At 44.4% G+C, this 144,179-nt stretch overlaps 3 protein-coding genes across 4 annotated transcripts; all 3 read right to left on the reverse strand.

The window, feature by feature from the left end:
• Positions 1–9,981: 9,981 nt before the first annotated feature.
• Positions 9,982–29,498, reverse strand: naglu (N-acetylglucosaminidase, alpha). The gene is made up of 6 exons (XM_075457043.1): positions 29,024–29,498; positions 23,020–23,167; positions 19,393–19,539; positions 17,373–17,458; positions 16,302–16,558; positions 9,982–16,068 (listed from the first exon to the last, which is right to left on the reverse strand). Exons 1-6 carry the CDS (start codon positions 29,434–29,436, stop codon positions 14,861–14,863), a joined length of 2,259 nt encoding a protein of 752 aa, XP_075313158.1. The 5' UTR covers positions 29,437–29,498; the 3' UTR covers positions 9,982–14,860.
• A 2,833-nt stretch (positions 29,499–32,331) lies between these two features.
• On the reverse strand, positions 32,332–77,727 carry LOC142374405 (signal transducer and activator of transcription 5B-like). 2 transcript variants are annotated; one of them, XM_075458072.1, is made up of 19 exons: positions 77,392–77,727; positions 70,372–70,465; positions 66,332–66,488; positions 64,834–64,923; positions 64,461–64,638; positions 62,879–63,009; positions 62,106–62,257; positions 61,741–61,896; positions 53,534–53,713; positions 53,012–53,099; positions 47,788–47,910; positions 47,236–47,328; positions 44,219–44,425; positions 41,641–41,735; positions 41,346–41,488; positions 39,239–39,394; positions 39,002–39,053; positions 35,643–35,750; positions 32,332–35,281 (listed from the first exon to the last, which is right to left on the reverse strand). In XM_075458072.1, the coding sequence occupies exons 2-19, from the start codon at positions 70,392–70,394 to the stop codon at positions 35,158–35,160; spliced, it is 2,256 nt and encodes a 751-aa protein (XP_075314187.1). In that variant the 5' UTR covers positions 70,395–70,465; positions 77,392–77,727; the 3' UTR covers positions 32,332–35,157. The 2 variants fall into 2 exon arrangements, with proteins under 2 accessions (XP_075314187.1, XP_075314186.1); XM_075458071.1 differs by having other exon boundaries at positions 70,331–70,465.
• Positions 77,728–89,930: 12,203 nt separating this feature from the next.
• Positions 89,931–132,792, reverse strand: cavin1b (caveolae associated protein 1b). The gene is made up of 2 exons (XM_075456745.1): positions 131,946–132,792; positions 89,931–92,983 (listed from the first exon to the last, which is right to left on the reverse strand). The coding sequence occupies exons 1-2, from the start codon at positions 132,474–132,476 to the stop codon at positions 92,114–92,116; spliced, it is 1,401 nt and encodes a 466-aa protein (XP_075312860.1). The 5' UTR covers positions 132,477–132,792; the 3' UTR covers positions 89,931–92,113.
• Between the last annotated feature and the right edge of the window lie 11,387 nt (positions 132,793–144,179).

Below are 144,179 nucleotides of genomic sequence, written 5' to 3' on the forward strand. Positions count from 1 at the left end.
TTTGTTGAAGCAGGTGTATGATAGCGTCTTTAACTCCAACTCCATGGCGATAAGCAAACTGCAGGGGGTCCTGATATGTGCTGGTTTGCTTACACAGGTGGGTCAACAGGAGTCTCTCCAGGACCTTCATGATGTGGGATGTCAGGGCAACAGGTCTATAGTCATTGATGACTGAAGGGTGAGTTTTCTTTGGTACCGGAACCAGACAGGATGTCTTCCACAACAGTGGTACCTTCTCTTAGGTCAAGCTAAGGTTGAAAAGGTGTTGCAGAATCCCACAGAGCTGCTCTGCACAGGCCTTCAGGACTCGGGGGCTGACACCATCTGGACCTGCAGCCTTGTTCCGGTTCAGTCTCTCCAACTGCCTCTTCACCTGACTTCTAGAAACAGAAAAGTGGGGGGGGGAGGCAAAGGGGACAGCAGCATCTCCTGATTGGGTTGATGACAAACTAGTGGAAGCAGAAGAATCCATGACTGAGGTGGAGGTGGAGATGTTACAGGAAAGCTGTGGGTCAGAGGAGGGTGGGATGTCTCTTTGGCTGGGAACAGGAGGGGAGGATGGTGAGCTTGTTCCTGAACTGAACCTGTTGAAGAATGTATTCAGCTCATTTGCTCTGTCCAGACTTCCATCCATCCGATCCTCCCTCTGCTTGAGGCCTGTGATCTTCTTCATTCCTGACCACACATCTCTGATATTGTTCCTCTGCAGTTTACTCTCAAGCTTCTTTCTATACACCTCCTTGCTCTCTCTGATCTTGACTTTGAGCTGCTTCTGTATACTCCTCAGTAACTCCCTGTCTCGCTCCCTAAAGGCTCTTTTTTTCTTGTTCAATAGTTCCTTTAGCTCAGTGGTGATCCAGGGTTTGTTATTAGGGAAGCATCTCACTGTTCTGGTGGGGATGGTGTTGTCCACACAGAAGTTTATATAGTCAGTCGCACACTCAGTCATGGCATTAATGTCCTCTCCATGTGGCTTACAAAGAGAAATCCAATCGGTTGCATCAAAACAAACCTGTAAGGCTTCTTCAGCTTCCTGTGACCACTTTCTAACAGTCCCCTTTGTGACAGGTAGTCTCTGGACAAGGGGTTTATATGCTGAACAGAGAAAAACAAGGTTGTGATCTGATTTACCCAGGGGAGGTCTTGATTTGGAAATGTATGAATGCTTGACATTTGTGTAAAACAAATCCAATGTCTTGTTTTCTCTGGTAGAGCAGCTGACAAACTGTTGAACATTTGGCAGTGTAGCAGAGAGTGAGGCATGATTAAAATCACCAGATATTGCCACAAAAGAATTGGGGTGTTGTGTCTGTATCTTAGCAAAAATGGAACTGATGACATCACATGCAGTGTCGGCAACAGCTGAGGGTGGAATGTAAACAGCCACCAAAACAACACTGGTGAACTCTCTTGGCAAATAATATGGACGAAAACTTACTGCCAATAGTTCAATGTCAGGACTGCAGAGACGACTCTTCATAGTAACATGTCCTGGGTGACACCATCTGTTGTTGACAAGCACTGCCAATCCACCCCCTTTCCTTTTCCTGCTACTCTTTAAATCTCGATCTGCTCGTACAGTCAGGAAGCCCGGCAGAGAGACGCTGGAGTCGGGTATATGATCCTGTAGCCATGTCTCAGTAAAACACATAATGCTACATTCCCAATATTCTTGCTGAGTCCTTGTCAAGGCTTGAAGTTCATCCAACTTGTTAGCTAACGATCTTACATTGCCCATGATGATGGATGGCAGAGATGGTTTGAACTTCTTCTTTCTCTCTCTCCTCTTTGCTCCTGCTCTGCATCCACGACGCCTCCTTTTCAATTCCAGTGGGATTTCTGGCTTCAGTTGTCGAATTATTTCTGCTTTTCCAATGTTAATCAGCTGCTCCCTGTTGTAAACCACCCTGTTCCTATGGTTATGCATCATAACAAAAGAGCAAAATATACAAAAGTATTGGGAAAAATCAATCCAGCTGCACAACATCCAAGGCAGGAAGGAACAGTTGTCCAAAAAATGCAATTTCTTCCAAGAAAAAACAGGAATGAAATTTAGAAAAAAGAAAAAATTTCAATGTGAGGTACAGAGCCACTCCAACGTGCTGCCACCCTCAGCGGCGCATTCTAGAACGAATGAGAAATGTTATACAAGTAAAACGAACAATATATTCATTAGAAAACAACTTTGTTTTCAACATTGTGAATGTTTAAGAGTGTTAGAGAGAGCGTGTGTGTGTGTGTGTGTGTGTGTGTAAGAGTGTTAGAGAGGGAGAGCGTGTGTGTGTGTGTGCGTGTGCGTGTGCGTGTGCGTGCGTGTGTGGGAGCATACATGACATTTTGAGGTCACAAATATGTGAGAACAACAAACCAAACATTCACAAATTCATATGTTTCACCTGGAAAATCTCCATTAATCTTCTAACTACAGTCATTTCTTTCTTTCTTTGTGTGTGTGTGTGTGTGTGTGTGCATGTCTCTATAGGTGTGTGTGTCTCTATAGGTGTGTGTGTGTGTGTGTGTGTGTGCATGTCTCTATAGGTGTGTGTGTCTCTATAGGTGTGTGTGTGTGTGTGTGTGTGTGTGTGTGTGTGTGTGTAGGTGTGTGCATGTCTCTATAGATGTGTGTGTGTGTGTGTGTGTGTCTCTATAGGTGTGTGTGTGTGTGTGTGTGTGTCTCTATAGGTGTGTAATGGAGTGTGTGTGTTTGCATGTGCCCACTTTTGGATGCTCACTCCATGGTGCTTTTTTGGGTCCCTTTGTGGATCATGTTAAAGTAAGTGGACTGGTGCACGTGGCCCAGTACTCATCTGTCTCCTCTGCATCATCCACTGGGACCTAAAGCTCGGGGCTTGCCTTGAACACAGACTCTTCTCTGGATATTCTGTTCATATGAACTGACATGTCAAACTGATCCAAGAATTTGAAACTGGACCTTCTTTTTTGTGGCAGTATTGATTTTTGTTCCTCTGTCTTTTGGGTTTTCGTTCATTTTTTTTATTGTTTATTTTATTTTTGTATTATTCTTCATAAAACTTTGAAAGCCAATAATATATATAAAAGAAAAAAGAAAAAAGTAAGAAAAAAAAAGTTGATTAGGAATTCTCATAGTCATCAAATTACACACCAATACACAACATGTATGTATGTTTTGTAGATCCAGATTCCCTTCGTGCATGCGCATCTTCCGGCCCATATTTTTTCCTATGTCACAGCTGCCAACCTTAAATGTCTCTGCTTTGTAAAACTGATAGAGAGGAGCTGAAAAAAATCCCAAGCGCTCCTTTTTGTTGGTTGAAGCTTTCAGCCACGGGTGATGTTTTGTACCCTAAAGCTGTTAAAGCTGACATATTATGGAAAAATCCCTTTTTCTCTTGTTGGGAGCATATATTTGAGTGTCTGTTGACACTGTCGAGTTACAATCTCTCAAAAAGAAAAAGTCACTCCAAAAGTTCACTCCACTCCTCTGCTTAGGCTGGACTTCTGAGCCCCACCAGCTTCAAGCTGGATGGATGTGAGTGGGTGGGGTTCAGAGGCCTCGGCAGGGTTGAACACTTGCTCACTTGGTGAGACTGTCAGCTGAGAGGTGGTAAAACCAAAACCCCTGCAGGTTTAAGCACAGTGGCCTTTCTCCCAGGCCCATCTCATATATCTGAAATTGTTGAAATAAAAAAGATAAAAGGGCATAATTCAAGGTAAACACAAGAAACTTGTGCTAAAGAAAAAAAAATAAGGACCAGACTCAGTGAGTAATTCCCTATACTCCCTATATAGACCAGTGAGCAGTGCTGACCAACATATCATTGGGGTCATCAGGTGGGGACCTCCTTTCATCAGTGTTTCGTCTAGTTGGGCCCACGACACCTCCAGGAGGCTAGACAATGACCACTGGTGTCAGGGCTGGACTGGGACCAAAAAATGGCCCGGGCATTTTTTGGCCATGGCGGCCCACCATGAATATTTATACGATCACATAAGTAATCTCATCACTTACTGTGAAAAATGCAATTAAATCCTAACACAAATGTATTCATTTAAATAAATCTCCTCACCTTACAAAAGCAGTTTTTTCATTAAAGCGGCACAATGCAACTTTTTCATGGTCATAAAATTGCTTGGCAATCATCAGATTGCTTGGCTGACCCGTTCTGATGAAAACGGTGACATTTCCATCTCCATCTGGTGGCCCTAGCCCGAAACAGCGCTTGCAACTTTGCCCGTGGCGCCGCGTGCTTTGTTTACCTCTGGAAGTCTCGCGACACACGAGAGCCGAGAACTACTGCTTCACGGCAGGTCTAAAGGGCTCTGAGCCGAGCCAGGTAGCCTGATAAGACACACCCTCTCTCCATTAGCTGTCGACGGCTCTCCAACTCTCTGCCAGTGTCTTGAAAAATAAACCGTAAATTGCCTCTGGTGGGTTTACGACAGTCTGGCTAGACTGTCGCCTTATTTTCTACGGAGCTCCCCCTACTGCTTTGGGGTGTGTATTGCATGGTAAACAAACCCCGTATTACTGAAAGTTGCATAGCGCCGCTTTAAATCTCTCTTCTCTGCCACTCTGTCAATCACTGTGTCAGTATCAAGGGACACAAGAACATCTTTCTTGGTGGCCATCAACCTAAAGGCTTCCAGTTTGCTGGCAGAAAGGCAACTCCTCAGTCTGTGTTTGATGTAGCGGAGGGTTGAAAATGACCGAAAATGACAGAGGCAGGAATATTAATTTCGTATTTCTCCGGTTACCTACCAATCCATTTCAGCAAAGCAATGTTTCACTAATATTACATGGGCAACTGTAACCTGTAACACCTGCAAACAATATAGTTATAACAAGCTAAAATAACACTGAACACTTTGGTGTCTACATGAGAGTGGCATAAACATTAATGACACACTTGATATCTATGACTGATGTCATTGGATATTTGCAATATCTGCACACCAGTCAACTTTACATAAGCCTACAAAATGGAATGGCACTAGATACGTTATAGCCTTGCCTACACACATTCAAATAAATTAAATCTACTCATAGTATTAGTTGAAAATAAAGACTCTGAATGATCTCTGTGACAGTAGCCTTTTATCTTGCAGCTTCTGTGCACCACCCTTTCGTTTCTGTTGTTTATCCATTTCGGTTTTTGACTGTTCTCTCCTAGTCCGTTCAGCTAACGGTGAGGGGAGGGGCGGGGCAAAGAGGTGCTGAGAGATTTCATTGGACTAGCCCCGTCAACATGAAATCGTGGGTTGCCCGCCGGTCACTTTTTTTTTTTTTTTTACATTAATAAAAAAAAATTTTAAAAACGACATCGCCGGCCCTCGAGGGGCGTCGGCCCACCGGGAAAATGCCCGGCATGCCCGACTGTCAGTCCAGCCCTGACTGGCGTCCCAGAGTCACCCCCCTAATGCCAGCCATCACTGCTCCTCACACCACAACAACCATCTTTTACAGCCATAAGCTACCTCAGCCTCTCACCAACTGCACACCAGTCACAGCGGGGTGGGGATTCAAACCCTGGTTCGGGTAGGGGGTAATGAAAACATAGAGGGTGCCAGAGGTGGAGGCAGGACAAGACACACTAGCAGACACACTAGCAGATTCAACAGACAAACTCACCTAAACAGTCCTATAATCAGCAAAAATGCCAGCAAAAATTAACCATACAACTCACTCAAAGCCAACTCACCCAAAATGGCCGCCTGATTTAAAAAAATTATCACATGGGCCAAACCCTCCACTTAAATATCCTGAATTTCTTCTTTGCTTCTTCCAAGAGTCTGTTTACCCTAAGTGCTCCCCCTGCTGGGCCCCCAGCTGCTATTGCTTCTTCTTATCCAAATCCACTGACTGGATTTTACTGCTTTATCTGACAGCTCTTTCACTATTTTCCTCACATTCTGTCCACTTACTCCCAGCTCCCTCAACAATGAGACAACAGACTTTGCAACAAATCCTCTACATCCTACTTCCACTGGACATATCCTAACTTTCCATCCTCGCTGCTCTGCTTCTGCCCCCAACTCCACATATCTAAGCTTTTTCCTTTCATATGCTTCTGCTACTAATTCCTCCCAAGGAACAGTCAGCTCTATGAAATAGACTCTCATTCAACTTCTAGACCACAAAACTATATCAGGCCTTAAATTTGTAGAGGCTATCTCCTGGGGAACAACAAGCTTATTTCCTAAATCTACCTGCATCTCCCAATCACAAGCATCCTCCAAGCTGCCGTGCCTCCTTATCGTCTTATTAACTTTCTCCCCCTCTTGAACAAACTGAATTGCAACTCTCTTCACCTTAGACCCTCCTAAGTTTACCTGCCTTCCTTTATCTTCAATACCTGCAGCTAAGCTTCTTAATACTTGGTCATGTCGCCATGTATACCGGCCTTGTGACAGACTAACCTTACAACCTGACAAAATATGCCTTAGAGTTGCAGTACCTGAACAAAACGAACATAACGGGTCTCCATTTACCCAGAGTTTTAGGTTCTGGGGAGTTGGCAATACATCATATGTTGCCCCTATCAAAAATCTAATACTCCTTTCCTCCATACTCCACAGCTCTTTCCAAGTAAGCTTTTTCTTCTCTACACCTTCCCAATTCACCCACCGTCCCTGCTTAGCCTGAGCCACTGCCTTTGCACCCCTTAACATTTCCTCCTGTCTACGAACCTGCTCAACAACTAGCTTTCTCTTCTCCTTGGGACCTGCTCTACTCCACACTGGTTTGCCTGGGCCAAGCCTCAAGCCTCCCCGGCCTATTTGCACATTACCCACAATCTCTGCATGTCTAAGAGTTGCTTCTGCCTCCTGAGCTGCCATTCTTGGTTTCCACTTCCTCCCCTTAGTTGGGTTTGGAACCACCTTAATGACTACCACATCTTTACTCCCAGCTAACAGGAGCTCTGTCCTAACTTTAGTACATTTAAACTCCTCTACTAGACTAGATACTGGGAGCTGGAGTATGCCTTTCCCATACAGTGCCACAGTACTTAAGCATCTAGGAACACCTAGCCACTTCCTAATATAAAAACTAACTAATCTTTCCATTTTCTCTACAACAGATAATGGAATCTCATACACAGACAGTGGCCACATCAACCTAGGAAACAATCCAAACTGCAGACACCACAGCTTCAACTTTCCTGGAAGTTCTGATTTATTTATTCTATCCAGTCCCTCAGCAACATCTTTCCTAAACTGCACTGCCCGCTCTCCATCATTCATGTCTGCCTGGTACCACCTGCCTAAACTCTTTACTGCCTTTTCCTTAATTATTGGAATGCTTTCTTCATCTATTACAAACTTTCTATCACTTAATTTCCCTCTACTTATTGAGATACTTCTAGACTTAGTAGGTTTGATTTTCATCCCAGCCCACTTTAGATTTTTATTAAGTCTCTCAAGTATTCTCTTCATACATGGCACTGTTGTAGTCACTAACGTCATATCATCCATGTATGCTCTAATTGGTGTAAGACGCATGCCATCCTGACGTCTCTCTCCACCTACAACCCACTTGGAAGCTCTAATAATTATCTCCATCGCCATTGTAAATGCAAATGGAGAAATTGTACACCCTTCCATAATGCCTATTTCTAGCCTCTGCCAACCTGTTGTGAAACCTGCTGTACTTAGGCACAGTCTAATATCCTGAAAATATGCTCTCACTAAGTTAACAACTATTACAGGCACTCTAAAATACTCAAATGCTTTCCAAATAAGGCTATGTGGCACTGAACCAAATGCATTTGCTAGATCCAGAAATATAACATGCAAGTCTTTTTTCTCAATCTTGGCTGTCTGAATCTGATGCCAAATCATGCTAGTGTGCTCTAAACACCCTGCGAAACCTGGTATTCCTGCCTTCTGCACAGTAGTATCTATTAAACTATTCTTTTCTAAATAACTAGCTAATCTCTGTGCAACTAAACTAAAGAAAATCTTCCCCTCTACATTTAGGAGAGAGATCATCCGGAACTGACTCAGGTCCGAGGACTCTTTCTCCTTTGGAATAAGAACGCCTCCTGCCCTACGCCATGCTCTAGGAATAACCTGTTTCTCCCAAACTATTCTTAATTGCCTCCACAAAAACTTTAGGATATCAGGTGCACTTTTATAAACCCGGTAGGGGACTCCATTTGGCCCTGGGGCCGATGAAGCCTTTGCACGCCTGACTACCTCCTCAACCTCCTTCCAGCTAGGTGGTCTAACATCCATCTTATGAGCTATCTCTCCTAATGGTAGCATGTCAGGTGGAAGGCCTACTACTCTACGCTGCTCAAGATCTGAATATGTATTTCTTAGATTCTCTTCCACCTCTGACTTTGTTGCCTTAAGCTGCCCTCCCTTTTCCTGGTTAAACAATCCTTTAACAAACTTGAACGGGTCCCTGTAAAATGCCGTCCTTACATATTCTTTCTTCTTTCTCTTTTTCCTAAGACATTCAGCCCTTCTGAGTATTGCTAGCCTGTTTCTCAATTCTTCCTGCAAAACATTAATTCCCTCCCTCTCTTCTTCTGTAGCTCTTTTCCACCTTAACCAATTTCTCCATCTCTTTTTACCGTCTAGACTTACCTAAATGTACTCTTTCAACCCTCTTTCTATCTTGCACCCCAAATCTCTCTACACCATAGGAATAAATTATATCTCCCATCTTCTCTAGCCTATCGCTTGCATTTCCTCCTAACCTACCTAATATTATCGACAAATCTTTATTGACTGCCTCCCATTCTTTGTAACTATTTGCCCTAGGCCACTTAACTCTATCTTTCTGCTCCATATTTCTCTCTTTAACTGGCCTATTCACCTCAGTATCAGGTGCATCCCTTCTTAGAACCTCCTCCTCCCCCTCCGTAGCTGTGTTATTGATATCCTTCGGACTGTGGTTTTCTACCTGCCGCTGGACTTCATCCGACTTACTCGATTCTTAAAAAGTACTGATCGATGCGGCCACACTGCCCTTCCTTTACCACACATCTCTTTCTTCCCTGATGCATTTTAAGGCCTCTAACTGATGTTACTTTCTGCCAGCCATAAGGACAAACCTGGAGCTTACTTGCCTCTAGCCTACCACTTTTATTATGTCCAACTACGCTCTCTTTCCTCTGAGAACTATTCTGGTCAGTTCTAGCCCTAGAGAATAGGTCCGTGCCCCTATCCTTCACTGAGTCGCGTATCCACCTCATAGTCATGTTCGTTCCAGTGTCAGTTGCCATGTAGTCTGCCTGTGAGTCATCTTCCGCCCCTGCTCTCGCTGACTCTAGGGGTATTCTCTTTAATCTGTTTGTAGCTTATGTTGGTTGAAACAAAGCTGCTAGGCCTCGCTACCGCTACCATGGATTGCTAGCCCATGGCAGCACCTTTGGGGTCTTTGCCTCCTGTCAGCTGTCTTTCCAATCTCTCACATGGTCTTTCCCTTGTTGTCAGCTGCCCTATTCACAACAGTCACTAGCTAGGCTAGATATACACCTGCGTTACATTATGGGGAACTTTAAATGACAACAGCAGAAGATGATAAGACTGTTGATGCAACAGGGACCCCCTAAACCTTTGGACAGGGTTAAAGCTAACCAGGTTTAGTTGCTCATGTGAAAATGACATCTCAAATCGAAATCATATCAATGGGTTCTTTAGGTCTTTCAAAGAATTGTGTTCCGACAGTGATGGTCTTCTACACATCATTTTTGGACATCTTAAGGTGTTAAAAACCGCCAGTTGGCCTTCTTTATGGAAACTGAAATAATATTGAGCTACAGAGGTGTCTTTAAGATTTGCATTTTTGTGCCACACTGGTTAACAGTTTGGAAAAAAGTCCAGCTCTTACTGTGGTGTGTTCACCTCAGTGACCAACAGGTGGAAGCACCGAGCACAAAGAGCAGCGAAGGTTCATGGAATGGTAGCGCGGAGGCGGAGCAGTTTATGGTGGGGTCCAGCAGCACAAAGCAGATATTGTCCCACAAAGACTAATATGACACAGCTGACTTAAGGAATCACATCTCTTTAATTAAAAAAACAAACAAACATAGAAGGATCTTTTAATAATACAGACAAACCATGAAATGTTTCATATTTTCTGGCACATTCCGATATGTTTGTGTACTGTAAAAATCTTTCCTCATGTAATGTTCTAAATTTCCATTTAATTTCATCAACACGTTGCATTTCATTCAGTAATCCCCAACATTAACAATATAGGTGTCAGATACATTAAAAAGTCAGTTTAATTTCCCCCAAACAACCAAAATGTAATGTAATGAACCCACACGAGTGTCCTGTCTGCGATGAAAAATGAAAGAATTAAAGTGGCTTAAAGACCCAAGTTAAATAAATCAAACACAATGGAGCAATTCACAAAATCCTCAAAAAACTTTAGCTGAACAAAAACATCAAACTATTAAATGTGGTTTGCTGAATATCAGATCTCTCCTTTCGAAGTCTCTGTTAGTGAATGAGTTGATTTGTGATCATCATATTGATATATTTTGTCTTACAGAAACCTGGCTGCAGCAGGAGGATCATGTTAGCATCATGTTAGCATCATGTTAGCATTAATGAAGCAACTCCCTCTGACTGTTTAAATGTTCACGTTCCTGGAACCACAGGCAGAGGAGGAGGAGTGGCAGCTATTTTCAGATCAGGGTTACTAATCAGTCCCAGACCCAAGATTAGTTTGAGCTCTTTTGAATCTCTGATTCTCCAATGTGACAGAAAGACAGAAATAAGCTCATCAGTCACCTGGAGATATCTTCTTGGTATTATCTGCAAAAATGATCGTGAACACCTGAAAGGAAGTAGGTTTTTTTTTTTTTTTCTTCAAATTTCACTCAACCTGGAAAGATAATGTACAAAATTGCCCTCAGTAAATCGAAGTAGAGAAAACAAATCTTCCCAGCCTTCTTACACAAGTATGGTTAGGTACAGCTGATCAGTGACGTTCCTCTAATTTAGAAGTCTCAATTAGTCTGGAAAGATAGTTTAATAACGTATAAGAAAGCCCTTCGTAAAGCTAGAACTGCTTATTATTCATCACTGATAGAAGAGAATAAGAACAATCCCAGGTTTCTCTTCAGCACTGTAGCCAGTCTGACTAAGAGTCCGAGCTCTGCTGAGCCAGTTATTCCTTTAACTCTCAGCAGTGATGATTTCATGAGCTTCTTCATCAATAAAATTGTTTCTATCAGAGAGAAGATTGATGGAGTCCTTCCCACTATTATCAGTGATGTATCATCAAGTACAGCAGCTTTAGAAGTATCTTTAGAACCTGATTTGTATTCAGACGGCTTCTGTCCAGTTGATCTCTCTGAACTAACAACAGCAATAGTCTCTTCTAAACCATCAACTTGTGTTTTAGACCCAATCCCAACCAGACTGTTCAAGGAGGTTTTCCCATTAATTGACACTTCCATATTGGATTTGATCAATCTGTCTTTGTTGACGGGATATGTACCTCAGACTTTTAAGGTTTCTGTAATTAAACCTTTACTTAAAAAACCTACTCTTGATTCAGAAGTGTTGGCTCATTATAGACCTATATCCAATCTCCCTTTTATGTCTAAAGTTCTTGAAAAAATAGTTGCAGCTCAGCTTTGTGATCACTTACACAGAAATAATTTGTTTGAAGAGTTTCAGTCAGGATTCAGAGTGCATCATAGCACAGAAACAGCACTGCTGAAAGTTACCAATGATCTCCTCTTAGCCTCTGATAGCGGACTTGTGTCTGTGCTTGTCCTGTTGGATCTCAGTGCTGCATTTGATACGGTCGATCACAGTATCTTATTACACAGACTTGAACATGTTATTGGGATTAAAGGAACTGCATTAGGCTGGTTTAAGTCATATTTATCTGATAGATTTCAGTTTGTTCTTGTAAAAAAAACATTCTAATGTTGATTGTGGATGAAAAGCCTTCAGCTGATCCTAAATGCTGCAGCCAGAGTTCTGATGAGAACTAACAGGAGAGATCATATTTCTCCAGTTTTAGCTTCTCTTCATTGGCTCCCTGTTAAATTCAGAATAGAATTTAAGATTCTTCTCCTCACATATAAAGCTCTTAATGACCGAGCTCCATCATATCTTAAAGATCTCATTAAGGCTTCTTCCTGTTAAAAGGAGTTTTTTTCTTTCCACTGTACCTTGTGCACACTGGTATTGAATCCAAGAGACGTTTCTGTACAGTCAGTTGGTTTCTTTATCTAGGCAGTTCTAACAAATTGGCTTTCTTATGTATACATTCAGTTAGTATTAAATGAGTGCATCTACTTGGACTTGAATATAACTTGCTCCCCTTTGTGTGACGTGCCCTGAGATGTTTGGCATTTCATTATTCAAAACTGATTCGCCTTCACTGGTTAAACATAAATGATCAAAGAAGAGAGGAACAATGGTTGCTAAGCAAGCTACATTACCGGTAAAGACAACTTACATATGTAGTATGTAATGTCTGTTGACACCATAACGTCACAAACTGGTTTGGACCATTTCTGAAGCTTTAAGTTCAGCATTTTGACCAATGCCATCCTGATTTTTTCTTTTATAAACCTGATGTTACAAGTGAGGAAAGGAAACTATTTATGCTGATACAACACCACAAAGAAGGGTCAAGACACTTTGCACTGGCATCTCTTTTCAGACCCAGCGGCTACATTCATCTCTTATGTACAGGACCCATACTGCTGAACAACCTGTGCGCTTCAGCCCCAGCAGACATCTGCAGTCCTTTCACACAGACAGCAGAGGAAATAAGGATGCTATTCAACTTTCTACAGTCCTCGCACCATGTGTACCGTTAATGGCTGATGTGACACACCCACTGCCCAAAGGTCACCGACCTTAACTGTTCGAAATGCAGCAAAATTGGAAAATAAAGGCAAAGGGTAGAATCTCCTCAGATAAATACAAGAATCTCTTCTTGTGGGTCATAAATCATGATTAGAGTCTGGAAAACGGCAAACAGTCGACTCTTATCTTTTAACCTTTTTTTGTGCCTCATCTGATGCACCTTTCCTTTGTCCTACACATACTCACCCTGATGTGGGCTTCATGGTCTTGTTTCTGGTTCACATGAGGTGAAATGTACAATTTTACAGTGGTTTTTCCTACATTTCCCTTTTTATCTAATCTTCCTCAGAAGTGTATTGGTTGTCTTATAGTCTTATAGTGTAGGGGGAAACCAATGACCATCGAGGCGCTGCGAGCTGACCAAAGGCACAATGTTGATGTCAATCTTTACTCATAGTACAACTTATTTTAATACATTTATAGAACAGATTGTTGTGGCAGAGACTCCAGAGACAGAGTGGTCATCTTCCAACTGGAAGTTCTATGGTTCAGTCCCCAGCTTCTTCATGTCCTCGCCCTGAAACTCACTATTCCAGCGTGTCTCAACGCAGCAGTCAGTCTTCTTCCCTCATCTTCAGGCCAGTCCTTGTACCTGAGCATCTTCAGAGGAATGTGTTTTCTCTTTGTTAAGCCACTTAACTCTGAGCTATGAACCATTCAGGCAGGAAAAAGGCTCCTAACTCAAGGAATGAACCAGTGTTGTGTCCAACTTAGCAAAGAAGCCGTTTTAAACTGGATCTTTAGGCACTTTGTTCCCAGCAGCCTGTCACAGAGACACATCATTTGTTCCCATTTCTTTAGCTGCATGTGTGAAAAACAGCAAAGATAACACAGTGTGACAGACAGAAAACAGGATTTCTGCAGCAACAAGGTGATTCCCAAAGAGCTGTTAGCTGAAAACTTGGCATATCTCAGCATGGTGTGCAGTGTGTCCTTAAAACATTTGAGGAAACTGGACAAGTGGAGGACAGAAGAAGAAGTGTCAGGCCTAAAGAACTATCTCCAGCAGATGAACAGGATCTGAAAGTGATGTCCTTAAGAAAGAGGAAAACATCCAGCAAAGACCTGACACAGGAGCTGAGAGATGCATCTGGACCTTCAGCTGATCCATCTGCTGTTGGCCCAAGCCTCATCAGAAATGGGCTCCATGGAAGGGTGGCTGTCAAGAAGCCGTTCTTCAGGAAGGGAAACAGGGAGAAAAGGCTGAGCTGTGCCAAAGGACACAAGAAGTGGGCTGAAAATCAGTGGCAGCAGGTCTGATGGAGGGATGAATCCTCCCCAGAGCCCGGAGCTCAACATTACTGAAGCAGTGTGGGATCATGTTGGCAGAGAACGCAACAAAAGGCAGCCCACATCCAAAGAAGAGCTTTGGGATGTCCTTCAAGAAGCCTGGAGAACTATTCCTGAAGACTCCTTAAAGAAAGGACAGAAAGCTGGTCTGAGAGGGTTCAGGCTGTGTTGGAGGAGAAAGGAGCTCAGAGCAGAGATTCACTTTAAAGCTGCTCAGAACTGAACTAACTCTGGTTCTGCCTCAGATTCTGGGTTTATGTTCATGTTGGAACATGTTTCAGTGAATCTCTGCAGCTGTTACCATGGAAACATCTGCAGATATTCACTTTAAAGCTGCTCAGAACTGAACTAACTCTGGTTCTGCCTCAGATTCTGGGTTTATGTTCATGTTGGAACATGTTTCAGTGAATCTCTGCAGCTGTTACCATGGAAACATCTGCAGATATTCACTTTAAAGCTGCTCAGAACTGAACTAACTCTGGTTCTGCCTCAGATTCTGGGTTTATGTTCATGTTGGAACATGTTTCAGTGAATCTCTGCAGCTGCTTCCTTTATTCAATGTGTGTAAAGAAATGAGAGCCTCAGGAGATCATTATGCAGAACTTTAGATAAGCTGTATAAGTGGCCCATTTACCAATAATAACAGACAAAATGTTTGGGCACAGACATGGAAACCAAGCTGGAGGAACACATTCTTCTTGCTGCGACTTGAAACAGTTTTTGGAATCTCTACTTATTGGAGTCTCTTAATGGCCTGTGGATAGTACTTGAGGAAGATTCTGTGGGCAATCTCATAAGTGTCTCCCTGAGGTTTGGTTGGATACTTTCTGCCATTGTAAATGAATCCCTTTTCTACCTGGAAAACTGCCTGGTTGAAGGTGTTCTGACTGAAAGGAAGTCCACTATCCAGACACTCCACAAGTGTTTGGACAAATAGCCCCCATCGCTGGGCATAGTAGTCCTCCATAAGACCCCCCCACTCTTTGCTGGCATAGTCCAGGATCTCACCATTGGGACCCCACAGAGTGAGCTGGTTTCTGGCATTCATGTCATAGAGTTGTGCCTCCATCTCATCCAGGGCTATGGATTGCGCCTGCTCTAACCATGTCCCCAACAGAAAGTAGCGGTTGCTATTCAGCAAACGGCTGAGTTCAGGCAAGAGGTCATAGATCAGCACACCACCTGCAGTCAGCAGCTCTGGCATCTTTTTATTCTGGAAAGCGTCTGCGATATCCTGGTAAAACGATGTTGTCAGGACTTGTAGGACCTGCCGAGTCACATCCACAAGATCATACCGGAAGGTCTCCTTGGACATAAGAGAAGGAGCTGCTTCCATAAACAGTCTCCAAGATTCAAACAAGTCAGCAGGGTCATACCAAAGGCCAGTATTCAAGTGGAAGGAAGGCCTGCGCACCAGGGGGCTGTGGTTGTGGTTCCTGTAATGCGGCACAGTGCAGTTGTAAACGCTGGTGAATAAGAGCTTCCATGCAGCAGTCAGGTTCTCTTGTGTGCTGCCGTAGCGGCGCACTGCATATAGTGAAGCCCATTTGGTCAAGTTGACTGGCTCCTTGCGCCAAGCCAGCTCGCTCATAAGCTCATAAATCACAGGATTCTGCTCAATACCCTCAGGTGTCATGCCTATGCCTACCAAGGTCGAATTTGGGAAATGCAAGGCTTTGAAGGGCTCTGAATTGATGCTTTCAACTGTGCCAAAGAAACCACTGTTGCCCCCAAAGTTGTGCAGCATGCACCAAATAAAGGGCTGTCCATAAAAAGATTCCGTGTTGGAGAAAATTGGCTCAGTCTCTGCAAACAGATCAAGCACAATCATTCGCCCGAGGGGCACTCCATTTAGTAGTGACCGAATCTGTGCAGGCTTCCAGAATTTGGCATCACTGAAGAACAGCCAGCCTTGCATCAGCCATATTGCTTTAGGATCCACTGAGGAGGAAAAAAAACAAAGAACAAGAGTCAAAAACAGGACAGTTCTTTTGTTAGCTTGAGGTAATATGTCATCCATGGACCATCGAACGAGGGCAATTTGTGTAAAAAAACCAACCAAAAAAAAATTAAAAAAAATAAAAAATCAGCATCAAGACAGTTGATCAGCACTGCATGACTGGCAGGTTTAAAATTTCCAACGTGGACAGCATGTTATTCACTCAGATACTCACCGGCAGTCATGGAGGCAAAGACGGCGCGACTGATTGCAGACAGGTAGGTGGGCTCAGAAGAAGGTGGAGTCATCTCATTAAAGGTGTCGGTGTTGTAGATGTGATCCGTGCCAAATGTCTTTACCACCTGGGACAGATAGAGTGAGCCGATCCGGAGGAAAAGTGGATCACGGGGGTCTAAGATATAGGAGCATGAGTAGCTGCAGTCGAACTGAGCCCAAGGCCCCAGTCTGGTTACATTGGCTTCTGGAAAAAGCCTGGAACACAAGCGGCACATTGGTGAAGCTCTGACACAATCTCAGGCCATACAGTCATACACTGAAAGTAACATGAAGCGGGGAACAGAGACTGAAAAAAAAAGGAAAGAAAGACTTGGTTCAACTTTTATTTTGAACTTTGGTTCATTTGTTTGGAAACTGATTCATGCAAAGTGATGTCTGAACAGGCTTCTGTTTGTGAAGATGTGCATTAAAAGGTGGGTTACTAAAGCTGCCATCAGGAGGGATGCAGTCACTATCTAACAGGGACAGGGGCACATATTTTCAGTCTCAGAGAAGTCATGGTGTAGAAGCCTATAATTCAGAACAAAGGTGATGAAGAGGGATGAGTGAATATGAAATAAAAACACTACACTAGCACCAACTCTCTGATGGGCCGGAGCAAAGAACGGCTCGTGTCAGGGGCTGGGGGCGGGGTTATGGAGACAAACCAGAGTAAAGAAAGATTTTCCATTTCATTCTAAACAAAAGGTTTAAAAACTCAGAGCCAGTCTCACATTTAACTTAATTCAAAAGATAATGATACAAACTGAGCTGCAACATGCTCAGTGTTATTCCAGTCGTTGTACAGTCTCTTTTTGTGATTTTTGACCAAAGCAAGTCAAACATGTCATGAAGAACTCAAGAAATTGTGTCAGCAAGTGAAAAAAGGTGGAAACTTTTTTCACTTCATTAAACCTTTAAATGTCAATATTGGTATCAGTCCCCAGTTACCTAGAAGTTTAAATTATTTAAGAAAAGATCAGAAATATTGATACATTTTTTTAAAGACAGACTTTAAAGTATGAGTCACCTGAGAATTCCTTTGGGAATGTTACCAGAGAAGGCTGGCAGCACAGGGATCATGCCAAAAGCCCTCATTCGTGCTAAGATCTGAAACTGCAAAGAGAGGAGAAAGGATGAGAGGATTCGCTGCACAACAAGTTATCAACCAAAGGTCATCCATCTACATATGTGAACATGATGTGAGACATAAAAACTGGAATATCAAATAGATTCTTAATGGGTAAAGAGGCCTAATCCATATCCCTCTCCTTGGTCTCTTCCCTCCTTCCTTCCCCCCCCCAAGAGGTAAGCTTTAATGACCAAGAAGGCCATCTAAGAGGTCACCAATGGCCTCATTTAAGGACCAGGTGACAAATGCTCCTTTATCCCTTATAGTAAAAGAAAACCTTATCCCTGCAAAACAGAGGGTACATGGGGAGGAATGGGGATAAATGATGGACCTTAAAGCAGCTATTGTGGCTCTATGGGCCAACTTTGCATCGGTTTTCTATATGAGCTCCTGGCAGCTTTTCCCACCCTGTGTAATCTGTGATGCCTTGTTCAACCTTTAAAAAACTGATGAAGTTTGGAAAGTTTGTTTGAATCCGAGACTCCTTTTCACACATCCGTTGCAGCTTACTGGGGAAATGCAACCTTTTATGCAACCTCTGATGCCACATCTGTGTCATGTGAAAGTACACTTTCATCTTTGTCATCTGTTTGGAATTTCATGCATTAATTAGTCCTAAAATATGATCTGATCTTCATCCTGGTCCCATCTGAAGACCCAGCTCTTCAGAGAGCATCTCCTACCCTGCACTGACCCTGTACCTCCCTCTATGCCTGCACTCCATCTCTGCACTGCCCCCCCTGCCCCCTCTGACAGAGTCTGACTGGTGGCTTCCTTCTATGTAGCTTATTGTTAGCTTTGATGTTAGCTGTAATGTTATATCCTCATTGGTAAGTCGCTTTGGATAAAGCGTCTGCTAAATGCAGAAACAGAAGTCGATGGTATAGACAAATATAATGTGTCTAACAATTATCACAAAAAAATTCTGAACACACTCATTCAACATTTAAAAACGGTAGTGGAAAAAGCAAGCGGACCTTTGAGTTAATGACCTCAAAAAAGTACTCTGGAGTCAGGTGTTGGCATACATGGAGTCTTGTTAAGAAAATGAGTTTGGGGATGGTCGGTGGCGTAGTGGGTTAAGCAGACAGCCCATGTTGCTGCATGTCTTTCCCCCTCTCTCTGGCCCCTGCTTCCTGTCCCTCTTGAACTGTCCTGTCCATTAAAGGCATGAAAGCCCCAAAAAATTATTGAAAAAAAAAGAAAATGAGTTTGGAGGTGTGGACTAGAGCTACTTTGACTGATAAACCTTTCTGAGTTTGCTCCGCACAACAAGAATATGCGTATATGAACCCTGCCTCACCAAATAGAGCTTCCAGAGGATCTACGAGCAAGCATTGTTCATTTACGTAAAGTTGGAAAGGGTTACAAAATGATTTCAAAGACTTTAGAAAATTCATCAGCCCACAGTTTGGCAAACAATCTACAAATGGAGACACATTGGAACAGTGGCTACTCTATACCAAGAGTCAGAATCACCCCAAGAGCACAACAAAGACTCATCAATAATCATTTGGAATGTTGAATGAGTGTGTTCAGTAAAGACATGAAAGATCAGAATCATACCAAAGACGATTCTATCAGTATCAAACACACACACGTGCATGTTACGGTCATTCTCCAGTTCAAACACGAGTTATGCATCCATACAGTATCTGCTATGAGACTGGCAGGCAGGTCATCCTGAAAGCTCAAAATGGTAATGGTCTGGTAACTGGCCAATCAATCATGCATCTCTAAATATGATAATATATTTCAATGAATCGATTTTTTTCTTTGTTATTTGGAAAGAAAACACACTTGTTAAAACTGAGTGCTTGTAGCCCATTCATTGTCAGTCTCAGTCTATGATTTTATCATTACTCTGATTCTACATGTTAACTTTAAAGTGTGTTGAATTTCAAGGAGTTGTCAATACTTGAAGGTGCAGTTGGTTCACATGCCAGGACTGTGGCAGAGGCCCACCAAACTTGTATACGTTCGCCATGCGGTTCCAGGCAAGAAATGCTGGTCCGGAGAAGAATTCTTCAATTTCTGACTGGTTTAGTCCGAGAGCACGGTACACCTAAAAGGTGAAATAAAGAACTCATTAGTTTATATTTACATCCAGCTGCACGACAGTATTAAAATATGAATAGACTGCCTCTGTCATTTCTGTTTCACTTTTTGAATTTAAATGACCATTTCTAAAGACACCTTAAATATGAAACAAACATTGGGACGGTCTGTACGTAGAAACATGTTATTTTGCCATGTTACCTTCAGTTTGAGGATTTCCTCAAACATTACACAGTGCTGAGGCATCAGAAATGCGCAAGTTAAAAACTCGATTCCACTCCCATGAATATATAGGGGGACAAGGTTGGTGGTCCAACTGATGGGCCGAGTTTAGCTATAACCGTAGCTGGACTCTACTGTGCATGGAACCATGCTGACTGAAACTTCCTCCGCCTCCCCCACCAGCGTGTCTCCAGTAGTCAGATGAAGAGGCAACTGGAGAGACTGAACTGGAACCAGGCTGCTGGTCCAGATGGTGTCAGCTCGTGGTCCTGAAGACCTGTGCAAAACAGCTATGTGGGATTCTACAGCACCTCTTCCACCTAAGCCCGAGTCAGGAGGATGTTCCAGACATCCTGCCTTGTTTTAGTACCAAACAAATCTCATCAATCTTTCCTCAGTGACTACTGATCCATTGTCCTAATATCCCACATTGTGAAAGTCCTGTGGAGACTGTTATTAGCTTGCCTCTGAAGTCAAGGGAACACCTTTGACCCACAACAGTTTGCTTATTGTCCTAGGGTTGGTGTTGAAGATGCCATAATCCATCTACTTTGATGAGTCCACTCTCAGCTGGACGCAGCAGGCAGCACAGTGAGGATCATGTCCTTTGATTTCTCCAGTACCACAGGGGACTGTACTCTCACTCAGTGGGTCTACATGATGAGATTAATTCCATTACAGCTATAGTTGGGTTCTGCTCTATCTGAGCAAGGGTAATTCTCCTTGGATATATGTGGGTGAATGAATGGGATCAGAGGCACAAAGCGTGTCATACCCCGGTGTGATAGGTGGCGCTGTACCCATTCCAGCTGTTGCTAATAGAGCCACTTCCTGTTGACCTCTTCACCACCAACAACAACAACAAACTCAGGCATTGGAGAAAGATGGAGAACGCAGAGCCAGATGAAGCTACGTCCCTCTACATTTGCTCTGTGATGAGCTGCTTGTTGCACAAACTCGATGCCCAACGGAGCATTCTCCATCGCGTTGTTTGTTTCTTTCTGACGGCGACAACAACAGGAATATCGTCTCCTTTGACTTCCGGGTCACGACCCCGGGAAAACATCTGGAGCATGCGCAGAACGCAAAGTCTGATTCACCATGTGCTTCAGCGTCTACAAGCAGGTTTAGAGTGACTTTCAACCCAGTTATCTCGGGGTCTGAATCTGATCGCGAGTAACTATAATACTGTCTAATATAGTAATACTGTCCTTCGCATTAAAGTCCCCTCTCAGGATATGAAATTTGTCTAAAGTTACCAGTGTATCTGGCGTTAGTTCGTTCAGCCAAGTTTCTAGAAAACACATGGCGTTGCACTTCCAGAACTCCCTCTGCAGACTGGTGAGAGCCGCAAGCTCCACCATCTTGTTGGGGAGAGATCTTACAATTCTCCATCATAACAGACGGAATGCTTGGCTTGTATTGTCTCTTCTTTTCCTGCCACTTTGTTCCAGTTTCACATCCCTACGCCTCCTCTGTAGCTCCAGTGGCTGAGTGGATCTCCAGATGTGGTTTGAAGGATGTTAAAACTAATAAAAACGTACAAAAGTTCTCTCACCATATGTGCATTCATAGGTCCAACCACATGCTCAAGAGCAATGGCAAAAAAAGTACTAAAAACATGCAAAAACACACAAAGGTAGAAAAAAACTAGTGGCCAGTCGTGCTGTGCCATCTTAGCACATCCTCGTATCATGGTTTTGGTCTTTTTTGCAATGTTAGCCAAAGTGCAGTGCATAACATGGCCTTTTAAAGTATTCCTTTCAAGAACAAACACAATATTTAAATCCTGCTATCAGCTGCACCAGATGTTTTCCAATGCTGGGTTTAATATTTTCCATCTCAGTTAAAGTCTGGGAAATCCTTCATTGTTTACGATCCAGTTTTATCTCGATTTCCTTTCCTTTACAGTGATTGGATTCAAACACTCATCCATTCTCTATACCCACTTAATCCAATCAGGGTTATGGGGGTGTGCTAGGGCTTATCCCAGCTGCCATTGACCAAAAGGCGGGGTACAACCTCGACAGGTCGCCATTCCATCAAAGAATCACAGAGACCATCGACCACGCACAGTCACTCCTACGGTCAATTTAGAATTAGGTGTAACTACCCATTCAGCTCGGATTTTCTGTTTTTTTAGGCATTACTCACTTTTTAAGAACAATCTAAAATGTATTGCATTCAATTTTGGTTCCCCAAATAGATTAGAAAACCTTTCATTTAAAACAGCTTGTATGCTCCTTAACTGGATAACTGAAAAAATTCCCTCTAAGATACAATGGCAGAAGGTTATCCTGAACTATGTCTCTCCGACATGTCGGTTGCACGACAAATATGTTGTTTTGGTCAAAACATGGGAACCCTTTTTGTCACACATTGGACTGAATAGTTCCACAATCCTTATAAGAGCCTTTGTATTGGAATATTATCAGTGAATATGGTCTCTTACTGGTCAATACTGATACTAAGTGCTATATCCTTTGCTATTTTTTTTTCTAATGTATATGCTGTTAACACATGATTGGGACTCATGAGCTTGTCTATGTTTATGGGCCAAATGTTTTTTTTTTTTTATTCCGTTTTGTTTTTGTCTGCGTTGTCTATAACTGTTGACAAGTTCAATAAATATATCTTTAAAAACAAACAAACAAAAAAATAATGGTGCGTAGCAAGCCAGTTTGTTGTGCAAACACTTATCTTAGTCTTAGGTTGTTCTTAAATTTGGTTAGGCTATCATAGTCTTTCACAATCATACACCCAATGCTAAGCCCATTGTCCAATTGATCACTCTGATCTTCAAATCTCTTTTTTAATCCCCACTAACTTTAATACAAAAGGCGATTGTGCTGATATTCTCTCAGATCCAACCTTCTGAATAATCTCTTGTAAATCAGATCAGGTGAGTCATTGGAATATTTAAAACATTTTTAAATAGAGATTGATAAAGCTTTTTATAGACACCCAACAGTGTCTTACGTTTTGGTTTGTCTTAGCTTGGACTGTCTCCAACTGTTCATTTATCAATTTACAGTTCCTATTATTTGTAAGCCAACTTTGAAGGTAAAGCACTTTCAAAGTAAAACCTTAAAAGTTTACACACTTGTGAATTGGTTGATGTTTCATGATTTCATATTCATGGGAGAAAAGGGGTTTGCAATTCTTCAGTAGCACTGCATGTGGCTTGTGTACTTAATCACCATTTTGACATTTAGCACTTCAAACAAGGTTGTTTTATAAGCCCAGATATATTCATCCCTCTTACCTCTTGCCACAGGGCTTCCTGGCCAGTGAAAGCAAGTGGCAGGTTGATTCCATTGAGTGCCATCCAGTCAATCTCTCTTTCCCATCTCACCCAGTCCCACCACACAGACGAATAGCTAAAAGTGCAAACGTTCTGGTAATACCGGAATCTAAATACAGAAACAGAAATTTGTTGGTAAGTTTTATTACCACACAGGTAAGCTTTCAACACGATGCATAAAAAAGCACAACATAACACTTGGTGGATTTCCATTGTTACTTTTTGTATTTGCATTTAGAAGATGTGAATAAGAAAAGGTGAAAGGAAATGAAAAAATGTTATGTTCTTCCTTAAGATCCTCTGGGGTCTGTTGTGAAGAAGACTTGATGCAAATGGGGGGGGGGGGGGGGGTCTCCTGGGGTACTGGCCTCTCTCCTGGCATCTCCTCCATGCTCTGGACACTGTGCTCAGAGACACAGCAAACCTTCCTGCCACAGCTCACACTAGCCTCTTTCACACTGAGGAAGAACCCGTGTTTAATTCGCGAATTTAGCGTGTCCGCTGTTCCCTTCACACTGCCGACCCGGGCTGCCGCGTCAACTCGACTCGCCTTTCGACCTGCGTCGGACCCTAGTCTTTTTGCCGAGCCGAGTTTGGTGTGAACGCAATCGAAGCGGGTCGGACGTGGGCGTGGCGTGAGGAGTTTAAAAGACAGAATGGACAGCTGATTCAGAACAACAGCGACAGGTGAGGACAAGTTTTACTCTGTTTTAGCCTACATCAAATTCGAGACATTTTTTAATATGGCCAACTGGGGAGACAAGGAGGTCCGCGAGCTCCTCAGCCTCCGAGCAGAGGACGTTATTTACCGCCACATGTCGGGGACGGTGAAGGATGGACCTCTGCTGGAAGGGCTGGCGAGAAAGATGGGAGAGCGCGGTTTCCCACGCAGCAAGACGCAGGTGACCAACAAACTGAAGGCCATGAGGAAAAAGTTCCATGCGGTTAATGACCACAACGTCATTGCTGAAAGTTACCAATGATCTCCTCTTAGCCTCTGATAGCGGACTTGTGTCTGTGCTTGTCCTGTTGGATCTCAGTGCTGCATTTGATACGGTCGCTCACAGTATCTTATTACACAGACTTGAACATGTTATTGGGATTAAAGGAACTGCATTAGGCTGGTTTAAGTCATATTTATCTGATAGATTTCAGTTTGTTCTTGTAAATGAAGAATCTTCCTCACACACCAGAGTAAGTCATGGAGTTCCTCAGGGTTCTGTGCTTGGACCGATTCTTTTCACTTTATACATGCTTCCATTAGGTAACATTATTAGACAGCATGGCATAAATTTCCATTGCTATGCTGATGATACTCAGCTGTACTTATCTATAAAACCAGATGAAACCAATAGGTTGGTCAGACTACAAGCATGTCTTAAAGACATAAAGACCTGGATGACTCAGAACTGTCTGCTTCTAAATTCAGACAAACTGAAGTCGTTATCTTTGGACCTGAGCGTTTCAGGGAGAAATTGTCTAGCTATATAGTTACTCTAGATGGTATTTCCTTGGCTTCTAGTTCTACAGTGAGGAACCTTGGAGTTATTTTTGACCAGAATTTATCATTTGACTCGCATATAAAACAGGTTTCTAGGACTGCCTTCTTTCATCTTCGTAATATTGCTAAAAATCAGGAACATCTTGTCTCAGAGTGATGCAGAAAAACTGCTCCATGCATTTGTTACTTCAGGATTGGACTACTGTAATTCTTTATTATTGGGCTGTCCCACATATTCTCTGAAAAGCCTTCAGCTGATCCTAAATGCTGCAGCCAGAGTTTTGATGAGAACTAACAGGAGAGATCATATTTCTCCAGTTTTAGCTTCTCTTCATTGGCTCCCTGTTAAATTCAGAATAGAATTTAAGATTCTTCTCCTAACATATAAAGCTCTTAATGACCGAGCTCCATCATATCTTAAAGATCTCATTGTAAGATATTTTCCTAACAGAGCACTTCGTTCCCAAACTGCAGGTTTACTTGAGGTTTCCAGAGTTTCTAAAAGTAGAATGGGAGGCAGAGCCTTCAGTTATCAGGCCCCTCTCTGTGGAACCAGCTGCCAGTAAATGTCCAGCCTGCTGGGGGGCCTCATCTGTCACACCTTTCCTCACTTTACTCTCTTTATGTATATGTGACATTATTGTGGTCATTAACTCGTGTTTCCCTGTTCCAACAGATATCCTTTGAATGGTGTTACAGTGCTGCTAACCCAGGTGTATTTCACCCTACCTCCGACGCATGGCTTGTGCCTACGTCATTGTGCACGCCCAGCATTTTATGCGTTTCGTGTGACGCTCTGCCACTAGGCCACGCCCCCTGAACTCGGCTTCAGGCGACACGGGTCACCCTGACATGCCAAGCGTTCACATTGCTCGACGCGGGTCGAAGTGGCAATTTGGATTTTTTGAAGCAGTGTACTTTGCTCTTGCATGTCAGCAGACTGCATGATGGTTTGTGACTTACTGCATATATAATCATGCCATTAAAGGGACATAAAAGGACAATCAATAAGAAAGTGGACAATCAAACATGTGATTCTCCAGTAAATGCTGACTTTCAGTCCTCCCGAGGATCCTTAAAGCTTACAGGGACAGTTTCATTCCAAAAACACAAACCGAGCTGGAGGAGCGGTTACACAGAGGCTGTGCTGTATCTGCAGACATCCAGTCTGACTCCAGCACAGTATTAACCAAGCGTTTGGACTGCCATTTTTTACTGAAGCATCAAGTAATCAATCACCGAGTCCCGTTCTTCCCAGGCGGGCTGCAGGACGCCCTGTAGATGCTGCAGGGAACCCTGCTCCAGCCCGACATACAAACAATTTCAGTGATCAAAGGCCCGGTTAGAGACGCGGGGGCTGCTCTGTCAAAGGAAGATTTCATCTCTGGCCTTCATGACGGCGCTGATGTGCTGAGGGTCAACCATCACACCCAGATTCCCAACAAAAGGACGGCAGCAGCAGGACAGAGGACAAAATAATAAAAATAAAAAATAATAATAATGTAGATCTACCCTGGCTCGGTCACATGACCCACAGAGACCTCCCTGCCCTGGCGTGCAGCCCCTGCAGCTGGGCGCTGCTAAGCGGTGACTTGGTTCTGCAGCGGGGTGTTTGTGCACGCCACGCTGTGTTCATGCAAGATGACTGACGGAGTTAGTGCAGTGAGCATCCTGAGTGTGCGCGTCTGACTCTGCACACACAGCCGCTGATTAACCACAGCGTGCTGAGGGGGAAAGTACGTCTGTATGAAGGGCTTCTTTTTGTTTCCATGTTTCTTTTCTCATGGGCAAAGTGCATTAGAGAGATGAATAATTTTACTGTCACTCAGTGGGTCACATGGCACTGAAAGGATCGGATTATTGGCTAAATTACAATCAGACTGAGTTATTAAATTAATGTAGACACCTTAATCTAATCTAATTTAATTTGAATTTCCCCCCATTAGGGGATAAATAAAGTATTTTTCTATTCTAATCTGACTAAGAATTGGATGGGATTCAGACCCCGAGATAACTGGGTTGAAAGTCACTCTAAACCTGCTTGTAGACGCTGAAGCACGTGGTGAATCAGACTTTGCGTTCTGCGCATGCTCCAGATGTTTTCCCGGGGTCGTGACCCGGAAGTCAAAGGAGACGATATTCCTGTTGTTGTCGCCGTCAGAAAGAAACAAACAACGCGATGGAGAATGCTCCGTTGGGCATCGAGTTTGTGCAACAAGCAGCTCATCACAGAGCAAATGTAGAGGGACGTAGCTTCATCTGGCTCTGCGTTCTCCATCTTTCTCCAATGCCTGAGTTTGTTGTTGTTGTTGGTGGTGAAGAGGTCAACAGGAAGTGGCTCTATTAGCAACAGCTGGAATGGGTACAGCGCCACCTATCATACCGGGGTATGACACGCTTTGTGCCTCTGATCACATTCATTCACCGCCAGATATCCAAGGAGAATTACCCTTGCTCAGCTCAGTCTGATTGTAATTTAGCCAATAATTCGATCCTTTCAGAGTCATGTGACCCCACTGAGTGAGTTGCAGGTTATTTCACTAAAACTATGCACTGTAGCCTAGATGCTTATTCACATCATTTTGGACTATATTAGTATAAATACAACAACGACAATAATAATTAGAGGAGTTTGAATTGTGATTTTCTAAAACCTCTCATTTAAACAAATCAGTACTTGTTTATAACATTTGTATACAGACAAATTAAATATAATAAGCAGAAATATATAACTTTTATAACCTTGCTGTCTTGTGCAAAGTGGATAGTCAAGCACAAATACATTTAAATACACGATTTCTATATCATTTCATTATTTTTTACTTTATTATCAGCACTACGAATAATAAAGGGCAGATTATGAATCAGCACCACAGAGCTCATTCGTAGCTATACAGTATATGTCTTGAAAAAAGTATGAAATGTCACTGTGTGTGTGTTTTATATGCATTAGATTATAGTTTATCAATCATATTTCATTCTGCAGAGATGCCTCGTAAGGAGAGGACGTTTCCACTTTGAGCCCCTGGCTCTGCACAGGTCCCTGCACAGGTCTCTGCACAGGTCCCTGCACAGGTCCCTGCACAGGTCCCTGCACAGGTCTCTGCACAGGTCCCTGCACAGGTCCCTGCACAGGTCTCTGCACAGGTCTCTGCACAGGTCTCTGCACAGGTCTCTGCACAGGTCCCTGCATGTAAAGTCATCTGCAAAGTAGTGAAAAAGGACTTTGTGCTTCTTAAAAACGGAACCCAGAGGGAGCATGTCCATGGCAAAAAGAACAGGCGCTAATATGGAGCCTTGGGGCACACCATGGTTCAGAGGAGACATACAGGAGGAGTACTGTCCAAGATTTACAGAAAAGCTCTTATCAGAGAGACAGGACTGAAAGCAGTCGAGTGCTGCACCTTTAATGCCAACACCGGTGTGAGGCGGGTCAGAAGGATCCACAGCATCCAAGGCTGCGGACAGGTTTAACAGTTACTGCCAGAAACATCTAATTACTGCGCACATGTCATGGCGGGGCTGAGTCAATGCAGGTCAAAGGCACAATGGGTAATTGGAGGATAGTATTCCTTTAAAAGGGCCGGCCACAGCGCAAGTGTTCCTAGGGCTCACAAGAACAATGAAAGACCATGTGCAACAACACTCAATTTGTCCTGCCACCATGGGTCCTGGTCCTGCCCCCTCCCCCGCAGCAGTAAATTCAAACCTACAGAAATACCTGCCATGTCCTGCATAGAGTGAAAGCTTTTATGACAATACTTAAATCTTTGCTGTTCCCAGAGGCTGATAGAAAGCTCAACACCTCCTCTGGAACTGAATGCTTCCTCCATCTGCTCAGGCTCTGTGGCTCTCTGTGGCTGTCCCTGACAGTCGGCGTACCCCAGAGGGAAAAGGATTGGGTGGGAGAACTGTTCCAAAGAAGCAGTTTGGCTGAGCTCAGGAATGGGAAATGAAAGCTTGAAGACCAGAAAAAGGAAGGATCTCATTTATAGCAGTCACACCACTTCTCATGTGTTACAGGGCAGCACAGAACAGATTGGATGCCGTTCTTTTACAGCTTTAAAGCCTGTGAGGAGGGCAAAGACTATTTCCTGCTGATCTGAGCTGCTCACAGAGGAGAAAGGGCCTGAGGAGCAGGTTCTCACCCAGGGACAACATCTGGGACAACATCTGGGACTTTACTGTCTAAACACTCCACAGTACATCAGGAGGTGCATGTACATTTAACATCTGAACACACGTGACCGGCAGACTCATACGCAGCTTTCCAGCAGCTTGTTCAACAGATAATGACGTCACGTGCTGTTGGATTCACTTCGGTTTTAAACCCGGTGAAGAGGATTTATTCTCATGATCTTTTAGGTGTAAAATCAAAGTGAAAGCGATTTCTTTTTCTCCTGCCTGAACACCACCACCCGGTCCCCCCGGTGACCCCCCGCGTTGTCCCGGAGACGCGCTCACCTGTGCGGGGTGCTGATGCGCAGGACGCCGCTGAGCCTGGGCAGCGGGCGGGGCGCATCCAGCTGGGCTCCGGACCAGGAAACATGGCAGTTGCAGAAATATTTCAAATAGTTGTAAATCCCAGAAGCCACGGCCACACCTGAACTGCCCGTGGCGACTATCTTATCGTTCTTGGTGGATCGCAGCTCGCACACATCCAGGCTGTCATTGGACAGACTCCTGTTGACGGACACCAGGAACTCGGCGGACCTGTTCCCGAGCAGCCGCTTCAGCAGCCCGGCCACCGCTCTGCCCTGCGCCTTGTCGCTGGCTCTCGGTCTGAGGTGGTCCAAAGTGGGAAACTTGCTGTGTGCGGTCACTGTGAAGCAGAAGGCGAGCAGCAGAGCCACACAGCAGCTGAATCTGAGCGCCATGTTCAGCCAGCTCACATGAAAACACTCTGAAACCGGTTTAAAAAACACTGGATTTCTTTATTTGCTGAGAACCAGGAAACGATATTCACTGGCCAATCAGAGCGAGAGAACTGCCAGCTGTAGTATGACTGTCAGCCAATGAGAGGACGCACTTTCTTTCACGTTGACATGTGATCACTCTATCATGTGACATTAGAATTTCGGAAGTGGCTCGTGTCTTGTGACTGAGGTAGAAAGTCCAAGGTGGAGAAGAACTGGCTCAACCTAACCTAAACAGTTCCTGTTTTCCCGGTTGTCTCTTCCACTGCAGCTGACTGGGTGACACGTGCACACTGCAGTCTTTATAAAACTTTTATCAACAAGTTCCATAAAAGCCTTTAAAGGCCTACAGAAAGGTGATTTTTTGCACAAAACTGAAATAGCAGATCGATTCCTTATATACCATGGAATTTTTTTATGATTTTAAAATAATTTTAGGCCCCTGGATAGTCCTGATTAGGCCCAATAAACTATCACCACATTTGACTCGAATTTGGCAAACTGGAACGACAGGTGCGTGACGTCACGAGTGCCAGCTGCTGGAACAACCCCCAGTAGTTCTAGTAGCGAAGCCAGCAGTTTGCCAGACCTGGACAGCTTCTTCACGGCAAATTTCGATGTGTGCCGCGGGACATCGCTTGGAAATATAAAACGTTGGGTTCAGTGCAGTTTTTATTGCGAGTAGCTGTACGAAGTGCGTGTGTTGCCCTCAGCAGCAGCAGCTCACACCACCGGGGACAGAGGAAGCAGAGAGACCCGCGGTCGGACAGGAATCCACCTGGCGGAGAGCGAACACACTCTCCGCCAGGTGGAGAGTGGAAATCAGCCGGCAGAGCGATCATGCCCACGTCGGGGCTCTTGATGATCGCTCTGCCGGCTGATTTCAGGGCAACCATCCCGCAGTGTGTCCGCTCTCCGCCAGGTGGATTCCCCCTGAGTGTCCGCACCGCAGGGAGCTGAACACGGCGGGATGGCTCCGGCTGATTTCACCGGAGAGGAGGCAGGCGGACAGGGAGGCACAGACACAAGACCGCGGGTCTCTCTGCTTCCTCTGTCCCCGCAACATTTGAAACTTTTCAGGTGAGAAAGTAGTCGTTTAGATCCCCAACGTGTTGAAAACCTGACAAAATACCGGCTGTTTACCATTTTGTTCCGACGAATTCGGCGCTGCTAAAGCTAGCCGCAGTGAGCAACGCACTTCCGGTTATTTTCACAAAATAAAATACCCGTTGCCTTTTATCATAGGGAAAGCCATTACGTGCTGTTGTTTTGAAAACAGGAAGTGAACCTACCTTCGTTGTAGCTAGCTTGAAACTGCGGTTTTGACAGGAAATGCCGGGTTGCCACCATCCTGCAGTGCTTCTGTCTCGGCTTGTATGGTGTCGCGGGGCAACTGATTTGTCACTCAAAAAACAAGTTGAATTGTTGCTAGATTCAGCCAGATTGAGCCCGAAAGTCGCTAGATTATTTTTTTTTGTCGCCAGAGATGGCCAAAAGTCGCTAAATCTAGCTAAATTGGCAACACTGAGGCAGCCAGGAAAAACCATGGCACTTGTGACGTCACACGGAAGCCCCGCCCCCAGTCTGGAATTCCAGGAAGGTTTTCTAGCGGCAAATTCAAAATCGCAAATTTCATGCGTTTATGAAATGTTTTGGTGTAGAGTCCAATGATCATTATTGTTCCTCTGTGTATGTATCATCATTATGTATTGGGTGTAGTGTCAGCTTTCTGTAGGCCTTTAAATGTCGTCAGGAATCTCTCTGTAGCTATGCTGCACTTTCCTCAGCAAGCTGACAGAATCTAACAGCAAAGTTTTATTAAAGCACGGCGTAAAACTTTCCTTTCTGATAAAGCTTATAGTTAGGGGTGGCTCAGGTGATCCTGAAACATCCCATAGTTAAGCTGCTATAGGCCCAGACTGCTGGGGGGCCTCATCTGTCACACCTTTCCTCACTTTACTCTCTTTATGTATATGTGACATTATTGTGGTCATTAACTCGTGTTTCCCTGTTCCAACAGATATCCTTTGAATGGTGTTACAGTGCCGCGGCGGCCTGACACTTCTTCTTTTGTCCTCCACTTGTCCAGTTTCCTCAGATTCTAAAACAAGGCGGAAGCTCAGGGGGGACCGAGCATTTTCTGTTGCTGCCCCTAGGCTCTGGAATGAGCTGCCGCTGCACATTAGGCACATTAGCCTCTTCCTTGTCCTGTTTTAAAAGTCGTCTTAAAACTCACCTCTTTTCTTTGGCTTTTACCACCGTCTAGGTTGTTTATTTTATGTGCACAGTTTTGTTTTATGTTTTTATTGTGTTTATTTTAATGTACAGCACTTTGGTAACCTTTGCGTTTATTTAAAATGTGCTTTATAAATAAAATTGATTGATTGATTGAGATGTTTTAAGGGACATTTCATTCTTTTGGAAGTGGGGCTGTGGGAAATACTTCTGAGTAATTAGTGCCTTTCCCAAAGTAGGCGGCAGTGGGAGCGCTCTCAGCTTGGAGAATCCTAAAGTTTCCTGACAAGCTAAAGCTAAAAGCTACACAGAAGGGGGCCATGAGAAGAATGAAATTTCCCCTCTCTAAAACACTCAACCTTAAAAATGTCAGAGCAGTTTGAGTGAGAGCTATAGTTTGGATTAGCTAAAGTTGAGGGAACAAGCCGCTGCTGCTTCTCCATGAGCCTTCAACACAATGCTCAAATGTAACCTCCGTCAGCAGTGACGCAGCAAAGGGACTCCTTTTTTAAACACTTCCACTTCAAGAGTTCAGCAACATACCAAAGCAAGGTGCTCATCAGCCCTGCTATGCACCAGTCACTGAGCAGGCATGAGAACAAAACCACAACTGAATATGGGTACTTAGAAAAAGATTTATTTTCCCCAGTGCCAAAATCAAACAGTAAAATGGAGTACAATGTTGAAGAAAGCAAGAAGCTCTCACACCCCAGAGCTTTAAGAAGCCGGCCGACAACACGTGGAGGACTGGAAAGCTGGATCTGCTCATCGATTAAGACAGTAACAGTAGCTGTATGCAACAGAAGGAGCTTATTATACAAGCCAAACCATTCTGTAAGGCACTATGAAAGATACAAAACCGGTTGATCTGCCCATTAAGAAGGATGGGGATGTGTGTGTCAATCCACTGATCGTTAACAAAGCTCAGTGAGTGAAGCATAAAGCAACCAGAAACAAACACGCACTCCTCTAATCAGTCATTCTGATAACGACACATTGGCCCTCATGCAACAACCGTTCGTACGAGTGATTTAAGAGAACCAATCTTTTCTTATTTTCCGTTTTCTTTCAGGAACGAACAGAATTTACGAGTGATCCAGAGCTGTCGTAGGAGTTGACTTAAATTATGCACTAATTGAAGGTTAATTTGACTCTGTATATAACAAGGTCAATGGGAAGCTAAACCAGCGGCTGACTTTCTACTTTTGGATGCCTTAGCGGGTCAGGCTCTTGGAAGAGAGCGTGTGTTCCGAGACGTGTAGATGTCCTTGTGGAGACAGACGAATGGCTGACATCGCGATTAAGATTGCCAAGCACTGTGCTGCTGCAAATATGCAGCTTGCTGGAGCCACAACTCCAGAGAGAAACACGCCGATCAAACCCAATTCCACCACAGGTCCAGGTCCTCACCACTCTTGGATTTTTGGCCACTGGAACCTTTCAGAGGGAGATTGGAGACAGATCGGGGGTGTCCCAGTCCTCTGTGAGTCGTGCGCCCCCGCTTGGTCATCAAAGCTCTCATCAGTTTATCACCCATGGTGCATCAGATTCCCATACACCGCTGTCCAACAAGTACAGATTAAGAGGGACTTTCATGCCGTGGCTGGACTGCCAAACATAACCGGAGTAATAGACTGCACACATATACGCATCAAAGCACCCGTGAGCTGAAGGCCAGGTGGGTGTGTCTCCATACAGCGGGGGGCAAATAGCCCAGAGAAGGCATGCCAGATTTGCACAATATTGCCATGAATGAGGGTCTCCACCTGAACCAGCCCAGGCAGACCAGAAGGTGTGGTGCCAGGAGACCCCCCTCATGGACCGCCCCATCAAAGAGCCATCATGATGAGGCAACAACTGATTGCACGGCTTTAGCTGCAGTCATCGAGCGCCTGGCCATGGCGAGATGTTTTTGTTTGTTTTTTTCTCTCTGTGACATTATGAACTACAGGTGACACGGAATTAACAGCACTCCTAATAACTTCCCATTTCTTGGCTTTAGCAGGTCCCGTAATTCCACTGCTGACTCTGCTAAAAATGACATATCTTCCTTTCTGGATCTCTGAAAGCAGAACTTCAGTCTCAGAGCCCGTAAAGTTGTTCTTTACGTTCCTTGATGCCATTCTCATGACTCAACACTTACTGGCACAGGAGAGAGGAAGCACAGCCTAATATGGTATAAATGTGGGCGTGGAGTATGCAAATGTACTATCCTCGTGCACGTGCACTTAAATACGCACGGGTGGCATTCATCATTTACGCAGGTCGTTTACACACTTTTTCCCAAGTTAAGACGAGCGTTTGTTGAATCTGACGTGGTGTGTTCATACGAGACCTTCGTACCAACAAAGTGAGAGAAATTTAGAATAAAAATGCGAAAATGTTCATACATGAGGCCCAATGTTTGTCCCACAACTAAACAGTCATTACAGTGAGGGCAGAAACAGAGAAGAAGAACAAATTTAATGGGATGTGAGACTGAGACATCAGAAAAGATGATGTTTCATCTGGTGTCTCAAGAATGAAACAACAGGAAAAAGAAACAGAAGTGATCAAATGTGGAAACTCAGAGCAGAGAAATCTGTGGAGGTTAAAAAAAAAAAGAAAAGAAAAGAAAAGAAAAGGCAACAAAAGCAGCAGCTCACAACAGAACAGGGCACAGGGGGCGCAGATAGTTGAGCCAATACTGTGTCAGAAAATCAGGTTAGCATTCTAACATTTATTCTCTTGTTCCAAAGCCTCATTTGAGGTCTGCTATAGCCATCAGTCATGAGTAAGAGTTCTTATTACAAAAATGGAAAATAAGAAACAAAATCAGAAAAAAAATAAAATCACAATCATACTAATAAAGCTCTGTGAAAATATAAAAGGGTTACACTGCTCTAAAACATGGAGCCATGACAGGTGTACGGCGGGCCGGCCAATCAAAGCATCTCAGAGGGAGACTGACACCACATCTAAGTGGATTTCACTTTCAGTCATGGAGCAAACAGCCAGTGTGTCTGCCCCCCATGAAAACATGGCCGCCCTCAGAGGGGGGGCAGACTGGGACTGAACTCATGGTCTCTACCCAAAATGTTGAGCAAATTCATTATTTCATCTTTTTTTTAACTTTTACATTCTAACCATGTTCAGCACATCCTTACACACACACACACACACACACACACACACACACACACACACACACACACACTCTCTGTAGGTCTCCTGGTGCCATCTGAAACTCATCAAGCACATGTATTCAAAACGTCCCACTTCTGTAGAAAAACAAAGGCAAATGTGATCCAGATGGCAGCCCTGAGGAACCCCACCAAGCCTGAGAGGCCCTCTGTAGCGTGGAAGGGATGCTGGCTACTGCTCCTGCCACACTTCTTCTTCTGTGGATGTGCCACAGCAGCCGAGCTGCCGGGTGAAGTCCAGGAGCAGTTTGGTGTGTGGAAAGGTTCAGGACTGCTGGCTGCTCCACTGGTTGGCCATGGGCCTGCGCAGCAGCTCCTCCACATGACGGGCCACGTCCATGGTGTCCTCCAGGTCAAAGTCCCCGTCAGGATCCAGCATGTTGTCGGGGCTAACAGTGGACAGCAGAGCAGCAGTTTAATGATGGAGCTCACTCAGGGGCAGAGCCCAGCACATCTGGAACACAACTGAGATGTAACCTGTTCTGATTGCATCACCATGGCAACACACTGGATGGATGGGAATGAGGAAGTAAAGGTCATAGACTGTTCTAAGCATTGTGAGAAAACATTACAGTTACAGATATACTGAGGCATGTCATACCCGTTATGGAATATGTGAATTCAAAAATCTTTGTGATAGCATTCAGGATGTCTGACAGAGGTGGGCGCCTCTGACTCTTCTGTTTACTGTTTTTACTGATGGAAATGCTACAGCAGCGTGGTCCGTCTGAAGGGCGAGGACGCGCTTACATGGAGGGGTAGACGGTGAAGCTGCTGGAGTGGCTGACAGCAGGAGAAGCCGTGTGCTCCATCGGCGCAGAAGCCCCTCCGCTGGGCTCAGGGTTGGGGCTGGTGAACCTGCAACACACGGAGCAGTGCCATTACCCCCGCCTCCTCTTTACCGGCCACAGTCCTGCCATCCTGCAGCTCTACTGACTGATGAGAACGCTGGAAAGGCTCGTGTCTGTGATGGTGTAGAACAAGCCCAACAGAGAAGCTCCTTTCTAATGTTTTTAGAAATAAGGCACAACAGGGCTCAGTGACCGTCTCCCCATCTGACCTAGCCCGACACTGAACCCCCCACAACGCTCCTCATGTGTTGTTATAGAGGAAAAAAGTGCTCGATCAACAGAGAGCAAATGTACACGACCTGGATTTAAAGCTATGGTTGGTAATCCTGTTCAGAAACACATTTTGTAATACTGGGTGAAATGGTCCGTCTATCCTGAGAGAAATCTATACAAGATGTATTTAGAAAAAAGGACGAAAATAATCAGACCTCTGTGGCAGCTGCAGGACTGAAAAAAAGCTGACTGGGGCAAAAAACCAATCAGATGCCTCTGCTTTCTGCCTACGCCCCCCTCTGTCGGCTCCCTGCGCACGCAGTTCTACCGGCTTTGGATGAAGCACTGACGGAATGGGGAGGGGGGGTGGAGCTTAGAGGAGGGGCCACTTTCGAATCCTGCTAGCTCTCTTGCTAGCTCTCTAGGATTACCTACCATAGCTTTAACTGGGTCAACAGGTGAGAGGCTCCCATTGGAATAACATTGCAGGGATTAATATGTTCCAGTTATTCAGCGGGACTGAAGCAGCTTCTCGTTCCTTAAACATCTATGTTGAAGGAAAAGATGTTCCTCTGTTTCAGAAGGCTCCAGTTATGGGCCTCAGAGAACGCTGAAACTCCTCACACCGGCTTAACCCTCCTGTTGTCCTCGGGTCAAAATGACCCGCCACTGTGTTAAAACCCCCCAAAAAATCCACTAAATGCTATTTTTTTAACTTGAAATTTTATGACTTTTCCTAGATTGGCCCCAACAGTAGAAAAAGTGAAATATTGCTTTTATTCACATTTCCATGTAAGCTGTACAAAAAAAAAAAGGTACAAAGGTGGTCTTCGGGTCAAAATGACCCGTGAGGCAAATAGATATGAAATCAAGGTCACAGAGTTACTTACACACCACAGAATGTTACAATGTTATAGTTGTGTCTCAGATAAATCAGTAGCAGAAGCAAACAAGGCAAATCAGGTTCCTTTCAAAAAATGGCAAAATAACATGGTCTTCAGCAGCATATGACCAACACGGCAGGCATGCAGAACAAAATGTCATAAAGATGACCTCAGGACCCACAAGGTAGGCCGTTTCTCATGCCCATGACATTGTCTCTACATTCTACCTGTTTATCACACCAGCAATAGAAAAAATAATCCTGGAGATGACAAATCTGGAGGGTTTGGCCCAGCAAGCCAGCAAAATATGGCATCAAGTCATGGGTGGCTTATGATGCCAAATCAAGCTAAGCTTGGAAAATGCAAATCTATACTGGGAAGCCGACCAGTGGATGCCCAGAGAAGAACCAGGGGATGCAAGCTGTGCTTGATGTGACAGAGGGACTGAGGGGTCACAATGTGACATGTGAAAATGTCTTCACCTCTTATGACCTCGGACAGCAGCTCCTGAAGAGGAAGATCACCATGGTTGGTACAGTTCGAAAGAACAAGCCTGAGCTCCCACCTGCACTGCTTGCGTCAAAGGAGAGAGAGGTCTTCTCCTCAAAGTTTGCCTTCATGCCCACCACCACTCTAGTTTCCTACCTCCCAAAGAAAAACAAGAATGTAGTTCTTCTGAGCACACTGCACACAGAGGGTAACATTAGCAATCGTGAGGACAGGAAGCCAATCATCATCCTAGACTACAACCGCAACAAAGGAGGTGTGGGCAATCTAGATAAGGTGATTGGAACATACAGCTGCAGAAGAATGACTGCCCGCTGGCCCCTGGTCATCTTCCACAACATCATTGATGTTTCCTCCTACAATGCCTGTGTGATTTGGAGAGAGATCAACCCGATGTCTCGTAAGCAGAACAAGAGGAGGGTGTTCCTGGAGCAGCTAGGAAAGGCACTTGTAACTCCACTCATTGAAAGAAGGAAGCATGTCCCCCACACAGAAGCCTCAGCTGCAGTTGTGAAAGCTATTCAGAGTGCAGGAGCTCCTGATCAACCTGAGGATCCAGCTACCACAGCCACTTCCCCACCTGCCGCAAGTAAGAGGAAGTCAGTTCTGCCCTCAAAAGAAGGACTGTAAAACACATACTGTGTGCTGCAGGTGTAAGAAATATATCTGCAAATTTAAGAAAAAGATCTTAAATCTTCCACTTTGTCTCAGTCATTCTAAATGAGCTTTGGCTCAGAGAATCATGTTCACATGTGGCTTCTTCTCTGCCTGATGGAGCTCTAACCTGCATCTGTGCATGTTACGGTGAGCTGTGCTCACAGACAATGATTCCTGGAAGTGTTCCTGAGCCCTGCAGGGATTTCCAGGACAGGATCAGGTGTGCTGCCTGAGGGCCTGAAGCTCACAGACATCCAGGACTGAAGTGTCCCTCCAGTGTCCCTGAATCTTTTAATGGTGGGATATTCAAAGTCGTCCCAGTTTTACACTGAGGAGCATTTTTCTGATTTCTGTAGATGAAGTTTTTTTACACATTGTTGAACCTCGGCCCATCTTTACTTCTCATTTACACATGAATAATTGAACTGAATCGTGTCATGTAATGTCAGAAGCACATCTCCTCCCTTGAGTTTCTGGTAACTTGGTGTGATGAGTTGTGTTTTGATCATCTTTCCACTGTGGACATGAAACTGGTGGGTGGTTTCCAAAAAGAAAAACACAATACTTGTAAGTTATCAAAACCCTTGGGAATACCCCCATTCACAGCCAGAGTACCCCGTTCAACCATTCTGAACATAGTGGTGAAGAAGATCTGTATGTTCTGTGGGTTTTAAGTCTTCAGTTGGAATATAAGAACATTTGTGTTTGTTCCGTTTAATCTTTTGTTCAACGTGTGGGGACTTCAATTTCTCTGAGTATTTAGACTAAAAACAAGACGGTCAACGATCTTCTGTGTCAGGAGGAGACCCGGCGGCCATCTCAGTTCAACAAACGGCAGATACCAAGTCAAACTGTCCCAATATTCCAGATAGTCGATGAGATTGGCCTACCATTGCATTTCTACAGAGTTTGATACAGATGAAGTTTCACACAGTCTCTGAGTAATCCGTGTCGGTGGTACTAGATTTCCTCAAGTAGAGAAAAAAGAACAACTTACTCTGGCACAACTTGTTTGATCTCTGGTTTTACGTATCCATCCACTGCTTTTGCTGTCGGAGAGAAAGAGTGGCTTTAGTTATGAACCCCAGAGAAGCTTCAGCTTGCTAGATGAGTGGCACTCAAAGCTCATCTCAGTAGCCATTTCACAGAATCATGTCAATGCAGCATTATTCACTTGCATGAGGGGAAAAGCATCTCATTTACAGATTGAAATGAAAGCATTGTTAATACGTACAAAGTGGAGGAGTGTAGTACTTGGCAAAGACCTCGTCTTTGTGCCGGTCGGGGTAGAGAAACAGAAGATGGTTCAGGTCGCTGATGCGGTCAGCCAGGGAGCGAATAGAGAAGTCCTTGGTTGTATAGGGCAGCAGATTCCAGACTAGCCTCTCACCTTAAACAAACAAGTAGCAATGAACAATGGATCCATACACAGATAAGTTCAAAGAAATAGAGCTACTCACAGCTCCTGTGACAGAAAACTGAATGATAGCTTTATATGGACAGAATGTCCCCGTCTCCACTGATGGAGTTAGGTTGTAAAGTAAGTAAAGTTTTATTCACAGAGCACCTTTCAAGATAAAAATCACAAAGTGTTCCACAGTGAAATACAGGAAATATGAAAACTATAAAAACACAACAAAAGCCAGTTAAAAAGATGGCTGCTTTTTAAGAGAGATCACAGAGTCCACGGACCTCAGGCTCAGAGGTGGGGGGTTCCACAGAGTGGGAACCACTGTTACAAAGGCTCTGTCACCTTTAGATTTCTACCAGCCAGCAGGCCCTGATCACATGACCTCAGGGACCTCAGGGACCTGCTGGGTATATAAGGCTGCAAAAGGTCTCTGCTGTAGGTTGGTGCTTGTCCATGCAGAGCTGGAAATGTTAAAACCAACATGTTGACATGTTCTCTGTAGTGGGCGGGCAGCCCGTGCAGCTGAGTTAGCCACGGAGTGACATGAGAATACTTGGAAGATTTTGTTAGAAGCCTGGCAGCAGCGTTCCGTACAACCTGAAGACGTTCCAGTGAGTTTTCACTCAGACAAGTGAATAGAAAATTACAATAATCTAGATGTGATGAAATAAAAGCATGTATGATCATTTCCATCTCAGAGCGGGACACAATGCGACTTAGCTTGGCAATATTTTCTCAATGATAAAAACAAGAGACAATCAGTGATTTAACATGAGCATCCAAAGTCAATGCTAGGTCAAGAGTTACCCCGAGGTTCCTAACTGAGGGTTTAAAAAATGAGGCGAGAGGGCCGAGAGTCTCCTTTATTTATCAGGACTTCAGTTTTCTCTTCATTAAGTTGAAGAAAATTGTCAGCCATCCAACTTCTGACAGAATCTAAGCACTTGAGCAAGATCTGTACCTTTAAATCATCAGTGGGTTTAAGAGAAATATACAACTGAATATGTGCAGGAGAAGCCCCCCCCCTCCGTGCCTCTGATGGAGGCATCCTCAGAATCTTTCCCCACTGGAGTGCAGCCCAACGGCCCAACTGTGGCTCATTCTCAGTGTTGTGTCCAACACGAGAAGGGAGAGGTGGCACAGGTGCACAGACTCGGGGGAACGGTCAGTAAATGAGGGGAAGATGGCTGAGTTCTGATGAACCGGTGCACAGGTGGGCACAGCAGGTGGGCACAGCAGGTGGGCACAGCAGGTGGGCACAGCAGGTGGGCACAGCAGGTGGGCACAGCAGGAGGGCCGAGAAGACTTCCTCTCCCTCAGACCGAGGGAGACCGGTCTGATCCAGCCGGTGGCTCTGCATGCTCAGAGGAACGAAACAACTCAGATTTCCAGTCATCTGCCTTTCTTCATGCAACCGAATATGCAGAGGATGCATGGCACAGTTTTAAACATCTGTGAGTTAAAAAAGAGGCCTGAAAAACAGGAAATGAGCAGACTTCCCTCTGAGATGAGTGATGGAAAATGAGAAGCAGTTTACTTCCATGTTTGTAGCAGAAATGCAGCAGGATGACATCAGTGGTGAATTCAGTCTTCACACCAGCAGCAGACTTTGTGTTGGGTGAGAGCTGCTGGGAATCCAGCTACGACCACTCTTCCTTTCTGAGATACTGATGAGAATCTCCCAAAGCCATCAGAAGGAAGGGCTCTAACAAGAGCTGCTGTTCCTGTCAGCTCAGCTCGTTCATCTCCAGCAGTTCTCCTCCACCACACAGTCTGCTGCTGGCACCCTAACCCGACTGATACACCACGCAGCCCTCGTCTGGACTGCTGTGCACACGTTTGCAGAGGTCAAAAAGATTCCATGAGAGGTGTGCAGATTGCTATTCTGCTGAACAGCTGGAAAAGGAGCTGACAGCAGAGCAGTTTTCACCTTGTTTGTTGGGATTCTCAGCCACCCAGGCAATAGTGATGCCTCCAATCTCTGAGTCACTGAATCTCAGTAGGAAGGTGCCATTTGGTTTCGACAGGAGCATGTCCTGTGCCTGTTGCTTGTTTACAAAACCAAGGATGGCCCTATGAGCACAAACACACACAAACACACACTTAAAGCACAGGTCAAGTCGACAGCAAACCTCCAATCACGTTTATTCAAAAATGCTGCAAGCTGCATCCTAATTTCACTTCAACAAATGACACATACTGCCAGTGTTGGCATGATTCATTACCCATCATTCCAGTGAGGTTTCAGATGTTTCTTCATCAGCTCCACAACTCCATCAAACCACTGCCAGAAAGTGAAGCTGCGTCCGGGTAAGTTTTCCTGTGGACATCAAACACCGTCACACATCAACCCACTGAGACCGGTCACGTTCACTCATCCACTCCAAGCCCACCTCAGCGGGAAACATTCCTCTGCAGTTTATTCAGCCAAATATGTAATATTAGAAAGAAAATGGGCAATTATTGTTCTCTTTGGCTCCCCCTTGAGTTGTGGTATGTATCAACACTTTCATTACTCAGTCTGAACCCTGCACATGCACAGCTGTACACGGGAATTTGTTGTCACGCTTTAGAGGCTTACAGACAACTCACTCACCAAAAATGAAGAAATATTCAGGGCCGTACCAGAATAAGGCCACAGATTTCCTACACTGTGACACATGCCATGAACAAACATGCCCACGAGAAGAAAGAAGAACAAAGAAAAATGTTCCTGTTCATCTGTAACACAGTTTGCTTTTTCTCAGTTCCATTTTTAAAGAATGTGAATGTGGCCTCACTCAGTGGGGTCACATGGCACTGAAAGGATCGGATTATTGGCTAAATTACAATCAGACTGAGTTATTAAGTGCATGTAGACACCTTAATCTGACTAAGAATTGGATGGGATTCAGACCCCGAGATAACTGGGTTGAAAGTCACTCTAAACCTGCTTGTAGACGCTGAAGCACGTGGTGAATCAGACTTTGCGTTCTGCGCATGCTCCAGATGTTTTCCCGGGGTCGTGACCCGGAAGTCAAAGGAGACGATATTCCTGTTGTTGTCGCCGTCAGAAAGAAACAAACAACGCGATGGAGAATGCTCCGTTGGGCATCGCGTTTGTGCAACAAGCAGCTCATCACAGACCAAATGTAGAGGGACGTAGCTTCATCTTGCTTTGCGTTCTCCATCTTTCTCCAATGCCTGAGTTTGTTGTTGTTGTTGGTGGTGAAGAGGTCAACAGGAAGTGGCTCTATTAGCAACAGCTGGAATGGGTACAGCGCCACCTATCACACCGGGGTATGACACGCTTTGTGCCTCTGATCCCATTCATTCACCACCAGATATCCAAGGAGAATTACCCTTGTTCAGCTCAGTCTGATTGTAATTTAGCCAATAATTCGATCCTTTCAGGGCCATGTGACCCCACTGTGTGTGACATCAGCACATGCTGTGTATGTTACAGTGGCATGTAGTGTGGAGCAGCAGAGAACATTTAGAAAGGCTCCAAACTTCCATTCTGCTGTGAAATGTGCTGAAACTGAGCAAACGTTGGATCTCCATGTGAGTGTCAAACAGAAGCCAAGCCAGGAGCTAACTGAGGCTTCATCTGTGACACAGAGATGATGATCACAAGCTGCTGAGTTGGGTTTCAGTCTGATGAATAACATGGACATCTGTACCTGGAGGCAGATTCATTTTACATCCATACAACAACATATATCTACTAAAACATGTTCAAAATGGCAGGTAATGATAATATGGTTAAAACCATTAAAACAAGAAAAATCATTTAAAAACAGTAACATTTTTAAAGTGCTCTGGTTCCACAAATCAGGACAAAAAGATCAGCTAATAACATCAAATAAATAAATGTCTTACAGCAGAATAACCCCTGCTTCAAACTAAATTAAACAAGTGAAAGTGTACATGCAGATATTCATTTAGATGTTTGTCTAACGGGGACAGATGCATAAAGCATAGAAGTGCATACAGGTTTCTGGCCGAGACTCATGTGGAAGCCCCGGCCCTGGCTGGACTTCCAGGATTAAAAACAGACGGTTAGAAAATGTAAAAACATCAAAGACAGGAAGCAGCACCAGCTGGAAAGAAAAATACAGTGTGTGTGTGTGTGTGTGTGTGTGTGTGTGTGTGTATGTGTATGTGTATGTGTGTGTGTGTGTGTGTTTTAGGGCTGTAGCGATACACTAAACTCGCGATACGATACGATATTCACCCAACGATACGATACACTTACATAATTTTCTGAAAAAAAGGGACAGTGAGATTTGACATGAATCGTCACTGATTGGACCGGTGGTCCGACCTTTGAACCGGGAGGACATTGCAGCCAGACAAACAGAAACAAACGTGAGAGCTGTGCACTTTAGAACATTTTTCTGAACTAATTTATCACCGTTTTGTAGAATGTGACCCCCTGGCATTGTATTGTATTATATTAATGTTCTGTGTTTTAAAATTGCTCAGCCCTTGTGTGTGTGTGTGTGTGTGTGTGTGTGTGTGTGTATACATGCATGTTTCAACCATTTCTTTGTGTTCAGACGGTAATGCATTCCATCATTTTATTCCTCTCACTGACCAAAGCTTGTTCTATGTTTTGCTATCAGACACTTTCCACTGGCTGAATCTCCAGCTCCAATACTTTGTTCAGATAATATCACTCTTAAAAATCTGTTTTATGAACGAGAAAGGAACAAAACTCAGTGAATGATGTTTCCTCAGGATGAGGCAATGATGCCATCTGACGGAGCTTGACAACATGAGTGGGAACAGTTGGTAGATGAGGAAATGTGCAGGCCTCACCCGGTTGAACTGGGCCCAGGATATAGTCATGGTGTGGTAGTCCTCGGGGTTGTTGCTGCTGTTGGTAAAAGCCTTCTGTGCCAGGAAGACCAGGTTGTCTTCAGTTAGGCCCCGCCCACTGTGCATCTCTGCCTTGTACTTCATATCGAGGGCCTCGCACAGCTGAGGCCACAGCACCTTGTCAGGCACAATGAATGGCACGCGGCCCTGGGGCAGAATGACAGTGTGATGAGGCAGGGCAGTAATTCATTCATTCATCTCTCACCAAGTATGGCTCAAGCTGTGCTGATCACAGATGTTTAAAAGGTTTGCTCCTCTCTGCTCCACATCATGTACACTGGACACTTTAGAGTTCGGGACTATTGCTTGGACAAAACAGAAATGGTTCAATTGTGTTAAATTCTAATGAACATTCTCACTATTTTGGAAGTTAAAATGAATAACAGAGAAAATAGCAAAAGAATACTTTGATCTAAATAACTGGATGCACTCCAGCTTTAAATGAATTGGTAACTATAGGTTCTTAATGTAGATGGACATTTGTTTAAAACTGCTGCCCGTTTTTAGGAAGTAATGATGAATGTGAGGCGACTATTTCTGGAAGCAGATTAATTTTACCTTTAAGATTTCCCCTCTAAAACCATCCTTGCACATCAGAAATATCAATAAATCCCATCCAACACAATATGAGTAATACGAGTTTTGCAGTGTATTTACAAGAGTGTAAAATAATTAATTGAACAATAATGTAATTTTACCCATTTCCCTGGCCCAAAGTCAGAGCTGTTTCAGTCTCTCCTACACAAAGAATTCCTTCTCCTTTTCGTTACCTGTTCCATTCAGTTCAATGTTCTGCTGAGAGGAGTGAGACCTCCAAATATCAACACAGCTCAGTATTTTATTTACTTCTGCTCCAGTACCGAGGTTCTCTTTGACCGGATGGCACTGGTCATTTTCAGTAACAAAGATGAGTTTGAATGTAGTGGTGATGATCTTTACCACATCACCAGGGACTAAAGAGGGGCTTCTGTACACACTATGTGTGGCTGTGCTCCCTGGGAGTACTGAGCCAGTCATTACTGGAAGGGGGGTGTACAGGATGGGTGCGTTTGAGGGGCTGATCAACACAATGTACACTGGAACTTTAATGACTGCTTCAACCAACTGGGGAGCAGCAACACAAGCTCTGGTGGCAGAAAAAGTTTAAGAATGAATTAAAGCCAGAGAGGCAATGGTGACAAGAGAACGAGAAATGACACAACTCAGCCTCCCTGGGAAAGTTCCCTCCAGGGTGTTGGAGGAGCTCAGGTTCAGGGGGGCAGGGAGGTTTTCACCAGGTTGTGGAACAGTGGAGCCCATCTCTATCATTGCAGAGTTACTGAGGGGATCATGGGAGTTTGACCATCCAGTCTAGATGTGTTTTTTAGACCCCGAGGGATTCTGTGGGGGGTGCTGAGGGAGTATGGGGTCACTTTTATGGTTTACCGTGCATGTTGGACTCCACCAGGGATGCCCCTCGTCACCAATCGTGTTTATGGTTTTCCTGTTTAGGAGGGTGTGTGGTTTTGGAACCTCAGGGTCACAGCTCTGCTTTTTGTGAATGATGTGCTTCTGTTGGCTTCTTCAGCTGCTCTGGAGCAGGTCGCAGCTGAGTGTGAGGCGGCCGGGATGAAAGTCAGCTCTTCTACATCCGAGGCCATAGTTCTTAACCGGAAAAAGGTGGAATGTTCTCTCTGGGTTGGGGAGGAGTCTCTGCCTCAGGGGGAGGAGTTTCAGCATCTCTGGATCTGGTTCTCAGTGATGGTGAGTTGGAGTCAGAGATGGACAGACGGATCGGGGCTTCATCAGCAGTAATGAGGGCACTGCTCCGGTCCGTTGTGATGAAGAGGGAGCTGAGCCGGATGGAGAAGCTTTCAGGTTGCTGCTCCATCTTTGCTCCAACCCTCACAGATCACAGGTCTGGGTAGAGACCCAAAGAAGGAGGTCGCGGATACAAGCGGCTGAAATGAGTTTCCTTCAGAGGGGGGCGGGGCTCAGCCTAGGAGATAGGGGGAGGAGCTCCACCATCTAGATGGAGGAGCTACACCATCCGGGGGGAGGAGCTCCACATCGAAAGGAGTCAGCTGAGGTGGTTCATCTGGTTAGGATGCCTCCTGGTCACCTCACTTTGGAGGTTCTCCGGGCACGTCCTCCTGGGAGAAGGTCCCGGGACTCACCCAGGACTGACTGGAGGGATTATATATCCCTTCTGGCCTGGGAATACCTCGGGATCCCCCGGGAGGAGCTGGAGAGGGGGGCTGGGGAGAGGGATGGATGTCTGGGTTTCCCTCCTGAACCTGTTGGTTCTGTGACCTGATCTCAGATGGCAATGGATGGATGGATGGATGGATGTTAACCAGAAGTGGATTTGTCATGGAGTAGCATGGCTGCCATTCACATTCACATGCTGGTAAACACAGACAAAGCAGAGACTTCCAAATAACCCCCCATTGTTGTAGCTTCTCTGGCTAACACATGACTTACTGAGCACATGGTCACCACCGCCATCTTGTGCCCTCCCCATCACATGATCACGGCTGACAAACTGTCTCATGGTCCCTCCCTCTTCTCCCATACACAGGTCCACACAGCCCCCCACATGGTTTCCTATTGCTTGTTTCCTCTGGACAGTGATCGGTTAGTAGACAATAGTGTTTCCTCATGAAAGTACCATTGATTGAACCAATTTAACACTGTACTATTTTTAAGAAGCTGCTTTGTGGTCATTGTGTATGCTTCACTGTGATAACTGCTGGTTGCAAATCCGTCCTGTACATGTCATATCTGTACCAGACTGACACGTTTTGACCAACTTATTTTGAGTAGTAGTATGATTAATTAATAATTTGATTGAACTTGTAGATGCATTTATTAATATTTGCTAATAAATAAACCAGCTCCTGCTTGATCCCAACAGTGTTCAGTGAAGTAATGGCTGCATTAAAGCATTAAAAGCTGTCCTGGAGCAGTTGACTTACCGGCTCGGCAAAGGCGTTGTCCCAAAGGACTGTTGCTGTGGCATTATTGTCCTGACTGCCGTGAACAATCACAACCACAGGCAGGGACAGGGTCTGCAGGTGACAGAAAAAAACAAGAGGAACAGTGCCAGATGAACAAGAGTCGGGCAAAATCAAGTCCTCAAGGTTTAATAAGGTTGGAATCCTGAAATGTATTAGGGTTAGACAAAGCCATAAAACTCGAGCTGAGTTTTAACTTCTCAATAAGAAGGCAAAAAAACCTCACTGCTGTTCAGCTGTTATTCACAAGGCACGCTCAGGACGGGAGATTGGACTGAAGACAAGTTTGGGTGCAATCTGGTGGTTTCCTTAGATAGGAAATGTTTTTGAATTGGCTCTATATGAATGAATTGGATTATTTTTAAATGAATTTTGATTACAATGAATTGAACTCCAATTGAATCGGACTATATTATCCAAGTGCCTTGAGCTGAGATGACATTTGTTGTAATTTGGCGCTTTATAAATAAACTGAATTGAAGTGCAAAAGATCAAACATCCCATCTGATTTACCTTGACGTGGAAAACCAGCTCGTTGCCCCCAACACTAAATTGTGACTCAAAAAGAATTGTGAACTTCTCCTCTGTCACCGACTCTGCGCCTCGACGATCTGAACGCTTGATTCGCTTCAGTGACTGTAAACACACAAACAGCAGTGACATCATACAGATATTAGAATAAGAGGGAAGATTGCTGCCCTTCATGTGGGTGACCGGAGTTCAATTCCTGACCTCCCCCCTGCATGAAAGGTACTACTTACAGTAGGGGTCCTTAGACCCCTTACACCACCTGCCTACCTGGGATATGAGTGTAAGTTGCTTTGGATAAAATACATAAACATTAACATGGAGCCCATATTCATTAAACAGGAGATTGGACTGAAGACAAGTTTGAATGCAATCTGTTGGTTTCCTTAGATAGGAAATGTTTTTGAATTGGCTCTATATGAATGAATTGGATTATTTTGAAATTAAAGGGGAACTCCGGGGCATTTGAAGCGCATTTACTATACTACTATACTCGTATACTATACGATACTCCCATATATAAAACAATTATCTTCTCTAGAAAAACTGCGTTCAAGTATTTAAAACATTACAACAATACATGCCCAGTAATATTGTTGTAATGTTTTAAATACTTGAACAAATTCTGTCAGTATTTGACAACCTCTAGCAATGGGATTGCGCTTCAAATGCCCCGGAGTTCCCCTTTAATTATGATTACAATGAATTGAACTCCAATTGGCTCGAATTGGACTTTACTATTGAAGTGCCTTTAGATGACGTTTGTTGTAATTTGGCGCTATATGAATAAAACTGAATTGAATTGATTCTTCAGAACCAGCCATAGTTGTCTCATCATCATGGGGTTGGTGTTGAAGATCCTCTACCTGCTTCAGTGAGTCCACTCTCAGCTGGACGCAGCAGCACAGTGAGGATTATGTTCTTTGATTTCTCCAGTGCTTTTAATACAATACAGCCTGCACTGTTATGTAAGAAGCTGCAGAAAATCCAGGTGGATGCCTCCACAACCACCTGGATTGTTGACTTCCTGACAAACAGAGCACAGTGTGTGAGGCTGAAGGGTTGTGTGTCTGAGAAGGTGGTCCGCAGCACAGCAGCACCACAGGGGACTGTACTCTCACTGTTTCTCTGCACTCTGTACACCTCAGACTTCCAGTAGGACTCAGAGTCCTGCCATCTCCAGAAATGCTCTGATGACTCTGCAGCTGGTGGATGTATCAGTGATGGACAAGAGGCTGGGTACAGGGAACTGGTTCACCACTTAGTGGCATGGTGTGGGATCTATCACCACGTCTTAAATACAAACACAACAGATGACTGGATTTTAGGAGGGAAATGTGGGCTGTATATGTAACACTGAGGCTGTCAATAGCCGCTTTCGGACAGAACCGTTCTGAGAACGGTCTTCCTCGAATTTCGTTCTAATAACTGTTCTTCCCCAGCGGAACTGTTTCAGTCTGCATTCCCACATGAGTCGGGACCAGGTCGGGACTGATGCAGCGCACGCATCCGTCTGCGACAGCGACGTGTTACTTTAGCACCACATTCAACAAAAAAAACAGAACAAAACAGAACCCGCGAAAAGTAAGGAGAGAAGAAAAAACACCAGAAAGAAGCTAACATGGAGAGCGGGGAGGCCACCGTGTTCATGGTCTGCATGATGGTGATATTAATCATGGACGATCACATGGGGCGTCTAACATGGAGGCTGGAAGAGCTCACAGAGAGAGTCAGGAGACGAAGGATGGAGCGCAGGCCATACTTCTTGGTTTCATGAAGGAAGGAGAGCAGAGCGCCGCAGACAAAGGAGACCACGTGGAGGTTTAACTTATTAAACACGCCAAGGTTGTGTCCGTGTCGTATGAGGAAACATTTCAGCCTGACAACATGACAAGGGGCGGAGCTACCGACCACCAAGGGGCGGAGCTACCGACCACCAAACACCTCCGTCAGATGTGTTCCTATGGAACCCAGAACAGACCCAGCTGAGGAGAAGGAGCTGAAATGGTTCCAGGGCCGTGGTCCCCAGTTCCTGTATGTCCGAATGCGGAAGAAAACGGCCCCGTTCCTGACAAGGTTATAGGAACTGCCAAAGGTTCCTACAGTCCTAATGCGGCTTATATGAAAGGACAGAACAGACTATGCTTCTTAAAGAAACTTCTTAAGGCCTTAAAGTCATTCAATATCTGCAGCAAGATGTTTTATATCCTCCATCAGTCTGTGGTGGAGAGAACAATCTGCTTTGCAGCATCTGTTGGGCAGCAGCATCAGAGCCAGAGACTCAGAAACTGAAGAAACTGATAAAGAAGGCTGGCTCTGATCTGGGGCCTGCTCTGGGGGCTGCTCTGGGGGCTGCTCTGGAGTCCCTGGAGCTGATTAAAAAAAAGAAGGTTGCACAAGTTATCAAACATAAAAAAACAACAATTCAATTCAATTCATTTTTATTTATATAGCGCCAAATACAACAAATGTCATCTCAAGGCACTTAGATAATAAAGTCCAATTCAAGCCAATTGGAGTTCAATTCATTGTAATCATAATTATTCATAAAAGAATCCAATTCGTTCATAAAGAGCCAATTCAAAAACAATTTCCTAGCTAAGGAAACCAACAGATTGCACTGAAACTTGTCTTCAGTCCAATCTCCCGTCCTGAGCGTGCCTGAGGCGACTGTGGAGAGAAACCACTCCCTTTGAACAGGAGGAAACCTCTGGCAGAACCAGAACCAGGAAGGGTGGCCATCAGAACCAGAACCATGAAGGGTGGCCATCCGCCTCCACCAGCTGGGGTTTGAGAAGACAGAAAAGAGGGGACAACAAACACTGTAACACCATTCAAAGGATACCTGTTGGAACAGGGAAACACGAGTTAATGACCACAATAATGTCACATATACATAAAGAGAGTAAAGTGAGGAAAGGTGTGTCAGATGAGGCCCCCCAGCAGTCTGGGCCTATAGCAGCTTAACTATGGGATGTTTCAGGATCACCTGAGCCATCCCTAACTATAAGCTTTATCAGAAAGGAAAGTTTTAAGCCTGGTCTTAAAAGTGGAAAGGGTGTCTGCTTCCCGGACATTTTAAAAGCCTCATACTGAACAGACTCTGTTGTTTTGACACAATGTTAAGAAGAGGGTTATAAGTGTTAAGTGTTAACATATAAAGCTCTTAATGACCGAGCTCCATCATATCTTAAAGAGCTCATTGTAAGATATTTTCCTAACAGAGCACTTCGTTCCCAAACTGCAGGTTTACTTGAGGTTCCCAGAGTTTCTAAAAGTAGAATGGGAGGCAGAGCCTTCAGTTATCAGGCCCCTCTCTGTGGAACCAGCTGCCAGTTTGGGAGGCAGAGCCTTCAGTTATCAGGCCCCTCTCTGTGGAACCAGCTGCCAGTTTGGGAGGCAGAGCCTTCAGTTATCAGGCCCCTCTCTTTGGAACCAGCTGCCAGTTTGGGAGGCAGAGCCTTCAGTTATCAGGCCCCTCTCTGTGGAACCAGCTGCCAGTTTGGGAGGCAGAGCCTTCAGTTTTCAGGCCCCTCTCTGTTGAATAAGCTGCCAGTAAATATCCAGGAAGCAGACACCCTTTCCACTTTTAAGACCAGGCTTAAAACTTTCCTTTCTGATAAAGCTTATAGTTAGGGATGGCTCAGGTAATCCTGAAACATCCCATAGTTAAGCTGCTATAGGCCTAGACTGCTGGGGGGCCTCATCTGTCACACCTTTCCTCACTTTACTCTCTTTATGTATATGTGACATTATTGTGGTCATTAACTCGTGTTTCCCTGTTCCAACAGATATCCTTTGAATGGTGTTACAGTGCCGCCGCGGCCCCCTCCCCCCTTTTCTGTCTTCTCAAACCCCAGCTGGTGGAGGCGGATGGCCACCCTTCCTGGTTCTGGTTCTGATGGCCACCCTTCATGGTTCTGGTTCTGCCAGAGGTTTCTTCCTGTTCAAAGGGAGTCGTTTCTCTCCACAGTCGCCTCAGGCACGCTCAGGACGGGAGATTGGACCGAAAAAGAAAAAGTTTTCAGTGCAATCTGTTGGTTTCCTTAGCTAGGAAATTGTTTTTGAATTGGCTCTATATGAACGAATTGGATTATTTTATGAATAATTATGATTACAATGAATTGAATTCCAATTGGCTTGAATTGGACTTACTATCTAAGTGCCTTGAGATGACATTTGTTGTATTTGGCGCTATATAAATAAAAATGAATTGAATTGAAAAGGAAATGGTCTATTTAGCAAAGAATAGGGGTTCAAGAAGGGGTCCTTGGGGAACCCCAACAAAGAGGCAATGGGGCATGAACATTTGTCCTTAACACGACAGTTTGAAAGAATTCTTTCAGAGGGTTGGTCATTCGGTCAGGTGAAGGAGAACTTCTAGACTTATATTCAAGAACCTACATGTATGGCAGTCCTGGAATTTTAAAGCAAATACGTTATGAGGATGGAATACGATGCTGCACACGCTAATAAGGACATCAATACACCAATATATCATCACATAACAAGACGTTGCTAGCTGCTGTACTAAGGTGTAAACTACTATAGGAATGTTGAACAACTGTGCAACAACTCATTTTGTTCTTTTGTTTCAGGGAAACATTCCATCTTTTTGAACCAGGAGCTTCTTTTCTTATGTTGTTTATGCTCTGCCACTGGGATTTGATTCAAGGCCATTAATCCAGAAAATGAAAGGGAAGAAATACTTGTTATTGTGTAGCTGATTCATATAAGTACCAGAAATAATGCGCTCAGTCTCCCAGCAACAATAATAAAGTCAGAACTTACGGAGTTTTACAAGATTTAAGGAACAATCTTACTTACGGTCTGCATTGAGAGAGGCAAGGAGGCCAACAAAAAGAAAGTGGAGGACCATCTGGCAAATAACAGTCACCATCAAGTGTGGCAAGTGCTCAAAGACCTCACCAACTACACAGACAACTCCCAGACTACCATCGCTGGCAGAGGAATTAAACAACTTCTTTGCCCCTCACAGCTCCACCACCATCACCATCAAGGAGGTGATCATTGATTTCAGAAGGCCCAAAGCTCCTCCTGCTCCTCTTTACATCAATGGAGACTGCATGGAGGGGTCCCTTCCTTTAAATTCCAAGGAACTTACATATCCAAGACTTCTCCTGCACGGAGAACACTGTACATACTCTGATAAAACAGTAGTTGGTACTGTAAATATGGTACAGCTTACCATGTTTCTGAAGTGTGCACTGAGGGTGCCAGTGGCCTGATGGTACTCCATTACACAATTGTTATTGAGGATTTCTCCACTGCTTTCACTACCAAGACAGGAAAAAAAAGAGTAGTCACCACCTATTAAGTTGTTATTAAAAACAACTTAATACGTGAAACTGTTCGCTGCCAACTTTAATATTGCATCCTTGGATTTCACACCACACAAGTTTGTGTGTGCGTGACTGTTATGTGGATGCTTAAGTCAGGTTTAGATTGAGCATGCCAAGTCTCTTGCTTGCACTCTTTGAAAAGTGCAGTTTAATGCAAGCTCATTTAAATTCAAATGAATCCAACTCAATTAATACTAAATCGGTTTAATTCTATTCAATTGCATGTATATAATGCCAATTTGTAAGATCCAGTGGCCCATGGGGACATTTTCAACATAAAACAAATCCACATTTACCACACTTAAGACTGGAATATTCTAGTAACAACTAATTCAACTGCAGTTTAATATCCAGCAAATATCCCTCACCTGTGTGTACTTTCATTCTTCAGCAAAGCTTTGGCTTGCAGCTCACTAACAATCACAGCCTTGACCTGCGGTGGGTTCATGTGGACATTGAGCTTCCCGCCCACCAGAAGGCGGACTGTGGCTGCAAACTTGGTCTGGGTCTTTAACACCTGGGGTGGTTGCTTCTCAATGATGAAGGTGCTGAGGAAAAAAAGGGGGCAATGAGATGATGGCCAACATTTTCTCATGAAATTACCCCTTTATCTCACATGACAAAATATTGTGTGACCTTATTCCACAAGTGGATAATGATGAAAGATTCTGTCCATGAAAGTCATCAATAAAACGTTGTCCACTTAATATCACCCCTAAAGCAACACATGTTATAAAGTCTGAAAGGACTCAGTAAGAAAAGGAAAGGACTCTAATATAGGCCACTCGTAATGTTCCAGGCGAATACAAAGTATAGGTCTGATAAGTTCCTGTAAAGTTTTTATTCCTTTTTTTATTTAAAGCAGAATCTATAGCCGCTTTCGGACAGAGCAGTTCTAAGAACGCAGTTATAAGAACTGTCCTACTCGAATTTCGTTCTGATAACTGTCCTTCCCCAGCGGAACTGTTTCAGTCTGCATTCCCACATGAGTCGGGACTGATGCGCCGCGCGCATCCGTCTGCGACAGCGACGTGTTACTTTAGCGCCACATTCAACAACAAAACAGAACAAAAGAGAACCCGCGAAAAGTAAGGAGAGAAGAAAGAAACACCACAAAGAAGCTAACATGGAGAGCGGGGAGGCCACCGTGTTCATGGTCTGCATGATGGTGATATTAATCATGGACGATCACATGGGGCGTCTAACATGGAGGCTGGAAGAGCTCACAGAGAGAGTCAGGAGACGAAGGATGGAGCGCAGGCCGTACTTCTTGGTTTCATGAAGGAAGGAGAGCAGAGCGCCGCAGACAAAGGAGACCACGTGGAGGTTTAACTTATTAAACACGCCAAGGTTGTGTCCGTGTCGTATGGAAACATTTCAGCCTGACAACATGACAAGGGGCGGAGCTACCGACCACCAAGGGGCGGAGCTACCGACCACCAAACACCTCCGTCAGATGTGTTCCTATAGAACCCAGAACAGACCCAGCTGAGGAGAAGGAGCTGAAATGGTTCCAGGAACTGAGGCCACATTTACACATAGCCGGGTATTTAGAGAAACGAATATTTCCCCCCCTCCGTTTTCAATAATAACAACATCGTGCATACAACATCGTTTTAAAAAAAACTTGTCATTTACATCAACCCGCATAAATGCGCCGTCAAGCGCCATAATAACTATGCCAAACCTATTGGTGGCAGTGTAGGGAAAGGAATAAAGCCATGCAAGCCAATCAAAATCCTCAGAATCGAGGACTTTCCTCATGTGAAGGAGGAGATAACGCGAGCAAATATCACAACAAAACTGAAGGCAATAAGAGGGAAATATAGACAGTCAGTGCATACTGGACGCAGGAGCGGCCACGGAAGAGTGGTGCTCCTTTTGAACTGTGCAAGCAGGTTTGGGGTGGCAAATGCAGTAAGGCCAGAATCGTTTGCACAAACGTAAAAATGAGTAGAACTTTAACATCATCCATGATAATCCTGATCAGTAGCCAAACAAACTGTAAACATAAGGCGCTCGCATGACGTTAAGCATTTTCTGGCGCACAATGTGACGTTCAAGAACCTAAAACGCCGTTTCTCCCAGCTGACACGGCAACACATAACCGGCGTTATCAGAAATCTCCACTTTGGCCGGAGGTTGTAGAAATAAGCGTTTTCTGTGATAAAAACGGGGTTTTGGTGTAAATGAGAGGCCAAACCGCAGGAAAATATCTGCGTCTTCCTATCGCGTAAACTGGGCCTGAGGGCCATGGTCCCCAGTTCCTGTATGTCCGAATGCGGGAGAAAACGGCCCTCAGTCTCGCTGTCGCAGACGGCTGCGTCGCATCAGGTCCCGACTCATGTGCAAATGCAAACTGAAACAGTTCCCCTGGGGAAGGGCAGTTATCAGAACGGAATTCGAGGAGGACCGTTCTTAGAACGGCTCTGTCCGAAAGCGGCTATAGTGGTCTGAACAGGAGAGAGGGGTTAAATGACATCCTAAAGGTTTCCAGTTTTCTCAAACGCAATAAGGGTTTCAATAGCCTACTTTTTTTTCTTCTCTTTTTAAAAAAAAAAAAAAAAATCAGATCCAAGGGAGACGAGCAGACATGTTTTGACTGGGTCCAGACTTTTCCAACTTTCTCATTCAAAAAGCTGATTTCTCTGGTGTTGTAATTTGGTTTCTAGGTTGAACATTTATTGCTAAATACAGGAGTATGTTGAGCTAGTTATTAACTATGCTTTACATTGTGCTTTTATCTAGCTTTTCTTTTCAGAGTGGACACCCTTTTGCAAATCAGGTAAATTGGCAGAGGTACTTGTGTACCAATGTAAAACGAGATCTACATTAAGCATCTGCTTTTGTGTTTACTGACTGTAAATCCAGCCTCGTCTGTGTAAAGCTGTCAGACTGAGGTTGGAAACAGAGCTGTTTGTCTGGCATCAGTGTTTTTAAGACAGACCTGGCCTCACTGTGCTCTTAATAGAGAAAATGTAGAGAACTAACATTTTTGCTGTCATGAAAAAAAGGTTCACAAAGGCTGCATGACCACCCAGTCTGCCAAGATACACACCAGTTAAGAGCCTGGCAGCTCTTTTAATCAGTGCATGCCACCTGACAGACTGGCCCACTGTACATGACACAGATCCCAAATGTGTTCACCTGTGGGAAAGGGTTGATTCCAGTCAATGGGAAGTGGATTTCCAGCCCCTAAATAACTAATCAGGTAAAGAGGATATTCAGCCTGGTTACCTTGGATCTCCTTGGGTGACATAATCACTATGGCAGACCATACACTTAAAAGCTTTACCCAAACAAGACTCGACCTATTCTGCAGATCCCCTGATATCCAGCCACGCTGGGCTCCGCCCAGTTAGTAGCATGCTGAAAAACGTGGCCACTTTATCTTTTGATAAAAATCACTTTTACTTAGAAAACTTTCAAATATGCTAACAATGCAAGCATGACCTTAACACGGGAGTCTACAGAGAAAGAATAATATGACTTTAGACAAAAGAATACAGTTGTCCGACTTTGTTGTTGGTCTACTTCTACTGTTCATACCATACTTTTGGAATTTTTCTGGTCGACATTTGCAACCAAAAGAAAGCCAGAAAATTTGGCTATATTTATCATATTCAAAAGTGTATAAAATACTTATGATTAGTCTCCTATAACCTTTCATTGGGAGTCTCAAAATAGGCCCAGTGTGTACCTAAAGTAAAGATTTTCTTGTAAAAGCCTTTCATTATCACTGTGGAAATAACATTTGTTTTCTGTTTGAACATATTTGGGAGAAATATGGATCTGTTGGATAACATGTACAGACCTGACATGTTGACCAGCTCTGTGGCATTGGTTGCAATACAGAATATATATCACAGTTAATTGCCAATATGAAATTGTGAATAACAATAACGGTTTGCATCAGAATATCTTTTTTAATTCAGCTTTAAACGAGACGTGTGGCAGAATGTTTTTGCTTATTATTGTAACTATCATTTCATAATAATCATGATAACTGGAGATTCTCTTGTGAACAATAAAAGTAAACTGCTGGTCTGTTTTATACTATCCTCCTGTTTGCCAGTAGATGGCAGTACCAGCGATAGTATGTCAGTCATTTGAAACTTCCCAATGAGTTTTTGTTCAGGCGACTGTTCCCGCACCATCCCACAGGGTGCTCGACCAGTTCTCTGTATTCAGCCCGTTATTTTTTTAAGGTATTTTGGCACTGGTGGCCTTTATTCTACAGTAACTAGACAGGAAAGGAAGGGAAGAGTGGGGGCACAGGACTCAAACCTGGGCTGCCTGTGTCAAGGAACTAAAGCCCTGTACATAATGTACATGGGTACAAGGGATTGAGCTATATAGGGCCCCACTGTAGAGCCCTGCACTCCCGCGGGAGTCCCGCGGGACTCGCGGGACCCAACGCAAAGCAGTGCGGCGCGGGACACATTTTGAAAGCTCATTGCGGGCGCGGGCGGGAGGGGGAGAGCCCAGTGCGGGAGCGGGCGGGAGTGGTGATAAGCTGCAGTCCCGCAAACTAAAAACGTGTTTAATATAAAAGCTATAATGATCTCCTGCTGCTGAAAACAACTGAGAAGAAATAAAGCCTAACTAAAAGAAGTTCAAAAGCGCGATCCATCTCTCCTTTTATTCAGGAGATGCGCATTGCACAACGACGAGGGACAGGGCATGGTTAACCTACTTAAATAATAATTGGATTACATGTTACATTTTCAACATTCTGGGTTTAGAAAAGGTAGGGTAATTAATAACACATATTGTTTTCATTCCACTTGTTTGCATTTAAATCAATGTAACGTGAGCTGTAGTAGGCTTAGATATTTATGCTCAAATCCACTCAAAGTAGGGGGCGGGGCTCCATCACGCTGTGTTTAAAATCATATCAACTAAAAATTTATACTTTTACTTCCAAGAATGGAAATGTGAGGAGTGGCATATAACATATGTACAATGTATTATTCTTAATATTCCCGGTAGATTTTGGTAGGTATGTTGGGTAGGCTTATTGCTGTAAAGCCTCAGCTGCTTGTGCCATCTGATGCGCTCCTGCACTGTGTGCCCCACGTGAAGGATCGGACAGTGGTGTGCGCAGCTAAGATCATGTTTCTTTCCTCAAGCCAATGACAAGAACGTCCGTGAGAAGTAACGCGAATGCCTGAATCATGCGGGAATTGCGGGCGGGAGCGGGACAAAATATGACAGGTGCGGGCGGGAGCGGGACTAAAAATCCTATCTTTTTGCGGGAGCGGGAGTGCACAATGCGGGAGCGGGCGGGCGCGGGACTGTAAATTCTGTCCCGCGCAGGCCTCTACCCCACTGTACCCAGCCTCTTGTCCATCAGTGATACATCCAACAACTGCAGAGTCATCAGAGTATTTCTGGAGATGGCAGGACTCTGAGTCGTACTGGAAGATTTTGAAATATTTGACCAACTACAGAAAATTTAAATTTCCCTGAGGGGAACCTGAGGGGCAGTCTCCTCTGTCCTGACCTTCATATTTTCACTCATTACCCCTCAGAATGCAGGGACTGTGATAACGGGATGGGACAGCCAATGAGTCATAAAAGATATCATTACAGCTTTCAGTCGAGAAGTCTGCATTTGGATCGATTCCAAAGTCAAGTTTAAAAACACATTATTACCCGTCAGAAAACATAGCCAACCATCATGAGGAATCAGGCAGGATGGAGAGACAGAACTGACTGTTACATTATGAAATAACAAAGATGTGAGACCAGTCATAAGCTGCAGTCCACTTTCTGTTGTGTGTGAGGCATGACACAGATTTAAAACTATCACTAATATTTTCCAGAACCCAAGCAGAGGGCTGGGACTCAGCAGAGAAATTAACTTGAGCCTCATTGACGGAGAATTGAAGCTTGATTTTTATGTCCCAGACAATTGTTGGAAGTCGCAGGCGATTTGCCCCAGATCTGAGGCAAAGCGGCAGCTCGAACAGATCACTGTGTGCGAGAGCTCTTCAGGTCAGATCTGTGAGGCTGGTTCCAGTCCAGGACTGAAAGCCAACATGTTTGCTATTCAGAACAGTCTGGGTGGGAGAAGTTAAGAGGAGAGTGAGCTGTAGGTGAACAGCTGCAGCCAATGAGAATTCAAGAGACCAGGGGCCTCATGTACAAAGACTTGCGTGGATTTCCTACTGAAACATGGCGTACGCTCAAACCCAAATGACCTCCAACGTCGGATGTACGAATCTCTGCACACGCATCAATCCAAGCACATATCGTTTGTACATCCCAATCAACGTGGAATTGAGCGCACATGTCAGAGCAGCCGACTCCTCCCTGTCCACGCCCCTACTTATATTTAAATGAGCCCTGTACCTGCGATTCCCCTCTGTGTACGTCAGAAAATAAAGAAAAAAGAATGAATAAGACGGGAAAAAATTTGAACTTTACGGAAAGTGAGATGTCAGTGCTACTTTCTGAATTGGAGGCCCGCAAAAATGTGTTCTTTGGCACGCTGTCCTCCGGCATAAGCAGCAAACACAAGAGGAGTGGGTGGGATAATGAGAGTGGGTTAATGCTGTGGGGTCTGAGAACCCTCACAAGCAGAGGGGAAGAAGAAGTGGTCCCACATTAAGGTGGATGTGAAGCGGAGAGTGGCTGCCCACCGCTGCAGTGTGGCCAAAACAGGCGGGTTGGAGGGGGGGTGTTAACCGGCTGTTTGAACAGAGAGTCGGCGCAACTATGGGTGACACTGCTCTCTCTGGGGTGGTGGGAGCACATGTGGGTGACTCTGATTACCCCCAAGGTAAATACCCATGTTTCTGTGTAACTCACAACAACGTGTTCATACAGTAATGTGAAGAAGTGCGCCAGGGGAAAGGTGAGGCTGATTAAGACATTTCACACTTTACGCACAGGGTTATTAATATATGCCCACAGAGACGATCAGGGGCTTGTTAGAAAGATCTTAAACTGAAGTTTAACCAGCAAAAAACAGCAAGAAACTAACTTTGACCACGACTATGATGCTGTGAAGACGGGATAGAAACTGGGGGCGCACATACTCAATGCACGTCACGGGGAATAATATTAGGACCATTACAAGAATGAAGTTACTCACCAAGAAGCCAACCATCACGCACAGTGCCAGCCTGTAGTCTGTTCCCAACATGCTGTTACTCAGAATGTATGAATCGTGCGTTGAACCAGGGCACCTCGCCACAATGCTGGTTAATTGCATTTACGCATCACATATGATCTGTACATCGATCGAATGAAAATGTTTCCTGTTAACATACAAATTCATCATGTGATGGAGCTTTTATAGCAATATGTGCGCAGTCGATAGCTCCGATTACAAAACCGGCTGTCGCTTCAAATTGAGCTTTAATGTTGGCCTGTTGGGAATTTGATATACGTAGCTGAGATGCGGATAATTCTGTCCCACACGCTGGCATGGCTCGGCTCAGGGTCGACTGGCACAGTCCCAATCGGTTGGCCACCTGCCCCTGGAATGCTCCGGTTGGAACCCCAGTGTGCACATCACCTGTGAGCACAGGCAGCGCATGGCTCCTCGCTGTGTTGCGCTCCAACGCCGGCCGCAGCTCTGCGCACAGTTCCAGGAGGATTTCCCTCAAAACAGCTAATGAGTAATCAGTCGCCATCATGCCAGCTAATCCTCTCTTTGCAAAGTCTTCTAATACTTTTAAAGCAGCCATTGTTTTCAATGGTGTGCATTGCACCACTTTGCGCTGCTTTTATATCCACTCGTGTAAATGGAGACACATGGGTGTATTAATTGTTGATCAGTATTAATTGTTCATGTGTCTCAAATGTGCACATTACTGTCTGAGGACAAATTGTTTTCACATTTATTTATTATAACAGTTTCCCAACATCACCTTAGGTATCGCCAAAGAATCAACAGCTGCAGAAACGTGCGTACGCCAGCCCTGAAGCTGCCGTGTGGCACCGCACATTTCCACGGTCTTTTCGTTCTTGATACATCTGATCGTTGACGTGAAAAGGTGCGTACACCACTATTTTGTGCGTACGCACCATTTGTACATGAGGCCCCAGGTCAGGTGACACGAGGTCATGGGTCAACTCCGCAAAGATACAACAATATGATGCAGAAAGTACAATCTGCTGAGGAAAGTCAGCAGAATTTGGGTAAATGTTGGTGACAGCAGCCAGGCTTCCTGATGTTCTTACCTCAGAGAGAAACAAACACTTTCTACTTCACAAACTGACTGACTACCCAGAGGCAGCTTGTGTTGGGGTAATGTAGTGGAATCGTAGAGAGATCCGACTACATGACTGCTGGAACTGCTGATATCAGTCAGATGAGTTGGGGCTTCAGTCTGGAGAAAAGTTTAGATGTTCGAAACACAAGAGAAACGCCCTGTGGAGTGTAACAACGTGACACTCAAAAGGTCGGGAAATCTTGGAGTCTGAACGAGGCCTAAACCATATTTTTACTGGGCCTTAAGACACGACCGAGTGGAATGCCTCATGCTCCAACGCACATGTGAGCCTGTGAAAAAGTCTAAACCCTGAATGGAAACATTAACAGGTCGACTGCGCTTCCCACCTGGTAACCAGGGCGGAGATGATGTCTGTGATGTCAGCATTGAGCTTGCTCAGCAGCTTCTCCATGGGTCCTGGAAGAGGAAGCTGCTGGGTCAGATGCTCACAGCGCCGGATCTGCTGCCGGTTCTGCCAGATCAAGTCAGCCAGCTTCTCACACCTTCAGGGAGGGGTCAGCAAGAGGAGCAAGAAAAAAAAACTCCATTGTACATCGGAAGGGAGACAATGCTGGCAGAAGTTGCCTCCATCCTCCACCAGTCAAACGTTGGTACACATCCACTCATTTCAAGCCAGCAGGTGGGTGTGTCCCATATCAACATTAATATTACATGTCAATTTAACAGTGGAATAAATACATGCAGCGTATACCAGGACTGAAGAACATCCAGTCCCCCCTCGTGTGGACCCCCATTGCCGGCCAGCTGCTGTCTCCTCTTCCACTGAATGAGCTCCTCATCCAGGATGAGAGTCTGCTGTTTCCTCAGCAGGCCCAGGGTCTTCTGGTGCTGCTCTGACAGGTCCTGCAAGCCGTCACACGCACACAAACATTTGGGTCGTCAACATATCAATATATACCAACAAATGCCATTTTGACAAAACTCCAGGCGCTAATGTCATCATTCTCTGCCAGTGTCACTGATGCAAAAAAGGTTTTCCACATTGCCAAGATTCAGGTGCGCAAAGTGCCATATGGAATAACTTCTGCTCTAAAACAATGAGCACGGTGAAGCCATTAACACCACCATAAGCACCACTGTGCAAACGGTGTTACAGAACATCTCTGACCAATGGTGGAAACACTTTTATTTAACGATTCATAGTTATAGTTCTAAGATTTTCTATTAAAATAAAGTCAATAATGACATTTTTTGTTCTCTTTTTATTTGGAAAAGTATCAAAATACATGTTGGTACCGGTATGGATACCAACAACACTACTCTAAACTAATCCCAAACTATTTGGAGTTATGAAGTGTGCCCAAAGTTAAGAATTGAATGACTGGAAATGATTATGCTTTAAACATTCATCTGAAGCAGGAAATGGAGTTGAGCTGTGCACACAGCGCAGGTATGTGTTGGGTGTCCTTGTCCTGCTGGATCCCAGCAGTGGCAGGATGATGCATGTGTGCCATGTCTTCATACAAGCCTGTATTTCTGTAGTGTGCTGGCCTCTCTGGTGAGCCAGGCCTCCACAGTGGCTCTCTTGCTCTGGAGGGTGGTCTCTCGCTGGGTGCGCTCAGCTGCGGGCAGTGAGGACAGGCTGCTCAGCTGGGCTAAGAAAGACAGGGGGGACGTTTCAAACACCAGCCATCACAAAAGTCAGAGTCAGAGTATATGCCTGAGCAATGCACACTCAGACATACTCGCAATTGAAATTTCCTGACTCTCGGTTTCCATGACAACACAGTGAAAATAAAAATAAAACAGTAAACACTGAATTAAAAAAAAGTCTTAATATAAGAATTGAATGTGTGAAGAGGGTAACTTTGATAACTCTTAACTCATTGGCTGCCAGCCATTTTCAGTTCAGAGCCACCCATACTGCCAAGTGTTTTTCAGTATTTTGACTGATTTTCCAAGACTCACAGAAAAGTGTGTCTTATGACTATGTACACACCGAAATTACCAAAAGAAAGAGTAGACTCTCTTCTTTGATCAGAAAAAAAAAGTTTGTTTCTACCATTTTCAGTCTTTTAGTAATAGACAGTAGAACATAGGTTGGTTTCACCAAAAACAGCTGTTTGACCCAAAAAAAAATGGAGAAAACACGCTTCTTTTTTTTTGTGCAAAGTGGCACTGCTGCCACCTAGCGGGTAATTTTGCCAGTATATTCTCTGTTTAGTATTTACAAGCCTAAGATTTAGTGACGAACTCCGCTAGATTGTCCCCCAGCCCGCTCCGTTAAAAACGCAATTGACGTCTATAGACGTCTTTGGCAGTGAACGTTTTTTTTTTAAATTGACGTCTATAGACGTCAATGGCACCGAAAGAGTTAACCAGCCGCTGATTACAGATCAGATCATCAGACACAGAGAGGGAAGAGCGTCCCGTTCAACATTTCAAATGCAATTCATTTAGCTTTCCTGGGTCATCATTTTTCTTTTTTATATTCTAACTTAGTGTTGAGACCCTTTAAAGTTCCACATTAGTTACATCTGAAAATTATTAATTTATCCTCTAATCCATCTCTACAGCACACTCAACAATGACAAATCAAAAAGAAATTGAGTGTTTTGTTGATAGATAAAAACATAGAAGATATATCTAAAAATGTGACAGCTTCAAGTCATCTTGAAGGGCTGCCCATTCTGCTCCCAACTTTCAGGACAATATTTCTAGGCACAGTCAGGGGCCAGAGGGTCTCCAGTTCAGTCAGCTAAGGATGTTTTGCAGATATTGTGGTCCTGCTGGCCTCATTAAGCAGAGACGTCCAGCAGGCACTGGGGTGGTTTGCGGCCAAGTGTCAAGAAGCAAGGATGGGAATTAGCACCTCCAAGTCTGAGGCCAGGCTTGCCTGCTTTGGTTGGAGTGAGTCACTGCCTCAAGTAGAGAAGATTAAAGGATCTACGAGTGATCAAAGTTCTATGCCGTTTCATCTTTAGTTTGATTTTTAGCTGGAAACATTCTAACAACCATTTAGAAAAAAGCTTGAGTAATGTTGATTGTACTTGTCTAAACTGTTGAGATGTGTCTGTGTTTGTGTGCATCTGCCTCTTATTTTCACCCTGGATGCGCAGAGTTTCCTGGTACTGGATGATGAAGTATTCCTGGTTGTGCTGCAGCTTTCTCAGTTCATTCCCAGTTTCCTGTGTGGCCAGGCGGAGCTCCTCGAAGGCCTGGTTGATCTGCTGATGCCGCTGGGATAGAGTGTCCATGGCCTGCCCTCCACTACCGCAGCTGGTCTACAAATAAACCATTGAAAGGGATCTAAGCTTTAGTCTATCCTCTTCCATTTAGTTCTAAAAACATAAAGACAAAAACTAAATCAACTACTAAACTAAATCAAATGATACTGTTCTTGTTCAATGGCATTATGCCGTTTTGAACTATGTACACATTTCAACGCCGGAACAACGATCAATGCCTTCAAAACTTACATTTGTAGATTCTTGCACCAGCCTCTGCTCTGACTGCAAGATGTGTTTAATGCAGCGCACCAGCTCTAAAGGACAGCGGTCATAAGTGCTCTGCAGAGGAGACAGATACCAACAATACATTCATCAGTCCAGTAAGTGCAACCTTTCTTTTCTGCTACTGTCATTCGACTCAGATTTAGAATGCTGCCATTGCAGCCTGCTGCAGTTTTCTGTGAAAACACTTATTTTTTAAACCCTTTTTCTACACTGTTTTTGATGCTGTGCTGCTATTTCAGGCACTTACATCTGTTATGATGCGTAACAATGGCAATAGCAAAGTTGTTTTCACATTAAAGCAGCTGATTAGGATTGGATCCTCCCATGCATGTATCCTAGGCCAAGGACAGTGGTCCACTCAAACGGCCCATTTGAGCTCTAACCGTTGCTCCACTCAAATAAAAGTTGCATGTAACTGTGATAGAGTGATACATCTTCATATATAACATCATGTTTCACGCTGTATGAATTCATAATTTCATGTTGGACTGGCAAATGAACCCCAAGGCCTATCACGCGAACCAAAGAGAGGAAGTAACATAGAGCGCAGTGCACTTTGGATAGAAAACACACACAAACCGAAGAAGCAGCGGTAGACAAAGAAAACGTGGAGTCGTGAGGAGGTGCAGGCGCTTATTGATGTATGGTCAGAGGACTTTATATCTGGTTGGTTGTGGCTAGAGTTATTGCTTGTTGTGAACAAACCGGCTGAAGGGGATGGATTTCCGTTTTCGGTCCTAGCCAATCAATGAGCAGTGTTTTCTTCTTCCTCGTGCTTTTTTCCTTACTTCGAGCTTTACTGTCTCAAACGAGCAGCTGTTGTAACTGCGTGATGTTGTGGAGGCGGTTTGGTCCGCTTTCAAAGGGCCATTGTGAAAGTGAACTGAATTAAATGAAGGTGAATTTTCCTGAGTCCCTCAGACTATCCTAGTGTGAAAGTGCCCTAAGATGCAGTTTATATGAATGAGCCAAATAACATCTCACTCAGTGGGTCTACATGATGAGATTAATTCCATTACAGCTATAGTTGGGTTCTGCTCTATCTGAGCGAGGGTAATTCTCCTTGGATATATGTGGGTGAATGAATGGGATCAGAGGCACAAAGCGTGTCATACCCCGGTATGATAGGTGGCGCTGTACCCATTCCAACTGTTGCTAATAGAGCCACTTCCTGTTGACCTCTTCATCACCAACAACAACAACAAACTCAGGCATTGGAGAAAGATGGAGAACGCAGAGCCAGATGAAGCTACGTCCCTCTACATTTGCTCTGTGATGAGCTGCTTGTTGCACAAACGCGATGCCCAACGGAACCCCCCCCCCCTCTCTACAACAAGCGGCTAAACAGCCCTGTGAATGTAGCAGATATGTTATCACAGGAAACCTTTTGGCTAATGCCCCAGTGACTGATAAGATTTCTGGACCACAAGTGTTTTCTTGTCTTGCAGTAGTTAACTGATACCTTAAACTGGCTGGCATAGTGGCCTAGCTTGATCTTGAGCAGAAAACCGTCCTCCCCTCCCTGAAGCTGAGCTTTCCTCTGTAGCTCAGCCACCAGGTTGTCCAGCAGACACTTGGCTTTGGTCTCCTCTACTGGGTTATCCAATTCCACTGAATCCCTGAGGAAAAAAAAATTTAAAAATCAATATCAGTGTCTATTAAGGAATAACAGAATTTATGCATATTCAAATAAAGAGGAGATCATTTGGAGAGACTATGTGCTTTGCAAAATGCAGGCATATATAATGAAAACATTTGATTCCAATGAGCAGCAACATAAGGAATCCTGGATGAAGGGAGGGAGGAATAGGATCCCTCACAGTCTAAACACTGGTGGCAGGAGAAGGGTTTTATGCAAATAGAGGCAGAGTATAAGAATTACAATAGCCAGGTTTCACCATTCACATGCAATCAAACCTGAAGCAGTCTTTTCAAAAGCCACATAAATCAGACACCTTTCCATTGATGGTTTGAAGTGAATAAACTTAGGTGTGTAGCGTTACCTGAGGGTGGCAGCAAAGGCTTCATTGTTAGAGGTTGTAATTAAGTAGAAGTAGTTGAAAACCTCAAGGAGGAAAAAACAACAACTGTGGTGGACATCCACACAAAGAAAATGGAGAGCTCTTCTTCAGGACTAACTTTCATCTCTGCTAATTTCTGGGACATTCTATGATATTTGGGAAGACACCTGTCAGTCATGTGAGTTGCATCACAGTAAATTACTCTCATGCAGGGAATGTACCTACTCCAAGGTAAGAGCTAATCAATACCCTACAGACAAAGTTCAATGAACAATGGCCATCCATAGTCCATGAGTATATATATACACACACATATACACACATGGTAGTTCCTGAAGTGCAGGTATAAAACAAACAGAGGGAGTACTTTGGCCAGTCGTTATAAGAACTTTGAAAAGATCCTTGTGGTCTGAAAGCACTCTGTGTGCCGGGGGTAGTATGAGGTGCCAAAATAGGACCAAAGCTGAACAAGAAGTATGAGATGGAACAAAAGTGCCCATGTGACTATGACCAAGAGGTAGACCAGAGGCTTAAAAAAAATGTAATATTAGGCAGTAAAATAATCTACAGACCCTTCCAACACCACCACCTCCCCTACACTCAAACATTCCACGTTTCGCTGCATGTCAGCAGCAAAAATTTGGCCCTGCACATATAGCTACCTGCAAGCTTCTGGGTATGGGTGTAGCCCCCTCCCTGACATGGTGGATTATAGACTATCTGACTGCCAGACCACAGTCAGGATGGGGAGATGTGCTTCTGGAACACTGGAATGCAGTACTGGGGCTCCGCAGGGTACTGTTTGGGCTCCTTTTCTTTTCACCCTGTACACATCGGACGTCAGGTACAACTCAGAGTCCTCAGAGTACAACTTTCCTTTTTGATAAAGCTTATAGTTAGGGATGGCTCAGGTGATCCTGAAACATCCCATAGTTAAGCTGCTATAGGCCCAGACTGCTGGGGGGCCTCATCTGACACACCTTTCCTCACTTTACTCTCTTTATGTACATGTGACATTATTGTGGTCATTAACTCGTGTTTCCCTGTTCCAACAGGTATCCTTTGAATGGTGTTACAGTGTTTGTTGTCCCCTCTTTTCTGTCTTCTCAAACCCCAGCTGGTGGAGGCGGATGGCCACCCTTTCTGGTTCTGGTTCTGCCAGAGGTTTCTTCCTGTTAAAAGGGAGTCGTTTCTCTCCACAGTCCCCTCAGGCACGCTCAGGACGGGAGATTGGACTGAAGACAAGTTTAAGAGTAATCTGTTGGTTTCCTTAGCTAGGAAACTGTTTTTGAATTGGCTCTATATGAATTAATTGGATTATTTTATAAATAATAATGATTACAATTAATTGAATTCCAATTGGCTTGAATTGGACTTTATTATCTAAGTGCTTTGAGATGACATTTGTTGTATTTGACGCTATATAAATAAAAATTAATTGAACAATTAATTGAAATGAGACCACAGGCAGTGTGAGTCGGCAGCAGCACATCCAGCACTATCACCCTGAACACGGGGGCCCCCCCAGGGATGTGTGTTGAGCCCCCTCCTCTTGACCCTGCTGACCCATGACTGCACGCTGCAACCCAACACCCCCCTCTGACCATCAACGGTCCTGGGTGTGGCAGCACCAAGTTCCTGGGATTCACGTCTCAGAGGATCTCTCCTGGACCACTAACACCTCATCACTGGCCAAGAGGGCTCACCAACGCCTCTACTTCCGCCGCAAACTAAGAAGAGCTGGAGCCCCGCCCCCCATCATGTGCACCTTCCACAGGGGGACGATCGAGAGCGTCTTGTCAAACTGCATCACAGTGTGGTATGGCGCCTGCACCGCATCCTGCCGCAGGTCCCTCCAGCGCATCGTGAGAGCAGCGGAGAAGATCACAGGCACTTTGACTGTCTAAAACCCCATACCAGTCAGTCTGCATTGATGGAGGGGAGATAGAGACTGTTCAGACCTGCAGATACCTGGGGGTGGTGCTGGATAATAAACTGGAGTGGTCTGCCAACATAGAAGCAGTGTACAGGAGGGGCCAGAGCCGTCTCTTTTTCCTGAGACGGCTCAGGTCCTTCAATGTCTGCAGTGATATGATGTGCATGTTTTATCACACTATCATTGAGAGTGCACTGTTCTATGCTGCTGTCTGCTGGGGGAGTTGCACTACAGACACAAACTGTAGGCGCCTGGACAAACTGGTGAAAAAGGCTGGTTCTGTTGTAGGCAGAAGGCTGGACCCTCTCAGTGCTGTGGTGGAGCAACAGATGAGGAGGAAGTTAGATTCTGTGATGGAGAACAATAAACATCCTCTCCACAGCATCCTGCAGGACAGAGGAGCAGCTGCAGTGAGAGGCTGCAGGACTGAGAGCTTCAGGAGGTCCTTTGTTCCCACAGCCAGAAGGCTTTTTAACAGGGACTGCTGACTTTTTTTTCTTTTCTCAAATTTATCTATGTATGTATTCATTTATTATTATTATCATTGTTGTTATTGTTCTAATATACAATCATTGTAAATATATATATGTTGTTAGTTTTTTTTTAAAGAAAAAATGTTAAGCTACTTGACTAAGTTTGAATTGATGAATAAAGTACTTTTCTATTCTATTTTATAGCCGTTTTGTTCACTGTTGCTGCAGAAATGAAAAGTATCATTTAGCTGTGATACATCTAATGTCTTCAGAATCAGAACCAGAATCTCTTTATTCACCAAATGTCCAACGTACACAGGAATTTGACCTGGTGTAACAGCGCCACAGAACATTAAATAAATGTTAGCTTAGCAGGACAAGTAAAAAAGAAGTTGTAACATAAAACATAAAATATATACAGTTGAGGTGGGATATGTACAGAATGATATGACTGGAAATATATACAAGATGGCAGGAATAAATATTGTTGAAGAGATGGGGAGAGTGCTACTGTTATTTCAACTGTCTTTGGGAATGGTGGGGGGTGAGTAGGGTGGTTTGTTTAGGAGGGTGATGGCCTGGGGAAAAATGTGTTCAGGTGTCTGGTGGTTTTGGTCTTGATAGACCTGAACCTGCGGCCTGATGGGAGGGTTGTTAACAGGGAGTGAGCTTTGCATCCCTCTCAACTCAATTTTTATCCCCCAAAACTGGAAGAGTGGAAAAAAAACAAACAGATTACATGCAATTATCCTGTCTCACTTATGCACAGTCACATCAGATGAGCAGGTGGGCCTTCAATGTGGACACGAACACGCTATCACTGTTATACGAATGTGGCCACATGCCTCTCAGACCCAACCAAATGTGTTCTGAGCTATTGGATTTCAATTCATCCTCAAAGACTCCCAAGTTCATCCACACCTGTGCTCGGAGCAGTGCACTGGTGATCCAATTAGACAGGACGCATCTTAATCCAAGCTCAAAGACACAGATGTTGCCATTGATCAATCAGAATGAAGTTCACTGCATACCAGAGTTGGCTTTCAATCCATTGAGCCAAGTAGTGTCGCACCTCAATGGGGAAGTGCTGCCCATACAGCGCCTGCATCTGATGCAACGCTTCCCCCTGAAGCTGCTGGGCCTGAATCCACATCGCCATGGTACTGCTGTGTAGCCAGGAGAGAAGGGGAGTTCAGAAACAATTAGCAACACCCATAATACAGAACATTTAGCCGCTGTAGTGAAAACACGAATATTATGATGCATTTAAGTTAGGATACAGTACATATTCACAATCCAATATGTGTCAAACACAGTACCCATAGATCTCACATTTCTAAGAAGCATTGCAGAACACACAGAGAGCATTCAGTTGGGCTGCAGAACATCATCAGTGAATATCCAGCCTTGTGGGAACAATCATTTTCCTACCATTAAACTCCAAAGAAGAAGTCTCATAAACCAGAATGATAACATTTCTGTAAAATGTTTTCCAATCTGGCACAGATCATGAGCACCCGGTGGGATATCATAAGAAAATCATTCACCATTATCATCATCAATAATCATCAGAACAGGTGGGCTGTATTTGTAGTGCCTACACACTGAAGCTACAGTCATCAAGAAGACTAACAGATGACATCACACAAGAAAAATAGGAATTAAAGGAGAACTCCGGGGCATTTGAAGCGCATTTCCATTGCTAGAGGTTGTCAAATACTGATAGTAGGACACAGAGAGGTGCAAATCTGCACTCCCTGTGTGGAGATCGCGCTGTTCGCACAGCCTGTCATGCGAGGCTAATACGTGGTGGCTAGGGGCAAGCGCTAACCCTTCCATGTAAAACAACAACTTGCACACTGCAGAAACGTCACACCACTTTATAAACCATCCGACAATAAAGTCACAAGCCTTACCATCAAAACCATATGCATGGTTCTCACATTACTGGCATGGGGACGTTACAAAACAACTTTATAAACAGCATGTAACTCACCGGTTAGTTGTACGCTCGCGCATGTGAAAGCCCAAAAGAGTCGATGGACGATACTCCCATATACAAAACAATTATCTTCTCTAGAAAAACTGCGTTCAAGTATTTAAAACATTACAACAATATTACTGGGCATGTATTGTGGTAATGTTTTAAATACTTGAACGCAGTTTTTCTAGAGAAGATAATTGTTTTGTATATGGGAGTATCGTCCATCGACTCTTTTGGGCTTTCACATGCGCGAGCGTACAACTAACCGGTGAGTTACATGCTGTTTATAAAGTTGTTTTGTAACGTCCCCATGCCAGTAATGTGAGAACCATGCATATGGTTTTGATGGTAAGGCTTGTGACTTTATTGTCGGATGGTTTATAAAGTGGTGTGACGTTTCTGCAGTGTGCAAGTTGTTGTTTTACGTGGAAGGGTTAGCGCTTGCCCCTAGCCACCACGTATTAGCCTCGCATGACAGGCTGTGCGAACAGCGCGATCTCCACACAGGGAGCGCCGATTTGCACCTCTCTGTGTCCTACAATCAGTATTTGACAACCTCTAGCAATGGAAATGCGCTTCAAATGCCCCGGAGTTCTCCTTTAAGTTCAGTGTCATGTAGCCAGTGTGGATGCTCAAATCCGTTAACAAGGGAGCTGAAATGAAAGCAGGATGTTCAGTCCAAACATGCTGCGTGTGTGGAGCAGGGCTGTCGGACAAAATGTTTCACTGAGCATCGAACATGGAAATATGGCAGAAATCACTTCTCTGTGGTTGTGTTGTCCACTGACACTGACAGGGTAAAAAGCTGAGAAATGGCCCTTTATGCCCATCCGTTTAACTTCAGCCTCATGCAGTTTGGGGATTTTTGTCTTGTCAGAAATCATTTTAGAGATAAATTTCCACGCATAAATGCTCAAATGACCACAGGTACCGAATCATTTCTCACATCACTGCGAACTTCTTTAAGTTATTGCTGTTAAAATCAGCTGCATGTTCATTGTGAGATGACAAGCTTTCCACAGAGTTCTCACCGAGTTGGAGAGCAAAGTGCACATCAGAGTTTCCAACTATTTTCAGTAGAATGTAGGCAAACCCTGCTAAAACAGCTGCTAAATGTGCTTGTGTGCAGTCATCTGGACCTCATCTGGACCTCATCTGGACCTCATTTGGACCTCATCTGGACCTCATCTGGACCTCATCTGGACCTCATCTGGACCTCATCTGGACCTCATCTGGACCTCATCTCTCCTGCTCACACACGGGCCTAATGTAATGGGGATAAAAGAAGTGCAATTGCCCTTTATGCCCACCCTGCTCATTGGAACCAGAAGCCACTTTCGGTGTCATGCCTACAGTGTGTTTTCGGTAGAAATCTTTCCTCCATTTGGCAAACTTCTACAAAGCAGACCTTAGAAATAAGGCTACACTTTCACTGATTGAGCTTATTCTGAACTGGAGGTCGAAGCCAAAAAGGATTGTCTGCATGTCACTGAGCCCATAAAGCAGCAAAAAGCCGTGTTTAAGCCCAACTACGAACATGAACAGGCTTCCACTGTGGCTGTTTCCAGCTGTTAACCACCACACCGTGGCCGTTTCCAGCTGTTAACCACCACACCGTGGCCGTTTCCAGCTGTTAACCACCACACCGTGGCCGTTTCCAGCTGTTAACCACCACACCGTGGCCGTTTCCAGCTGTTAACCACCACACCGTGGCCGTTTCCAGCTGTTAACCACCACACCGTGGCCGTTTCCAGCTGTTAACTACCACACCGTGGCCGTTTCCAGCAGTTAACCACCACACCGTGGCCGTTTCCAGCAGTTAACCACCACACCGTGGCCGTTTCCAGCTGTTAACCACCACACCGTGGCCGTTTCCAGCTGTTAACCACCACACCGTGGCCGTTTCCAGCAGTTAACCACCACACCGTGGCCGTTTCCAGCTGTTAACCACCACACCGTGGCCGTTTCCAGCTGTTAACTACCACACCGTGGCCGTTTCCAGCTGTTAACCACCACACCGTGGCCGTTTCCAGCAGTTAACCACCACACCGTGGCCGTTTCCAGCTGTTAACCACCACACCGTGGCCGTTTCCAGCTGTTAACCACCACACCGTGGCCGTTTCCAGCAGTTAACCACCACACCGTGGCCGTTTCCAGCTGTTAACCACCACACAGTGGCCGTTTCCAGCTGTTAACCACCACACCGTGGCCGTTTCCAGCTGTTAACTACCACACCGTGGCCGTTTCCAGCAGTTAACCACCACACCGTGGCCGTTTCCAGCTGTTAACTACAACACCGTGGCCGTTTCCAGCAGTTAACCACCACACCGTGGCCGTTTCCAGCAGTTAACTACCACACCGTGGCCGTTTCCAGCTGTTAACCACCACACCGTGGCCGTTTCCAGCTGTTAACTACCACACCGTGGCCGTTTCCAGCTGTTAACCACCACACCGTGGCCGTTTCCAGCTGTTAACTACCACACCGTGGCCGTTTCCAGCAGTTAACTACCACACCGTGGCCGTTTCCAGCTGTTAACCACCACACCGTGGCCGTTTCCAGCTGTTAACTACCACACCGTGGCCGTTTCCAGCTGTTAACCACCACACCGTGGCCGTTTCCAGCTGTTAACTACCACACCGTGGCCGTTTCCAGCAGTTAACCACCACACCGTGGCCGTTTCCAGCTGTTAACTACAACACCGTGGCCGTTTCCAGCTGTTAACCACCACACCGTGGCCGTTTCCAGCAGTTAACCACCACACCGTGGCCGTTTCCAGCAGTTAACCACCACACCGTGGCCGTTTCCAGCTGTTAACCACCACACCGTGGCCGTTTCCAGCTGTTAACCACCACACCGTGGCCGTTTCCAGCAGTTAACTACCACACCGTGGCCGTTTCCAGCAGTTAACCACCACACCGTGGCCGTTTCCAGCTGTTAACCACCACACGTGGCCGTTTCCAGCAGTTAACCACCACACCGTGGCCGTTTCCAGCTGTTAACCACCACACCGTGGCCGTTTCCAGCAGTTAACCACCACACCGTGGCCGTTTCCAGCTGTTAACCACCACACCGTGGCCGTTTCCAGCAGTTAACCACCACACCGTGGCCGTTTCCAGCAGTTAACCACCACACCGTGGCCGTTTCCAGCTGTTAACCACCACACCGTGGCCGTTTCCAGCTGTTAACCACCACACCGTGGCCGTTTCCAGCAGTTAACCACCACACCGTGGCCGTTTCCAGCTGTTAACCACCACACCGTGGCCGTTTCCAGCTGTTAACCACCACACCGTGGCCGTTTCCAGCTGTTAACCACCACACCGTGGCCGTTTCCAGCAGTTAACCACCACACCGTGGCCGTTTCCAGCAGTTAACCACCACACCGTGGCCGTTTCCAGCTGTTAACCACCACACCGTGGCCGTTTCCAGCAGTTAACCACCACACCGTGGCCGTTTCCAGCAGTTAACCACCACACCGTGGCCGTTTCCAGCAGTTAACCACCACACCGTGGCCGTTTCCAGCAGTTAACCACCACACCGTGGCCGTTTCCAGCAGTTAACCACCACACCGTGGCCGTTTCCAGCTGTTAACCACCACACAGTGGCCGTTTCCAGCTGTTAACTACCACACCGTGGCCGTTTCCAGCTGTTAACCACCACACCGTGGCCGTTTCCAGCTGTTAACTACCACACCGTGGCCGTTTCCAGCAGTTAACCACCACACCGTGGCCGTTTCCAGCTGTTAACTACAACACCGTGGCCGTTTCCAGCAGTTAACCACCACACCGTGGCCGTTTCCAGCAGTTAACTACCACACCGTGGCCGTTTCCAGCTGTTAACCACCACACCGTGGCCGTTTCCAGCTGTTAACTACCACACCGTGGCCGTTTCCAGCTGTTAACCACCACACCGTGGCCGTTTCCAGCTGTTAACTACCACACCGTGGCCGTTTCCAGCAGTTAACTACCACACCGTGGCCGTTTCCAGCTGTTAACCACCACACCGTGGCCGTTTCCAGCTGTTAACTACCACACCGTGGCCGTTTCCAGCTGTTAACCACCACACCGTGGCCGTTTCCAGCTGTTAACTACCACACCGTGGCCGTTTCCAGCAGTTAACCACCACACCGTGGCCGTTTCCAGCTGTTAACTACAACACCGTGGCCGTTTCCAGCTGTTAACCACCACACCGTGGCCGTTTCCAGCAGTTAACCACCACACCGTGGCCGTTTCCAGCAGTTAACCACCACACCGTGGCCGTTTCCAGCTGTTAACCACCACACCGTGGCCGTTTCCAGCTGTTAACCACCACACCGTGGCCGTTTCCAGCAGTTAACTACCACACCGTGGCCGTTTCCAGCAGTTAACCACCACACCGTGGCCGTTTCCAGCTGTTAACCACCACACGTGGCCGTTTCCAGCAGTTAACCACCACACCGTGGCCGTTTCCAGCTGTTAACCACCACACCGTGGCCGTTTCCAGCAGTTAACCACCACACCGTGGCCGTTTCCAGCTGTTAACCACCACACCGTGGCCGTTTCCAGCAGTTAACCACCACACCGTGGCCGTTTCCAGCAGTTAACCACCACACCGTGGCCGTTTCCAGCTGTTAACCACCACACCGTGGCCGTTTCCAGCTGTTAACCACCACACCGTGGCCGTTTCCAGCAGTTAACCACCACACCGTGGCCGTTTCCAGCTGTTAACCACCACACCGTGGCCGTTTCCAGCTGTTAACCACCACACCGTGGCCGTTTCCAGCTGTTAACCACCACACCGTGGCCGTTTCCAGCAGTTAACCACCACACCGTGGCCGTTTCCAGCTGTTAACCACCACACCGTGGCCGTTTCCAGCTGTTAACCACCACACCGTGGCCGTTTCCAGCAGTTAACCACCACACCGTGGCCGTTTCCAGCAGTTAACCACCACACCGTGGCCGTTTCCAGCAGTTAACCACCACACCGTGGCCGTTTCCAGCTGTTAACCACCACACCGTGGCCGTTTCCAGCAGTTAACCACCACACCGTGGCCGTTTCCAGCAGTTAACCACCACACCGTGGCCGTTTCCAGCTGTTAACCACCACACCGTGGCCGTTTCCAGCAGTTAACCACCACACCGTGGCCGTTTCCAGCTGTTAACCACCACACCGTGGCCGTTTCCAGCTGTTAACCACCACACCGTGGCCGTTTCCAGCAGTTAACCACCACACCGTGGCCGTTTCCAGCTGTTAACCACCACACCGTGGCCGTTTCCAGCAGTTAACCACCACACCGTGGCCCTTTCCAGCTGTTAACCACCACACCGTGGCCGTTTCCAGCTGTTAACCACCACACCGTGGCCGTTTCCAGCAGTTAACCACCACACCGTGGCCGTTTCCAGCTGTTAACCACCACACCGTGGCCGTTTCCAGCAGTTAACCACCACACCGTGGCCGTTTCCAGCTGTTAACTACCACACAGTGGCCGTTTCCAGCTGTTAACTACCACACCGTGGCCGTTTCCAGCTGTTAACCACCACACCGTGGCCGTTTCCAGCTGTTAACCACCACACCGTGGCCGTTTCCAGCAGTTAACCACCACACCGTGGCCGTTTCCAGCTGTTAACCACCACACCGTGGCCGTTTCCAGCAGTTAACCACCACACCGTGGCCGTTTCCAGCAGTTAACCACCACACCGTGGCCGTTTCCAGCTGTTAACTACCACACCGTGACAGCTTCCGGCTGTTAACTACCACGGTGTGGTAGTTTGGATTACTTTGGATCACTTTGCTGAGCCTTGACAGGGTTAGGATGCACAGAGCTGCAAAGCGCCCCGGCTGACTTTACCTCGAACTTCAGATGGGTTAGCTTAGCGACCCCAGAACCTGGCACCATACTGACCGGACCTGCTAACGGCCATGTGTCAGTACTGGTGAGAAGATAAATCCGTGTTGAATGGAAAATTGATGAATTTAAGACTCCTCTCATTATTTTAAAGTAGCGCAGCGCAGCGTTAGCAGGTTAGCCTGAAAGGCTAACTGAGTGGTTAGCAGAGAGGGGAGCCGAGCTCCAACAAAACTTCACTTTCATACGCCACAGGTGGTGAACTGCTCCTCCGTCTTCCACTCACCCTTCCACACACCGCTGCCCCTTCCAGCTACAGCACGGGGCAACAGCGAACAGCACACACAACTTTAGCTCCTCTTCAGCTCGCTGCCATCCCGGTGCCCAGGACCCGGTGCTCTGCTTCCAGGAGCCGCTTATCAAAGACAGCCTCCGGCCTCAGCTTTCAGCGGGTAAAAGGGGCTTAAAAATTACTTCAAATAGAGAATTAAAGCAGGGAAGGAGTTGGCGTTGGGTGGGAGTTCTTTGGACGTTCGGATTTTGCGGCAGTGAGATCTATTTCCGGGTGTGTTGTGGAGCTGCCGCGTGCCGCCCAGCTGTTATGCCGAGAAGTGCACCCCCATTCTCTGGAGCGCGCGCGCGCGTACACCGGTTCAGGTGTGAACTTTTCCATCTATCCAAAGTTAAAGTTAAGCTAAAGTTACAGTGATAACATGATAATGAATAAATATAATGAGTTCATCTTTTTCCTCATGTCTTCCTGTAGATGAATAACACACGTGCACTTCTGATACTCCGACAGGTGTACACTTAGAGCATCTCTTTCACCTGTTATTATATTATTATTGTACAAACATTCCAAAGTAAGGGTCTGACTCACACTTTTGTAGGAAGACGGTTTGAGACATTTGCTATGAACAACATTTACTCAGTATAGCCCAGATGAAATAATGTAAAAATGAACCTAAAACTATGAAATTTGATATGGGACAATTTTGGACTAAATGTTACCGGTTGGTTTGGATCGCTTCTATGTAGGTTTTGGAATGTAAATCACAAATCACACTGACAATGAATAAGAAGATTCTGCCTTTTCCAGCGGAACTCTGAAATAGTTTTCATTAGCCGCTTTCGGACTGTAGGAACCTTTGGCAGTTTTAATAACCTTTTAATCCGCGGGGCCGTTTTCTCCCGTGTTCGGACATACAGGAACTCGGAGCCATCTTCCTCAGTTCCTATAACTATTTAGCTCCTTCTCCGAGGTCGGGTCTTTTCATTGGCCGCTTTCGGACAGACCGTTCTAAGACAGTAGTTATCAGAACTACCCTCCTCGAATTTCGTTCTGATAACTATCCTTCCCCAGCGGAACTGTTTCAGTCTGCATTCGCACATGAGTCGGGACCTGATAGGGACTGATGCGCCGCGCGCAGCCGTCTGCTTCAGTGACGTGTTAGCCGTTAGCCGTTAGCGCTACATTCAAACACAAAACAAAACGGTAAAAGTAATGAGAGTAGAAAAAAACACCACCAAGAAGCTAATAGAGAGCGGGGAGGCCACCGTGTTTATGGTCTGCATGATGGTGATATTAATCATGGACAATCACATCAGGCGTCTAATATCGAGGCTGGAAGAGCTCACAGAGAGAGGCAGGAGACGATACTTTTTCATTTCATGAAGGAAGAAAGGAGAGCAGAGCGCTGCAGACAAATGAGACCAGTGTAAGTTTAACTTATTAAACACCCGCCGGTTGTGTCTGTGTATGAGTAAACATTTCAGCCGTGATAGCATGACATGGGGCGTAGCTACCGACCACCACACACCTCCGTCAGATCGTTCTATAGAACCATGAAAAGACCCGACCTCGGAGAAGGAGCTAAATAGTTATAGGAACTGAGGGAGAAAGCCCCGAGTTCCTGTATGTCCGAACACGGGAGAAAACTGCCCCGCGGATTAAAAGGTTATTAGAACTGCCAAAGGTTCCTACAGTACGAAAGCGGCTATAGTTCTTATAGAACGAATCTAACGGAGGTGTGTGGTGGTCGGTAGCTACGCCCCATGTCATGCTATCACGGCTGAAATGTTTCCTCATAGACACAGACACAACCGGCGGGTGTTTAATAAGTTAAACTTACACTGGTCTCATTTGTCTGCAGCGCTCTGCTCTCCTTTCTTCTATACTGCGGTCAAATGAGCCGCCGTTCGTCTTCGCGTAGTCAAGCCAGCCGCACAAACATTTTCTCTGCGCCTGTACCATGGAGCTTACGGGAAATGCCCCAAGTCCAATGAGAAAGCTAGCGCTAGTTTAGAACCAAGCACAATGACTTCCGGTTTTCAAAAGAAGACGATAGAGGCAATAAATCAAGCGTGTGTGCGTGTGTGTCCCCTTTTTTTTTTTTACCCCAAAAATAGTGTAATATTCCATTTTTACTGGACTGTAATATAACTTTTCGTTCTTTATCAAGTATTGATAATGGTTTGACTCCAAAATCTGACATGTTCACTCATTATCAAATCATTTTTACTGTATCATTTTGGAGTAATTAAACCTCAAAGTTATCTTTTTTGTTTTCTTTTGTACCAGAAAAGCTCCCATACTCCATTTTTACTGTAGAGTAACAATATTTTTACTGTATACTTTCTGAGTAATCCAGAGACAAAGTCCATTAAAGTAAACAAGAATAAACCTATTTTGTCTAACTTTGATGAAGTATAAAAAACAGTTTCTTCCATAAGTAGTTCATGAAACCTGTACTGCCGGACTAAGTACATCATGGACTACTACCATGGGTACTATCACGTACTTTCACTGTATACTTTCAGAGTAATCCATAGACAAACTGAACAAGAATCAACCTATTTTGTCAAACTTTGAAGTGGTATAAAACCTGTTTCTTCCATAAGTAGTTCATGACACCTATCCTGCCGGACTAAGTACATCATGGACTATTACAATAAGTACTATCAAGTACTTTCACTGTATACTTTCTGAGTAATCGATTGACAAAGTCCCTTAAACTGAACAAGAATGGACCTATTTTGTCAAACTTTGAAGTGGTATAAAACCTGTTTCTTCCATAAGTAGTTCATGAAACCTATACTGCTGGACTAAGTACATCATGGACTACTACCCTGGGTACTATCAAGTACTTTCACTGTATACTTTACAAGTAATTCATAGACAAAGTCCCCTAAACTGAACAAGAATGGACCTATTTTGTCTAACTTTAATGTGGTATAAAAGCTGTTTCTTCCATAAGTAGTTCATGAAACCTATACTGCTGGACTAAGTACATCATGGACTACTACCATGAGTACTATCAAGTACTTTCACTGTATACTTTCCGCGTAATTCATAGACAAATTCCCTTAAACTGAACAAGAATGGACCTATTTTTTTTAACTTTGATGTGGTATAAAACCTGTTTCTTCCATAAGTAGTTCATGAAACCTATACTGCTGGACTAAGTACATCATGGACTACTACCATGAGTACTATCAAGTACTTTCACTGTATACTTTCCGCGTAATTCATAGACAAATTCCCTTAAACTGAACAAGAATGGATCTATTTTGTCAAACTTTGATGTGGTATAAAACCTGTTTCTTCCATAAGTAGTTCATGAAACCTATACTGCTGGACTAAGTACATCATGGACTACTACCATGAGTACTATCAAGTACTTTTACTGTATACTTTCAGAGTAATCCATAGACAAACTGAACAAGAATGGACCTATTTTGTCTAACTTTGAAGAAGTATAAAACCTGTTTCTTCCATAAGTAGTTCATGAAACCTACACTGCCAGACTAAGTACATCATGGACTACTACCATGGGTACTATCAAGTACTTTCACTGTATACTTTGTGAGTAATCCATAGACAAACTGAACAAGAATGGACCTATTTTGTCTAACTTTGAAGTGGTATAAAACCATTAGAGACACCAGCGGCCATAGTCAAATGCATTCCAGGGGCCAGAGCGGGCGACATAGAATCCTATTTAAAACTGCTGGCTAAGGATAAACGTAAATATGGTAAAATAGTTATTCACGTCGGCGTTAATGACACCCGGTTACGCCAATCGGAGGTCACTAAAATTAATGTTGCATCGGTGTGTAATTTTGCCAAAACAATGTGGGACTCCTTAGTTTTCTCTGGACCCCTGCCAAATCTGACCAGTGATGACATGTTTAGCCGCATGTCGTCCTACAATCGCTGGTTGTCTAGATGGTGTCCAGCAAACAACGTGGGCTACATAGATAATTGGCAATCTTTTTGGAGAAAACCTGGTCTGATGAGGAGAGACGGCATCCATCCCACTTTGGAATGAGCAGCTCTCATTTCTAGAAATATGGACGAATTTATTTGCCACCCTAAAACATGACAACCCAGGGCTCAGACCAGGATGCAGAGTTGTAGTCTTACACACTTCTCTGCAGCTTCCCACCTGCTGCTACCCACCCAATCGATTAACACAAAAGGAGCAAATCCTCTTGTGCAAAAAGAAATTATTAAAACAAAAACTTTAACTGAACAAAAACAACAGGCCTAGACTGCTGGGGGGCCTCATCTGACACACCTTTCCTCACTTTACTCTCTTTATGTATATGTGATATTATTATGGTCATTAACTCGTGTTTCCCTGTTCCAACAGATATCCTTTGAATGGTGTTACAGTGCCGCCGTCGCGGTGGCCCCCTGCCCCCCTCCCCCCCCCTTTCTGTCTTCTCAAACTCCAGCTGGTGGAGGCGGATGGCCACCCTTCCTGAGTCTGGTTCTGCCAGAGGTTTCTTCCTGTTAAAAGGGAGTCGTTTCTCTCCACAGTCGCCTCAGGCACGCTCAGGCCGGGAGATTGGACCCAAAAACAAAAAGTTTTCAGTGCAATCTGTTGGTTTTCTTAGCTAGGAAATTGTTTTTGAATTGGCTCTATATGAACGAATTGGATTATTTTATGAATTATGATTATTATTAATTAATTGAATTCCAATTGGCTTGAATTGGACTTACTATCTAAGTGCCTTGAGATGACATTTGTTGTATTTGGCGCTATATAAATAAAAATGAATTGAATTGAATTGAATAATCAACGTCACCCACTCGCCGTGTGACCACAAAGGGCCCTTGCCACTTGGCGAGTAATTTTGAGCTGGAAGATGGGAGCAATACAAGCACTTTATCTCCCGGTGCAAATTGTCTTAGCCGAGATCCTCTGTTATACAGCCGCTGCTGACGTTCCTGGGCCCGGAGCAAATTCTCACGTGACAACTGCCCTAGTGTGTGGAGTTTTGCTCTCAGGTCCAGGACGTACTGAACTTCATTTTTACTGGGGCTCGGACCTTCCTCCCAGCTTTCTTTAACCAGGTCCAAAACCCCGCGTGGTTTTCTGCCGAACAGCAGTTCAAAGGGAGAAAATCCCGTGGAGGCCTGGGGTACCTCGCGTACTGCAAATAGCTGAGGATCTAGCCATCTGTCCCATTTACCACTATCCCCGTGCACAAACTTACGGATCATGGACTTCAAAGTCTTATTCAGGCGCTCAACGAGGCCGTCAGTTTGAGGGTGGTACACACTGGTTCGAATGGATTTGATTCCCAATAATCCGTACAGTTCTCTCAGTGTTCGTGACATAAATTGTGTGCCTTGATCAGTCAGGATCTCTTTCGGGATCCCGACTCGGGAGATAACTTGAAACAGCGCCTGTGCAACACTCTTTGCAGAGATGGTGCGCAGCGGCACTGCCTCTGGATATCGTGTTGCGTAATCCACCAGGACTAACACAAAGCGATATCCGCGTGCACTTCGGTGAAATGGCCCGATGAGGTCCATCCCAATCCGCTCAAATGGGACCTCCATCAGCGGTAATGGGCGCAAAGGAGCTCTCGGGATGGCCGGTTGGTTAACCAACTGGCATTCGGGGCAGGACGCACACCAGCGGCGTACGTCTGCCCGAATGCCTGGCCAATAGAATCGGGCCATCACACGGTTTAGTGTCTTTTCATATCCCATATGTCCAGCCATCGGGTTATAATGAGCCGCCTGGAAAACCATTTCCCGGCGGCTTTTCGGGACCAACAGCTGTGTTATAATTTCCTCGGTCCGAGTGTCACGACTCACTCTATACAATCTATCCCTGCACAATGAAAAGTGCGGATATGTTAACGCCGCCTCTGGGTGCACCACGTGACCATCAATTTTCATCACTTGGTCAAAGGCACAGCGTAGAGTATCATCACGAGACTGCTCGAGTGGAAAATCTTCCATGGAGTCAAACACGGGAACCTGCGGCGCCTCCTGTGAAGGCACCGCCGGCTCCCCCTCCCCGTCTGCAGCGTCGGACAACCTCGCGTCACCACTGAGCACGGCGCACATATCCCATGTCCCTGCCGGTCGTGAGCGCACCCCCACACACTGCCCCACTAGTTTATCAAACCCCGGCCAATCAGTACCCAGAATAAGGGGGTGCACCAGGCGGGAGCTAACCGCAGCCTTCACACTATGCTTTTTTCCCTTATAACGAATTTCCACTGGAACTACGGGGTATCTGTGAATATCCCCATGTACACACCTAATATCCACCCACCCCGCCTCTATCAAAGCCCCGGGTCGAATCAGATTCTGGTGAACTATGGACTGCGTGCAGCCTGAGTCCACCATTGCCTGATGTGTACCCCCCTGAATCCTTACCGGAACGCTGTACGTCCCTCCCGGACCGGCGGAGGGTGCTGGAGGGCCGACAACCCGGATCACTTGGCCGACCTCCATCAGTGGGCACTCGCGGCGAAAGTGACCGGGCTGCCCGCACCTCCAACAGTCCTGCACTGCTGCCTGAGGGACCCTCTGCGGGTCGGAAGCAGCACCTGCAGCGGCTGGAACCTGGGGTGGAAAGAGCGGACGGGGGGTGTTAGTGCGAGACAGGGGTAATGGTCGGGCGGGTGTGTGGTGCCCCGCTTCGGCCGCGAACGGTCTCCTTCGGGGCGCCGGTGTGGGACGACCGAGGTCTGCTGGCCGGGCCTCCGGTGTCCGGCCCCGGGAAAAGACCGCCAGGTGATCCTCCGCGAGGGTGATTGCCACCGCCAGGTCCGTGGGTCTGTGGCAGCGCACCCACTCTGCAGTACCGGCCGGCAGCCCCTCCACGAACTGCTCCAGGACCACTTTTTCCAGCATCCCCCGCTCGCCGATGGAGTCCCCTGGCTGCAGCCATCGAGTCGCCGCATCTTTTAGCTGCTGAGCGTAGGTGAACGGACGGTCAGTGGGGCTCAGTTTTGCCCCCCTAAAGCGGCGGCGATGGTCCTCCGCTGAATACCCAAGTCGATCCAGAATGGCCCTTCTGATGTCTGGGTATTCTCCCCGACAACGAGCAGGAAGACCCAGTGCCGCTGTTTGTGCGTCCCCTGACAGGAGGGGAAGCAGTCGCACTGCCCAGTCTTCCTCCGGCCACCTGCATGCCGCCGCCGTGGCCTCGAACATCTCTAAAAAAGACTGCGGGTCATCGGTCGGCGACATCTTGTGGAGGGTCACTCCGGCGGCGAGTGAGGGAGTCGGTGGCGCTGCTCCGGCTCGATCCACCATGGCTTCTAGCAGCTGGGTCTGCCTCTCCGCCTGGTCCTGGAGCGCAGCCAGCTGTTGCCTGCTGAGCACGGCCTGGTCCCGGTTCATCGTTGCGACCTCTGCCAACAGCTGAGCCAGCATAGTAATCGGCTGTTGTGGTTCGATCATTTTTTATTTTTTTATTTTTTTATACCGCTGAGTCCCTGTTCAGGTGCCAATTGTGGCAGTTCTGTGCCACCGTGGGTTCGTCTCAGCCAGTAATGAGCCTTTCTTGGCAGTTTTAATTATTTTATTGAACACACTTCTTTTGTGGAGTCTCCGTGCTCCAGTCCGACTCCACCTGCGTGCTCGTGTGTCCTTCCTCCTCCCCAGGTCCAGCACGCTACTGTTTTTAAAAGGGGAGAGTGATTAGACAAATGGTTTCTGGTGGACTAATCACTCACCTGATGCTGCTTCCCTGAGCCCCTTCCACACCTCTCTCCTGCAGCTGATGCACCACGCCCCCTCCACAGTGACATTATTGTGGTCATTAACTCGTGTTTCCCTGTTCCAACAGATATCCTTTGAATGGTGTTACAGTGCCGCCGCGGCCCCCTCCCCCCCTTTCTGTCTTCTCAAACCCCAGCTGGTGGAGGCGGATGGCCACCCTTCCTGAGTCTGGTTCTGCCAGAGGTTTCTTCCTGTTAAAAGGGAGTCGTTTCTCTCCACAGTCGCCTCAGGCACGCTCAGGCCGGGAGATTGGACCGAAAAAGAAAAAGTTTTCAGTGCAATCTGTTGGTTTCCTTAGCTAGGAAATTGTTTTTGAATTGGCTCTATATGAACGAATTGGATTATTTTATGAATAATTATGATTACAATGAATTGAATTCCAATTGGCTTGAATTGGACTTTATTATCTAAGAGCCTTGAGATGACATTTGTTGTATTTGGCGCTATATAAATAAAAATGAATTGAATTGAATTGAATCATGGACTACTATCATGGGTACTATCAAGTACTTTCACTGTTTACTTTGTGAGTAATCCATAGACAAACTGAACAAGAATGGACCTTTGCTGATTGGTTAGACTTCGCTGATTGGTTAGGACAGGGATGTCCAAAGTCGGTCCTCGAGGGCCGCTGTCCGGCAGGTTTTAGATGTTGCCCTGCTTCAACACACCTGATTCAGATCAAGACATCATTAACAGGCTTGTGCAGAACTTAACAATCTTTTGAAGAGATCCATTTAATCTGAATCAGTTGTGTGAAGCAGGGCAACATCTAAAACCTGCAGGATAGCGGCCCTCGAGGACCGACTTTGGACATCCCTGGGTTAGGAGATGCATGATCTCACAAATAAAAGTCCGTAAAAAATATCAAATTCTCAGGGAAAAAAAGAAAATTAAGGAGGAGAGAAATCATTAAGTGAAGAAACGCGGCTGATTTACTAATTTAAGATATCATTAGTGTTTAAAAATGTGTAGTTTCATAACTTGATTGATTTTTAAAGATGCTATGTTTACAGTAAAAGTAATTGCATGAATTGATCTAAAAAAAAATATATAATTTGTTGTTATACAAAGAAATATACTTTTTCATTCTTCACATATGGGGGTTTGGGATGTGTAAGATCTTCTGTCAGAAGCCTAGGAGTTTCACAGTTCTGCACAGTATCTTAACTGATCATTAATATCAGTAGTAGTAGTCCTCACAAAGCATACAGTAAAAGTACTTGATAGTACTCATGGTAGTAGTCCATGGTGTATTTAGTCCAGCAGTATATGTTTCATGAACTACTTATGGAAGAAACAGTTTTTATACCACTTCAAAGTTAGACAAATAGGTCCATTCTTGATCAGTTTAAGGGACTTTGTTTATGGATTACTCGGAAAGCATACAGTGAAAGTAGTTGATAGTACCCATGGTAGTAGTCCATGGTGTACTTAGTCCAGCAGTATAGGTTTCATGAACTACTTATGGAAGAAACAGGTTTTATACCACTTCAAAGTTTGACAAAATAGGTCCATTCTTGTTCAGTTTGTCTATGGATTACTCACAAAGTATACAGTGAAAGTACTTGATAGTACCCATGGTAGTTGTCCATGATGTACTTAGTCTGGTAGTATAGGTTTCATGAACTACTTATGGAAGAAACGGGTTTTATACCACAACAAAGTTAGACAAAATAGGTTCATTCTTGTTCAGTTTAGGGGACTTTGTCTATGAATTACGCGGAAAGTATACAGTGAAAGTACTTGATAGTACTCATGGTAGTAGTCCATGATGTACTTAGTCCGGCAGTATAGGTTTCATGAACTACTTATGGAATAAACAGGTTTTATACCACGTCAAAGTTTGACAAAATAGGTCCATTCTTATTCAGTTTGTCTATGGATTACTCAGAAAGTATACAGTGAAAGTACTTGATAGTACTCATGGTAGTAGTCCATGATATACTTAGTCCAGCAGCATAGGTTTCATGAACTACTTATGGAAGAAACAGGTTTTATACCACATCAAAGTTAAACAAAATAAGTCCATTCTTGTTCAGTTTAAGGGAATTTGTCTATGAATTACGCGGAAAGTATACAGTGAAAGTACTTGATAGTACTCATGGTAGTAGTCCATGATGTACTTAGTCCAGCAGTATAGGTTCATGAACTACTTATGGAAGAAACAGGTTTTATACCACTTCAAAGTTTGACAAAATAGGTTGATTCTTGTTCGGTTTAGGGGACTTTGTCTATGAATTACGCGGAAAGTATACAGTGAAAGTACTTGATAGTACTCATGGTAGTAGTCCATGATGTACTTAGTCCGGCAGTATAGGTTTCATGAACTACTTATGGAATAAACGGGTTTTATACCACAACAAAGTTAGACAAAATAGGTTCATTCTTGTTCAGTTTAGGGGACTTTGTCTATGAATTACTTGGAAAGTATACAGTGAAAGTACTTGATAGTACTCATGGTAGTAGTCCATGATGTACTTAGTCCAGCAGTATAGGTTTCATGAACTACTTATGGAATAAACAGGTTTTATACCACAACAAAGTTTGACAAAATAGGTCCATTCTTATTCAGTTTGTCTATGGATTACTCACAAAGTATACAGTGAAAGTACTTGATAGTACTCATGGTAGTAGTCCACGATATACTTAGTCCAGCAGTATAGGTTTCATGAACTACTTATGGAAGAAACAGGTTTTATACCACATCAAAGTTAAACAAAATAAGTCCATTCTTGTTCAGTTTAAGGGAATTTGTCTATGAATTACGCGGAAAGTATACAGTGAAAGTACTTGATAGTACTCATGGTAGTAGTCCATGATGTACTTAGTCCAGCAGTATAGGTTCATGAACTACTTATGGAAGAAACAGGTTTTATACCACTTCAAAGTTTGACAAAATAGGTTGATTCTTGTTCGGTTTAGGGGACTTTGTCTATGAATTACGCGGAAAGTATACAGTGAAAGTACTTGATAGTACTCATGGTAGTAGTCCATGATGTACTTAGTCCGGCAGTATAGGTTTCATGAACTACTTATGGAATAAACAGGTTTTATACCACGTCAAAGTTTGACAAAATAGGTCCATTCTTATTCAGTTTGTCTATGGATTACTCACAAAGTATACAGTGAAAGTACTTGATAGTACTCATGGTAGTAGTCCATGATGTACTTAGTCCAGCAGTATAGGTTTCATGAACTACTTATGGAAGAAACTGTTTTTTATACTTCATCAAAGTTAGACAAAATAGGTTTATTCTTGTTCAGTTTAGGGGACTTTGTCTATGAATTACACGGAAAATATACAGTGAAAGTACTTGATAGTACTCATGGTAGTAGTCCATGATGTACTTAGTCCAGCAGTATAGGTTTCATGAACTACTTATGGAAGAAACAGGTTTTATACCACATCAAAGTTAAACAAAATAGGTCCATTCTTGTTCAGTTTAGGGGACTTTGTCTATGGATTACGCGGAAAGTATACAGTGAAAGTACTTGATAGTACTCATGGTAGTAGTCCATGATATACTTAGTCCAGCAGTATAGGTTTCATGAACTACTTATGGAAGAAACAGGTTTTATACCACTTCAAAGTTTGACAAAATAGGTCCATTCTTGTTCAGTTTAGGGGACTTTGTCTATGAATTACGCGGAAAGTATACAGTGAAAGTACTTGATAGTATTCATGGTAGTAGTCCATGATGTACTTAGTCCAGCAGTATAGGTTTCATGAACTACTTATGGAATAAACAGGTTTTATACCACTTCAAAGTTTGTTTGACAAAATAGGTTTATTTTTGTTCAGTTTAAGGGACTTTCTCTATGAATTACTTGGAAAGTATACAGTGGAAGTACTTGATAGTACCCATGGTAGTAGTCAATGATGTACTTAGTCCGGCAGTGTAGGTTTCATGAATTACGTATGGGAGCTTTATTGGTGCAAAACAAAAAAAAGACAACTTTGAGGCTTAATTACTCCAAAATGATACAGTAAAAATGTTTGATAATGACTGAGCATGCCATTTAGTCAGGATGGTTTTGAAGTAAAACCATTGTCAAAACGTATGGACGAAAGTTGTCTTACAGTCCAGTAAAAATGGAATATTACACCGTTTTCGGTAAAAAAAAAAAAAAAAAGGAGGGGAGGGGTGGGGGACACGGACACACGTTTACACACGAGATTGATTTATTGCTTCTATCCTCTTATTTTGAAAACCGGAAGTCATTTTACGTGGTTCTAAACTAGCGCTATCTTTCTCAGTGGACTTGGAGCATTCGCCGTAAGCTCCATGGTACAGGCGCAGATAAAATGTTTGAGCGGCTGGCTTGACTACGCGAAGACGAACGGCGGCTCATTTGACCGCAGTCATGAACTGAAAAAGTATCGTCTCCTGACTCTTTCTGTGAGCTTTTCCAGCCACGATATTAGACGCCTGATGTGATTGTCCATGATTAATATCACCATCATGCAGACCATAAACACGGTGGCCTCCCCGCTCTCCATATTAGCTTCTTGGTGGTGGTTTTTCTTCTCTCCTTACTTTTACCGTTTTGTTTTGTGTTTGAATGTAGCGCTAAACGGCTAACGGCTAACACGTCACTGACGCAGACGGCTGCGCACGGCGCATCAGTCCCGACCTGGTCCTGACTCGTGCGAATGCAGTCTGAAACAGTTCCGCTGGGGAAGGATAGTTATCAGAACGAAATTCGAGGAGGGTAGTTCTGATAACTACTTTCTTAGAACGGTCTGTCCGAAAGCGAGATAGACGATAATAAAGCACAGGAACTGTGAACCAAACTGGTTTTATTATTGAAGTCATTAGTGGTTAAGCAGTTACAGACAAAACGAAGCACAGAGACAGTTAATGTTCATTTAGTAATGCAAGGCACCAAGCTGCATCAGCACAGCTGCTCAACAATGCACCCATCAGCTGACAATGGGACCACTTATGTCTCACAGGGGGTCCCATCAGTGGGTTTAATGCTGTGGCTGATTGGTGGATTGTGTCCAAAGGCGTGTCCTGTTGCCAGAGTGTTTCAGGACCCCTGAAGTAGACTGCTAAGCATCTCTCCCCACCTCCTCCCTCTGGAAGGTGCCAGGGAAACAGATGCTGTGTGGAAGAACTCCACAGAGGCTGAAACAAAGCCTGCTTGTGTTATTTCAGCTCATGTTATTTCTAGTCCTCAGTGGATGACTGGAACAGTTCTGCTTAGCTTTGACATATCGCTCCGTCAGGAAACACTGCACAGCTCGTCTTAAACACACCGTGTCCATAAAAAAGGCCGGGATATTTCATCCGTTTCTTACATGTAGGTCTGTGGTGTGCACAGAGTTGGCCTGCATGCTAAATTAGAGCGAGTGCAGGCAGCGAATGGCAAGAAGCTTTCTGCTAAAGGAGGGAATTAACTGTTCTTTTTGTTCTGTAAAAGAACGAGACAAATGAAAGGGTCTGAGCTGGAAACAAACAAAGACTACGGTAACCCGAGGCAACACTTTGGAACTTAACTTTATCAATTCATTTCCTCAGGTGAGCTCAACGCTTGTAATTCCTGTCCAACACACACACATAAGTACGCACATGTGTGCTTCTGTGTGTGTGGACAGGGGTGGACGTATGGGAAGGACATGCTCTGTGAAAAAAGAACAGTGGACAGTTGTGGTGAAGGGCACCTTTAATCTGGAGCTGGTAATGTTCTAACACCGGGGGTCAGTGTCAGACCACCGCTGTGAATCCAGAGCTGTGGAGAGCACACTGTGTTGGTCCAAAGCAGAGGCATCCTGAATGAGATATATTTAAAGAATGTATCAAAGCTTTTAATGAAGAAAAGATCAAGAAATGAATCCAAATAAATGTCCAACATAGATCTGTTAATGAGCTGTTTTGCAGACCTTAATTCTATTGGATACTGATTATTCCTTTAGAGCAATGGCAGTAATATGTCATAGAAGAAAATTCCATGCAACAAGGTGTGCTAAAGAGACAATGTGTAAGCTACAGTCTGACAGCAACCATAAAGATACAACATCAAAAGGTGGGATTACATGCAGAATCAAATACAAATACATGTGCTCATCAAATCCTGGAAATGATACCTGGTGTCACTGTGCCTCTAGATAATGTGAATTAAGCAGCGTAAGATAATACTGAAGTCGTTTCTTTAAGCAGCATAGAAGGTGGAAGGAATGGTTTCCATGGAGGTTATGGGATATTTCTGGAAAAGCACCACATGGGTTTATAGGAGATGGCTCTTGGGGAATAAGATAGATTTCAAGCCCTGACTCTTTATGCCTTTACAACTGTGGAAAGACTTTGAAATATTCATTCTTAAGCACACTGTAGCCTGTAGTTTAGAAATTCCTGTTTTTTGATCTGTCTTGTTTTGGCCATTATTCCAACTATAATGATAAAAGTGAGTGAAGCCGTAACTTGTTGGTGTTTCAGTCTGGAGCAGAAGCAGCGTTTTCATGGGACATTTGTTTGAATGAATTACTGCACATTCAAACACATTATGATGAAGGGCTGGAATATTTTCACGCTTTCATTTTTTTAAGGGCATATTTAATTCTTTCCATGGTATCAGAGAGAAAATGACTGACAGTATCAGCCAGCAACCTTCAGCCAGATTATGATCTTCTTTGACATTTGTGTCAGTGCATCCCTGAAAGCAGGAAAACATCAGGATATTCTTTCTGTCTTTCTTTCTTTTAGCTACAGCTTCAGCATGGCAGTTCATCACCCACTGAAGCAATGTTCACCATCTGAAGGATCCAGAAAACCTTTCCATGTTTTTCAGAACGTAATTTGCTCAGTAAATTTCTATCAATAGTTGGACTAATGGCCAAACTTGAAAAAGTAAAAGCAGTCTGAATTAGTCTGGAGTAGTCCTCTCAATCTAAGAAAGATTACTTAGTTTTAATCAAAGAACCTCAGGGTAGAAGCAAAGGATTTGGTGTGGACATCTTCTGCATTTAGTCGCTGTCTCTGTCTCCTTCCTCGTTATCTTGCAAGGCATCCTGATTGTCTTCCTCTTCATCCTCCTCAACTTCTTCTTCATCTCCACCTCCATTCATCATCTCCATCTCCACCTCCACTTCAGCGTTGTCTACGTCTCCATCCACCCCGCCGAAGGGCTCGGCATCTCTTGAGACCTCCACCATCTCGGTTCCTTGGACCACCTCAATAGCGCCCTCCCGTACTTTCTTGACGTGGAAGGTGAAGGGGGGCACCTTGTACACGGCAGTTTTGGATCTGGCGTAGACAACATGGTCTGGTGTGAAGGCCTTCTTCATCTTGTCACTGGAGGTCTTCATCTTTTGTTTGCGCTCAGGGTTTACAGTCATGCGTGTTCCAAGTTTTCCCATCTTTTTCTCAATGTTGTGACGTGTCTTCTCCAGATTCTCTTTTGTCTTCTGCTTGGTTTTTTCTAAATTCTCCTTGGTCTTTTGTTTGGTCTTCTCCAGGTTCTCCTTTGTCCTCTGCTTTGTCTTCTCCAGGTTCTCCTTGGTCTTTTGTTTGGTCTTCTCCAGGTTCTCTTTGGTCTTTGCTCTGGTCCTATCCATCTTCTCCTTTGAGAAAACCGTCTTCAGGTTTTGCACACGTTGCAGACTACTGCGCTTGATGCGTTCTGCACGGGACTCCTCAATGCTCTCATCAATATCCTCATCTGATGAAAGGTCTACGTGGGGTTTGTCGGACTTTTCACCGTCTCCTCCTTCCTCTCCAGGTTCCTCCGCAGCTTCTTTGAGCTCCAGCAGACTACCACCTCGGCTTCCTGACACAGACTCAGAAAGCTTCATGGATTTAGAGACGCTGAGTCTTGAGGGAACCTTAACTTCATCCTGTGGAGAATGGAACATAAAGAATGTGTATGAAATTTTGTCAAAAAGGTATTAGAAGTTTACACACCAATGAAGAGGACCTTGATGCCATTTTGTCTGAGATTCAAACCAGGAACCTTTTTTCTGCAGGGACACAGAGCTAACCACCACACCACCATGCAGCATCACAACACAACAGGAAAAAAGAAGGACATCCATTTGCAGATATGCAACACAAACAGTTAAAGTGTTGATTGTCAGGGCTTATTTTCATGAATCTAGACATTCATCTTGAGCAATATTCTGCCTTTAAAGTCAGAGCCGAGTTGCAGTTGTTTGGCCCTGGTCTGGCTTCTTGTTCTTCTTTCGGCCTCCCCCTTTATCAGGGGTCTCCGCAGTGAGTCGATCTTGCGCCACATGTTTTACGCCGGATGCCCTTCCTGATGCAACCGTCACCATTTATCCGGGCTTGGGACTGGGCTCGTGCTGCCCAGTGGCTGGGCGCTCAGACTTGGCTCTGGTCTGACTAAGGTTTTGCTGTAAATGTAATAAATGCTAATAAATAATAATTTCTGGTCATTTCAGTGTGCATATTCACATTGTTCATGCTTAACAAGAGTCTGAACTGGTTGAGTACAGAATCTGAGCTGAGTACACAGTTTCTAAATAAACAGTATCATGTTCACTTTCACATGGTTTATGGATGTATTTCTTATGAGTTCCTCTGAAATAATCTCCTCAGATGGTACTAATAGTTATAAAGTCCAGTGCTGGAACTTGAGCACTGTGGCCATCCCAGCAGATGTATGCACTTCTCTGCATTTATCAAAATGGGACTAAAAACAGGATTTTTTTTAATATTCATCCTAAATATTAGAGAAAGCTAGTTGTTGAGCAGGTTCGTAGACAGGAGGAAATGTTAAGGGGTGCAAAGGCAGTGGCTCAGGCTAAGCAGGGACGGTGGTTGAATTGGGAAGGTGTAGAGAAGAAAAAGCTTAGTTGGAAAGAGCTGTGGAGTATGGAGGAAAGGAGTATTAGATTTTTGATAGGGGCAACATATGATGTATTGCCAACTCCCCAGAACCTAAAACTCTGGGTAAATGGAGACCCGTTATGTTCGTTATGTTCAGGTACTGCAACTCTAAGGCATATTTTGTCAGGTTGTAAGGTTAGTCTGTCACAAGGCCGGTATACATGGTGACATGACCAAGTATTAAGAAGCTTAGCTGCAGGTATTGAAGATAAACGAAGGCAGGTAAATTTAGGAGGGTCTAAGGTGAAGAGAGTGGCAATTCAGTTTGTTCAAGAGGGGGAGAAAGTTAATAAGACGATAAGGAGGCACGGCAGATTGGAGGATGCTTGTGATTGGGAGATGCGGGTAGATTTAGGAAATAAGCTTGTTGTTCCCCAGGAGATAGCCTCTACAAATTTAAGGCCTGATATAGTTTTGTGGTCTAGAAGTAGAATGAGAGTCTATTTCATAGAGCTGACTGTTCCTTGGGAGGAATTAGTAGTAGAAGCATATGAAAGGAAAAAGCTTAGGTGTGTGGAGTTGGGGGCAGAAGCAGAGCAGCGAGGATGGAAAGTTAGGATATGTCCAGTGGAAGTAGGATGTATAGCAGAGGTCTTCAACAGGGGGTCCGCAGAGGTACTGCAGGGGGGTCGCAAAATCTTTGGTTGATTAGACGATTTTTGATTATTTTATTTTTTTTCAAACAGTTTTTTCTCACAAATTGTGTGCAAACGTGTGCCATCCACAGATGGTTTGAGGATTCATTGTCCCATCTACATGCATGTTTAAAGTTAAAATCTGTGGATTATTTGAATAGCTCAGTGTTGTATGCAAGATGTTTGTTTATAAATGGCAGTGGCACGGCCACCCTGTACCTTGCACATGTTTAAAATAAAAACATGAATATATTAACCTGTGTATTATTTGAATAGCTTAGTATTGAATGTACAATAACAGAGTAGCTATGTTTATACACGGCACTAGGCCCCGTTAAATATAAAACACAATTGTATGCCATATAAATAGTAGGGGGGTCCCTGCTCCAACTCTCCATCAGTTTGGGGGTCCCTGGCCTGAAAAACGTTGAAGACCCCTGATGTAGAGGATTTCTTGCAAAGTCTGTTGTCTCATTGTTGAGGGAGCTGGGTGTAAGTGGACAGAATGTGAGGAAAATAGTGAAAGAGCTGTCAGATAAAGCAGTAAAATCCAGTCAGTGGATTTGGATAAGAAGAAGCAATAGCAGCTGGGGGCCCAGCAGGGGGAGCACTTAGGGTAAACAGACTCTTGGAAGAAGCAAAGAAGAAATTCAGGATATTTAAGTGGAGGGTTTGGCCCATGTGATCCTTTTGAAATCAGGTGGCCATTTTGGGTGAGTTGGCTTTGAGTGAGTTGTATGGCTTAGTTTTTGCTGGCATTTTTGCTGATTATAGGATTGTTTAGGTGAGTTTGTCTGCTGAATCTGCTAGTGTGTCTTGTCCTGACTCCACCTCTGGCACCCTCTATATTTTCATTACCCACTACCCGAACCAGGGTTTGAATCCCCACCCCGCTGTGACTGGTGTGCAGTTGGTGAGAGTGAGTTGTATGGCTTTGTTTTTGCTGGCATTCTTAGTGACTGTAGGATTGTTTAGGTGAGTTTGTCTGCTGAATCTGCTAGTGTGTCTTGTCATGCCTCCACCTCTGACACCCTCTATATTTTCATTACCCCCTACCCGAACCAGGGTTTGCATCCCATTCCTACTTATCTTAACCGCTTTTATTTCTCCCCCTACCCGAACCAGGGTTTGAATCCCCACCCCGCTGTGACTGGTGTGCAGTTGGTGAGAGGCTGAGGTAGCTTGTGGCTGTGGGAAAAATATAAAAATAAGATGGTGGTTGTGGTGTGAGGAGCAGTGATGGCTGGCATTAGGGGGGTGACTCTGGGACGCCAGTGGTCATTGTCTAGCCTCCTGGAGGTGTCGTGGGCCCAACTAGACGAAACACTGATGAAAGGAGGTCCCCACCTGATGACCCCAATGATATGTTGGTCAGCACTGCTCACTGGTCTATATAGGGAGTATAGGGAATTACTCACTGAGTCTGGTCCTTATATATATATATATTTTTCTTTAGCACAAGTTTCTTGTGTTTACCTTGAATCCACTTTATTTGTTTGAGTTAAACAGAGTGCATGAGACTCTGAGAGTCATTTAGTAAATACAGTAACTTTGTCTATACATTCATAAAAGCATTTCTATCACAGAAATGCTGCTTTTGCCACATTAATGAATCATGTGTGGCTCTAAATGGATGAGCAGTAGAACAAGGGCCATACAGCTGACACTTACACCTCACAAGGTTAAACCTAGTAAAACCCTGGTTAAACCCGGGGCTCCATGTCACATGTTATTCACATGCTAAACTAGAAATGCACTCAGAGAGTGCAGACCTCCGCCAACCGCCAACCTACCTGTGGATAGCGAACCATGTATGGACATACGTTCCTGATGTGGGCTACTTGTTCTTTGGCGCTGTCAGCAGAAGAGGCATTCCCTTCTCCCTATTCATTATTGAACAGCAGTGTATTAATTATTATTAATATTATTATTATTATAATGTTTTGTCGGGAAGCAGTGTTCGCCGTTCTCATTACGCTATATGCAGTTATGCACACTGGCTTGCCGTTGCAATCTTTTGTTGTGCTAATTACAGCAAATCCGCGCAATATGCATTCTGTCTGGCTTTGGCTCTGTTTGGCTTTGGCACCTTGAGGTCGCGCCACCTTGTGGAGATCGCGCCACCTTGTGGCAGGTCGCAAGATTGCAGCACGAACAGACGAACAGACAAACATCCAGACAAACATCCAGACAAACCAACAGACAAACTCGGGCGATCACATAACCTCCTTGGCGGAGGTAATAACACAGGCTGAAGCCTGATTTAAGCCTGATTTATCGTCGGTGACGCAAGATGCAACGCAAGACGCAAGACAAGCCCTTGCGCGGTTGCAAGCCCCCCCTTGCGTGCTTGCGTGTGTCACCTCAATTTTCTAACTTCACACAAGACGCAAGCGCAAGCCACTGGCTGTGTTCGAAACCGCCTACTACATACAACATACTTGCAAACGGCATACTCATCGATCTGACAGTATGCAGAGCGTTTACTTCACTCCTGCCCGAGCCGAAACCAGCCAGCCTGAAAAGCTGATTTCCCTTAAGCTATAAACTCTGTAAATATATAACTTTAGCAACATTTGAAACATTTTCAGGCGAGAAAGTAGTCGTTTAGACCCCCAAGGTGTTGAAAATCTGACAAAATACCAGCTATTCACAAGAAGAAGAAGAAGCATGAATCCACTCGAAGAGGTCCTGGCGGTGAATTTCCTTTCATCGTAGTAGGCTTGTCATTGAAAAAACCCGCTACTCCACCTACTGTCCTGGCGGTGAATCGCCACGCAGCACACGCAACCGCCGACAAAGCAAAATGAAGCATAAACGTCTCGAGCCAGTAACACAAGCGCAAGACGCAAGCGCAAGGGCAGTTAAAAGAGGTATAAAGCCTGGTTTATAGTCGGTAACGCAAGACGCAACGCAAACCCTTGCGCGGTTGCAAGCCCCCCCTTGCGTGCTTGCGTGTGTCACCTTAATTTTCTAAACTTCACGCAAGACGCAAGATGCGAGCAGAGCTATCGAGTAGCCACTCTGGACGTGAGCACAAGCCACTATCTACATCACATCTGGCGGCGTGTTCATCTTCCGGTTTCATCCCCTAATAAAAGACCGCTGTTTTCAAACGCCAAGGTAGAAAGCGAAGAAGAAGAAGAAGCAGAAGCATGAATCCCATAGACATAATTATGTCTATGATGAATCCAGTCGAAGAGAGACTTGCCGAAGAGGTCCTGGCGGTGAATTTCCTTTCATCGTAGTAGGCTTGTCATTGAAAAAACCTGCTACTCCACCTACTGTCCTGGCGGTGAATCGCCACGTAGCACACGCAAGCGCCGGCAAAGCTAAATGAAGCATAAACGTCTCGAGCCAGTAACACAAGCGCAAGACGCAAGCGCAAGGGCAGTTAAAAGAAGTATAACTCAGCCTTGAGGCTACACAGTATCACTGACCACTTAATGAAGCCTGGACTCAAAAGTAACACAAGTGCTTGTTGATGGGAAAAAAAAGGTTGAGAGAAACATGTGAGCTATTCCTCAGAGCCCAGTCATCACCAAACATAGCCTGGTAGTCAGAGTGAAATACGAAAACTCACATGAAGTTTAGTAAACAGGGCAGAACAAAACCACTTTATCATAGATGCTCCCTTAGCACAACCCACAGGCCCACAGGTCAGCTTCCACACAAGAATTTCATGCAGTATAAACCTTTTTTTAATGAGCCTTGGTTTGAATCTTAATGTCAGGAGCTTTTCAGCCTGCAGAGCCAGTACTTTAGGACTTTTTGCTGGATAAATATCTTGCCCAGCCCAGGTTTTACACTTCCCATACAGGAACGACACACATGGAACACCAGTATGTGTGACCTGTATCTGCCTGACTCCTGATAAAGTCTTCCTGCTTTCCTCCTCTATTCATTCGTTCCCTTGTCTCCTCTGCCTCCCATCCACTCTTTTTTTCAACTTTTCCTATTTTCTTGCCAAATGACCTTACTCCTGCGTCTCTCTCACCCATTTGCCCTTTTCACCAAATACATACAATGATCTTCTTGTTAATGAAGAGATATCAAGAAGGGTCAAGGGGAGGGCTTCCAGTTGGGCTCCTGGATGTCTGCGTGGACTACTTGTACGTATTGTCTTTTGCTCTCCCTCTGCACTGCCTTAATGGTCAAAACAGGAACACCACAGAGCCAGAACAAAGGAGTCCTGAGGTGGGGGTGGGCTTAAGTGTGGAAAATGGATGTGTTTTCTGCTGTTTTATGAATCAAATAACAGCACAAGTGGGAGGATTCTTCAGGCTGTTGGAAAACCATCTGCCTTACAGGAAGTTGATAGCATCAAAGTGTTAGCTGGAAAGTATGCGCATGAATGTTAAGGGTGGGGGCATATCTATTGTGTTCACTTGCAGTGTGATGATGGTCATTTTATGGAGGTATTGTACAGCAATATCCTGGGTAAATGTGACCTTGGTGGAGGAAATTTGACTTTCCTGAACAGCTGTGTTGACAGGAGGGAAGTACCTGCCAAACTCAAATGTGTCTAACACAAGATTAGTGTTGGGGTTTGTTTCACCAAGTCTCTGATATGGCCTTACTCTGAGCCTTTGTTAAAGGTGAGGCTGCGCTGTGGTGTGGTGGTTAGCACGTCACCTGCCAGCAGAGGGTGCCTGGCTCTAATCCCGCCTGGTTCTCCCTGCGTATGCATGGGTTCTCTCCAGGTACTCCGGTTTCCTCCCACAGTCAGGTTAGGTTCATTGGTGATTCTAAACTGACCCTAGGAGTGAGTGTGAGCGTGCATGGTTGTGTGTCTCCGTGTGGCCCTGTGATGGACTGGTGACCTGTCCAGGGTCCATGTCAGCTGGGATAGGCTCCTGAATTGGATTAAGTGGGTATGGAAGATGGATGGATTTTAATGCTGTGTGATTGCGTGCAGCCTTTTTCCTACGTGGATACATTTGAGGAGTGAAGCTGTATCTTAAAGAAATATTCAGTATGTTTACAATCTGCAGTGAAATTTAACACCAGGGTAAATTGAACATTTAGATAAACAGCAAACATCAGAGTTCAGAAATATTCCAACACTTACACATGGCAGCATCTCCATAAACAAGCTGCCTGCCCATAGTGATGGCAGTCAGAATTACGCCGGGATTGTGAGTGTAGGAATTAATAGTGGAATATTTACATTTTTGTGTAAATATTCTACATTCCAAATATTTTTCAGGCTGTCTGTCCGACAGCTAAAGCTGGGCTGAAACTGGCTCATCAACAGGACAAAGATCCCAAACACAGCAGCAGATCTACAGCAGAATGTGTGAAGAAGAGAAGAATCAAGGTGTTGCAATGGTCCAGTCAGAGTCCAGACCTGACTGAGATGCTGTGCAGAAACCAATGCTGCAGACCTCAATGAGCCGAAGCAGCGCTTGTTTTAGGCTTTAGGGAATCTTCTACCCAAAGGCCCATGCATCTCAACATTGCTAGTCTTTCAAGTCACTGCAGGTGTACCTGTTTGTGCCCAGAGTCCAGTCTGACCGCCCAGAGGACAGGTCCCTGGTTACTGGGTTTGCAAATGAAGGAGTGGAACAAGAGCACATTCTCTGTATGCATGTGTTCCAAGTACATGGAAAGAGTTATGGGAGGTTCAGACATCCACCTCTGTGATTTGACTTCCCGACCTTCCTAATTTAATGGGACATTGTTCTCTATAAGACTGTTGCTCCAAAGACAGGAAGGTAAACTGAACCATGGAAAATAGAGGAATGAGGTATGTAATGGTTTCAAGTTCGTGTGAGTGTGGTTGTTGAGGCAAGGCGGTGACACAACAGCTTACCCCAGCTCTTACAAAACATGCACATGGAAATCATTCCATATCTAGTTTGCACTTAGATTACAAAATGACTGTTGGGAAGGAATTCTGTTGCAAAACACGGTAGACCACACTCTTAGTGTGTGTGTGTGTGTGTGTGTGTGTTTGTGCACATGCACATGCACGTGCATGAGAGGCAGGGGAAAGAGAGAGTCAGCCGTGTGAGGGTTTGTTTGATCCCAGCGCGGCGCTGATGGGCCACAGCTCATCTTTAAGTCTCATCATGTCTGATGCTGATGGCTGTGTGTCCGTGTGAATCACTTCGGAAAAGATTCACACACCTCACGTCTTGATCTGTCTTTCATTTCAACTGCTTGCCGGGAGTTTGGTAGTGAAATAAAATTTTTCACTGGTTCCCTGGTTTTCTGTAGGTTTGCCCAACTCTAAGCTGTAGTTAGAATAAGTTTGAAGGGTTGAGTGTGTTCACTGCAGTTTAGTGCACAGACATGACATCCCTGTCTTTGGGTCAACTTGACCCATCTTCTGGCTGTTGGAGACCTGCTGGGTTGGGCCACTCTGACATATGCTTCCAGGATGAATAAAGGTGTGGATGTTTTTCTTAAAGAGGACTGTTTTGTCCTGAACTAATGGCTAATGAGGTATCACTGAACGGAGAGTACCTGCAGGTCTTACTGCTTGCTGTGCTTTTCAAAAAATCATAAAACACTGATAAATATCCTTTAAGGACAGACCAAAGAAGCCATTTGCAGAGATAGGAGACAGGGGGGGGGGGGGGTTGGCTCGGTTTGCTGCTCGGCTGAGGGTGGAGTTTAAGTTTCACAAGCTTAAAAGGAAGATGGAGTTTTTGTTTATCCATGCGCTGTACAGAATGTGCTGTGTTCAGTGAGTGAAAATTCTTTCTTTGGTTTTTATCTGTTCTAATTCATAACAGTGTTTCCGATCATAGGGCAGATAAACTTTAAAGAAAAAAGGCTATGTTAAAACAGAATCTTTGTTTCCTCTGTGTGTCAGTGGTGTTTCCAGTGCTTTCACTGCATGGCCTCACTGCATCTGTGTGCACTAATGCATGGACCCTCAAACCCAAATACCTACTGAGCACAATCTGAATAGTATTACCTGCTCAGCAGCAAGCTGTGAACCAGCCTCAGAGCCATGCAGGCAGTGCTGCAGAAAATATTGGTTGAAATAAGATGTTCTTTTCATGTCGACCTTGCTGGACTTTCTGGGTGTAGCCAACAGTAAGCTACTCTCTATCAGCCAGCACAGTGAAGTATCATGTATCATGTTATAATGGAGCATTTTCAGATTTATTACCTCTATCTCCAGGCTAAATATTCACTTTTACTTGTCACCATGGTAACAATGGTAAGCCTGATTGGAACAACAATGTTTCAAGAAAACAAAAATGTTTTACTGAACAGTTGAGTCACAGAGTGTGTGTCTGCAGAATCTGGGCATACAGATATGTTTATGTGCATGTGTTCTGACTTGTAACTGCACATGTGTTTTTGTAGAAGTCTAACTTTGTGTTCACTGATGACTAAGAAGGTGTGTGTGCGTGTGTGTGCGGGACACCATGGAAGCTTTCCACTCTCACAGTCATCAGGCAGATGCACAAGCAGAGAGGAATCCTGCTGGAACACACCCTGCTCTGTTTACTCCCCGTTATGGAACTCTCTCTGTGTGTGTGTGTGTGTGTGTGTGTGTGTGTGTGTGTGTCTGTGTGTGTGTGTGTGTGTGTGTGTGTGTGCGAGCAACACAAACTGTATGAACTTTGACTTCGCATTCCATTACTCACCTTCACAGTGGGGAGATTTTCCAGCAAATTCAGGAAAAAGGGGAATCCTCCTTATACAGTTGGAAATGTAAAAACAAGAGCAGACTGGCAAAGAAATAAGGACCCTATTATTTTCATATAGAACTGTGGAATTGAAATAGCTTACTTTAAAGTAATACTATGTAACTTCTCAAAAAGCCCATTATGGAGCTCCCCCTACAGGCTTGGAGGAAATGTACGGTTAAGACACCGTCGTAAATCTCTTTCTCTTCCTTGCTTCATCAGTCAACGTCTTCTTCTGTTTCTTCAGTGCCTCTGCCATGATGACCGTACTGACAATGTTGCGCTAGCTTAGCCTTATACCTGGGAGCGTGAGAGGGGTCTATTTGTTTTTGCGGTAGGTGTGCCAGAAAGCAAGTCGAAGTACTTCCGCTCAGCTCCTGGGCCGCTCCAGCAAAGTTACATAGCGCAGTTATTCGAACTCAGACCCCCGAAGGGCATAGGAGACAGGCCAATCGTAATATTAAAACTCATTCTAGCCGCACAATTTTTTTCAAACTGTTATTTTAAGGTAGAAATGTCACATAGTATTGCTTTAACTGAGAAAAATTATTTCACAACATGATAGTTTCTCTTTATCTTTAAAGGTGGCATATGATAGAGAAAAAACTCCTTCTTCCTGTTCCTGGGAGCATACATTAAGGTGTCTGAAGTCACCAGCGGGTGTAAAACTCCCCAAAAACACAACTCTGGTATTATTTTAGTTCCCCTTTGTTTGACAGTTCCTCATATAACGAGCCCCACCCACTCACATCCACCCTGCTGGACGGATGAAGCCAGCTTCTGGTGGAAATGTTCTGCTGTCAGCTGCACTGAGGAGCATACATCTTCCATCCAGCAGCAGCCTCAGAGGATATCAGAGCCCAGTGGATAAACTATCTGAGGCTAATGTTCCAGCAGAGTTGGCTAAAGACTGTGGATAAACTCTATCTGAGGCTGATGTTCCAGCAGAGTTAGCTAAAGACTGTGGATAAACTACAGGGCTCTCAAGTCTCACGCAATGAGCGTGAGACACACGCATTTCAACAAGTTCACACGCTCACACGCCACACATGCCATTTCTCACGCTGAGAAATGATCAACTTCGTCGCACAGAAATTCTAATGGCCGATACTATAAACGAGTCAATGGCAGGTTACTGTGCACTCGTACAGCTCAGAACTATAGCTCTGGTACAGCTGTCTTGATTTAGCAACCCATCGGAAAATCACAAAATAGAATTTCTCAGCCAATCAGAAAACAGAATTTCTTGTTGCCGGGTGAGGTCTGAAATAGCTTTAAGCTGCAAGCACGCGTCCCATGAATGCACAGTGGACATAGCCTATTATGCTCTGAATGCGTGCAGAAGTTGAAGACAAGCTGGAGGTGGAAGAGAACCGTCAGGATCATCAGCAGGTCATATCTTCATTTATTTGAATCTTTTGTTAGTTACTATAGTTTTCCTACTCTTTGTAAAAGACCAACACCTGCCGATTAAAGTGTTCGTTGGAGTAGTAGGCCTAAATATTCAGCACACACCCTTTGACATGAGCAACTTAATGAAAAATGAAAAATATGTAGGAGTGTAATTAGGCTTCCGTGGTTAATTCTTTTCAAAGGTGACTGGTATGAGCAGGTTCCCAAGGCTATCTACAATTGCCAAACTGGTTCTGCCACACTGAAATGCTGATGCAGAGAGGGTTTTTTCCATGGTGGGGCTTAATAAAACCAAGACCAGGAACACGTTGGCTCTGAATGGAACTCTGTCATCCATCATGACTGTGAAAATGGCTGACATTGAGCCACAGTGCTTTAAATGGGAGCCCCCAATATCAGTCATCAAGCATCAAAATCTGCCACAAACACTTACAACAACACTCATAAAAATTTTTTGTTTGTTAAGACTTTGCATACCTAAAACAATTTATTTTAAAATACAGCAGAATTTAGTGTAAAAGTGAAGATTTGTGATTTTGGTATAAATAAAACAATTGTTCTTTAGCTAGTTTATGGCGATGGAATACTGCAAGGGACCAGCCCCCCCCCCCCAAAAAAAAAAACACTAAAGAAACCCTCCCCCGCGCACACGGCCCGGCCCCTGCCCCGCCCGAATCTCACTCCAAGCAAACTTGAAAACTTGAGAGCCCTGATAAACTATTTGAGGCTAATGCTCCAGCAGAGTTAGCTAAAGACTGTGGATGAACTCCATAGAAATAGAGAGTAGAATGGCCAATGAACGCAACGGCCTTTGGAACGGTGGCGTCAACAGACCGCCATCTTGGAACATGTCTAGCGCCGCCGAGCGCTGCATTGAAATTAATGAACATCGACCGGAACTAAGCAGACATACGGAATTAAATCGGCGTAAATTGACATATTTGACAGCCGGTGTTTTTTTTATCCTCGTTCATTACAAATGTTAAGCATTTACATGGGTAAAATTATATATAAGCCAATGTTGGTCAACATAGCCTATATTTCTGCTCATAACGTAGGCCTGATTACCTTTTCTTTCATTCATTCGAACTCCTAAAATGACAGATCAGCTTGATTAAGCCTAAAATGTTACTGTAAAGTCTTTTGGAAGAAACTGCACACTCTTGTCCAATGCTGAATTTATTTAAACAACGTTTCGTACACTGGCCGAAACGTTACCCTTCTAGTGCAAAACTCAGCTTACAGAATAGCTCCACGGGTATTTATTCACAAACTACGGTGTAAAAAAAAAAAACATACTTAAGTCAGCTGTTCTGTCACAAATCGGGCACTTCGCTCAAACAAGATCCTTACCACTTAAATGCTTTCTTGGAGGGCCCGTTATCGTGTTTTAAGTCACGTGAACTCTTACCTGAAGGGCCCGTTCAACAATAAACAAACACACCAACATGATATACCACATGAAAATCATTTTTAATGGGAGATGTGTAAGTAAATTGAACAACAACGGAGGTGTACGGAATGTTGTCATTGACGTGCTGCAACAAGCACTGTTGCAACTAGCATGCCTATGCTAACTTTAAAGTTATTCTTACCGTATTTTAGCCACTTAAACTCTTTCCTGAAGGGCCAGTTCAACAATAAACAAACACGCCAACATTATATACCACATGAAACCCACTTTTAATGCGAGATGTTAACGTAAATTGTACAACAGCCGAGGTGTGCGGAATGCTGTTATTGACGATTGACTAGCATGCTAGGATTGGAACCATGTACCAAGATGGCGGCGGTTCTGACCAGAGGCTCATTGGCCATTCTACTCTCTATTTCTATGGATGAACTCTATCTGAGGCTAATGCTCCAGCAGAGTTAGCTAAAGACTGTGGATAAACTCTATCTGAGGCTAATGCTCCAGCAGAGTTAGCTAAAGACTGTGGATAAACTCTATCTGAGGCTAAAGCCTGATTCTTACTAGGCGCAACCGCGCAACTGTTCTGGCTCGAGAACCGTTAATGACGTCATCGAAAGCGCCAGCCCCTTCACAGTTCCTTCAGCTCATAAGCGCAGTTTGCGCCGAGTATGCGTCACATTTGCAGTTCTCTCCAGACCAGCGGGCGTCACTGTTGAGGAAACAAGCTGAAGAACCGGACGAAGAAAAGCATACGAAGAAAGCATCATCATGTAATAAGTGTCTCACATAACCTACACATAAGATTCATGTTGGCTTATTTTCGCCTTTGCTTATGTCTTTATCGCTGTTTATGTTTCGCCCTACACAAGACCTACAAAAGATCGCCAAACACATTTTGAAGTTACACAAGGGCTTTATTGCTAAATGGAAGGGCACAGTGTTTCAAATAAGAGCAACAATAAATACATAAATGCATTTCCATGTTTTCTTCACCTCCACCACCGACTGCCCCAGATGCCTGCTGATTTCCCCCCAGGAATTCGACCCTGCTGTGTTGTCCCAGTGTAACTTCATAGACGTGTCGTACAGATGTTTGTAGAGGCGCACCCTCTCGGTCACCGCGGTCTCTGTAGTGTTCATGTTTCCTTTCTCTTGGTCAGCTGTTTCCGGTTGAGCTCGCGCGAAGTCAGAAAAAAAGTTGTGTGCGCGCCCTTGCGACGCGTGAGGATTTTTTAGCTTGCGACGGGGGGCGTGGCGGAATTTTGGGTCACGTGACCGTTTGCGCCATTTGCGACCAGCTAGTAAGAATGGGTCAAAGCGAGGTTGCGCCGAGTAAGAATCAGGCTTAATGCTCCAGCAGAGTTAGCTAAAGACTGTGGATAAACTCTATCTGAGGCTAATGTTCCAGCAGAGTTAGCTAAAGACTGTGGATAAACTCTATCTGAGGCTAATGCTCCAGCAGAGTTAGCTAAAGACTGTGGATGTGCTAGGGTTGCCACCTGTGTCTGACAAAAAACCTGGACATTTTGACCATCGAATCGACCTTTATGTTTGTAAGCAACGGCGCCTTTCGCACATCTAACCCAAGATAAAAACCGTCATTCTAAGCGACAATTGTATAGCTAAAATTAGTAAGAATGACAATTTCTAGTTATTTGTTTAGTTAATTGCTTTATTTAATAGCAGACCTTTATTATTTTGTTATATTTTCAACAGTTTTTAGTTCTGGACACCTGGGGGCACACACTCTCCGTCTCCACCTTACCATTTCTAATGAACCTCCACGGTGCGTGCCCCCACCACCACCACCCATGTTATGCTACGTCATTTTTGTAGAGCCAATAAGGCTGTGTATTATGGACGTAGGCACGCTTCAATTAAACTGAAATACACATTTTGCGCATCATGTACAAAAATCCGGGACATTCAGTGTCCAGTATTTTTATTTTCATTTTCCTGGACAGACCATGAAAATCCTGGACAATCAGGAAAATCCTGGACAGGTGGCAACCCTAGGATGTGCAGCAGCCACTTTTCATCCCGCTGTTTTAACAACTTGCTCCAGTTCAACGCTGGACTGAAGAAGCTGAGCCACAAAGAGGGATCAGTTCCAACTCTCAGAGCCTGAACTTCAGAGGAGGGAAATGGAAGCATCTGAGAAATAACTCCTCCTGGTTTATTTATTGAGTTATTTTCTCCTTTAGCAGCAGCTAACGCTAACAGCTTAGCTAATGAAGATGCTGTACATCAACTTCTAAGGAGTTATTGCTGTTCCTTTCTGAAAGATGAACATTATTGTTCCCACATTACTTTGTTAGCTGAGGCTTTCTAGCTGAACGGTTCCGTTCTGTAACTAATCAGCCTGCAGCTGTGTGGATAAGGTGTGTTTCCAACACAACACCGCTCCTCTCCTCACTCTCGCTGCTACACTGAACGCGGTATGCAACCGGCATTCCGACATCCCGTCACTCAGACATCCCGCCATACCGACAGTTTGATACCACCATTCCGACAATTTGATACTAGCCTGGCGACGCCATCCTACGTACTTCCGCCCAAAGATTTTGGCTCCGCACATAGTCTGGCCAAATCCCCCTACCTCGGTTCGCTCAGTGTTTTGCCAATCAGCAAACAGTTGCGAGTGGTGACGCAGAACTCATGCGCGGAGTCCATTGTAGTCCATATAATTGTAGTTCAACCGCAGCAGAAATAAACATGGCGACGGAAGAAGATACGCAAGAAGCTATCCATGAAGTTGTCTCAACTCTGGAGATCATTACACAAATAAAACAAGAGCAAGAGGAATGCCTTGTCAACTTTGTTAGTGGCAAGGATGTCGTAGCTCTCCTTCCAACTGGCTTTGGGAAAAGTTTGATTTATCAAATGGTACCGGTATAATGAAAGCGGATGTGGGACGCGTGATTCCCGAGCTAGAGCATTGCGAGAGTAAGCATGAACCTCGGCGCATAACCTACGTCCTTTCTAAACATTACTGATTGGTCAAGGGAACTCCAATGAATTTAAGTTGCTGAGTAAGGTCCCACCCTCCATGGAAACGGATTCCTCTTGGGTTTTCCCAGACTGTTTGACGGAGTCAACAGTCGGGTTTCGCCCAGGCTAATTTGATACCATCATTCCGACACTTTTTGGGAGCTGTCAGGGTTGGACTGGGGGAAAAAAAATCGGCCCTGGCAATTTTCCCCGGGACCAGCCCCCCCCCCCTCAGTATTAATTAGTATCGCCAATCTAATTAAATAAAAATAAAAAAATGAGCACAGACCGCTCAGTCAATGGCATGTACCCATAGAAAAAATACACACATCACACAACCTGACTATCGACTGCTGACAACCATGATCAGTAACCTACACAAACCCAGACACATAATGGCTCTGCGGCCAGCAATCGGATAAACCAATGAAGTGAATCAATCCTGTGAAAGAATGAAAACAAGTGAATGAAACCTGCACTCACCCATTATGAAGTTAACTCTGCCAGCCCCTCCATAACCTGCTCAGCCAACTCCTTGACGTCGGGTATGGTTGGTAACGTTATGGCGGCTAGCATTAGCAACGAGGCTGCTAGGCTTGCTAAATCGGTAAGCATTAGGCTACTGAAGAAAGCTAGTCTTTTTAGCTACGTTATATTATCATCTTTCTTCACGGCTATAACCTTTGTTTACGGCCACTGGCCCTAACCTGACGCCCTAGCTGTCAAATCACCGGAAGTTTTCACCGGAAGTACTTGCGCACACACAAAAGCTCTCTCCAGACATATCTTTCTTTCATTCCGCCCAGATGAAATTTAATGCCGCCCAGATGAAATTTAATGCCACTCTTCGAAAATCGGCGAAATTTAAGACATTTTATCTGCCGGTGAACCCAAGTGTCCATTGTCCTGATAAAGATCTAGCCTACCAGCTGTTGTGAGGCTTCACTTTGACAGCATTCTCAGTGGTTTAAGGTAAAATAAATTGAGGCAATTGTCACAAAAACAAATGGCATCCGTTTTACACTGCCAAATGAAATATTGGCTACACAACGAGCCCCTCGTCAGCCCTCATCATCAGTAAATTTCTGAGTGGGTGCGATCAGTCTTGCTTGACTTGCGTGTTGGAATGTCTCTCTCGGGCATTTGTAGCTGGTGCAGCCCTATTATTGCATGGCGAGCTGTCCACGCGTGTGGTGCTGAAATCGCGTGTCGGAATGGTGGTATGTTGAAAAGAAAAAATCATACCGCCATTCCGACAAAAGAAAAAATGAAATTCGGAATGACGGGACGTTTCATTTCTTAAAAAAAGTCACCATTCCGACAATTGAACGTCAATGTCGGAATCTCGGTATGTCGGAATGGCAGCATGTAACCACTGAACGCCATGTACCGCTCACGGCCAGTGTTGCCAATTTAGCGACTTTGTCGCTAGATTTAGCGACTTTTGGCCATCTCTGGCGACAAAAAAAATAATCTAGCGACTTAGCGACTTTCGGGCTCAATCTGTCTGAATCTAGCGACAATTTAACTTGTTTTGTGAGTGACAAATCAGTTGCCCCGCGACACCATACAAGCCGAGACAGAAGCACTGCAGGACGGCGGCAACCCGGCATACCGTCATTTCCTGTCAAAACGGCAGTTTCAAGCTAGCTACAACGAGGGTAGGTTCACTTCCTGTTTTCAAAACAAAAGCACCTTTTTTATCGTAATGGCTTTCCCTATGATAAAAGGCAACGGGTATTTTATTTTGTCAAAATAACCGGAAGTGCGTTGCTCACTGCGGCTAGCTTTAGTAGCGCCGAAATTGTAAATAGCCGGTATTTTGTCAGGTTTTTAACACGTTGGGGATCTAAACGACTACTTTCTGGCCTGAAAATTTTCAAATGTTGCTAAAGTTTACAGAGTTTATAGCTGAAATCAGCTTCAGGCCGGCTGATTTCGGCTCGGGTAGGAGCGAAAATATATAAAATGGGCGTGGTTACGTCACTTATGACATCATGACGCAATCTAGCGACTTCTAGCGACTTTTCAGAGAGCCAATAGTGACTTCTTGTGATTTTTTTTGGCAACACTGCTCACGGCGTGTTAGCGTTGCATTATCAGCATGTTTCTGATAAAGATGTAGGTCTCCGACGACAATTGTTTAATGAGGTTAATATATCCAAAATGTTTAATCGCTGTAATTAATGGTACGCATGCATTACTACGAGTTACGCTGTGTACATCTCTGGCTTGGTCCGTTACTGTTGATGAGAAAGCATTGTTTGCTAGCATCTGCTGCTAACTTACAGCTACACTGCTAAACTATTTCCTATAAAGGTAACGCACGTAAACACACCGTAACTCTCCACAGCAGCATGACAGTTTGTCCTTAATTACAAATATACATGAACTAACCCTTCACCAACGTCCTGTTGAAGGAGCACCTACCTGTTTGCATCTGACTCTGGTTCAAACTGATAGAAATACACAGTTCTGTTAGAGAAACTTTATTCCAGTACAAGCCATGGGGTTTGTGCACTTGCTTCTCAAAACAGTGCTGTAGCAGAGCTGTTTTAGTAGGGGTCAGAGAAGGGCCACTGTGCTTAAACCGACAGGTATTTTGGCCTGTATAAAATTGTATTAACTTGTTAAAAAAGGGCATAATATGTCTCCTTTAATCTAAGGTTACATTGTTTGACTCTAAGTTTTATGATATCCTAACTTGTGTCATACAAGAGTTTATTTACATTGACTGCTTGATATTGATTTACAACTAAAGTCAGTATCAGCAAATGATATACACGTATTAGCCTCACTCAAATGGCCACCGTGTTGCACTGTTTCCTTTGGATGTTGAATGGGTAGGCATGCAGTGATCCAATGAGTCAAAGACTGTTTGTGTATGTGAGTGCATTCCCATGTGTGTGCCATGGGAAAAACTGTAACGGTCGCACACAGAAAAAGGCTTTGGGGAAACAACTCCCTACTTTCCTCTTGTTTCCATTCGTCCCCTTTAATCAGAGACACGGTACTGGAGAGAATGAGAGAGAGAGGTTTCTATATAAAGTCATGGCATGCTGGTCCCTGAGGGAGGGAAATGAAAGATGAGTCTCAAGATGAAATTGAGCCTTTTTTTTTTATCCTTTTACGTTTTTCACTTCATTTCTTTTTTTACTCAGCCTCCTTTGGATTTTTTTTGCTGCAGTTCCCTTACAGCAGGAGGGGAAATGTTGGTTGTTAAATCTCTGAAGAATGAACCACATCAATGTGTTAAACCTCCATGGCAACAGAATAAACATCCATGTGTCTTTTGTGTGCCAGATATCAGCACTTAATTCCATTTGACTTTCCTTTGGTCAACGACGTGAAACCAGGAGTAGTGCTAGACACACAGCTCTACAGAGGCACAGGGTGTCACGTTACTTGAATCACATCTTTTCATTTGAAAGGCCTTTGTTTGTATGAAATGTGAAATACAATATCTGTCCTTACCAAGCCTATTTTTCCTGCAATAGCCATACAGCTGCTGCTTAAACTGAGAATACTAGTAAAGGTTCAAATGGAGCCTATTTATCTTTATGAAATTCAAATACAGTCATATATCAGGACAAAAGAAAATCACCAGGGGCCTCATGTACAAATGGTGCGTACGCACAAAATAGTGGCGTACGCTCTTTTTCACGTCAACAATCAGATGTATCAAGAGGGAAAAGACTGTGGAAATGTGTGGTGTCTCACGGCAGCTTCAGGGCTGGCGTACGCACGTTTCTGCAGCTGTTGATTCTTTGGCGATACCTAAGGTGATGTTGGGAAACTGTTATAATAAATAAATGTGAAAACAATTAGTCCTCAGACTGTGATGTGCACATTTGAGACACATGAACAATTAATACTGATCAACAATTAACGCACCCATGTGTCTGCAATTACACGCGTGGATATAAAAGCAGCGCAAAGTGGTGCAATGCATACCATTAAAAACAATGGCTGCTTTAAAAGTATTAGAAGACTTTGCAAATGGTGCAATTCGAAGAGAGCGTGTGTTCAGAGACAGAGAGGATTTGCTGGCACGTGATGGGGGAAATTTTGAGGGAAATCCTCCTGGAACTGTGCGCAGAGCTGCGGCCGGCGTTGGAGCGCAACACAGCGAGGAGCCATGCGCTGCCTGTGCTCACAGGTGATGTGCACACTGGGGTTCCTATAGCAACCATTCGCATCCCAGAGGGAGCTGGCCAACTGATTGGCACTGTGCCAGTCTACCCTGAGCCGAGCCATGCCAGCCGCGTGGGACAGAATTATCTGCATCTCAGCCACGTATATCAAATTCCCAACAGGCCAACATTAAAGCTGACGCTTTAAAGTTGCCGACCGCAGCTTTAAAGCGGCAGTAGGCAACTTTTTTTTAGTCATATTAGCTTGAACTGTCATGGGATTCTGGAAGTAGAATATTAAATAGGCTGTTTAGGAAAAATAACGAAATCTGTTGCTCCCTCTGAAGCCTGTAATCATGCTTACAAAAACCGAGCGCTCCCGGCTGTTTTTAACCAATCAAGTTAGGGTGGAGGAATCCTACCTGTCAATCACAGCTTGTGCACACGCTGCTGAGCGTGAGTCTGCCCCAGCTCGTGTGCGCTCACACTGGTGTGAACTCACGTGCACAACCTCGTCCACAGAGGGGGAGGTGTTTGGGGGGCGATTCGGAGCTTGGTAGAGGTTGGGGGAGGGACCTGAAAGTTGTGTCAGTTCGAATTTTCCGACTTTAGACTCGGAATTTTGAAAACTTGCCGACTGCAGCTTTAAAGCTCAATTTGAAGCGAGAGCTGGTTTTGTAATCGGAGCTATCGACTGCGCACACATTGCTATAAAAGCGCCATCACATGATGAATTTGTATGTTAACAGGAAACATTTTCATTCATCATATGTATTTTCATACATATTTTCATCAGATCATATGTGATGCGTAAATGCAATTAACCAACATTGTGGCGAGGTGGCCTGGTTCAACGCACGATTCATACATTCTGAGTAACAGCATGTTGGGAACAGACTACAGGCTGGCACTGTGCGTGATGGTTGGCTTCTTGGTGAGTAACTTCATTCTTGTAATGGTCCTAATATTATTCCCCGTGACGTGCATTGAGTATGTGCGCCCCTAATTTCTATCCCGTCTTCACAGCATCATAGTCGTGGTTAAAGTTAGTTTCTTGCTGTTTTTTGCTGGTTAAACTTCAGTTTAAGATCTTTCCAACAAGCCCCTGATCGTCTCTGTGGGCATATATTAATAACCCTGTGCGTAAAGTGTGAAATGTCTTAATCAGCCTCACCTTTCCCCTGGCGCACTTCTTCACATTACTGTATGAACACGTTGTTGTGAGTTACACAAAAACATGGGTATTTACCTTGGGGGTAATCAGAGTCACCCACATGTGCTCCCACCACCCCAGAGAGAGCAGTGTCACCCATAGTTGCGCCGACTCTCTGTTCAAACAGAGTCGGTCACCCCCCCCCACCCGACTGTTTTGACCACACTGCAGCGGTGCGCAGCCAGTCTCCGCTTCACCTCCACCTTAATGTGGGACCACTTCTTCTTCACCTCTGCTTGTGAGGCTTCTCAGACCCCACAGCATTGACAGCCTCAGGCTCTCCCACCCACTCTTCTTGTGTTTGCCGGAGGACAGCGTGCCAAAGAACACATTTTTGCGGGCCTTCACTTCAGAAAGTAGCACCGACATCTCGTTTTCCGTGAAGTTCTTCTTTTTTCCCGTCTTATTCATTCTTTTTTCTTTATTTTCTGACGTACACAGAGGGGAATCGCAGGTGCGGGGCTCATTTAAATATGATTTGCGTATTTAAGTAGGGGCGTGGACAGGGAGGAGTCGGGTGCTCCAACGTGCGCTCAGTTCCACGTTGATTGGGATGTACAAACGAAATGTGCTTGGATTAATGCGTGTGCACAGATTTGTACATCTGACGTTGGAGGTCATTTGGGTTTGAGCGTACGCCATGTTTCAGTAGGAAATCCACGCAAGTCTTTGTACATGAGGCCCCAGGTCTTTAAATAAAAAAATGTGTGTTTCTATAAAGAAAAAGTGAGTTGTGCCCACTATTGCCGATTGCAGCATCCTCAATGAAAATGAGCTTGTACACCTGGATGTTGTGCTCCCATCAGTGCAGTGCTGAGCCAGAGCTGATAAATACCTCAGACTACTGCAGAGTCATGTGACACAACACTCGAGAAGTTTGTGAACTTTACTTATGCTCATTCCCAGGACTAAATTGCTCCGAAGGGCCTGTTGGCTAAGATAAGGCAGTTATATTTTGGTATCCAGACTGGCATGATACCGTTTTGCTTTATGGAACCACTTAACACCCCAGCAATTAGAATAAAACACACTTTTGCTTTATGTTTACTGTTGTGTTTTCTCTTTACTATTAACTTGTGCCAAGCAGAACTGGTTTACAGTAGTTTGGAACTAATCAGCTTTCGAACAGAGGCCAAACATACCGCTTAACATAGCAAGAACCCCCTGATCTATGTGGATTGTTGTCAGCTCCAACAACAGAGAGAGAAAGCAAAAGCAGGGATGCCGAGCCAACCTACTAGCCAGGCTAAAGAGGCAGCCTAACAAACTAGCCTCTTCCTGATCAATGTCCAATCCATCACACCCAAAATAAGCTACTTTGAGCTTCAGCTAACTATCAGCAACATTGTCTTGTTTTGTGAAGGTCATGACTGAAGCCTGGCTCCATCCTGGACGCAGCTGTGCAGCTAACGGGATGTACCATCCACCACTATGACTGTAACAGCGACAGTGAGAGCAGAGATGGTGGTTAATAATAACTTGAGCTCACAGAGTCAAACCAAAGTCCCATACTGCTGCACACATCTTGAGGCTCTGATGGTCATTTATCGCCCCTTTCTATCTTTCTAACCCTAGCTAACAGTTGTAATTATCATGGTGGTTTACATCCCCAGATGCTAACGTTGGCCTAGCTTTTAGCCATCTCCATGGTGCCAACAGCGGGATTATCCTGATGGGGTGAGTATAGCAGCAGGCGATTTCAATCAAGCATACTTGAACTCTGTTCTCCCTAAATTCATACAGTATGTGAACCGTGCAACCAGGGAGAACGGCATATTAGATCATGTCCACTGTAATATCAAGCATGCATACAGAGCAGCGCCACATCCACACCTCGGCCAGTCAGACCACCTCTCACTGCACCTCACATGTGCCTATTCCCCTCTCAGTAAGAAGAATAAGAAGATTATCACCCTGCCTGAGGACTTCCTGTCCCAAGTACAAGACTGTTTCCCAACCTGGAGAACCAGGACCTTGAGGAGCACACACAGACTGTACTCTCATACATCTCATTCTGTACTGAGACCGTCTCAGGGAAGAAATTAACCGGGATTGTTCCAAATAGTAAACCCTGGATGACAGGCGAGGTCCGGCCTTCAGGTCAGGTGACAAAGATCAGTACGCATAGCCAGGACACAACTGAAGAGTGCCATTAAAGCTGCTAAGGCAATGCAAGAGAAAAGAAGAAGCTCACTTCAGACACTATAGCCCACAACAGGTATGGCAGGGAATACAGCTATAAAGGCAGCCAGGCTTCATGTGTACACACTAATGCCTCACCAGTAGCTTAACAGTTTCTCTGCTAACCATCACACCATGGTGCAGCCCATAGACATTCTTTTTTTTATAAAATACAAATGAAGGCAGATAAAGTAAACAGACCCAAAATAACAACACTGGAGGAAGTTAGGAAGAAGAGATACAGTGTAGGACAAGAATAAAGCTGCAGATCATCAGGTCTAAATGAACGAAAAAATACAATCCGCTTCAGTTTCAGCCTGCTCTGTGCAGGCTGTGGGTCAGAGGAGGTGTGGGGGGCTCCTGTGATGAAGCTAATGGAACATTTACTTCAGTGCTCTGGGTCCTGAGCAACAGGAAAGAAGCAACAACTCAGCAGCTTGTGATCATCATCTCTGTGTCACAGATGAAGCCTCAGTTAGCTCCTGGCTTGGCTTCTGTTTCACACTCACATGGAGATCCAACGTTTGCTCAGTTTCAGCACATTTCACAGCAGAATGGAAGTTTGGAGCCTTTCTAAATGTTCTCTGCTGCTCCACACTACATGCCACTGTAACATACACAGCATGTGCTGATGTCACACACAGGCCACATTCACATTCTTTAAAAGTGGAACTCACAGAAAGATGAACAAGAACATGTTTCTTTCTTCTTCTTTCTGTTGTTTGTTCATGGCATGTATCGCACCGAGGCAGAAACAAGGAAAAGTGCTATTTTATTGGCATAAATCAGACAAGGACACAATGATCATCAAACACAGGTAGAACGGGGAAGTGATGGAAATGAAGATGATGCTCATGGTGCTATCCGTCAGTCTCACTCTTGTTAGGTCCTGTAACATTACACTACAACTGCTGCTTTACAGGATGCAGTATGAGCCGCATCTCATGGTATGAACAAAGGATCTATGTGGTGGTTTCAACTGGAGGACCCATGTGTAAGCTGCCTGCCGGCTCTGTAGTTCTGTGCTTTCACCACCTGGGAAAGTTCAACACTTAACTCATGAGCTGATACTGTCTTAAAGAGTGATCAGCACAGTGGTTGAGCTGCAGATCTGAGAATAAGACTTGTGTTTTCAGGCGTAGGTACAGCGCGCTCTCTCACAGGAGCAACATGATTCCAGAGTTACTGAATGCACTTTGTGTCTAATTTATGAAAAAAGCTGTAAATCTGTAGTTGCACTCTGGTATTTGACCAAAGTATGTCACAGACATTTCATCGAGACCGCAGGAGAGTGTGTCAACTTGTGAAAGAAGTGCAGAATATGACAGACATGCCAAGATTATAACATTTGAACATCTCTCTCAGAAACAAAGCAAATAAATGTCAAACTATTCTTTTGAATTTTATTTATCACATCCATTATTTCTATTTTTCATCTGTTTCTTATTTGGGTTGTACGTTGTACGCTTCGTTATGTTGAGCTGCGCACGCGGTGACAGCATTTCCTTTGGTCCTTAAAGGCAGCACAGCACGGCTCTCTGTTTATTGTGAGTACGGTCATTTAGAACAGGGACCATAAACCTCTCGTCTTTTTCAACATAAGAGCTCTGTGAATTTGCATGAGGCTGAAATGAGGATCCAAGTGTTTCCAAGGCTGCAGACATGTGTGTGTGAGGCAGCTGAAAGCAGCAGAGCAGGACAGTGCAGCACAGAGCAGCACAGAGCAGCACAGAGCAGGACAGAGCAGCACAGAGCAGCACAGAGCAGGACAGAGCAGCACAGAGCAGGACAGAGCAGGACAAAGCAGGACAGGGCAGCACAGGGCAGCACAGAGCAGCACAGGGCAGCACAGAGCAGGACAGAGCAGCACAGAGCAGCACAGAGCAGCACAGAGCAGGACAGAGCAGGACAAAGCAGGACAGGGCAGCACAGGGCAGCACAGAGCAGCACAGGGCAGCACAGAGCAGCACAGGGCAGCACAGAGCAGCACAGAGCAGCACAGGGCAGCACAGAGCAGGACAGAGCAGCACAGAGCAGCACAGAGCAGCACAGAGCAGGACAGAGCAGGACAAAGCAGGACAGGGCAGCACAGGGCAGCACAGAGCAGCACAGGGCAGCACAGAGCAGGACAGAGCAGCACAGAGCAGCACAGAGCAGCACAGAGCAGGACAGAGCAGCACAGAGCAGCACAGAGCAGCACAGAGCAGCACAGAGCAGGACAGAGCAGCACAGAGCAGGACAGAGCAGGACAGAGCAGCACAGAGCAGGACAGAGCAGCACAGAGCAGCACAGAGCAGGACAGAGCAGGACAGAGCAGCACAGAGCAGCACAGAGCAGGACAGAGCAGCACAGAGCAGCACAGAGCAGGACAGAGCAGGACAAAGCAGGACAGGGCAGCACAGGGCAGCACAGAGCAGGACAGAGCAGCACAGAGCAGCACAGAGCAGGACAGAGCAGCACAGAGCAGGACAGAGCAGCACAGAGCAGGACAGAGCAGCACAGAGCAGCACAGAGCAGGACAGAGCAGGACAGAGCAGGACAGAGCAGCACAGAGCAGCACAGAGCAGCACAGAGCAGGACAGAGCAGCACAGAGCAGCACAGAGCAGCACAGAGCAGGACAGAGCAGGACAGAGCAGCACAGAGCAGCACAGAGCAGCACAGAGCAGCACAGAGCAGGACAGAGCAGGACAGAGCAGGACAGAGCAGGACAGAGCAGCACAGAGCAGCACAGAGCAGGACAGAGCAGGACACAGCCTGCCATGTTCCTGCCATGCTCAGCTTGTGTCCCTGTTTTTCTGACCGTGTACTTTCATGTTCACAGTGGATGAAATGCAAACCTAAAAACACACAATCCAAATCCATAATCTCATCATAAATAATGCTTCATTTGGATAATGAGTGTACTATTCCACTGCCGTATCCAAGGGCACAAGAAGATTGTGCAGACTCCCAGAATTTACAATGTTTCAATGATTGTTTGCAGGATTCTACTAAAGAGGGAAGTTCATTCCAAAGCTTGTCTCCCCCTCTCTGTCCCTCTCAGGGTCTATGTACAGTTCCCCATGCTTGACTGAAAGACATTCAGACAGTGAGAATGACAGAGGCCATCCCCATGGCAACCCTTCTTTAACTTTTTCCAATAACAATGGAGCAGATTGATGTTTATGGAGAGATTAATGACGCTGCAGAAGCTCTTCCTCTCTGGTTTGCTCCTGCATATGAGAAGGTATCCTCTGCTTCATGCTAACAGTTAACTGCATTATGTTCAACAGAAACGGACCTGTTGCTGTTTTGTTATGTATTTGTTATATATTGGTATAATCATACTGTGTCTGGCTGATAGAAAAAAAAAGTGGTTGTCAGATGGTTGTGAGCTCATCAGTTTTGATAAGCCAATAATATTCCAAATGATTTAATGGAATGAGCAAACTTCCTGAAGGCCTTTGCGGCCAACTCTTAAAGTCCACATTTAAACTAACAGTCCGAGGGTCTAAATGCTGCATTGCATAGATAACTGATAGAAAACTGGACATATCGGATTTGAATTCAGGGCACAGACACAGAGAGTGGTTCTGTTTGATTATTAGTCAGTTCAGTTCATCACTTTTGTCCACAGTGAAATATTTCAGCAAATGGTAAATACATTCACATAAATCCCAAAAATGTTTAAAGATCCTGGAGAAACTGATGTAGAATTGCGTAATAACATTCATGATGTCTCCTCTTCATGATGAAACCAACCAGTCAGTATTTCAATAGGTTAAAAAGCCTTGAATAAAGCAGTTAGCATTGCTGAGGGCAACGGATCGAATGATATTTAGTAAAGATATTTACTTCCTGTGAAGAGCACAGTTTAGAAAAAAAGACTCCTTTGCAGTTCTTAAACACTAAATAAAGCCTTCAGTCTGAGAAAGTGAGCTTAACCTTTGTGTGTTTCTTTAAGTGGATGAATGTAACTTTTCACAAATGTTCCCCTGTTCAAGGCCAATAAAGAAACTCCCATTCAAGCTGAGATCACATGCTGTGGGGATCATATGAGGAAATGAACAGGCTGTTTTCAGTAACCAAAGCTTCTGACTGTGACTCACTGATGTATGACTCATAGGAAAGCTGTTGCTTAGAAATAATGATCATAAAAAAGTGTAACACGAGGATCTGAAAGATAACTTGATGAGCAGCATTACAACAGGTTTGTTGTGCACATAAAAGATGTGATGGCATTTTTAGGTTTGAGCCAACTCCATGCAGTGGTAACTCGTCTCTTTTTCTCATGCAAGGACTACATCCAGCATATTGTATAAAAAATGGTGTATTTCAAGCATGTATTTGAAGTCTTCTTAACCTCAAGTCCATTTGGTGTTACCACTCACAGTCTCTCCTGTTGATAGAAACATGCATTTACATTCAATCTGCAGTGATTGATCACACTATTTTTCCCCAGGCTCCCACATGTGAACATTTCCTGCTTATTCTGACACAACATCATGTTTTGCAAGGAAAGGTTTTGGGGTTTTTGAGCACCAAACCAATAGGATTAGCTCAGTTTGGATTCTTAGGGGTGATAGTAGTGATAGAACATTTTCATCGTTAACTGATCTTTGATTAGGCTTAATTGAAAGAAGACTAAATAATATGTCTTAACTGCACAGACTGGACTTGCATGTGAAATAAGCAGTCTATGATATAATGCAGCATCATTCAAAACATACGGACAAACAGATGACATTTAAGTCACTACCTTCACAAGGAGAAGCAACATTAGTGGTATTCACGTAATTACCAGTTTGACATTTGTTTTTATGTATTTATTTTAAGGTGGACATATATGGAGATTTAAAAATGAGCAAAAAGCTCACAGGTTCCTATCTACTATTTGGGAAAACGGGTTGTGGAGCACTTGGAACTTTGCTATTATTCCTCTGAACCCTGAGTCTTTGGAAATACTCAAATTTGTTGGAGCAACACAACAGACTCTGTAAAAAGTGAAAGATGATTCATTTCAGTGCTCAGTTTGCTGCCTTAATCATTCATCATTTTGATTTGGACACACCTACCATTCAGTTAAATAACGCTCTCGTGCCCTGACCAAGCTGGGTCGCACTTACATGAGGAACTGTGTGGATAAGACCTAGGTTACACTGTTAAAATGCATTTGCTTTTGTTTGATATCAGCATTAAAAAACTAAATGAAAATGGCTTACGTTATACGGCAGATAGTGCAACCATTACCAGGTGAAACCGTCTTTGTGAGCTCCTCCATCTGCTCAATCACCAAAATGGTGGGATGACGTACGCATGTGCAAATCCAGGTAAAGCCTTTCAGCCGTAGACTTTCAGATTCAATTTGTATTAGTATTTCTGGGTTTCTGTGGAGTGACTATAAAAAGATGAAATAGTACGAGTATTTCTATGGTAAAGCTTACTCTTTAACACACATTTCCCTCATTACATATAAAAAAATGCATAGATATTCATTTTATTACTAAGGATAATTTAGTTCTAACAGAATCTTAAAAACTCAGAGGTGATAATGACTCCAACAACATGCTCATTGGTCGGGGGGCTCAGTGACACATGTGACTGGAACGACCCTCTCTGCTTATCAGCTGATCCTCCCCACCTTCTAGTTCAGAACTGAAGAAGCCTTTCAGATGAGAGCTGAAACGTCTTGAAGATCCAAGAACAAGTCCAGTTGCCCTTATTCAAGCTCTTATGGTTACTATGACCTGGATGACAAGATATTATAATGGTTTCTGTGTTGTGCTTAACATAAAGAATGTTGAATGAATGTCTAAAATGAAAATCTATTTGGATAAGCCTGATTGATCTGGATGCACAATTGATTGGATTTATGTTTTGAAATGGTTTGCTAGGATTTTACTGCTCAGTTTTGTTTTGTTAGGAATCAGTGATGATGGCCTGGAAGAAGAAGCTTCCAGCGCGTCCCTGCCCTTTTTTAAAATGAATTATTTGCGCTACACAGTGTTTAAGGTAGTGAAGCCATCGTGCTCGGGTGTTTCACTATTTGGAGCTTCTTTAATTGCTTTTATCCATCTCCTTATCGAGTGTTGCGACTCCTTCAGGGCTAAATTGAGGCAGGTTTAGTTGTAAAACATAAATCCAATCAATTGTGCATCCAGAATTGTTCTTGAATCTGATTTTATTGTGTGTATTGTGCTTGAATCCGCCTATTTCTCAGGTTTGTCTCCTATATGGAGCTGTCTCCTATTAGCTGCTTATCGACCCGAGGTTAAAATGGTATGATCCACTTCTCTCAGGGAGACTTATGTATTCAGGGTGGTGAGATCTGAGGTGGCTCTGTATGTATTTTGTAATTCTGACCAGGACTCGTCTGATCTTCTTCCTGTTTGTTCCTACTTACCATAAAAGAAATGATGTTGCCTCTGAGCGCCACCTTAATAGAATCCTATACCATTGGGTCGTTGACCCCTCCTGCATCATTTGCAGCCGTAATCTCGGGCAACATATCTGACACGTATTTCAAGAAGCTTTTATCTTTTAGGATTGTGACATTTGTAACCAGTTTAGAGTCTGACAGCATGAAGTCGATCCCTGAGAAAGAATTGTGTTCTGGAGGAAAAAAAGAATAAGTTCTAGTGGTGGGGTTATCCATCCATCAATTTTCTATACCCGCTTAATCCAATTTCCACACATGATGTGTTTTAGCACCTCGCTAGATTTACGATTCCCTGATGCCTTCTGTGTTGGTCTGAGGAAGCATCCATTCTCCAACTGAAATCTCCCCCCAGTAAAATGTTTACGCATCCTACATCTGGAATTCTGTTCAGAACTGTTGAAAAAATGATGGGCCCGTTTGTATTTATGGCTGGTCTTTGGTTGTAGAAGTGTTGAACACGACGCAGTGAGGTAAATGTGCTGTTAGGGTTAGGGAAGCTTCTTATTCTACAGAGAGTACAGAATATCCGAGCTGTGAGTGCATGACCATGCCAGAGACACAGCTATGTTATGGGGGAAGACATCCGAATCTGGCAGAAAACTGATGATGAATGTCTGCATGTGTCATACAAACTTATTATTGGATCTTTCAAAGCAAGCAGAAACTCAGTGTTTCAAAGGTCATTCCCTTCTCACAATGAAACATAGAATTGTTGCTATTTTTAGATTGTTCTTCCGTTCTCCCTTATTTTCCCTCTCGCCCTTATTGTCTGCTTCTCCATCTTCCTATTCTTTCAATAAACTATCTTAAATGAGGAGCTTTCTATGCTGCCTCACATTCGTCCGTCAGGCAGCATCTGTTCCTCGTGTGAAGTCTGCCTTTTAAACCAGGCTGGGACAGTTCTGTCTCAGATATCCATATATGGAGCTGGATAGACCTGTGTGAGAGGGTCTGTGATCTGCAGCAGAAACAATAGAACTTCTTCTAACACACTTCCACCTCCATGTCCTTCATGCCCCTCAGTGTTCAGACTGGAGGAACTACTTCCTCAATTTAATTGCACAACCATATTCTCATTTTTGTTAGATTCATTTAATTTCAGTTCAGATTATTTATATGGTGAGAGTAAAGAAGGTTGTGCTCCGTTTACCTGACTATGGGATTTCCACATCATAGAGTATCAGCTTTAAGACTTCCATGTGCAGCAGCACCATGACGGGTACACATCAACCAACTAATGACCAACTGGCTGATCCCATTTACCTGCATGGTTCGTAAAGACAGCATTATGAAGAGATGCTCAGTGCATCACGGGAGCTCCCCCAACAGTCTAAGCCTACAGCAGCTTCCTTTAACAATCCTTCTTAACGCTCTGGGAACTGAGGACACTGATTGTTGCAGTTTTTCAGGAATCTGGGTCCATTCCTGCTGAATCCCAGATTCCAGCTGCTCAGCAGTCCCTGGTTGTTGTTGTCTGGTTCTCCTCTTCATGATGCTCCAACATGTTCACCAGGAGGCAGATGTGGGCAGATGTGGGCTGCAGGCAGGCCGGTGGAGGTCACACACTCTGTGTGCATGAAGCTGCTGGAAGTCCTGCAGAATGAGGTCTGCATCGTCCTGCTGAAATAACCACGGAGCTCCCGGGAACAGACGTCACCTGGATGGCAGCATCTGTCTCTCCAGAACTCCAACATCCAGCTCTGCATCAGTGGCACCTTCACACAGATGAAGCCCTCCCTGCCATAGACCCTGATGCCCCCCCACACCTTCACACACATGAAGCCCTCCCTGCCATGGACCCTGATGCCCCCCCACACCTTCACACAGATGAAGCCCTCCCCCCATGGACCATGATGCCCCCCCACACCTTCACACAGATGAAGCCCTCCCCGCCATGGACCCTGATGCCCCCCCACACCTTCACACAGATGAAGCCCTCCCCGCCATGGACTATGATGCCCCCCCACACCTTCACACAGGTGAAGCCCTCCCCGCCATGGACCCTGATGCCCCCCCACACCTTCACACAGATGAAGCCCTCCCTGCCATGGACCCTGATGCCCCCCCACACCTTCACACAGATGAAGCCCCCCCATCCCAGACGCTGGCTTTAGATCTTTCTCTGAGAACAGCCTGGATGCTCTTTCTCAGCAGTTTGTCCCAGAAGCAGCTGAAAGGTGGACTCATCTACCCACAGAACACGTGTCCACTGTCTTTCTGTCCATCTGAGACGAGCTGGGCTCCAGAGAACTGGGCCGTGTTCCTGCTCAGCATTCCAAACATTTGTTCCTGTATGGACTGAGCAGACTAACTGGACAGTCACCTGATTAATCTCCACTCAGGATAAAAACAACATACCAGACAGAGTGCAAGGACAAGAAGAACAACAATTAGTTTGTGGGAGAGACTGAAGAATCACTGCCAACCTCACATGTACCATGGACTATAGGGGATGAATGGAAGTGAATGAAAAAGTACTTGAGTTACTCCACATGACATGGCCATGCATGTGAAGCTGACCAAGGGGTGGTGTGAAGAGGACAGGGTGCATGTCTGTCCAGTCTTAAGCTGTTTGTGCTCATGGACACGGAGCTGTTCCCTTTTACGCTTCAATCAAGTAAACAGGCAACAGCTGCTTTGCAATGTGATGAGGCACCACAATGAAAAGAAAGCTGAAGCCATGAGAGTTGAAAGGGGAGGTAGAGTTCAGAATGAGTCTAACAATAGCTGTGAGTGAACTCTCTGTTGGGCTGTGAACGGGATGAGGGACTCAGCAGTCCTGAGTGGGCAGGCTCCGCTCCTGGAGGATCCAGGATTTGAGCTGAAGGACGGTACAGCGGGCACAGAAAATGGATGGATGTGTACATGATGGTTTCTGTCATTGGTCTCATTGAGTCCCTGAATCTTTTCAGAAAAATAATCTGTAGATTTTGAAAGACAAAAATTCTTTACAATCTTGTATTGAGAACTAATATTTTAAAACTTATTCTCTGACCGAGTTTATCACAAAGTGGTGAGCCACAACTCGTGAAAAGACTTTCCTTTTCTATCCAATACTGACACCCTCACCTGTCAGCAATTAATCTGCTTATTTTTATTTAGTAATTTATTCTATAAATTCATCTTTCTTTGCCTCTCTCCCTACTTTTTTGAATATTGCCCTCATTGTAAAGTATAAATTATAAATGCAACGATTTGAAAATCGTATAGCTTGATATTTTAAAATAGAACATCAAATAAAATGTCAAATGTTAAAAGGGAGACATTTTACCATTTAATGATAGACATCAGCTCATTTTGAATTTGATGGAAGCAACATGTCTCAAAAAAGTTAGGACAGGGACAACAAAAGGCTGGAAAAGGTGGTACTAAAAATATTCCTGAGTGTAAGACGGTGAAGACTTCGAATATTCCATCATCTACATGATACAATCAAAAGGGACAGATAATCTGGGGAAATGTCTGTGTGCAAAAAGAGCTGAGAGTGACGTTAAAAGAGCAACACAGACTTCACACTCTTTCACCTCGCTTTCTAATGTTGGATTTATTCAAAAATCATGGACATTGACCCTAGAAATTTTCAAAAATCCCTCCGCATTGGGGTTATTATGTGCTCGTACATTCGCAGAGGGTATCGTGCGTGTGGGCAGAGCTGCAGCTCCAGCATCCAGCGCATGCCCCAACGTACGCACATCCCAACGTACGCCATCTCGGCCCCGCTCACAGCTACTTGCAGCTTTCTAGTTATTTTTGGATTTTGTTATGTAACAGAATCATGTGAAGTAAGGAGGGCTGAAGTCACAAATAAATCTAATTGATAACATGGTGGCATACATAACCGCTGGCCAGGCTTACTGTCCGGCTGGTTCACTAACTGGGATGTTCCTGAGATTTAAGCAGCACCCTTTCTCAGAAAATCTCATGAGGAAGACATCAATCGTATTAAACTATGTTGTCCACAAACAGTTGTAAAGAAACATAAAGGAAGGAAACGTGAAACGTTGCTCCGCTCTCACATGGCACAAAGCGAGTGGCACAAAGTCAACTGATATCACAGGTGTGGGCAGACGAGGTCATCAAACAAACAGAAATCAAGCTTCGTATCAATCAAGTACTCTCTTCATACTTTTTCTCATTACTATTGAACAAAATCTTTCAGACTCTAAGATGGCCTGATTAGTCAAAAGAATCTAATCGAGTTAAGAACAGCTAAATGAAAGGAAAGTATACTGAAGGGATGGAGGTTTAAAGGGAAAGAGGTCAAGACAAAAAGGTAAATGATGGTGGTGAGTGGAGGAGTGGGGAGAGGCATGAGCGCTGCTGTGACTGCTTCCATGTGGGAAGAAGGAGGGAGGAGGAGGTTAAAAGAGCTGGGGATTCCTTTGCTATGAATCAGCAGTCTAAATATGGTCCCCATAATAACTCACCCATCCACTCCCTGCATGAAGCTGAGGGAAAGCTTTACTCTACGCTCTCACTCTGGCATATACTGGATAATCTTCCTCACAGTGATGGAGGATGCACTTTAGGTAGCTCTACTTCATACACTAGCCAAACAATATGTATTTTTCTCAGCCCACCATCTTGATGGCGTTGCAGGTGATAACGCACAGAGACACATTTAGACATATGGCAGCAGGCATGCTTCTGGGCTTTGCTACACGGTTTATGCTGGCTGTTCTCAACTTGTTCCACAACCAACGTCACGATATTTGGTGTGAAACAGCTTTTACACATGGACACTGGGCCTCTCAGAAGGTCCCATAGTGTTCTGCACGGAGGTGTTGATTCTTTAGGGGTTGTGGGGTGCAGCGGACTGATGGAGAAAGACTGGGAAATGTTCGGGTTAAAACATTACAACAAGGGGCAGGGTGCATTGTCCTGCTCCGGGAGGCTGCTGTGACAGCTGCTGCCACCAGGGGTGTGCGCAATCATCAACTAAAGGTGTGGGTGTATGAACAGACTGATCAGTGCTTTAACTTTGCCGTGGGGTGGGAGAGGAATATTCCTGCCCCAGTCATGCAGTAAGTACAGTAAGCTCTGTTCTTTGGCAGCATGTGGCCTCAGCTGTCAAGCAACAGAACACAGATGTAAGGGTGTAAATCTCAGCCTTACTGGATTTTCAGTCTTCACTGAGCCAAACAAACATACACACATCACACACTCCAATAGTAGCCCTGCTGTTCATGCTGAGGGGCTTTTATACATCAAACTGATGTGAAGAGTCTCCTGTTGTGTCACCTTACATTGCCAGCATCTGGACCAAAAACAACTCGCATTTATTCCTTTTAGCTTAGCTTGTAAAGCGAATCAGGGAAAATGACTGCTAAAACACAACTTGCATTAATTTCATGCTTAAATAACTTGGAAAATTAAAATCTAAACACCATATTTAAATAGTCCAAGCACTAATAGTTTCATGATCCTAACAGGTCCTGATATTACACACTGAAAATGGCATGTTCGTACGAATGAGGGGACCTAAACCCTAAAAATAAAGACATTTTATTTGAAAAAAACTAAAGTCACTGCTGAGGCAGGTCTTACCAAAGTATGGCGGGAACAGCATCAAATTTGGCAAAAGGAATCAAGCGAAACCAAGACAAGGATCCAGCATCCAGGAAGGCAAACCAATGGGCAAAATACAGTCAAGGTGATGACAAATGCAACCAGGTGGGAACATAGCAGCGGGAGGGATCAACAGAACACATGGGATGCACAAAAAGCTAAGGGATGCACAAGGGAGAAAGAATTTCAAAATAACACAGGAAATGAACAAGAAAGAGGAATCTTACGGGAACAAGTGAAGTCTAAAAAAACAGTACTGAACATGACACAAGCTTAGGAAACCAAACAAGATGGCTGAAAAACAGATGGAGATAGAGCTTTACTGATGCTCCCGACATTCCTAACAGCCACTTATCAGCTTGGTGTATAAGGACTGTAACAGAGACAGAATGCACCATGATATATCATGTGAATATTTACATAAAATGTCAATAAGCAACATCATTTAGCCCATAAGTATAAGAATACCCTGTCTACCAAATATAAAACATGGCAGAGGTTTTGTGATGCTGTGGCCTTGATTTACTGCCAGTTGACTTTGGAGTCATTGTATTTATCAAGGGAATGAAAAAATGACAAAATTGAGCATTGCATTTTAAACTGAGATGTCTTAAAATGACATGGAATGCGTGGCAATGAATGGGTGGCAGAAACTATATCCAGATGGCAACAAGATATGTCCAGACATCATCATTGCTGCCAAGGGCTCTTAGGGAGTCAATACTTTGGTTAGGGTTAGTATCATTTGCTTTTGTGAAGTTTGGGTGTGTTTGTGTGTTTGTTCTTGTTTTTGTTTCCCCATCAGGACCTTCTTCTGGTGTACGAACTAAACTTGTTGGTACCAGTTGTCCTTATGAGGTTCAAATGCATTAATTTATGAAAAAATATTAAATGCTGTGCTTACAGTTTAATGGTGCCAATCATTTTATCCAGCACTGTATAATATGATTTAATGGATGTATTATGTAAAGAAAAAACACCCATCAGGAAGACATTCTTTCATGTCTGTGTGGAATCATGTCATTGAGTCTTTCTCTAGACTACAGTGATGCTTTCAGAGGTATGCAGATTTGTATATTTACTGTACCTAAGGTGCTGTACATTCTCCTTTCACGTGAAAACAAAATAAGTTCTGAAATCCGTCAACCAAAGCCCCTTCACAGGAGGAAGCGAAGCAAAAAGTGGCAGTCTACGTTGACTTCTTTCTTTTCCAAAGCAGAACAAAGCTAAGGGACCAACAACAGCACCAACACAACCAAGACTAACCAACAGCTCAGACAGTTTCACATATTTATGAGAGTTTAAGTGACTGCAAAATGCTACAACATGTAGGCAGGAATTTTTATGGCACGTACAGAGACCATACAGAGATCTATGTTGGGCCCTTTACTAATTTGACCGTCAGAAGTTTTCATGTTGTTGCTGATTAGTGTATGTGCAACAAACCAAATGGATTGGTCAGGATTTCAGATGAGGAACTTCTATATATCTATAATATATAACAAAATTTTTCCCCAAGCCTTCCAACTTTTAAGATAATTGCCACATAGAAAATGTCTCCGTTGAAAAACTTCAGGTTATCTTCAGCTATTTCATGGAAAGCATCTTTCCTAGAAAGCCAAAAAAGTATGATACGATCCCTGATTTCCTCCTGGACGTGGAATTTGAACAAAGAAGAGAAGAGCTCCACATGAAGACATTGTATATTCTCACATGTATTTAAAGCATATCTTTTTGTAGTATGCTCTTCTTATAAAACACAAACCCCTTGTTTTGTGAATGTACTTATTTTTAAGAGCTTCACTTTGGAGCTGCACCATGGATTTATTTGGGTTTTAATAGACTGACAGCAACATTAGAAGACATGGGCTGCCTGGCCCCTGCCTGGCCCCTGCCTGGACCCTGCCTGGACCCTGCCTGGACCTTGCCTGGACCCTGCCTGGCTCCTGCCTGGCCTCTGCCTGGCCCCTGCCTGGCTCCTGCCTGGCCCCTGCCTGGCCCCTGCCTGGCCCCTGCCTGGCATATTATATATTTGGATCAATATTTGGATTGAACTGTACTGAACTTGTATTTTTAACATTTTTTTCTTGGATTGATGCTATCTATCTATCTATCTATCTATCTATCTATCTATCTATCTATCTATCTATCTATCCATCTATCCATCTATCCATCTATCTATCTATCTATTAAAAAGAGACCACGAGAGGAAACACGGTGAGAGGCTGAGAGTATGCAAACAAAAGTAACAGTTTAGTACTCCCTCCCTTTTGCTTGTTCACTTTATGAAATATAAGTTGATATAAGTCATGAAAATGGGATTGGATTGCAAGGAAACTGTAAAAAAAATGTATTTTCTTAACAGGAATAAACACTACTTTACCTCTGAAGGGCAATCCCCGGATAACAGCCTGTGGTCATGGATGTTTGTGTAATGAGAACACTTTTGGGGGAACAGCATATAGTTTGGTGGTAGTTCCTATCGGAGTGTGAATGTGCTGCCACTCTGTCTTCTGTCCAAGCAGATAAAGGGTGTTACAGCTCAGAGCCAGACCTGATGGAAGCCTCTGCCCACTGCTGATTTCAGGGCAGCAGCAGAGCACAGGAAACTAAAAGCACAAGCACACATTGTGTGTGTTTTTAATGAAGATGATTGTGATGCGATGTCATATTTGGAAACCATAAAAACAGTGTTTAGAGTGAGTGAGGAGGCAGGCATTCAGGGGGAGTTTTTCTTGCCACAGGGCGTCTGAACTTGGCCAACACTAGCAAGATCTCAGCCTGTTGTGTTTTTCACTTTGTGATGTTTCCAGTAGATTGTACTGGAAACTTGCAGCCCACAGCCTCCAGACTTACTTAGATACTAATTAAAAAGTAGATTTATGATGTTCTCTGATTGAGAAACAGTTAAGTCACCAAATTCCTTCAGATGCAATGATGAGATCAGCTTTTTCTTGCTTAGAGCTCCACTCTGCTCACATGCAGATTGTTATACAAGGAATATTAAGTTGGTATGACAGGACAGCGAAGCCAAATTCAATCTTTGAACGGCTTACAACAGGATTTATCTACAGTGACAGACAGTGTGGGCTGACCACGTTGGATCATGCTGTCCAGGTTTTCTATAAATGTGCATATGAGTGAGGGAAGCAGGGAGAGTGAGGTCGGCCCAAGCCATGAAAGTCTGAGTCAAGGGTGGAAACTCTGAATGTTCTTGCACCACTGTGCAAAAAGCTGAAAGCTATTACACACTACAAGCTCATAGACTAAAAAAAGAATCGTGGCAGCACATTCATACTCTTCAGTTCTCCTTCGAAAAAGTTGTTCTCTCTCCAAAACCCCCAAAAGGAAACATATCTGAGCTCTCCTTATTACCACACTTAAGACAATAAGACTTTTATTGTAATATTTTCAAACTTTTTTTCAAAGAGGTGGGGGAAGGATGGGATTTCTGAATGGAATTCACATGATTTTAAAGAAAATATCTGAAGCCATCTGAGGGAATATTTAATCATATCCTGATGGATTGGAGGTGGGGCAGAGGTGGTGATGAACTACATCCAGGAGCAACAGTCACAGACACAGACCTAGCCTGTTGTTTTTCCATAGTGTGTTTCAGAATTTGCTCAACAGTTACTGTAGTCAGACAGCATTGCTTGGAATGTGATATAATTTCTGTTCAGATGCTGATTTCTATCTACAAACTCTTGGAAGTATACAATATATCACAAACTGGACAATGCATTTTCATTATTATAAGTTTGAGGATTTGGTTATTAATTCCACAAGTGAGAATGTTTCTGAACAAGGTGCAAAGAACAGAGCATGATGTGCACTTTGCTCCCATTTTAAAGGTAAAATAAATGCATTCTGTCTTTCACATGAACATCATTCAAATCTCCAAACTGTCCCAGAGACTCTTTCATGCTTTTCTTGGATGATGATTAGGTAAGTTTGGAGAGGACAGAGAACCTTTTTAGGCATGCTTTCTTTATGTTGAGTGTTTGTTGCTGTGGTGACTGGAGACAGCACAGCCTGTCACTTGATCGCTTGCCAGAAATATTTGGAGAGGACTTTGAACTGCTTCCTTAGCATCTCAGCAAAGTGAACACCATCTTTAGGAATCCAATACTTTCCCATTCACTAAACTACTGCTGTATTCTTTTCAGTGGGACTTTTTGAACGGTGGTGTTGTATAGACTGGACTTAAAATCATAAATTCAACATGTTCATTCCCCCATGTGCCACACCCATCCCTCACAAACTGAACTTACCCAGAAAAACAACATCTCCACATGGGTTCAGCTGTTCGTACACACAAGCAGGCTCACCTGGTAAATCATGACTTTAAAGTTGCGTCTCTTCAGCAGCTCTGCCTCATTGTTCTCCAGCTTCTTGATCTGACCTCCTTGCTTCTCCAGTGTGGCCCGAACTGTCTTCACATTGACGCTTACTTTCTGCACCTTCTCCATCATCTTATTGACACTGTTGGAGGTGGTGCTGTGGCTTTTGGCTAGTTTTGTCAGCTCGCCTTGGATGTTGGTTACTGAACGTTCCATATCCTGCTGTCTGGCCTCCAGCCCACTCTGGGTCTGCTGGATCTGGTCCACCGCCCCAATGATCTTGTCAAGCAAAGACAAGACCATGACCCCATTCACCTGTGGGTCCAGCTTCATCGCCTCATCTTTGTCTTCGTTGGTGGCCCCCTCTGTGTCCATGGTGGACAGATCTTTCTTGGCTGCACCAAGAGCATTGTCTTCATCATCTGAGGGTGGGAGGTTGACCTCGTCATCTGAGATTTCAGTCAGGGTTTGAGGCTCCAGCTGGGCACTTGATGATTCCAGTGCTTCCATGGCTGCCATGTCAGTGGATTTGTGGCGTGTTGACAGCTGATCAACCTTTCTACACTACTGTTTTTTCAAGTACTTGCCCTCTCTCCTGCTTCTTCCTTTCTTCTGTTCTCTGGACTTCCCCCTCCTGTTTAAAAGTTCTCCAGCATATAGGCACTATTTATTTCTTCTGAGCTGGTCTCTTCAGGTCCCTGGAGTCAGAGCCGTTAGCAGGGAAAGACAAAAGATGCTAGATGTGACCACATAAGCGTTATGAATGCCACACCAGGCAGAAAACCCTGCAATCAAGCTGCAGCCGACTGGGTATTTTCTCTCCAACCCTTTTTTTTCCACTAGACTCTCTCCTCTCCTCAAACTCCTCCCTTATCTCCTCCCAGCATATGCCAAACATTAGTTAGACTCCACCCAGGCTAAGCCCCTCCATGATTCAGTGACACACCCCCTGGGTCTTGCCTTGTCCCATTGGCATGGCTGGAATAGTTAGCTGAGCTGCACCAATATGTTGTGTACAAGCTGAGGCACAGCCAAAGGAGGAATGTTTGGCTGCATCTGTTCCTGTTTCCACTCTTTTCTTCCTGCTCCACAGAGCATGTTCAGTAAAAGCAAGGCAGGGCTTCATTTATTCTGGATGAAAAGCACTAAGAAGAAAAAAGGGACATTCTTTTAGGCATGTTGGGGTGATGCTGCTTTGTTTGAATGACAGTAGCAGCAACAATAATGATGATGATAATAATAACGATGATTATAATATTAATAGAACTGAGTAGTCTGTAAAATGTGACTGAAATTTAGATCTCAGTCAAAAACCTTGTAAATGACCGGCCGCATATGCTCGCTGAAATAATATCGGCAGTTTACTGGAAATGTGTTCAGAGTATGAAGATCTGAGTATTCACCGTTTGAGTTTGTGACATGGCAGCTATTTGCAAGGTTTTGGTGGTCAGATGAGCAAGAAAGTGAATGAAGGGAGAGACAGAAATAAATGTTGGTGGTTAATCTGCTTTGCTGTTGAAAGACCACCGGTGGTTGTGTTTTTTACTGGCCCCTCATCCTGATTTCAGCTGCATTGTGTTACTTCCTGTTTTGCACTGTTTTGTGCTGCTGTGTGCTGGACTTTTCTCAATTCAAGTACACCTCTCTGTAGTGAGCAGTTTCACATGTTCCACTCAGCCTGCTCTTAATTGGACCCACTTTCATCATTATGATATTTCATATTTTGCTGGACACGCAGCCCCACACCATAATGGACATATTATTAAATGATCTGAAAGTGTAAAAACCAGTCAATGCTGAAGTTAGAGATGCGAGCTGGGGATTTTCTCCTTACCACCTTCTCCTGACCTCCTGTTGTACGGTAAAGCAACTACAACACACAAGGGTAGCCTTCTTCATCAAATGTATGAACAATGGCATGGCAAACAGCAACACTTACTGTGTTCATTCAGCAAAGGAATTCAGAGTCTGAGGTCATAAGTCGAGATAAAGAACATGTGCTCCTAGGTGAGTGACCTAAACTTAAACATGTCATAGCGAGGTTTATTAGACATTAGGTCATGGCAGTGTGTTCATATGTTAACATCTAAGTCACATTGGGGCGGTCGGTGGCGTAGTGGGTTAGCAGGCGCCCCATGTACAGAGGCTACAGTCCTCGCTGCAGCTGGCCCCGGTTCCAGTCCCGCATCAGACGGCCCTGTGCTGCGTGTCTTTCCCCTCTCTCTGCCCCCTGCTTCCTGTCTCTGTCAAACTGTCCTAACATTAAAGGCATATAAAGCCCAAAAAAAACCATCTAAGTCACATTTTGATTCCTTTTCACCAGGGAACAGTAGAAACGACTTACTCAGGCATCGTGTTCAGGACTGCAGATATACGGCAAAAGATGATGAGTCCAAATATTTTTGATGTTGTCGAGATCAACAATAGAACTTTCATCTAGAGGACAAGCTGTCAAAAAGGGGCCAAACCAGAGATCTGCATGGAAGCTCATGTTCAGATTGGAGCCCTCATGAATACTAATCTGATAATAAGTAACTTGTTGAAACATTTTAAAATAATAAATTAATTCTGTACTTCACAGACCCCGACAGAGGCTGATCCAAGGATCTCGGCATCCAACCCAGTCTTGACATGTGACATGGTGCCAAGAGCCTTGCAAAGAAATAAGCACCTGTAAGTTATAGTAAGCTGACATCTCTATAATAAGCTGATATCTCTATATCTCCACACAAACAGAACATGGCATCATCCAACATGTCCCTACTGGACAATTTTTTTTTTTTTGACAGGATGAACAGGACAGACAGGCCAGAGGGCCACAAGTACACTACATTTTGTGCAATGACAATCTTTTATCATCATAGAAGACAAGGTCAATATGAGCCACACACCAGTTTTGGGGTCAAAAAAGTCCTTTTACATCCCGTGCACTGTAAAAAAAAAAAAACGGTAAAAAACGATAAATGACTGGCAGCTACGGTGCCAAACAAACACCGTAAAATTAAAGTAAAAAACTGTCATTCAAATGAATGTGCAAAAACATTATATTTAAAGATTATATTACAAATTACAAATTCAGATAATGCTTCCATTTTCTCCAATATTTTTCACATCTATGGGTGGCTAGTCTCAAGGAGACAGTCAGTTGTTCCATTACATAGATTTCTTAGACTAGGTCAATCCCCTCAGCAATTGTGGGGGGCTCTTTGTTCATTATTTATATCACATTATTATATATATATCACTTTCTGGTTATTACTTTTTATCACTGTTAGCAATATTTGTAGGTATCTCTCCTGATTGTTCAAATTGTTTGGAACACTTCCCAGGTAGATAACACTGAAATCAAAATCAATTTCCAGACCGGTTCTAAAAGTGAATCTCTTTTACAATGTTCACCCAAAAGGAGGAGATATTGGGCCAGTCCCATAACATATGAAAGCAGATGGGTTACCACACAGTCTCCAGCAATGCCCATAAGCGGGGTTATTTGGTTGTAATTGCTTTGTTTTTGGTGTTATGAAATACCGTAGTGTGTTTTTACATACCTCCAGTGACCTGAACCTAAGGTGCTGAATGTAGTTCTACACACACTGTGTTGCCAAAAGTATTGGCTCATCTGCCTTTACACACATATGAACTTCAGTAACATCCCATTCTTAATCCAGAGGGTTTAATGTGACGTCAGCCCACCCTTTGCAGCTGTAACAGCTTCAACTCTTCTGGGCAAGCTTTCCACAAGGTTTAGGAGTGTTTATGGGAGTGTTTGACCATTCTTCCAGAAGCGCCTCTGTGAGGTCAGACTGATGTTGGACAGAAGGCCTGGCTCACAGTCTCTGCTCTGATTCATCCCAAATGTGTTCTATCGGGTTGAGGTCAGGACTCTGTGCAGGCCAGTCAGGTTCTTCCACACCAAACTGGATCATCGTTTTTTTACGGGGCGGCATCTACACTAAAATTTGGAAATGATATTGTAACCCTACAAGAACAAAAACTTGAGTACTGATTATTTCATTTAAACATATTTTTAACTTTTAAATAAAGCAAAGTTTGTTAACGCCAGTTAACTTAGGTGCTGTTTACACATACCCGGGTATTTTGATAAATGCATATTTTCTAACCTTCGTTTGCAAAAAAAACTAGGTGCACACAGCCCCGTTTTTAAAAAAAACCACGTCTACATTGATCAGCATAAATACGCTATCAAGAGCTGTTAAATTACGCCAAGCCTGATGGTGGCAGTGTTAGAACAATGAGAATTCCACACAAGCCAATCAGAAGCCTAATAGAGAACCGCTGACAGGAAGAACTTCCGGATCCTTTTCAAGGAAAAAATAAATGCGCCAGGCTCATGTGTGTGAACTGATAGCGAGACTGAGCTACTTTTACACGTTGCGCTGGACTATAAAACTGCTAAAGCCGTGAAAAATGTCTTTGTTGTTCAATACATTGTATGACTGTAATTTTCAAAATCACACAAGCGAGTACAGCTCTCAACAACAGAAATGCTGCTAGTACCTCCATGCTTGCCAGATAAACAATGAATGGCGTTATCACGCTAGCATCCTGCCAACATGGCGGATAGGGGCGGGGCTCTGTACTATGACGACAACTCCTCATTCCATTCACAAAACTCCGTTTTTGTCTCTTTCAACCAGTTTACACACAAACGCTAAACGGAGTTTTTAAAAAATCTCCACTTTTGCCGGAGTGTTTTTTTAGCTTCGTTTTCGGAGGAAAAAACTCCGTTTGTGTATAAACGAAAGGCACAAATGAAGGGAAAGGTCTTCGTTTATCAAAATACCCGGGTATGTGTAAACAGCACCTTAACCAGGTGACATTAAATAGCTAGCTAGCTAACTCAGTTGATAGTCATGTGATCATAGTCCTGGTGCTCAGGGAGTCTTTAGGGGTTAACGGGCAGATAAAGAGACCCATCATCTTAATGGTTTAACCTCATGACTGAATAGATATACAAGTACATGCTCTTACAGACTTAACTACAAAGCATGCTAATTACCCAATGGTGCCTCAGCAAGTTTGAGTGAACAGTCAGTGTTTAAACCAACATCTCATCCTCTCTTTAGAGTCACTTGACACAATGAGTCCCGAACAAGACTCAAATAATGGCAACAGACACAGGTAAGACAGTTTATCCTGAATCATGATGAAGTTTTGCTAACATTATTGATATTTCAATTAAATTGCAATAAAAACAGGATTTGATAATCAAATAATTGTCAGAAAAAAAGTTGCAGTAAGCCATGATTAATAATAAATAGTTGTGGATCTTAGAAATTTGAAAACACAGTGTTTTGGGAACCATTTCAACTTGTAAATCTTCATTCTCCAGCAAAATCCTCCAAGTGTTGCTGAGGCTGCAACAGAAGCTGCTCAGAACATTCTGTCAGTTCTGAACCAGTCACTGAGCACGGCCAGCACTGACAGGGGTCCGGGAAAGAGCTCGAGGGAGCGCCCGGGGGTCCAAGCGAAATTCATTCGGTTTTTATAAGTCAACCCAAGCGGTCACTGCTTTTCTGCTCTGCCAAAACTGTGACACAACCCATGCACATGCAGGCTGGTGTGGGGAAAAGGAGCATCTCCTTGCCTCAAGATTGAAGTCATTAAGAGGCAATACTTTGTTTATTGATAAAAATGTAATTTAAGAAAATGAAAGCTGGTGATGCTTCTTCATATCTCAGGTCTGTTTCAGAACATCTTTCCAAAGATGACAACAGTCAGTGGAGGATGGCTTTTGTACAAAGCAGCTGGTATGACAAGCAACTGTGAATAGTTGTGATTGAACTGTTATTTTGATTCGTATTTAGATGTCTCTGTGTTGTTATTATTACCTTTTGCAGAAGGAAATGGAAGACGACAGTTATCCGTTGTACCCCCAGAATCAGAGGGATCCAGCGGAAGTCCAATCAGAACAGCTTCTGACCATGCTGTCCATTTTTCCTTTACAGATACAGATAAATCATGCCTTTGCAACTATTAGCGCTGCTTGTGAAACGGTGTAATGTGTGACATACTTTCAGATTCTGAGCAACAGGTGAGATCGGTGCTCCTTTTTGCTTGAATTGGCTTTTTAAAATGATATATGGTAACTTCTTCATTAATCAACTTTAGGTGACTGAGATACCTTATCCAGACCTAAATGTAAGTTGGCTTGAAAGCTTAAAGAATGATTTATTCACACAGTTTGTAATACTCTGTAATAAATGCAATGTGCTTTAGCTAACAAAGGGAAAGTTTCCAATTGAGCATTTGCAAATCCATGCAAGCATCTGTTGGTGCACTCGGAGTGTGCAGAGACATTCGTAGAGGTATTTGGGTCACTTTGTCAGATCCTTACACCCTTCACCACGGTCACAGTAAGTCAAGCAAAGCCAAGCTTAGTCATGTTCTTTGTTTTTTCTCAGCCATAGTGATGTTTTGTTTTCTCACAGTTTAGTTATTATCATCCGGCTCAGCCGCGCTTTGTGTTAACCTTGTTTTTTGGAATAATAAATCAAGTTTGCTTTTTGAAGTCTGCATCCGTGTCCTTTTCCATGCCTCGCACCCACCAAACCTGACTAAACTTTTATTTGCAGTAGACCAATTCAGACATAAATACCAACTTGCTGGGACTTCAAAAAGGTCAACAGTAAATCCTGATTCAGTTGGATTTCTGCTAAACTAATCTGTACTGACACTTCAAAGTTTTTATCGTTTTTAATTTGATTCTATGTATTCTTCTACAGTCAGGTGCCCTGTGAAGATGCCGGTCCTGTTGGGTTAACAGATCCACTGAAAGAGAAAATGTTGTTTTTTAAGTTTTTTTTTTTACTCTCTTGCTTGGTCAATTCAAGTTCTAATTCAGATACTTCAGTGCCAACTCTGCTTCACAACTTAAGTCCACTCCCCTTGCAAATGGTTGCATGATCCTGGAGTACTTAAAGGTGGGGTATGAGATCTTGGAAAAACGGTTCCTGCAAGCTATATTTTTGAAAATACACAACCTTGCCTCTCCCTTCAGCCCACCCCTCGAAACCACGCCTTCAAAACACATGAATGAGTCCTGAGTCTGTGAACTCACAGGGGGGAGGGGGGAGGGGCGCTGACAGTTGATTGGCGTGTCAGAATCCAATAGAAGTAACTCTCATATTTACTTCTATTGGTCAGACATTTCCTCTTGCTACACCCTCAACAATGGACTAAAAGATTTCGTTTTTTTCCAAACATTCTATTTTAGTGGGTGCAATGGGGTCGATAAATATCGGATATGATAAGAATGCTCCAGAAAACATCACAGACCCCACCTTTAAAGTGCTGTGAGAAAGTTTCACTGTCGTGTGTGCATCCCAAACACTGGTGTCAAATGACTTACTTATGTGTAAAATAATGATAATGTGACAGTTTTTAACAGTGAAGAGGATGTCTTACGGTGGCTGGAAGCTCAGGTTGATGCCAGCAAAGAGTTCAGCATATGTGTTTCCAGAACTAATCTCCTTGAACTTGGACTGGGGCTGTGGCAGCGCCAGAAGAAAAGAAAAGGTTCAGAGCCTGAGGTTGACACTGGTGCTTTACGGGGAGAATTTCTTACAGGTTAGGGTCAAAATGTTTCTCATATTAAAGTAACTAATACAATCTTTATTGTCTTCCAAATGTGATAAGTGAAAGTGTTCTGAGTTGTGCTTTTGGGTTCAAGTCCTAGTTCAGTCGTGACAGGATTAACCAAATTATGCCAGCACCAGCTCCACTCCATCCTTGGTCCAGACTACACATAGGTTTTGCAGGTCCGTTTATGGGAAACATGTTCCATGTGTCTGGAAGCCTGCATCAGGTCAAGCATCATGGCCCCAGCCACCACAGAGACTCTTAGGAGTATCTTCACTATGCATGGCTTACCAGACATGTCATGGTTTTATCGATCTTTCTGACCCACATACAGAGAACTCTCAGGAGACCAAAGCAGTTTAGGGGTTTTCTTTTATTTCTCAGGTAATGAAAAAAAGGTGGAAAAGAATCTTCTTTGGGAGTCCAGGCACCATGGCTCGGTTCACGGTGGAACTTAAGAGGAATACAGGATTAGCGGTTGAGCTTTGAATGATTATGTAGCTTGAAACTGATGATGCTTACAAGATAGGTAGTGGGGGTCCTCTGCAGGGTGTTGGGAGATTCCGGGAGTGAATTCAAGTTTACGGTGGCGACAGGAGTCTCTTCCAGGAGCGAGGCAGAGAGATGACAGGGTTCGATCAGGACGGAGGTGGAGCTGCGAGTTCTGGACTGGATCCAGGCTTGGCTGATCTTTAACAAAGACTTTGGACGTAGGAAACCTGACTTGGAGCTTCCAGGAGACATGGCAGGTAAATACTCATAAGAGCTCAGTAGAACAAAGATCAAAGGCACTTAGGCTTGAGGTTAGGAATTACCACGTATGGTTAACACTCAGGCGCAGAAGAACTGACCGCATGCTCCTTATATACTCCCCGTAATCAGGCCTAAATGAACACAGGTGTGACAGGTAGACCGCTGCCTCGTTCCTGCCTGCTCCCAGGTGCCACCTGCTGGATCAAAGTAAACACACCACTCCCAGAATCCCAACAAGACATGGTGGTGACAGACAACGGGCCCACTTTCACAAGTGAGGTTTTCCAGGAATTAATGGAGAAAATTAGCCTGGCTGACGCGTCCACAATCTCAATGAGATGGTGGTCTGGGAACTAGGTGTGCATTTTCTCGTATTTGAGGCGTGGTTTACGAATGCCTAGAGCCGTTTATTGGGCGCTACGAATGTCTATCAAATGACGTCAGGTTCTTCCCATGCTGCTTTGCGCGCGATTCATAGCCAATTGTATCACTTATACCAGATGACGACAGAAATTCGACGAGGAAGAAGAAAAAAAAGTAAAATAAAAGTAAACTTGCGCTCTAAGCTACTTAAATTGACAACAAAGTAGGCCTATATGCTATATTCTACATGAATTTTTATGTTGTAGAGTTGTGAATTTATTTTAATAATGGAGAAACTGAGCAGCCTTGCTTTGTTGTCTACAGTAGTAGATCAACCCTCATCTTACTTTGAAGCTCCCAGCTCCCAGAAGTGACGTCAACGAAGCTTTAGCAGCAGAGAAGCTATCAGGCTTGTGTTGATAATAATAAACTCCTGGACTATGTACAAACTTCCAAATGCATCGTTTTGTGAGTACAGACCATATTTGTACTACTGTAGAAGTTTGGTGTCATGGCATTTGATTTTAGTGTGGTAATTTTGGAGATACTGCCAGGGTCCGTCAGCGCTTGTACTAAGCTATTCGGGATAACTCAGTAACTCAGCTGATGTTCAGCCAATATCGGAAAAACTTCGGGTGGGCTACTTGGCTGGATGTCACGGTTCAAATGACCCTAGGGTGAATCTACTCCGAAACACTTTCTAAGGCTGCATCGAACGGTACCGTTGTGTCCGCTGTCATGTTGGATTAACACTCTACAAGCTTCGGTGTAGCGCATAGACGTCGTCATCGTCTTGCTTAGAACAGTGTTTCCCAACCGGGGGTAGGTACTGCAGGGGGTACGCGGCGCACGGGGATTTTTTTAAATTTTTTAAATTTTTTTAAATATTAACATTTTTTAAAAAATATTTTAAAAAAAGATAAATGTTACTTGTTTAAGTTAGATAACAAAGGAAGATTATTTTGATTTAGTATTTATACTATTTTGGTTAATTATTTATATTTCAAGAAAATGATTTTTATTCTTATGTTGAATTTAACTGAGATTAAAAAAAAAAAAAAAAGAGAGAGAAAGCCTGAGAATTTTATGTTCAAGTTAAGGATATTAAATAAAATGATTTTCATGTAATAACCACTGTGTTGCTCTACTTTTGGAGAATCATCGCACGCGTTGTATGTGTGAGGGGGTACTCGTGGTGTGACAAGAAGGCTCAGGGGGTACTCAGGCCAAAAAAGGTTGGGAAACACTGCTTTAGAGGGATGACCAGTGGAAACTCTGAAGGGTGGCTTGACAAAAAAAAATGTTTAGACCTTCGATGGAAAAGAAGCTTTCATGATTTCTTGTTCCAGTACTGGATCGCTCCTCATACCACCACAGGAGTGTCACCAGCAGAGAAGTTATTGCGGATCTTCTTTACCCAGGAGCCAGAGCTCTTCAGTCACAAGCCAAGCAGGAAGTTAGATGGGACCTACACAACCTAATGATGAGGTCTTTACAAAGAACTTTGGCCTTGGTCCTAACTGGCTGCCAGGAGTCATGTGCTGCCGACAGGACTGGTGTCCTTCACTGTGGACTTGTTGTATGGTCAGCACCAGTATCGCCTGCATGTCAGGAATGGGTCTGCACACACAGCCACACACCAGGACAATAGAAACATCTCTGTGGACTGTTTTGAGGTGTCAAAGCAATGGATTGGCTCTGTCAAATGATGGACTGGTAGCACAAGATGACGGACTGTCTATACAGTCGGACCAGCCTGTTAACACTCCACCTTGGTCTAGTGGTGCAAAATCTGCCCCAAGATGAGTAGATCCCACAATGGAACTGAGAAGATCGCAGAGGCTACACAAGCCTCCAGATAGACTGAACTTGTGACTGATCAGGGAGCCAGGTCACAATATTGTTCAAGGGTTTTTGTTTAAACAATATTAAGAAAACAATATTTAGAAATATTGTTTTACTGGTTACATGTATCTTATAAATTAGAAAATGTACAAACACAAAATGTAGTTTGTTTGGCGTTCACAGAAGAGTAAGTCTCTTACTTAGTCAAATCTGTACATGTAAACTTAAAGATGGAGAGATAGAAAGATGGAGAGAAGATAGAGATATATTACTGTCGGATATATAATGGATCTCCACGCCGGAACTATGTTGGTTAAGTGAAGAATGTGTGTGACTCCTCCCCTGTGTTCTTAGCCTGTAAGTGCATGTCCTATGCAAGAAGAGTAAATGGCAGCGTGTTCAGTCGTGCTACTGCATGCATCATTCACCTGAAATGCTCAGGTGATAACAGTTTCCATGGGCTGCGTTTTTGGTTCTGTCAGAGTTGGGGGGAGGTGGTTGGTAAGGCAAGGCAAGTTTATTTGTATAGCACAATTCAACTACAGGGCGATTCAAAGTGCTTTACAGAGACATTAAAACAGTAGAAATAAAAAGCATGATTTGAAGCAATACTATGTAACTTCTCAAAAAGCCCATTATGGAGCTCCCCCTACAGGCTTGGAGGAAATGTACGGTTAAGACACCGTCGTAAATCTCTTTCTCTTCCTTGCTTCATCAGTCAAAGTCTTCTTCTGTTTCTTCGGTGCCTCTGCCATGATGACCGTACTGACAATGTTGCGCTAGCTTAGCCTTATACCTGGGAGCGTGAGAGGGGTCTATTTGTTTTTGCGGTAGGTGTGCCAGAAAGCAAGTCAAAGTACTTCCGCTCAGCTCCCGGGCCGGTCCAGCAAAGTTACATAGCGCAGTTATTCCAACTCAGACCCCCGAAGGGCATAGGAGACAGGCCAATCGTAATATTAAAACTCATTGTAGCCACACAATTTTTTTCAAACTGTTATTTTAAGGTAGAAATGTTACATAGTATTGCTTTAAATTTGAAACAAAAAAGAAAGAAATAAGAACAATAGATAAAATCAGACAACATCAGGAGTTAAAATGTGATTAAGATTCAAGCTTTATTCAAACGCAGCTGAAAATAGGTGTGTCTTCAACCTGGACTTAAACACACTGAGTGTTTCAGCTGATCTGAGGCTTTCTGGGAGTTTGTTCCAGACATGTGGAGCATAGAAGCTGAATGCAGCTCCTCCATGTCTGGTTCTGACTCTGGGAACTGATAGAAGACCGGATCCAGATGACCTGAGGGGTCTGGAAGGTTCATACTGGGTCAGGAGGTCCCTGATGTGTTCTGGTCCTGGACCATTCAGAGCTTTATATACCAGCATCAGAACTTTAAAGTCTATCCTCTGATGGACAGGCAGCCAGTGTAAAGACCTCAGAGCTGGACTTATGTGCTCCACTTCTTTGGTCTTAGTGAGGACTCGAGCAGCAGAGTTCTGAATGAGCTCCAGTTGTCTAACGGACTTTTTAGGTAGACCTGTAAAGATGCTGTTACAGTAATCAAGCCGACTAAAGATGAATGCATGGACTAGTTTTTCCAGGTCCTGCTGACACATCAGATCCTTTCACCTTGATATATTCTTAAGGTGATAGTAGGCTGAC

Source organism: Odontesthes bonariensis, chromosome 23 (assembly GCF_027942865.1).
Source record: "Odontesthes bonariensis isolate fOdoBon6 chromosome 23, fOdoBon6.hap1, whole genome shotgun sequence".
Taxonomy (NCBI): Eukaryota; Metazoa; Chordata; class Actinopteri; order Atheriniformes; family Atherinopsidae; genus Odontesthes; species Odontesthes bonariensis.

Bases quoted from the DNA above. Each gene is read 5' to 3' on its own strand.
- LOC142374405 (XM_075458071.1), bottom strand. From the start codon at position 70,458: ATGGCGATGTGGATTCAGGCCCAGCAGCTTCAGGGGGAAGCGTTGCAT. The intron at 64,924-66,331 runs GTATCAGTTAAC...TCTCCTCTGCAG, and splicing joins ACTATGCCAGCCAGTTTAAG to AGCACTTATGACCGCTGTCC. The intron at 35,282-35,642 runs GTAAGCGCGTCC...GTCCACTGTTAG, and splicing joins TTCACCGTCTACCCCTCCAT to CCCCGACAACATGCTGGATC.
- naglu (XM_075457043.1), bottom strand. From the start codon at position 29,436: ATGGCGCTCAGATTCAGCTGCTGTGTGGCTCTGCTGCTCGCCTTCTGC. The intron at 23,168-29,023 runs GTGAGCGCGTCT...TTCTGTATTTAG, and splicing joins CGCATCAGCACCCCGCACAG to ATTCCGGTATTACCAGAACG. The intron at 17,459-19,392 runs GTATTGACAACT...CTCTCTTTGCAG, and splicing joins TGAACCAACTGCACCTTCAA to TTTCAGATCTTAGCACGAAT.
- cavin1b (XM_075456745.1), bottom strand. From the start codon at position 132,476: ATGGCAGCCATGGAAGCACTGGAATCATCAAGTGCCCAGCTGGAGCCT. The intron at 92,984-131,945 runs GTGAGCCTGCTT...CATTCTCCACAG, and splicing joins TTAAAGTCATGATTTACCAG to GATGAAGTTAAGGTTCCCTC.